The sequence below is a fragment of the Saccoglossus kowalevskii genome, chromosome 18 (assembly GCF_978046115.1).
Source record: "Saccoglossus kowalevskii chromosome 18, keSacKowa6.1, whole genome shotgun sequence".
Taxonomy (NCBI): domain Eukaryota; kingdom Metazoa; phylum Hemichordata; class Enteropneusta; family Harrimaniidae; genus Saccoglossus; species Saccoglossus kowalevskii.
The window spans coordinates 29,512,197-29,634,092 of record NC_140658.1 but is presented as its reverse complement, the minus strand read 5'-3'; the positions used below and the strand labels follow the sequence as shown (position 1 = coordinate 29,634,092).

The 121,896-nt window shown below is 40.0% G+C and overlaps 1 protein-coding gene across 5 annotated transcripts; it reads right to left on the bottom strand.

Annotated features, from left to right (window-relative positions):
• Nucleotides 1-1,106: 1,106 nt before the first annotated feature.
• Tcfap2b (transcription factor AP-2 beta) lies at nucleotides 1,107-59,924 on the bottom strand. 5 transcript variants are annotated; one of them, XM_085492640.1, is made up of 8 exons: nucleotides 59,332-59,924; nucleotides 58,309-58,797; nucleotides 51,081-51,170; nucleotides 50,434-50,494; nucleotides 35,334-35,538; nucleotides 20,187-20,305; nucleotides 3,870-4,011; nucleotides 1,107-3,551 (listed from the first exon to the last, which is right to left on the bottom strand). In XM_085492640.1, the coding sequence occupies exons 1-8, from the start codon at nucleotides 59,374-59,376 to the stop codon at nucleotides 3,227-3,229; spliced, it is 1,476 nt and encodes a 491-aa protein (XP_085348766.1). In that variant the 5' UTR covers nucleotides 59,377-59,924; the 3' UTR covers nucleotides 1,107-3,226. The 5 variants fall into 5 exon arrangements, with proteins under 5 accessions (XP_085348766.1, XP_085348767.1, XP_085348769.1 ...); XM_085492641.1 differs by having other exon boundaries at nucleotides 59,526-59,924; XM_085492643.1 differs by lacking the exon at nucleotides 59,332-59,924 and adding an exon at nucleotides 59,056-59,231.
• Nucleotides 59,925-121,896: the final 61,972 nt, after the last annotated feature.

Here is a 121,896-nt window from a genome sequence, read left to right as displayed (position 1 = left end):
GTACACAGTAATGTCAAATAAGATGATGTCAACTAACACTCCACACTAGTTAGACTCTTCAGGCGTAATTTGTTAGTATACTGAATCGACAAACGGCGAAGGCGTTTTCAAAAAATACCACAGGCATTTCAGCGAAGGCCTGCGACATTTCTTGCAAACGCCTTCTGCGAATTGAGTATTCTCGGGGGCGGAGCTACGTCACAAGACGTTCCACGTTGCTAAGACGCGCACCACTGTACATGCATTTCTATGGGCTCTTTTCGCGCTGCTGTGGAACGCCGGTAGAGCCGGTGAAAATTCGAGAAAACAACACAAACTCAACTTTGAAGTAATCCTGAACAACCAAATTTAAATATGTTACACACGTAGGGCTAATCTTGTTATACTGTCCAGGGGAGTCTCAACCACCATCCCTAAGTACCGTTTTCTGAGAGTTTTTGGCCTTTGTTTTCACCGCCAGGGTTGCCAAGCGGTGAAAATGCCCGGATGTCCGCCCCCGAGGATATCAACAAACCAGACCTGAGGATTGTCGACAGTCTAAACACTAATACACATTTGTTGTTAGTTATACCATTGACAATGTATACAAGTTGTTATACCATGCTGATATGGAAGGATTATTATTAAAAAGAGTCACGCGAATCGCGAGATCACAAAATCGCAGACTTATAAATTTTGGAAATTCTAGTGGAAATAAGTTATTGAATACTACCACTCTTCATCTAATAAATCCTTGATACAAACTCCGTGAAGAAGTTGGTGCACTAAAAACAAGGAAGTCTTTTCACCCTTAGTTGGGGAATATTTTGGGAAAGATAATCGTTTGGGCAGCACATCACTTAAAAACTTTACTGTGTTGAGTGCACTGGAATACACACGGTGTCACTCATCATGCCAATGGGCCTCAATCGACGAAATATACAACCATTACACTTGAAATCACGCGCATATAAATGGGAACATTGCCCAAAGACGAGCGGGAAACTTTGACCCCGACAACGATTGAGAATACTGAACATTTCTGACGGATACTTTGTTATACAGAGTATCATCATACAATTTTTCAGTTCAAACCGAGGGAAATGAAGACTCCAATACACAACATATTAATAATCATGATTTTATTTTTTTTATTATATACTCTGTACTTTTGTCCAAATTGTTAATACCTAACACATCATGTCTACACAAAATAAAATAGAGTTAAAAGAAAAAAAAAATGCCAGTGACATAGTTACGATTTTATCGCACGCTACACTTGATCGACCGCTAGAGGGCAGTAGTGTTTGACACGCTGCCGTCATTGCACCTCGATTTACAAACCAGGTACAACAATAAGAAATAAATACATTTGAAAGTCTACATCAATGTTGCTTTTTTCCAAGAGCACGTGACACAATACACGTGACATAAAGAGTTATACAAACTAGACATTGTTATTTTTTTCGGTCTCAGGCGAATTGAACAGTCGGTTAAAAAAATCTCCCCATGACATTTAGTTCACTTCCGGTTATAAAAAAAAACTGACGCGAGGCAATACATGGCCACGTTAAGTACTTTCATTTCAAAGCAATGTTATTTTGAAACAAATTGTTCTATTTAAGAATGATATCATCCCAGGGTATATCCTCGTTCCCAACAACATATACTGTTGAACGAATTAAAGTAAGCAATTTAGCATTTAAGTATATGTATGACCAATATTTTGAGAAAAATATATAAGTTATGTCGAAAATCAAGTTTTTTTTTTCTATAAATGCAATGGTAACAAGTTTTGGGCTGGTCGGACACCTCAATGGCTATTTGCCACGTGGTCGGACCCCTCAAGTGGGCTATTTGCCACGTGGTTGGACCCCTCAAGTGGCCCATAACTAACTTTGGCCTACAAAGAATACTTTATATGCGTCACCTCGTTTTTTTGTGTACGTACAGACTGACCATAAAATGGCAATTCACATTTTTAAGTTACCATGGTTACAAACCATCCTAAACATATATTGGCGACGTTCACAACACTGACGACTAAGACTGGACAAAGGCCACTCCAGGAAACCTACACTTATTTGTTGACAAGACACCATTATCACACACACATACACACAATATATACTTATATTCGCCTTCCTCCATTTGTTTTGTCAGTTTTGTGTCGGCTAGTGGTTTTTTAAAAGGGTTCTAAACGATTGTGATCAATACAAAACTAGTAAGCTTACGCTCTACTATGTCACATGACATTTTGAGGCGGAAACTTATAAAATTCTAAACGACAAACACAATAATATTGGTACCACGACAGAGTCATATATATATAGTGTATTAAGTTATTGTCAACATGGAATTCATGTTTGCACAAAATTAAAAAATAAACACAAAAAATAGTCTTAATTCATTTCTCTTTTCTGTTTGATTTGATAATCAATTCCACACAGGACGTTTTGGAATGCAAAAAAACAATCAAAGAGAGTGCTGGACATATTGCACATGCGCAGTGATTGTGAGGCTAATATTCATCCAGCAGACCATCAAACCGTATCTAGAGTTCAACAATACTATGTTGATTGTCTTAAATTAATTTGTCTACGTAGTTTGTTAGCTCAAAGTCAAAGTTTGTTGAGCACGTCCACACTCAAGTTGCGCATACGCTTACCCAATATAGCATAAGTTTTATCATATGCAAATTATATGCAAATTTAGATTGAAACCCAGAAAGAAACATAGTTGAAAGGTCAGAATGTGCGTTCTCTTACTGGCAACCCTTGGAGTCATGTGAATGAATAATAACTCACTGTTCGAAAGGATGAAATTAAGCTGTGCTGTTGTCATAGCGATGGTGTATCATAACAGTTACTACACAGTTTGCAGCGGAAAAGAATCGGTTATGGTTGCTAAGCAGTGCACTCATTAAAATCATCCCGATAAAAGTCACTCCATTTGCAGCGTTCAAAGCAATTACAAACAAACAAACAATCAATTCTCAATCGTATAAGCTGAGAATGTCACATGACACTAATAATGTTCATTTCTTAGCCTCGCTATGACTGCGCACGTGCACGCAATATTTAATAATTATGGTTCCTATTATATCCGAATATCGCAGACGGAATTTTCGGCAGATCTCGGGTCAGAGGTCAAATATCTCGATGGCACCCGAATACAGTGCATAGTTGCCCTCGCATGGTGAAGGCATCCCAGCATGCTCGTCACCTGCATGCTCACGTGACAACAACTAGACCACATCTTGTTTCCTATTTTCTTCTGAGCCAGTTTTATCATTACTGTTTTTGTTGGAGTTCGTGTCCATTTTAGAACCAGCTGAGTGCTGTGTGGTAACACTGGGGAACGCTTTCTCTTGGTATTTCAACATCTCAGTAAAGTAATTCTGTATCGCTGTGAGTGCGGCACACATTGCAGGCGTGCCGAATCCATGTGAAATGAGACTGAAATGTGTCAGACATCGTTGAATAGCAGGATCCAAAATCACTTGTGGTCTTGTGTTACCTAAAGGTGAGCGATCTTGACTTAAAACATCTTGAAGTTCCTTACACAGTTGCCTGGAAATAAACAGATAGATTAATGTCAGTAAACAAACAAACAAATAAATAACTAAATAAATAAATAAATACATAGTCAGCGCACCCACATAAGGTAATTTCACCCACAATCAGTAATAAACCCACTCTGCCCAGAAAGGGTCAGTAGTTAACCCACTCCACACAGTAAATTGAAATATTTACCCTCAGAAGGTATACTAGTGAACACATGTACCCATAAAAGGTCTGTCATACACCCAAAAGAGGTACCCAGCAATATTCAAGAAGTCGTCGCTTCTATCAAAGGAAAGCTACCCAAAGCTATCCAGATTTACTTACTTGGCTGCTAAGGTCATGTTTCTTCTAGTTTGCTGTTCGGTGGGATCTGAATGTTGTCTAGCTAAATATTCGGCCAACTGGCGGGATGGAAATTCAGTTTCACTCACATAACCAAAATCACGTGCTAAGTGTACGGCTTCACCTAGAAATAGACGAATTGGGTTAAGTACGTCATAACATTAGCAACAATGTCACAGTGATGGAACACCCAACTACACTGAGTTTACTAGTGAGACGGTACTTTATCACTCGATCGCCCTCATCGGACATCCATATATCAACATAGTCCCAGCAGTATTTGTACAGAAAGAAACAAAAAAAGTCCTTTCAACTGGAACTGTAAATAAATAAACCGTTGATATGCAGTACAAGGGGACGGAATGCATCGATTTTTAAAGTGTTAATACTCTTACTATTACTTAAGTCAAACGATGATGGCCTCAACGTGATCACTTTCTGTGATCCCAGTAGACATATTTTATTTGATTCTCTGGTGACGTGACTGGGATGCGGCGTAGTTTGATATCTATGTTTTTTACTTACAATATGTGTTACTGGCAAATAGACAATTATAGCAAGGAAAGCTGTGGGAGCAATCTATAACACCAACAATTAAAGAAACTCACACCAACTATAGGTGTGTGCGTGATCTGAATTCTAAACACTGTTTATGCCTTTCTCGCATTATGCGTTAATTTAATGAATACCCGACGCGTTGAGAGATACGTATATTGTCGACGAGCGCTCGCTGCTTGTCCGTTGGATGAAAGTACGGTAATATCCACCAAACATCTGTCTTATTTACAAGTGCTCGAGTTCTCTTAATGGTTTAGGAAAGGGCGGATTTTCTCTACCGCATTGGTGTCATTACTTGCGTAAGCATTTCACAGATAAGAAAACGATTGCAAACTTTTATCGATAAATCGTTATCATTATATTCACTGTATTCAATCTATACCACGGGTCCTGAAAACTGCGAGGCTGGAGAAAAAAAAAAAACGAGCAGGATGGATTTATTGACATTATTCCATACATTCAATCCAATGCCAGCGAAATGACGAGTGGGCCCTCTAATCAGTAATGTAAACCTAGTTATTATCTCTGCACAATTTACCACAAAACAACCCGTCCTTTCTCGTATTTAATTTCATACCTGCCTCGCTGTCCCAATCTAATATCTGTCAAATTCATTTATGGAAGCACGGACAGCCAGGCTGAGGTGATATGCTTCCAATAAAATAACTTATACTAACGTATTTTAGCTGGAGAGTTTTTATCTCCGTTTCATGAAGATCAATTAACATATAAATGAAGGAGCGGGGTCAAGGGTTACTGTACGCACGCACACACATTGTATTTGCGTAAAGTACAGTATTATTTTTATTTACATTTCCTTCACGCTATTCCCCGATGTACGAGGTGAATATTAAATTAATTTTACAACCACTTCGCGCACGATATATCGTGAAAAACTATATCCAATTTCCTCAATATCAGTACATACAGACACATGTTATGGATACAACTCGTTTGGACATCATGTTTATTCAGTTATACTCGAAAAAAGCCACAGAAAGCCATCAATATGGTCCGCTGTCTGTCTAGATTGCCGAGTATATAGCTGATCAAATTATGGATATAAAAATATTAGAATTTCAAAAATTCACCTCTATACATTTAGCTATATCACCACATGCCAATAACGTGGTTCGCTTCACTGATTTCTAAATTCAATTGTTTAAAGAGTAAAAACGCTAGTATAATGCGCACTAATATGCTGTCATATTATAGCTTTTTCTGAATTTCCATATATATATATTATTTTCCATCTCAATTTCCAGACCATGCCTACCAGGATGGAAAAGATCGAGACTTACTCTCAATTTTGTTCCAAACTTTTATTAATTTTCTTTAAAACACTAGAATGGAGTACGTTGATATAAAAAACAAACAAAAATAATGTGTTGTGTCGATGCCAATTACAATACAATTATTACCGCAGAATACAACGAAAATGTAATCTTTCTATTTCAACGTATATCACATGTTCTTAATTCCATACAGAGTGTAATTGCTGACGTCATAGCAGCAAAGAACACATCTGATGCAATTTAAGCATAGACAAACACGTTCACTGAGACAATAAGTCTATATACAATTAAATGTGAAACATAATATTAATATTTCTCGAATATTTGAAGAAGATAATTTATTATTCACTAGAGATTGGTATTGCATATAACATGATGCAATAAACACTACTGTAATAGTAGTCTAAACACAGACAATAAACACTACTGCAATAGTAGTCTGAACACAGACAATAAACACTACTGCAATAGTAGTCTGAACACAGACAATAAACACTACTGCAATAGTAGTCTGAACACAGACAATAAACACTACTGCAATAGTAGTCTAAACACAGACAATAAACACTACTGCAATAGTAGTCTAAACACAGACAATAAACACTACTGCAATAGTAGTCTAAACACAGACAATAAACACTACTGCAATAGTAGTCTAAACACAGACAATAAACACTACTGCAATAGTAGTCTGAACACAGACAATAAACACTATTGCAGTAGTAGTCTGAACACAAACAATAAACACTACTGCAATAGTAGTCTGAACACAGATAATAAACACTACTGCAATAGTAGTCTGCACACAGACAATGAACACTATTGCAGTAGTAGTCTGAACACAGACAATAAACACTACTGCAATAGTAGTCTGAACACAAATAAACACTACTGCAATAGTAGTCTGAACACAGACAATAAACACTACTGCAATAGTAGTCTGAACACAGACAATAAACACTACTGCAATAGTAGTCTGAACACAGACAATAAACACTACTGCAATAGTAGTCTGAATACAGACAATAAACACTACTGCAATAGTAGTCTGAACACAGACAATAAACACTACTGCAATAGTAGTCTGAATACAGACAATAAACACTACTGCAATAGTAGTCTGAACACAGACAATAAACACTACTGCAATAGTAGTCTGAACACAGACAATAAACACTACTGCAATAGTAGTCTAAACACAGACAATAAACACTACTGCAACAGTAGTCTAAACACAGACAATAAACACTACTGCAATAGTAGTCTGAACACAGACAATAAACACTACTGCAATAGTAGTCTAAACACAGACAATAAACACTACTGCAATAGTAGTCTAAACACAGACAATAAACACTACTGCAATAGTAGTCTGAACACAGACAATAAACACTACTGCAATAGTAGTCTAAACACAGACAATAAACACTACTGCAACAGTAGTCTAAACACAGACAATAAACACTACTGCAATAGTAGTCTGAACACAGACAATAAACACTACTGCAATAGTAGTCTAAACACAGACAATAAACACTACTGCAATAGTAGTCTAAACACAGACAATAAACACTACTGCAATAGTAGTCTGAACACAGACAATAAACACTACTGCAATAGTAGTCTAAACACAGACAATAAACACTACTGCAATAGTAGTCTGAACACAGACAATAAACACTACTGCAATAGTAGTCTAAACACAGACAATAAACACTACTGCAATAGTAGTCTGAACACAGACAATAAACACTACTGCAATAGTAGTCTGAACACAGACAATAAACACTACTGCAATAGTAGTCTGAACACAAACAGTAAACACTACTGCAATAGTAGTCTGAACACAGACAATAAACACTACTGCAATAGTAGTCTGAACACAAACAATAAACACTACTGCAATAGTAGTCTAAACACAGACAATAAACACTACTGCAATAGTAGTCTGAACACAAACAATAAACACTACTGCAATAGTAGTCTGAACACAGACAATAAACACTACTGCAATAGTAGTCTGAATACAGATAATAAACACTACTGCAATAGTAGTCTAAACACAGACAATAAACACTACTGCAATAGTAGTCTGAACACAGACAATAAACACTACTGCAATAGTAGTCTGAACACAGACAATAAACACTACTGCAATAGTAGTCTGAACACAAACAGTAAACACTACTGCAATAGTAGTCTGAACACAGACAATAAACACTACTGCAATAGTAGTCTGAACACAAACAATAAACACTACTGCAATAGTAGTCTAAACACAGACAATAAACACTACTGCAATAGTAGTCTGCACACAGACAATAAACACTACTGCAATAGTAGTCTGAACACAGACAATAAACACTACTGCAATAGTAGTCTAAACACAGACAATAAAAACTACTGCAATAGTATTCTGAACACAGACAATAAACACTACTGCAATAGTTGTCTGAACACAGACAATAAACACTACTGCAATAGTAGTCTGCACACAGACAATAAACACTACTGCAATAGTAGTCTAAACATAGACAATAAACACTACTGCAATAGTAGTCTAAACATAGACAATAAACACTACTGCAATAGTAGTCTAAACACAGACAATAAACACTACTGCAATAGTAGTCTAAACACAGACAATAAACACTACTGCAACAGTAGTCTAAACATAGACAATAAACACTACTGCAATAGTAGTCTAAACACAGACAATAAACACTACTGCAATAGTAGTCTGAACACAGACAATAAACACTACTGCAATAGTAGTCTGAACACAGACAATAAACACTACTGCAATAGTAGTCTGAACACAAACAGTAAACACTACTGCAATAGTAGTCTGAACACAGACAATAAACACTACTGCAATAGTAGTCTGAACACAAACAATAAACACTACTGCAATAGTAGTCTAAACACAGACAATAAACACTACTGCAATAGTAGTCTGCACACAGACAATAAACACTACTGCAATAGTAGTCTGAACACAGACAATAAACACTACTGCAATAGTAGTCTAAACACAGACAATAAAAACTACTGCAATAGTATTCTGAACACAGACAATAAACACTACTGCAATAGTTGTCTGAACACAGACAATAAACACTACTGCAATAGTAGTCTGCACACAGACAATAAACACTACTGCAATAGTAGTCTAAACATAGACAATAAACACTACTGCAATAGTAGTCTAAACATAGACAATAAACACTACTGCAATAGTAGTCTAAACACAGACAATAAACACTACTGCAACAGTAGTCTAAACATAGACAATAAACACTACTGCAATAGTAGTCTAAACACAGACAATAAACACTACTGCAACAGTAGTCTAAACATAGACAATAAACACTACTGCAATAGTAGTCTAAACACAGACAATAAACACTACTGCAATAGTAGTCTAAACATAGACAATAAACACTACTGCAATAGTAGTGAATATGTTGTATTGGATATTAAATACAAAGTTATGGCTCACTTGTAACCAAGCAATAAATAACAATGACATCATTAGAATATATGTTACCGCAATAATAACCTAAGACTGTTTAGTAAATAATACTGCGACAATATCTTTAATCGTTCACAATTATGTTGTACTTGAACAAGAAGTAACACTGCAAATGTCAGTGGGAAATTTACTGTGGACACATACAATAAACAATATGGCCGATGGGAGCTGGAGCCGGATACGATACTGTACCCGTCAAATAAACTCACAACAAACAATATCGTATAAGCTTTTTGAACACAGACAATAATTACTATTGCCTGAACTTGGTTCGTGATAACCGATATTGACGGCTGCGCGCGCACCGCCAATTGAATCCGGTAGTCAGACAAGGAGGTAATATTACTTCTCGTGTCGCCTTAACTCGACCAAGTGTGACGACATTTGAAAGTAATTTGACGAAATTTGGAAGTAAAGTGGCAAACATTCATAAGTAGTATGTAAAAGCTTTCGTGTTAACACCTACGAATCCGGCATTATTGAGTGAGGAACAAAACATTAGGGATACAGAATAAGAACATTTTGCGACTGAATCACTAATTTGCTACAGTACTAAAGAAAGATGGCATTTTAGTGTAAATTATAACAAATTTTACTTCAAAGACGGTGCACTACACAGTAAATGTAAATTTCTGAATAAATAAGCCAGATATTTGCCATTTGTTTGGAGGAGTAAAGACAATTTTAAGCGTTGTTTTTGTGTAAACAATAATTACAATGTCTGAAAAAAGGGGCACGCTTTGGTTTTTATTAGTGGATATTTTTTAAAAGTAAAAATACGACATTATTTTAAAGTAAAGAGACACATCTCGCGAAACATCAGTAAGCGGTGATTAGAGTCGTGGGAAGAGCAACCTGTCCCCGTGTCCGATCAATACGCGCATGTCAAAGTTCAAACCATATCTCTGATTGGGTCAGCATTACCGACCAGTATACGAACATATTTGCGCTTAATTTTAATGGGTAGCTTGGCTTCAAATGGCAATGTTGTGTTATATTGTGGGAAAAATGTAGAAGAAAAGCGGTGATAACGAACCGTATAGACAACCGGCTGGTTGCATAATCAAATACCCATTCAAGCCTTCGTGGTAAAAGCAACTCGTTTCCATAGCAATTATTGAAGCAATGTCTAAACTGCTTTTTTTTTGGTGGGTAGCGTTTTAGATTCTTGTAGCTTCTGCGCCATTAATCATGTTTCTAATGTAAATTGAGACAACAAATAATAACTTCGATGAAATATCGCTGACCTTTAGCAATATGTAACATCTGTATATCTTAGCCTGCTGTTTAATGTAGTCATTTTGCTTTAAGTACATCACCATATTTTATGCTATATTAAGTACACTCCTTAGTAATATACTGCGATGAATTGTGTGCCATGGTCACGTTTTGTCCCGGTCTGCAGTTGATGCAACATGGGGAATTATAACTCATTTCGGGGTAGTTTGTGGACAGGTTTGTTTTCGACGACCACAATCTAATTAGTATTTTTTTTTATCTAATTACGGGTATTTTGGTGTTGTAGTCATTCTCCGTCGCCGAGGGCGTGCTTCTACCCATCCAGTCAGCTACAATATAGCCATAGGGGGTCACTCTTGTCTTAAAATTAAAAAAAAATCTCCACTAGTGTAGTATTTTTGAATTTAATATGTATTTGTATAACTTGTGATATCGGCTGGAGTTGATTTCAGGTGATGTATGACTGTAACTAGCAGTAACGAGCCAACACAGCTAAAACGGCGCTAGTATTGCCCACTTAGCTCCTAACTTGCTCACTTACAGTAATCACCAGGAATTACTGCACTAAAAGTTCGATTGGCACGTCAGGGGTAGCGCATTGATGGCCTCACTGGGGCAATTACAACTAGTATAATAGTCGAAATGCTCGGCGCGATCATGGCACTCCGTCATAGTAGATATGCTGTGCTCCACACAGCCAAAATACGCAATGAGAGGAAATTAGCATAAAAGTAGACATTTAAAAAAAAGAACACGTCGATTTCTTTCACGATGGCTGAGTGCTTGCATGTTACATTCTGTATGGGAAGGGTTCCAGATTTAGCAAACCAAAACAGATGGTCCACAGAACAAAGAGAAACCATGACGCAGTGACTTGTTCCGATATAATAGTAAAACTGATAGCTACGAATAAACGTTCCTCCCAGTATATCCCACTCCTATTCATACACGCGAATTACTTTGCCGATGTTTTAGATATTAAATGGGCCGATAGTTACCGATGTTGATTGGAGTAACGTTCTATGAGGCGGGATTGTAGTATAGATGTCAGTGTAGTGTGGATGATGGTTTCAACGTTGTCTACTCTATTGTTGTCCGTACAATTATTTTGTGATTAAGTATGGGCAGCTGAAAAAGACAGTCTTGACCAACAATTGTATTCACTACCGGATGGGTTGATTCGAGTGCGTTCATTCTATTCATACCTCATAATGACTGGCCTCTCCAAACAGTTTACTTGTAGGCACTTCCAAAATTACCCATTGACTACGATGTTTGGAAAAGTAATGTTGCGTAAAGGAGGTCAGCTGGCGAGGCTGCTGGTGGCGAATCCGTCATCCGTATGGACGGTGCGCCGAGTCAGGGGGAGGGGGCATTGTCGATGCGGCACCGACGTGCGGATGATTGCTGGTGAATGGGAGCTGCGACTGCTTATAGAAACAAGACACCGATAAGGCGTATAGCAGGCAGCGATAGGCGAACTACTGAAAAACACAGAGCATTGGTCATTTATCACAGTTCGTGAACAACCCAATTTACAAGTCAGCAGTCCTAGAGAAAATGGGTTTCTTTTGAGACCATACAAAGTGATTTATTGGAAGCACAATCAAAGTTATGCCTAGTAATGACTATTTCATGCAGTTACACCCTTGGAAGCGTAGGTGTATTGGTTTTCGGTCTTTCAACACCCTCTGGTCACAAATATTGGCAAATAGAAAGCATTGTTTTTTGGGGGGATTGCCTATGATATGCCGTAGTGATTCACATGGCTCTTGCACAGCAGACAATGTCTGCACTGGTAAATAGTATTCCTCCACAGTGACTCCGTGAAATGCCATGATCCCCGTCGATTAAACGTCCACTAGTCATGATCGAGGCGGGGACTGGGGTTCCATAAACTAAGGTGCCACATCAGAGAATTTTATTTTACTGCCTTTCATGTGGCGTACACCGACTGGCAGTCGTGTTATGTCCCCTCTAAGGCTTAAACAATGATACCGAGGCGAGTCTCGCCGTTCCGTTTTCCATACTCCGGGCACCTGTATTCACGGACGGAACTCACCAGATAACGTACAGGACAGACAGGCAGTCGTGTTATGTCCGCCTCTAAGGCTTAAACAATGATACGGAGACGAGTCTCGCCGTTCCGTTCTCCATACTCCGGGCACCTGTATTCACGGACGGAACTCACCAGATAACGTACAGGACAGACAGACAGTCGCATTTCATTATTCGGTGTTTATGTTATACATATCATCACTGTTCAGTGATGGCTTTTATTTCGTGACCCTAATTTATTTGGAGTAATATGAAAATCATTTATTCGAATCTCACATATTTGATTGAATTTGATAGGGAAACACGAAATTACATAACGGTACGCAATAAGCACTAAAACGAACTGAACATTTGAAATTGACGATGATTTGCTTTCCGTTCGAATTTTTGGACAAAAAGTAAATAAAAAGCAGTAAATATGATTGAATTATGGACACGCGCAAGACTATGGTATCTATGACAACCAATGTTTAATTAAAATTCTGTTTCAGTGGAGGTTTGATTATTCTTTTAAAGTGTCGTCAGTATGTTTATTGCTTCTGTGGAAGTGGATGTCAATTTCGTTCCGTGAAAAACCTAGAATTGTATAGGAAATACACCGGGTGCTTTCCGAGACGGTGCGAGGTATAGTGGAAATTCATGATTTGAACTACATAAGTCGACAGGTTGATTTCCTTGACGGCTGCCCTGATCAAATAACTAACCGAATGATCGACGAAGTTTGTGACAGACATCGACTGAAAACACAGTTGAAAAATATCCACCCTGGCGACAGTTCACGGAGTTGTTTAGTCATTCTGAGACCACGTGACCTTGTCAACGCGAATCGTTCGAGGCAATACGACTGCACTTCACGTTTTCCAACCACGACATTGTCACAATGTATCGAATTCATCACAAAAGCACATAAGAAAATAATAGTATGAGACTCTTGCAGAAGTGACACAGAGCAAGTCGAATGAAGGCAGAACGATGCACGCGCACCAATATGACGGCGGGCATTATTACTGACAAATCAATTTTGGGCGCGGGCCGGGCAGTATACGAGATCGCTGGAAATACACATTTATTATTGAAGATAATACGGTCGAAACAGCTTTATATTGGTACAAACAGGTCGATGAAAAACAAATTTGAAGGTGCGAAATATTCGAATGACGAGCGGCGAACGAGTCCAGTTACTAACCCACGTGAAAACCAATGTAGTGAAAAAGGCGGCCATTAAACACCAAACATAGACGCAGCACTGCTCAATAACACGTCTTATTGTCTTGTAGAAAAAAAGATACCAATGGCTAAAATACAAAATTGTTCGCTATGTTCGCGTTGTATAAAGAGTTGTCGCGATTATTTTTTTCGTGTTCACCCCGTTTTTTGCAATGTAATTGGATTAACAATCCAGAGAAAAATTTGTTTTCATTTTGAAAAAAAACGAAAAAAAGAAAAGATTGTATTTAAGTCAAAATAAATGGTCCCAATAACGGAATTGGACTATTTGGATATCTGGGTAATATAATGACGACATACCCCGATATAATGACGACAAATCCAGGTTTAATGACGAGGGAGGGAAGAGATCAACCGGACCGAGGCGGCGAGGGATGGAACATACACACACCGAGGCAGCAGACGGACAATATAACAACGAGAGGGCGCACGACACATACCGAGGCGGAAGACGGTCAATGTAAGCACTGAGAGAGCGCACGACACATACCGAGGCGGAAGACGGTCAATGTAAGCACTGAGAGATAAACGCGGCACGGGGATTCATAACAAATGATGGATTCCATATAATTTGTTAGTTATAGCGAGTCTGGAATGAACCCATCCATCATTTTACTAACATATATTGCTTGTATATGCAAATACGTACAATAATGTGCACCAGTAACAATCAGACTACATAAATCAATTATCCAGTCAACAAATCAAAAAAAATAATCAATATCCAAAGAAATATTGCCTTCTTTATAAACCCCTTTAAACGACACAAATCGTATCAACTAAGAAGTTGTATATATTTATTGTTCCCACACTTATATATATATATATTGTTATGGCGCTAGACAATGAGTAAATTGAATCGGACGGTATGTTCATATTTTACTCATGGATGTAAACATATAATTTGTAATCTCTATCCGTTTTAACACACTTAAAATTAATTTTGCTACTAGCTTTCTGTTTATAAAGATATATTTAGTAAAAGTTAAAATAAGCCCCGGGGAATGTAACTAATATATCTAAATTCTAACAGCTTAATAATGCATTTATCAGTTAATATCTTACTTTGGAAATTATGTTTGTTGATTTAATTTTTAACCCTAAATTCATTATTTTGTATATCCATAGCAACAACACACTATACAACGACAATATCAAATTATACCTCAGAAAGTTGTACTGTTCGACAGTCCGCGGCATGTTGAATGTATCACAGACGGCGAGGAAAACAAACAGGGTATTTTTTGTGTGTGTGATAGATTCGACAATTCATCAGGTACCGTAGAAATAGTAAATCAGTGAACCGACCTTCCAGATATAGGGACTTTTATTCACTTTCTGTTTCTTAAGTCAGAAGCAATAAATCTGGCTAGATCGTGTCGTGTGTGCTTCCAATTGCTGTCATATTGATGCATTATCGCTCTAAGCAGCTTTGCAATAAAACACAGTAAAATACTGCCTTTTTAACTGTTTGTACGTTCGCAGTAACACTATGAAGTAATAACAAACGCGGTTTATTTCGACATTTGATTTTTTGAAAAAGATTCCAACAGACCATGACCAGCACGCGGGGTTATATATACTTCGAGCGATTTGGCGTTTCATTTTAGTTCAACCCAAGGGGCAAATACACCAAATACTGTCAGATTTGATCTAATGTCAAAAGTGAGATTTTTTTGCGAATCAAGCAATAAGTCGCAGTACAAACTGAACAGCCAATATCATCATTACTCGGATTCCAGGTTCAGCGAGAAAGAGAGAGAGAAAGAGAAGCAGAGAATAAATTGGTGTCTCATCAACCTGTCCACATTCATTTCCTGCGAATGCAGTTTGCTCCATAGGTTTTGACAACTAATCACATTGTATCTATCCACAATTCAGTGCGGCTTTGTTTGTTATACTGGCCCGGTCTGAATCTTTCTACAGTCATCGTATTACTTGCTAATATGAACCAACATTAGTAAATCTCTACATTCACTGAAAATGGTATTCCGGGTGGAAATACAAAGCGACGATCAAAATACGGTGAAAGGGAGGAACTTAAAGAAGCCCTCTACCGCAGAACGCCCGGGGTGAATTGTGGAAATCATCATGATGCAAATGTTTGTCTTTTCCATATGTGAAACTTTGCCACGATGTTTTTGGTGTTGATAGTGAAGTAGACATGTTTGTTTATTTGAAAATTCATTACTATTGCAGCGATCACTTGGAACCATATGACGCTATTAAAAAGAGTAAAAGGCGTGATTCTCGCGAGACCCGGACGATATCATCGTGTGGATGAAATGTGTCTAATCAAACTGCACGCTAGTGCGAAGCAATCAGTATAATGTCACTGCTGCAGGGCCAAAGATGTGCTTTTCGCATTTATAAGTTTTTTCTCTCTCTCAATCGATTAAGGAACACGTAGTGGAGTCAGAATAGCAATCTTTTTTTAAGACCAACGCCCTCAATTTGCACAACTCTCGTCTAGTTCAATGGCGGTTTATCTAATTCTCGGGTTAGTTAGGCGGTGTTGATTTAGCGGTACTTAAGTTACTTGGGGATAATAATTCATATACGAGACAACACTAAAACTTCTACCCGTATATCTACGCAACGAACACTGTTAATGAAAAAGTCCATTTTAGGTCCGAATCCCCCCCTGAAAATTGAATACCCCTCCCCGATATATATCAGTCGTGTTGCCCCTTGGAGGCTGGGGCAAGGGCACCATTTTACCGGACGGGGCAATAGCTAGCTTGGGGGCATACAAATAAGTACAACGACTTGATTCGCCAATTGAAGATGTATTTGCTTCATTGTGACACGACTTGATTAGTTTACCAAGCAACTTTGATGACATATAATGATGCTGCCAGCTTTCACATTTCGTCTACTACACAACTGGCCTTTTTGAATTTAAGTTTGTTTACACTTTCTTTCAATAGGTACGGCAACAATGGAGGTGAAACTGTTAAAGAACAGGCGAAGGTCAAAGGTTACAAGGCACTACTTGAAAATAATAAATTACCAGGATAGCAAATCGTAAATCAACAATCATGACAAAAAAGTAAAGATAAATTGGCCATCAGTTGCCTCCATAGTCTGTCAACTTTTGAAAAGTTTGCATAAATTCCAACTTAAGAAAACTACAATTTACGCCTTTAAGTTGACCAACATTTTACGACGAAAAACAATCAGGAAATTTCGACTACACTGTAGAGGTCATATGACGATGAGGAAGGGGGATGTGAAATATGTGCGTTGGCAACTCAGTATGTGGAGGAGGTTGGAGCGTGACGACGGTCGGACAAAATAAACAGCAAGCGAAACAGATGCCGAGTTGATGCCAGGACGCCAGCTGAATAGCAATGCGTCCATCTCAAGGGATATGGTATATATACCTACAATGGCGTATATCTCAATGGGTACAAACTGATCGTTTCGTATTCTTACAAGTCAAATGACACTTTGGCATCAATTGTTAGATTAACGACTTCGGGGGTCACTAAACAACTTTTAGTTTGAAAAGGCCGTACTGTAGATTATCTTGATGGCCAGAGTACTCAATTCATCCACCCTACCCCTTTCTATTGTTATATAACACTACCGAGCAAGCCCCACTCTCTCAGCTGCTCACTAGGTTCAGCCCCCCTACCCTCTTAATATCTACTTGCGGTGTACAAATCCTGGTAGTATCTGCCACCAATTGCATCTTATGTTCCAAGATTCTTAATATCAACAAATGTTTGCGTTTGGTGTTAATACCACCGCTAGCATCTGGTCTACATTATTAATATCTGACACCATTTGCATTCGATTCTCCTGCCAAAACACTGTTTACATCAACACTTCCTGGAGCAGATATTGAGTTCATCTCCTGATATATTAATACAGTACACACGGCGTGTCATCTCCTAGATATCGCGACCATTTATTATATAAAAAAGTCCCCGTCGGGTCTCGGTGTGAGGGGTACCAATTGTAAAATTATGAAATATTTTATGTAATGGAGACGTACAGCTAAAGCCGTTTTCGAAATGTGACTTTTGACTTTGTGGCAAATAATGGCACATATGTTCATTGTGATTTCAAGGACGGCCATCTTGGAAACGTACATCGTATAATAGGAGGCACACCTTCGCGTGCCTGTAAATAAGTGGAGGCGAACCTGATCAGCGTTGGTCTACTGCCAATAGTCAGAACACCGGGTGTTGTGGCCGGAGGCAAATAATAGTGCACAAATCACACAACGTACTCCAAAGTGTGAGATAACCATCAAAACGTTTAAAAGTTAACTGGAAATGTCTAAAATAAAGGAGAAATTAGTGATTGAAGTAATTGGACTGTTGTCTTAGGTATATCAATGGCCCTAGGCCGATCGAAGCCCACACAGTGCGAACACCCATATACGATCCCGGCTATCACGGCAGCGTAATTGACAAGTTTGATTTCTCTGCATCGCTCTTTTTACATAGTCAATTTAAGGTTGTTAGAATACAATGCCATTCCATCATATTGCTGCCATTTGCTGGAGGCAGCCTGTTCGGGCCTGAAGAGAATGGCCGCGACTCATAATGAAAGTAGTGACGTACGGTAATTCGAGTTGTTGTCGTCAGGTGTGCAATTTAGCCTCAAGTGTCGAGAAACGAGGTAAATCACACGTGCGTGCCTTGCTGGACATAACCAAATGACTTGTTGTGGATAAACAAACAAACAAACAAACAAACACACACACAACATCAACAATAACGACGAAAATAGTGGCCTATCATACATGATCATTACACGCGTAAATTACGTTTATAAACACCGGAAATAGAAGGGGGTATTTTAATTTTAAAGAAATGTTTCCTTTTTTTAAACAATATATCACTTCCAATATTATCATCGCCCGGCACTGTATCGAATTCAGGGTAGCATATGGAGTGCGGAAAGTAGAGTGCAATTATGATGAAATAAAAGACAGCCAACGGCGTTAGACAATGCCGTGACAGATGAACGCTGTGACAATGTTTGGTTTGAAGTCATATGAAATAGACGACGTTGTATGTTTGGTAGGATGGCTCACTAGGGGAGTTCATTTCGCTACAATGTAGCTGACCCTATGGCGAGTAATTGTAGCAAACTGTGCGGCACAATGGAGGTGTAATTTTACATTGTAATTTAGTGACTTTAAGCAATCAGACATTTACGTTTGTAGGCGATAGCATCATTTCATTTCCATTCACATACTGTCTTTTTTTCTTTTCGGAAGGACAACTGTCAGCATGTTACATTTGAGAAATCGCCAACGCACATTCAAGTCTACGGAGATTCGGCTTGGGGTTCACATGCAGGCGAAATGATGGTACAAGACGCTACTGGTCTTTCCCCAAGGACTTCTCCTGGGCTCTCTTTTATTAATCATTAATTGCATTTGAGAGTTGAGTAAGTGCCAATTCCTGCTAGGCCGAGAGATACAAGGATGGGAAGGCGGGGGAAATCTCATTTCAATTAATTTTTTAACTGTCCGCCTATTTGGGTAAGCAGACGCGAGCTGAAGGTACTTACAACACGGAATGTAATTGAAAATGTTGACAGTGATATTATCGCTTTACATCAGTGTTAAGTGAGCAAAAACCGCCTCACATGGGATACAGAGATGAGCCGTAGGACGAACCGAGGGATTTCTCCTTTGGCTTGTTGTTATTTAGTCATTAGTAATCACGCTACACGTGACTAATACGAATTAGTCGTTTAGGCCTCAGCCCTTAGGTTGGTGAAAAAAACTCTTTAAAGTCAATCTGTATGTAATCTAATAGATCTGTCGATCGCGATCAAAAGTTTTTGAAGACCGCGTTTAATATATAGATTTTTTCTTCCATTTTGCCCGTGAGCAGAGAAGCTTCAGCTGTGACTTTGGACAATCACCGTCGCCCTACTTATCACTGCGCACCTCTGATGTCTTACCCGGAAGCGGACAATAATCAAGAATTTTGATAACAAGACGTATTAACGTTTTTAGTTAGAAATTACTGTTTCTTGATAAGAGAGAATAAATAATATAAGCCCAGTAAATCAATCCTCAGGCAATTTCAAGTTTTTTTTTGCTTTATCACTAGAAATAGGCCTACGGAAATATCACGAGAAACGCTCAGCAAAATAGTCGTGGCTGTATTGTGTCGCGGTAGGGAGGAAGAAGGTATTTAAAGTAGCGTACTTTTATTCACTTTGCAAGTGCAATTGAGATGCACATTTCACATGTAGATTCCTCATATTTTGTCGATTTCACAGCGTGGTAGCCCTATTTTTACCGTCTCCATCTAATTGCCTACTGTTTTCTGTATCTACAACTATATGCAAATCACAACACGAATTTTCATTATTAAGTCGCATATCCACCCAATCTCAAACTTATCTTACCTTCTACTAGCGAGGTAAAAAGAGTAACAGTGGCCGTCTTTCGGCGTCCTGCGGGCAAACTAAGTCCAATTTTCTCTAACTTTTCTCGTAGAAGTCTCCCACCATTCTTCGATTTGGCTCTGTAATAAACAGGAATCGAAAATATATATTAAAATAATCAAAAAACAACAATAATAATATCAGGGTGGTAGTAATTTTAATAACTGGTGAAAATTATTAAATATTATTTTTTTGTTTAATTACCGGTATTGACGTGAATTGAACTATTGGGCCCAAATAACAACTGTTGTAGCTGCAACATACGCGGATTAATTCCATACTGTCGTGCCACAGTTTAGTGGGCACGTGATCTGGTTGTATCGAAAATGACAAACGACACACGCCTGGATTGCCGCCCGCCATTATGTGGGCGAGAAAGCTCCCAAACCAGTTGAGTGCTGACACGACGAGACCAGTGGAACAGTTTCGTATTGTTTAGCACTACGAAGTGTCAGGTTGCGTTAACATCTGCCGCGCTGCCCACGATTATATATATATATATATATATATAGATACAATGTAGATAGATATATTTTATATGTAACATTTTCAAGTAGGATAATTGTCGAACTCCTATTCGTCGGGTCAAAGGTCGTGATACCTGTTGCTAATACTAGGCAAAAAAAAATAGACTTCTAAGGCAACCCAACTCATCCATGTGAACTGATTGCATAAAGTCCTATTCTTTTTTTCACTTGATACATTCACGAACAAAAACAGTCACGAGACAATTACCCACGCCGCGCCGCCGTTACCCTGGTGACTCTAGCGAGGCATGACGGGAAAGGGAGGACAATTATGCCACCACATTTAGAGGATGGACGATTTCACCAGAACAAGGTAGCACGTCTATGAATGTATTACCGCGAATAATGAACGAGTAGTGACTTAGAGACCACCATACTTGGTTAGTAACCCCCCAATTACACACCGAGTAACGTACGGAGTAGCATTACGACCCCACAACGCGACGGAACATCGCGCATTCTCGGGACGGCTCACAATTCACAGTTTTGTTCGCCTCCCAGATGCTTGTTTTTAATTGGTGCTCAGTTGTGTTTCGCAAATCACCAATTTAAATGCGACTTTCGGTGAAAACATCAAATATTTGCCAGTTAAGCGAGGATAGTACCTAATATCCGTGACACAGAATTGCTGGTAAATGGAGCGAGAAAATGACGCTGGATCTGTGAGAGACACCGCAAAGGAAGACTACCCCGATTGCAAATAATTGGATTTCCAAAATAAATACAAAAAAAAAAAGAATAAAATAAAAAACAACACTCTTATAAACCAATATCATGATTAAACATTACAACAGAAGTTGTCCGTGACGTCACCATTTTATATAAATTGTCATTTTACTCATAGGTCGAGGTTGTGACGTCAGCACGTTGTCTATTTCAGAAAGTAAGATCAAGACAAATAAGAAACAATATTAGAATACGAGTGTTGAATCTTTAAAATGCTGATGCTGTCTATAGTGTGCAACGTTGTATCCCCCCAATCTGTGACGTTAAACAACAGGTTTTCTAACATCTTCTAAATCATACATAGTATCTCTTACGCTAGGTTAACTTCGGCATTTCTGTTCGGCCTCCCAGGCCGATAGAGGTCAGGCCCCTTGTAGTAGACTCCTTTGTGATGAGTATTTTGCCGCTACGGACGACCGCTTAGTAGGTTTAATACGGTGGAAAGTCGGGTCTATCAGCCAGTAATTAAAATATGTTTAAGACAGAGCGGCACGGCCAATCTTGCCTGATCAGATGACACGGGAAGCGGAGCACTGCTTGATCATGAGTGAACGATATCTGAATCATTTTAATACCCCTTTTAGTGAAACCGACACGAACAATGTGAAATTACCTCTTCCAGTTTCCCGCCCAAATTTAGTCCAGCGGCAGGCTTTGACGCTTATTTTTTTAACACAGATTTTCTTGCAAATCATTTCACACTCTACAAAAATGTGTGTTTTTATTCATAAAATTGATTATATATTCGTGTATAACTCACAAACACCAATGTCCTCGCTGTAAATAGCTGTGTTGTTTTATTTTTACCGAAAATTACACCATTGCATGTTATATGACAAATCTAATCCCATGCTTTGGCGCGATTATCGTTGACATCAGCAATCAAACGCCCAGGTTTCAATTTTAATCCGAAATGCTTGAGTTGTTGCAATTTAGACAAAAGGCTCGTAAGACACCAACACGCGCCGGGCGCTAATGAACATTTGAAGGGCCCCTGTTGTTTGATCTTTGCTATACGACCGCCAAGGTGTGAGTGAGCTCTTGGTCGGCGCGTTCTATTGTATCTCCGTAAAATCGGTGTCCGTGAGAAACGATGGTGTATCGTCTGTTGATAATTACTGCTAGGATTGCTTGATTACATCCATGATTGCCATTGATGCGTACGTATACACACATACATAGCATTGCCCATTACTTAATGAGCCCTCTTTTCTCTTTGATCGTTCCTCACGTCTACTTTCAATTAGCAGCAATCGAATAAAGTCACGTGTGGGGGCCTTTACTGGTGGCTTCTCTGTTTTCAGTCCAAAGCGATGGTGGTCAAACCGGCGCACTTCATCAATGGAGTTGGCTGCAATATTCCCCGACTTTAATTGGTTTTACTGGCGTGATAAATTAGATGTTTACCCGTACCGGCGGTACGATCACTCACATGTAGCGCATGCGCAAGTTTGCCCCAGTGAATTTCCCAACACTCACACTGTTCCATGACTAACCTGCGCGGAGCAAATCACGACGTTTCACGCAGAGACATTCCGTGAATGAAGACAATGCCTGTCAAGTTTACCCGAGTAGCGACCGCTGCAGTCGAACTATAGAACTAAGGCACGACGGAAACGTGTCACCGAATATCGTATCCCTGGCGTATTTGTAAGGGAAGTCGGCTTAAATAAATAGTGTGTTATTGCAGACGTAAAAACAATGTTTCACTTGTTTCCTTGTTTATATATTTTATCAATTCGACACCGGCTTTAGCGGATAATGTTATACATTAACGGCGTTTCGTTTACTTGCTCGGGTAACAATCCATTACCCTGTGAAGTGTCGTCTTTGTATATTTCACCGTGACTAGTCGACATCTTTCTCAGAAAATGTAAGTAATAATGCGACATTGATGGAAAAACAGTAAAGGGTGTTAAATGAGAAGTGATATTATTATATTCCTAGTTATAAAGGCAGACGATCGTAGACAGGAACGAATTGCGTCTGGAAATATTATTTGGCCTCTAGAAATGAAACCATTAAATTCGAGACGTTACTCTCCTTTGCACCTAGTTAACGCAACATCAAGGCTAAAAACAATCGTAAAATTTCCGTTCCATTTAACATAGAACAAAATACCCCAGTTATTGAAAGTAAAGAGGTAGTAAAAGCGAATGCCTTGTTGGCTCGGTGTAACGCGGTTTTTACACGGCTTCTCACGTCTTGCGCTGGTATTTACACTGCAATTGAAGGGACTGTCTGTCACCCCATGAATCTTAAGAGCCCCGCGGAGATGTAAACATTTATCCACCTCCTCGATACCGTTTCTAAAACCCGATTTGCACGGAAGACGATTTTATTTTGCAGGACGGAAGCGATCTGAGTTGCTGGCACTGGCAGATGTACCATAAACATATGGCATTGTGTACGCCACTTGTGCATTATAGCTACAAGGTCAGTTGGGACACGTATCAGGTGATATAAACTAGAAGGTGGGCAACCATCGTGATGAAAACTAGCTGTTCACTTGATATAAACTAGAGGTGGGCAACCATCGTGATGAAAACTAGCTGTTCACTTGATATAAACTAGAGTTGGGCAACCATCGTGATGAAAACTAGCTGTTCACTTGATATAAACTAGACGTGGGCAACCATCGTGATGAAAACTAGCTGTTTACTTGATATAAACTAGAGGTGGGCAACCATCGTGATAAAAACTAGCTGTTCACTTGATATAAACTAGAGATGGGCAACCATCGTAATGAAAACTAGCTGTTCACTTGTCATTTCTTAAAAACTTGATAGGAAGAACATGTGTTAGAGTGTTTGAGTCCGAAAAAAACGAAGCGAGAAGGTACAATTGATAATGTCATCTAAGAAGATGATCATTTTCTTGGCATTTGCTTTAACAGTGTGTCGTGATTTACCTTGGGTATAAATAGTAAACTGGATTATCACGTGGTTCTCAGCCTGACCCTCCTTTTCCAGTGATTCATTTTTTTTATTACACCATTATTTTATAGAGTCCATAACTCTGGAATATCAGTTTACTTTGTTACAGCACCTCTTTTCCTGCTATCAATGCCGCTTCCACTTACGATGTCATACAGGTGGACAGTAAATATTTACGAGTTAGTATTTGGTGGACGTTTTAACGATACAGACCACATTTACACAGCTACAATGACCATCGTTTTTCAGCCCTTTGTCGTAGCTACCCAAGTTTGCAGAAACAATACAAACAACAGGAAAGTGCGATACGATGAACAATTCTCGAATCACGCACTCCATATATCTATCGCTCCACGTGTTTCAACTTATATCGGCACAGTCGTCACTCCACGTCGCTTTTGACATGGGTCTCGTGTGACATATAGCTCGCGTGTAAAAACATGTTTGCACGAAATTCAAATACTTTTAATCACAGCGGAAGAGACAGGAATTCGGTTAAACTTCGTTAATCCGGACATGTGGTCGTATTTTTTTCTTCTGATTATTTAGCCAGAGATACACTAGAGTGACGACAATTAATTATCGTTTTCCTTGCTATATGGGATAGTTGTTAGCTACTTCTTATACTAATCCCTGTGGATCGCCCCATCTACTGTTGCATCACCCCACTATAGGCAAATGCACCGCCCAAGGCAAAGAAATGCAATAATGCAAAATGGATCATTTTATCCCCTTCCCAAAATTGCAACAAAAAGTAATCTTGTTGAATTTGACACGGTTTTGGTCCATAGCACACGTTTGTGTTAATATTCGTGATTATTTTCAACTTCAACAAGACAAAGGAAGTTCATAGTACGAGTCAACTACAACAGTCGCGTACAAGTATATTCAGAAATACGACTAGAGTGATATGAGTCACACTGAGTATTGATTATAAAACCCGACGAACTCCCTTTAACAAATCACTTTTTCTCTATTGCTCTATTTTATTGAAGAATTTATCATGTGCGCGTTATAGTGTATCTACGGGTCCAGGCAATCGCCGCAGGTGTCTAGCACATATCTCCCTGCCGGGGGCGACTCAAATTGGGTGCAAACTCCGTACGCATCCAATTGAGTGTTTGGGTTAGCAATAGTGCGTAAAATGAAGCCTTTATCACGAAAGAGAAAAATTTCACCAAATGAAAACATCAATCACTTGTGGTAATAAAGCCAGAGATGGCAGTAATGCAAAAAACAAGCATGTTCTTCAGCCAATATCAGAGAACTGAATCACACGCCAATACATGACTAGCTGCGACGAATAACATAAATGCACTGCAAACAGTATGTAGGAAATTACAACAGCAAAACAACTTGAATCTCAGTCAGACGTAGGGCAAGAACTGCTGCTTGTAAACACATATATTTTGTCCAGTCGTATTACAAACAGGCAGTAAAATAAACTGGAAACATAATTGAGTGGTAATTGTATTCGGCATACGAGAATTGGCTGGAAAAAGCAGCGTGTTTCAGTCGATATTAAAACTGACTACAAAACGACTATGGTCGATATTTAGAGTCTGACAACAAAAGCTGCAATACTCGTCAGTTAGTATTAAAAGCTGACTCATTTGTAGAACACTTCATTCGAGAGCGACTGACTGTCAAACTGCTAACTATGCCAATATCTTGAGTCAGCTTTGACACCACAAACCGGGTACGCGTTCCAGCAGTAATAACTTTGAAACGCGTGCACACTCGGTAGATATTCAGATACTCTCCGTTAGACAACAAAGTGTTTTTGTAAACTGGTAATCTAAAAAAAAAACTGACTCAGGTAGAATTCTAATGCAGGATAAGGCTTCGAAGCATGGGTGCGCTTTGAAAATTTTTTTATTTTTAAATAAAACGAATACTAATAGGACTCCACATGTTCTGCCAATGTAAAGAAAGTGATTATTGAACGGCCATACCAGACATCATCTTATTAAATAACTGCGCACTTCAGTCGATATTTGAAAACTGGCCATACACGACATTGTTCTTCAATCAGTAATTATTCGTTGCAAAAAAAAAAAAAATACTTAGATGATTTTCAACGCGATTGCTGCTACGTTATTTCAATTCTGCGCCAATATTTAGAAACCGTTTGTATCTTCGCTTCAACGCTTACGCATGCCAAGTTGTCGAACAAAAAAAATGAACAGCTGACTTTCAGGCAGTGTCGAACCTTATGCAAATTATGAAAAACGAACCTCTGATCCGACTAGCAATATAAAGTTTTTGTTTATTTCATGGTTGAGTGGGGGCGCCTTTGTTTGCTTAACTCCAACTTCCCCTATGGTTCTAAATCAAAGTAGTGCTACCTAAATTGCATCAATTCATCAACTATAAGAGGCAATGCGCAGTCTCGAATATCAACAGACCAGATCAGGCCACTGATTATGATAACATCCGTGAACGTTGACTGGAAGGCACAACATCCGGGGATTTATTTTTCATTCACGGGACACTGTGACCAATCGGAGCTGAGTTTTTTTTCGTAAAACATAATAGTAAGCTAGTATTGCCTGAATTCAGTGCTGTCACCAAATATTGTGGGTTGCTCGTGTGAAGTCAGGGAAAGATTGATCAATGGCCCCAAGTCATGGCAACAATTTCGATTCATGGATATATATCACTTTGATAAATGACCACAATCAAGTCTGTGAAAAAATAGGCCATATTCTACCAGGAACGTAATCGTATACACATTGGAGTAAGCATCGTAATTACCGAGTATTTTCTTAAACGATTTCGCAAATTGCTTATTCAAATACCAATTTGATGGCGACCTAATTTTAGCAGTCGACGTCAAATGAACGTAGCTAGCTGCAAATTAACGGTGGTTTGATTGATCAAGACAATTAAAAAAACAACTAAACCTGACAAATTCGGTGACAAAGCGATTTAGTTAATATGACACTCTATCACACATAACTATCACGTGATTCTTTTGGTGTCACGTGATACATAGCCATCATCGTACACTGATATGATTGAGTAGTTGTGTTAGCAGTGAACTGACGAGAAGTTTTTCATTTGTGACGGCCATACATTTAAGTTATGCGAGTATAAGTGAGGCTATTACAAGAGATTTTGCCCTGCGGTGTTTATAGTCTTTGCAAGCTCGGGTCACTACCTTGTTGCTGCCGATATTAACAATAAAAGTGTTTGAAATGCATATCAGATAATTGGGCTGCGATACGGGCGCGTATATTGGTTTCTATGTAGCGAGAGAATGATGTAGGAATCAATCCTATGTAGCGAGTGGAAGCGGTGAATGTAGTACCGCCAGACCTCATCCTCACATCAACCACAATCAATAGTCTGTACACTTCTCATATATTGTCACGGAAAAAAAGAGGATGACAAATCGTCATATGCGGACATTGCGTTGACGTCTGAAACAGCTCTCATTTATGATTGAATAACAATCCAAAAAAAAACAAAACAGAACGTTGACATTGCGAGTAAATGTTGACCACAGTAGGTGGCACTGCATATATTGATATTGTTCTCTTTTTCTAAGGACTCCCCATATTGTATGTTTGTATCCACTGTATCATGCCTAAATTAATGCTTTGACAATCACACACTATACAGACCTATGCGTATGCGTAAAAATAGACATTGTAGTAAGCGGGCGTTCATCATATAGAATTATACAGCTATATTACAACTTTAACTGTCTATAACCCGCGTAAACTAGCAGTGAAATATTTTGTGATGTATCAATATAATCCTTTATTAGACCAGCCACAACAACAGTACAATACGCACTCAGTAAATATGTCATATTTCCACAACATTATTTTTCCCCAGAACATGCGTTATTGTTTGAACAATGACTAATTGTATGACACAGTGTTGCTTAGAGATTCACTGCGTCGATATACTGTTCACATGGCGACGAGGAAAATGATACCAGGGTAACTCGACTTTTTGTTTATTATTTTGTTTGTATGGAAACCCGGTATATAAGGGATCCTTCATGACTCTTAGCTACCGTTCTCTCAGTTTTCGCTACGCAACACACCAACCTTAACCTAGACACTGAACGCCTTTGTTCTTTATTCTTTACAAATAAAAAAAAATGTTTTATTGAACAAAATAAACTATAAAGTGATATGTAGTAGTTTCATTTCATTTCATAGTTATGTCTTAATCAAATGTTCAGTTATATACACACACACACAAAAAGAAAACAAAAACAAAAACAAAAACAAACTTGTTTGATGTTGGTGATAAACCGATGAAAATCACGGTTACCTAACGCGGAATTGTTTTCCATGTGTTTTAAATATTATCTTGCCAGATTTATAAGGAGGTCTAGCCCCATCAGCTGCATCGTATAGGTACAGTAGCTGGAGCACAGTACATGTACAATTAAGACCAAAAGGAAACAAAGGACGGCCCCGGAGCAACGGAAGAGTCTGCTGTAACCCAAGTCATGGAGGAGACGAGCTACCATGCGACCTTCTCACCTGAAATTCCTAAGCAACAAAGGAAAGGTGACACGCTGACCATAGTCAGTAAAATATCATGTTCAGTGGCCTTTCAATTATGCGAACTTTGTATCATAGTTTATTTTCAATGAGGACAGGTAGTTAACTAGTTGCTGTAACCCGAATTTCAATAATCTAAGCATGCAAACATCGGGGAGTACTACAGAACGAAATGTCGAGATAGAGCGCTAAGACAACATTTGCGTGTATTCCGTGTCAGCACCGTGTTAGAAGTGTGGTAACTAAATGTGATCGCAGCCTGTTTGTTGGCATTCTTAAAACTTACAGGATTACCGACAACATGCTGACAATTTCTTCCACTGCGGTGAACACACCAAAAAGGAAAGACCGCGCAGGAAAACATGGTCAACAAACGGTGTTTTCACTGACCCCATCACTGTGCCACACTAACTCCTTTATACATTCTAAATGGCTACTTTTATCGTCAAACAATGTAAGAAAACGGGTCTTTTTGAATTCAATAGTTTTCAACCTTAGCTACAATGAGACACTGATAATAACACGCTGCCATGGAATCCGTCGTATCAATTCTATGTGTTGGCTAAAAATATATATCGAAACCAAGAAAAAATAACAACAATAAATATAGTTATATACTGTAGTTAAATGCGTTCTCGCATATATTGAAATGTTCGGCAATGATGGTCAAAAGAGTAATAAAAAGGGAGGAAAAACATTGCCAGGTTTGGCGTGAACTTATCACAGCTGGGAGATAAAATACATCACCACTCGGGGACGTCTACTGATCGTGACAACGGATAGTTATGCAGATGCCAAATGAGCAGCGAGTGCTGACAATTCTAAGCGAAGCCTTGCAATGGCAGGATCACATAGAGAAAGAAGCCGAGGGTCAAAATGTTTTCTGAAATTAGGATTGACATACTCAATAATGTTGATATAGGTGGCGAGGCTCATTTGAATACAGCCAGCGTGCTTTCGACGTTGGCACCTTATCTCTTTAAATACGCGTGATAACAGTCTGCAAGCACGGTTTAAAACACCAATTGCAAAATATAGTTGCCGCAATCACTCACTCCGGTGCTGCTTATAATCGGGTGATTTGAATGTGACAGACCGGTACGGCAAGGCGATGATGAGGGACTTCACGATGTGAACAATGAAAGGACAGAAATCAACCCGCCACGCTTCGTTGAAACCAGACACATAGATATGCTGAATGCCGTATAAGGCACGGTAGCAGAACGAGTCCCACCAATCTTTCTACCCAATACGACAGGTGCAGATAGTTTACGAATAGAGCCAATACAGAGTCAGCCATCGCTATGGTACGGGCCAATACGGGAATTAGCAATCGTTACGGCACGGGGCAATACGCAGTCATCCATCGCTACGGTGTGGGTCAACATAGAGTCAGTCATCGCCACGGTACGGGCCAATAGTGAGCGAATCATCGCTAAGGTACAGACCAACGAGGAATCAGCCATCATCGCTATGGTACGGACCAAGACCGAGTCAGTCATCGCTACGATACGGGCCAACACGGAGTCAGCAGCCATCGCTACGGTACGGACCAAGACAGAGTCAACAGCCCCCACTGAACTGTTGTGAAAGAAATATTTTCTTTTTCATTTCATACATTTCAAGTATAATTCTGTTAATTACACCACGGCTCCTTCTCAACAATAATACAATGATTTATTTATAATACATGTCATATTGATACTCTCTACCCCACTTCACTACTAATTTCATATCTTCACGTGGATCGCGCTTCCAACGTTTGATGTGGATTATATTAGATTCAAGTACTACGCACAAACTCGATGACGTCATGTGTATTACATCTATTTAGAATAAACTTAAATTATTAAATCAGATTTCTAAGATCCCTGCGACCGAATCACCACGAGACTGTAGAAATACAAATATAAATCTTAGTTCGTCCGATTACATTAGAGAATTTTCCTGATGGGGGGTTTAAGATGTAGTGTTGTCTTTTTATTCTACTCCAGTTGCTAGTGGTTCGTATACATGCAGTACCCTGGTGTTACCATACGGGTCACCTCTTACCACTTCCCGTTCAACGGGGATTCCGAAACTGCTTACAAGTTTATCTGAATTTTCTCGACAGGATTTATAATGAGGTTAACACCTTGGTGGCCCCATTAAAAAATCGAATTTCTCATCAAATGCTGCATGAAAACTCTGCATGAAAAATGGTGGTAAAGCCGGTGTTCATAGTCTTGGGCGTCGCCCTGACATGGCAGAGATTGGCGAACTTTGCCAGTTCCACGGATGCCTGACCCGACATTGTCATGATATACGAGCAGTGCCCGGCAGTGCGATACCATACAGGCATTGTTTAGACACACGAGCGAGCTCAGTCAGCTAAGTTGACAATACGAAGCTCTACGGAGCCTGATTAAATGACAACTGTCCCGATGTTGTCAAGAAACCCGATATCTGCCGGCCGTGCTGTACTTTTTACGTGGATGCACTCTCGTCATTTTAAAGTTTGAACGACCCATCCTGATAGTGTGACTACACATATGCCGTGATGGTCGTATGGTTACTCGCATTTCATTCCATACATTGCAAACATTGAATAAAATTAGACAAAATACACTTGATTTAATTTACCATGTCTCCATAACTTGAAACGCCAACAAAAAATATCGGAAGTGCGCATTTACTATTGTTTTGCCCTTCATTCAATGCTAATCGAGTTAAATCAAATCAAAGTATTTGTATAATTACTTATTTCATTTATTATATACACGATTATCATTGGTATATACGTTGTAATATGTACTTGTTTTCACTGACACCCAACTATTGCATTAACATTGCATTTTATATTCGGATTCACAATTTGTGATTAAATAATAACAAAATAAAATGAAATTGTTGGGATCCTAAATCACAATCAAATACTAGTAATTCTCTGCTCTTGGGTACAATTTTGTTGACGAAAATTAGTAAATAATACTAACGAATATAAACGGTACATTTAATTGCTAACGCCACTGAAGGCGAGTTTCCGCTGCAACAAAGACCATCGACCAAAAATCCAAATTCGCCACTGTTACCTTGAAGGGGAGGCAGCCATTGGGCCGTGAGTTTTTTCCAATTGTTAGATTTCAATGTGTCTTTTGAAAACCACACTATGCAGATGCTGGCGATTTTAAAGTCGCTTTTCAGTGGAATTCAGTGGAATTAGTGGTCCGGAAGAGATGGAGGAGAGCCGATTTGAAATGAGGAGAAGACATGCTTCTTTGGTGTCCTGCCGGTCTGAATGTATCGGAGGTGACCACGCTCGATAGCTATTATTTCCACTCAAATCTGCAACACTACTTCCATTGCTAGCAAATTGGGCATAACGTTTTGTAAAGTCCCACAGAAATTCAATAAATAAGCTTCAAGAGTTACTTACGCCATAGTTAAAAAGACCCGAACAAAGAAGAACACTTTAATCTCTACCCGCAAAGTTGAATGAAAAAAAAGTCTACGAGAATGTATCACTTATGAAAGAAGCACTCACGATGACCCACCGATCTACCCCAAACACCCTTATCGTATCTAGCTAGCCCGAATCTTCCCGTCTTCTATCAATGGTGTCTAAATGCCTCTAATCTCCCATTAAGCTGATCTTAGCAAAGTCGCCACATCCGTCCTCGATCTATCCTGACGCCGGACCTCACATATTTTTAAGATGGATAGTTCGGAAGCTAAACCTTACGACCCCTCTCGCTCTTACTCATTCTCTAACACATAACCATGTACAGTCATGTATCAAATTACATTTAATGCACATTTTCCCAGATTTGGCAATTTGGCCTGATTGGCCTTGAAATTTATTGGCCACCAGTTTAACCAGATCCATTATGAGGTTAATTTGCCTCTTTAGTTGAATTGATAACAACACTGGTCACATTGACCAGGCTCATATCAACACTAATACTGGTCACTTTATTCACCTCATCATGTCATCATCATTTTGTTTCTATTAAGACTCGTGCATGCATTCGTTTTACTGATGTCTTATCTAGTCTGACACGATGGTTCACTATGGTTCTTCACTATCTGATGTAAATCGAACTTGATGGAAGAACTCAAAACGTATGTAATTAGTAGATGGTGAGGTCAAATCAATGACTAGCTTATATCTCACCAACTCAGGTTGACGAGTCAGGCTACTCGATGACTAACTGGTTTCTCAGAGCCACACACCAACTATGCAAGTGATGAATTGAGCTGCTCACCAGAAATTGAGCCAAACAACTCAATGACTAACTGGTTTCTCAGAGACACTCACCAAATATGCAAGTGATGAGTTGAAATGCTCACCGGAAGTTGAGCCAGACAACTCAATGACTAACTGGTTTCTCAGAGACACTCACCAAATATGCAAGTGATGAGTTGAAATGCTCACCGGAAGTTGAGCCAGACAACTCAATGACTAACTGGTTTCTCAGAGACACTCACCAAATATGCAAGTGATGAGTTGAAATGCTCACCGGAAGTTGAGCCAGACAACTCAATGACTAACTGGTTTCTCAGAGACACTCACCAAATATGCAAGTGATGAGTTGAAATGCTCACCGGAAGTTGAGCCAGACAACTCAGTGACTAACTGGTTTCTCAGAGACACTCACCAAATATGCAAGTGATGAGCTGAAATGCTCACCGGAAGTTGAGTCGGGCAACTCAGTAACTAACTGGTTTCTTAGAGATACTCACCAAATATGCAAGTGATGAGTTGAAATGCTCACCGGAAGTTGAGCCAGACAACTCAGTGACTAACTGGTTTCTTAGAGACACTCACCAAATATGCAAGTGATGAGTTGAAATGCTCACCGGAAGTTGAGCCAGACAACTCAGTGACTAACTGGTGTATCAGAGCCACTCACCAGATACGCAAGTGATAAGTTGAACTGATCACCAGAGGTTGAGCCAGACAACTCAATGACTAACTGTTTTTTTAGAGACACTCCAACTATACAAGTGAGTCAATGTACTGCATATCAGACAAACGACCAAGTGACCATATCAATTTACAGTAGTATGAAAGAGTATATTGACATGCATTTGGAGTTGACCGAGTTGTAATGACACTCAAATAATGACTGAAGATAAAAATATAAGATAGATAATCAATGACACGTTGAACCAAATAATTTGATATAATAATAGGGTATAATGATTACGTGAACGACAAACTTGGTGATCATAGCGTTAAATATTGGCATGTATAATCGGGAACATTGTCATGGTTCATCGTGGTAGTTGTTGATTGATAACGGACAACTAACACAATCAAACAACAGCAACGTTAGTCGAATAATGACATAAACCAATGGTGGTCTAATGAATTTTTGAAGTAGTTAAAAGAAGCACTTGGTCAGTGGTTTGGCGAACTCCTCGGCGAACGATATGGCAGCTTAGGATTTTTACTGTATTGTGCGGCAGACACCCAAGACGGAACTTTAGTGAAATTAATTACGCAAACGATCATGACCGCCAATTACAAGAATTCAAATTAAGAGTGGACGCGACAAGCTAGTTAAATATATGGCCAATTTTAAATCACTACAAATTTGTGCTGGGCGATGTCCTATCAAAATAGGGAGAAACTCGAAAATTTTCACTTTGCGAATTCCTCTCCATTGCGGTTTCTCCTAACTCTACTTAGACGGCCATTTTTTATTCGAAAATGGGCAAAATACATACGAATGGTCGATAATTCAATAGCAAGTCCGGGTACCTCAAGTTTTCCCTTTGCAATTTCAATCAGCCAAGCCGAGAATAATTTATCCGAGTTTCAGAAAATTCCCGGGTCATAAATGTATTTAAAAAAGTAAGAAATTCACCTTGTTTGAATTACAAAACATCAACTCACTGGTAAACTTTCCACTTACAACCTATTATAATTCTTACTTTCTGATAAGTGATTGGCATTGAACGTCATTACGTCACTGATTCACATTGAGACAAGTCGTTTCATATATCAACTTACACCCAGAAAAATCATATTATCGGAACGCAAGTCAATAAAGACTCATTTCACATGCAAGAGGTTTATAATTTCAAACGCATTTGTTTAAATTTAACAATCCTCGTCCAAATTATGTATTATTTAGCTCCGAGGAGTTTCTGTCCTACGACCGCGTGACCATTCAATTGTAACAGTAAGCATACACGCGAATAACAAACATTGATTAAACAATACAACACAAACATACATAACATACTTAAAACAGGGCACATTGATATATTTTAAAACTAAGAAGCAGTAATTTGACGTATACGCAGAGGTTCAAATCGCGAAAATATTTTCAGTTTTACATTAAATATCAAATATTTAAGTAAATATCCGACACAACTGTCTAAAAACTAAATAACACATACCTTCTAAGTACACCGCCGAGAAGGGAGGCATTCAGGCATTCGGGGGGCGATAATCGACGCTGCACTTCGGCTACGGTTACTTTATATTTGGAAGTTGAACTAAGTAAAGATAACCTGCCAGGAACTGAACAGAACACATCGCTCGGTGACGCAAGGCCTGACACCAGGCCATCTTTACTGTTGTCGTTTTTCGGCCTTATTCCAGCTGTAACATGAAGTGAAGAACAAGGTTGTAAAATAAAATAAGTATCGCGATGAAACATGGAAACAGATACACGAAAATAAATTTAAAATGCGTAATGAAGTAAACCAAACTTTAAACTCTTAAAATACTATAAACGAGAAAAGTATCAAAACATATTTGTTAATACATTTCTGTCTAGATGTATGTGGTAGTGTAGATGTGAAATCGACGTGCACCAAAGTGTCATTAGATCACTTGACAGTTGTTGAAAATAAACGAAAAACCAACAAAACAAAGCTGAGAGCATTAGACCATATACAACTTCGTTTTATGGCGGCATATACAATGTAGTTGTGTGGATTAACCTCGTAAAAATATGATCTCGATATCAACTCGCTCTTTGTTTCGCTCCAATTTATGATAAACCCGTAATGGGAACCCGTCTCTAAATGTGGTTACTATACACATATAAAAGTTACGCAAAAATACGAAGAAAAAGAGTTATCGTGGTTAATTTTGTCGCGTCTCTGTAAAATTGAGTTTATTTGATTTAGGATCTCATGCCAGCTGCCGAAGCCATGCCATCTCTTGTTGTGACAGTCGGCTTCTCTCACAGAAAGTCTTAGTCCGCAAAATTTGTTTTTTTCCTCTGATTTTGGGCAAAGCGTTTAACCCTAAATCTCCGGTATCTTTCAAATGTGATTCTATACTTCGCGGCATAGCCAACACAAAGACTTAAAAATGCATGCGATCATCTGGCTGTGTGGAATAGTGAGCAACGCCAGAGGCTAGGCAATCTGTACACGGATACATTAAGGCATTTCTCTTCAGTATGAATTTACATAGGGCTGGGTGTATAATATCTCCTCGATACGGGATCGGTCGTATAATTTTCGAATTTAGGCAAGTATGCATTACAACATTTGTGAAAATGTATCTGTCATCGCTCCATTTCGACACCATGCGATAAATAACCTGCAATTGTTTTTAATATATATATATATATACCGCGTTTTGTGAACAGCGAAAGTAGTAACGGGCTTATGTCAAAACAAAGCATAATGAATTCACGGGGAAATTGAAGACGCTATCGCTGCACGAGATCTCTGAAAATTAAAAAATAAGCTGCAGTTGCAATTATTTTGTTAATTTGACTTATATGCATTGCGTTATCTCCAGTGAGTACAAATAGTTTCGTTTTTCGTTGTGAGCGAACTTTGACTGTGAACTCGCAATGAACGCTGGTGGGTTATCACTAACAAATCTATCGAAACGTCTCAATTTCATTCAAAACAAGGGTATTAAATTTTCAATTTTCCCCGTCATCACTTCCACCGACTTTTTACAAATATATCCATTTACAGACTGAAATTGAACCAATGAACTTAAGTTGCATTTCACAATTTTAACCGTGAAATTGACACTGTCTTTAAAAAAACGTTAATACACTTTTCGTGAAATCAATAAAATTACTCCTTGTGTTCATTTCATTTTTTGAAAGTTGTTCTAGCTTGTTTAACCAGATATCTGATGTTTCATAGAAAATAAAATAAAACAAAACAAGGCAACTCAGGAAACGTACATGAAGGTATTAGATAAAAACATGAACGTGCATCTAGAATACATCATTTGTTTTGGTAGAAATACAAGTGTTTCCGCAGTGATGCTTTACAATGATAATCGTCTTTATCACAAGGTAACGCTACCCTTGGCAGGAAATGAACTCAAACCGTCACCTGTCAAAAAGCTCAATGTATCTACAATTCAAAGAATATTTTTGCGATTCCTAGAAGATGGAAGATAACGGCATGTCAGAATATGTGCTACACAAAGCAGATAAATTAATTTTATTTTATTTTCAGCCTGAGAGATTACGTCTATACATAGAACACCATGAACCGGAAATGTATAAAACACAGGAAAATAAATCCCATGACAAATTATAACTTGAGTACACATTTATTGATTTCAGGGTAAAGAGAACTAACATGAACCGAGTACGAGTTTGAATCTGCTCATTCAAAGAGAATGTGGCGAGGAACTTAACACTTTCTTGGATAACGAGAGTGGGGGAAATTAACAGAAGTACAACACGATGTCCCCAGTGAACATCGGAACTTTGAGAGATGAGCAAAATGGAAAGAGGGAATCAAGTCTCGATGGGGAACGAACATGGAGTTAGATGGGAAAAACTGATATAGAAACAAGCCTTGAATAGGTGGGTGGACGGGTTGCTGTCCTGTACAACATCAAATATGAGAAAGATGGCTATATTGATAACGAGATAAATCAATGTTATTGACAAATGCATAGCCGTAGTGCACTTGAATCAAGAGTTATTGAGATTGAACATCACATCTAATACACAGGAAATGCATGAGATACACTAGGAAACCGGTTATCAATGGAGAGTTGGCAGGCTGTCTGTACAGCTAGGAGTGTTGGTAGGCAGGGTGTACAGCTAGGAGTGTTGGTAGACAGGATGTACAGGTAGGAGTGTTGGTAGGCAGGGTGTACAGCTAGGAGTGTTGGTAGGCAGGGGGTACAGCTAGGAGTGTTGGTAGACAGGGTGTACAGGTAGGAGTGTTGGTAGGCAGGGTGTACAGCTAGGAGTGTTGGTAGGCAGGGGGTACAGGTAGGAGTGTTGGTAGGCAGGGGGTACAGGTAGGAGTGTTGGTAGGCAGGGTGTACAGCTAGGAGTGTTGGTAGACAGGGTGTACAGATAGGAGTGTTGGTAGGCAGGGTGTACAGCTAGGAGTGTTGGTAGGCAGGGGGTACAGCTAGGAGTGTTGGTAGACAGGGTGTACAGGTAGGAGTGTTGGTAGGCAGGGTGTACAGCTAGGAGTGTTGGTAGGCAGGGGGTACAGGTAGGAGTGTTGGTAGGCAGGGGGTACAGCTAGGAGTGTTGGTAGGCAGTGTGTACAGGTGGAAGTGTGGGTAGACAGGGTGTACAGGTAGAAGTGTTGGTAGGCAGGGGGTACAGCTAGGAGTGTTGGTAGGCAGGGTGTACAGGTAGGAGTGTTGGTAGGCAGGGTGTACATCTAGATGTGTGGGTAGGCAGGGTATACAGCTAGGAGTGTTGGTAGACAGGGTATACAGCTAGGAGTGTTGGTAGGCAGGGTGTACAGCTAGGAGTGTTGGTAGACAGGGTGTACAGCTAGGAGTGTTGATAGGCAGGGTGTACAGGTAGGAGTGTTGGTAGACAGGGTGTACAGGTGGAAGTGAGGGTAGACAGGGTGTACAGGTAGGAGTGTTGGTAGACAAGGTGTACAGCTAGGAGTGTTGGTAGGCAGGGGTACAGGTAGAAGTGTTGGTAGACAGGGTGTACAGCTAGGAGTGTTGGGAGGCAGGGTGTACAGGTAGAAGTGTGGGTAGACAGGGTGTACAGGTAGGAGTGTTGGTAGGCAGGGGGTACAGCTAGAAGTGTTGGTAGGAAGGGTGTACAGCTAGGAGTGTTGGTAGGCAGGGGGTACAGCTAGGAGTGTTGGTAGACAGGGTGTACAGGTAGAAGTGTTGGTAGGCAGGGTGTACAGCTAGGAGTGTTGGTAGACAGGGTGTACATCTAGGAGTGTTGGTAGACAGGGTGTACAGCTAGGAGTGTTGGTAGACAGGGTGTACAACTAGGAGTGTGGGTAGGCAGGGGGTACAGGTAGAAGTGTTGGTAGGCAGGGGGTACAGCTAGGAGTGTTGGTAGGCAGGGTGTCAGCTTGGAGTGTTGGTAGGCAGGGTGTACATCTAGATGCGTGGGTAGGCAGGGCATATAGCTAGGAGTTTCTGTAGATAGGGCATATAGCTAGGAGTGTTGGTAGATATGGGTATATATCTAGGAATGTTGATAGACAGGGCAAATGGCTAGTAGTGTAAGCAGATAGGGCATATAGCTAAGGATGTTAGTAGATAGAGTTTATAGCTAGGATTGTTAGTAGATAGCTAGGAGTGTTTGTAGATAGGGCATATAGCTAGGAGTGTTAGTGGACAGGGCATGTAGCTAGGAGTGTTAGTAGATAGGGCATATAGCTAGGGGTGTTGGTAGGCAGGGTGTACATCTAGATATGTGGGTAGGCAGGACATATAGCTAGGAGTGTCTGTAGATAGGGCATATAGCTAGGAGTGTTAGTAGATATGGGTATATATCTAGGAATGTTGATAGACAGGGCAAATGGCTAGTAGTGTTAGCAGATAGGGCATATAGCTAAGGATGTTAGTAGATAGAGTTTATAGCTAGGATTGTTAGTAAATAGCTAGGAGTGTTGGTAGATAGGGCATATAGCTAGGAGTGTTAGTGGACAGGGCATGTAGCTAGGAGTATTAGTTGATAGGGCATATAGCCAGGAGTGTTAGTAGATAGGGCATATAGCTAGGAGTGTTGGTAGACATGGCATATAGCTAGGAGTGTTGATAGACAGGGCATATAGCTAGGAGTGTTGATAGACAGGGCATATAGCTTTGAATGTTAGTAGACATGACTAAAGGTAGAAGTGTTAGTAGATAGGGCATATAGCTAGGAGTATTAGTTGATAGGGCATATAGCCAGGAGTGTTGATAGACAGGGCACATAGCCAGGAGTGTTGATAGACAGGGCATATAACTTTGAATGTTAGTAGACATGACTAAAGGTAGAAGTGTTAGTAGATAGGGCATATAGCTAGGAGTATTAGTAGATATGTTATATAGCTAGGAGTGTTGGAAGACAGGGCATATAGCTTTGAATGTTAGTAGACATGACTAAAGGTAGAAGTGTTAGTAGATAGGGCATATAGCTAGGAGTATTAGTAGATATGTTATATAGCTAGGAGTGTTGGTAGACAGGGCATATAGCTAGGAGTGTTAGTAGATAGGGCATATAGCTAGGAGTGTTGATAGACAGGGCATATAGCTAGGAGTGTTAGTAGATAGGGCATATAGCTAGGAGTGTTGGTAGACATGGCATATAGCTAGGAGTGTTGATAGACAGGGCATATAGCTTTGAATGTTAGTAGACATGACTAAAGGTAGAAGTGTTAGTAGATAGGGCATATAGCTAGGAGTATTAGTAGATATGTTATATAGCTAGGAGTGTTGGTAGACAGGGCATATAGCTAGGAGTGTTGATAGACAGGGCATATAGCTAGGAGTGTTAGTAGATCGGGCATATAGCTAGGAGTATTGGTAGACAGGGCATATAGCTAGGAGTGTTAGTTGATAGGGCATATAGCCAGGAGTGTTGATAGACAGGGCATATAGCTAGGAGTGTTGATAGACAGGGCATATAGCTTTGAATGTTAGTAGACATGACTAAAGGTAGAAGTGTTAGTAGATAGGGCATATAGCTAGGAGTATTAGTAGATATGTTATATAGCTAGGAGTGTTGGTAGACAGGGCATATAGCTAGGAGTGTTGATAGACAGGGCATATAGCTAGAAGTGTTAGTAGATCGGGCATATAGCTAGGAGTGTTAGTAGATAGGGCATATAGCTAGGAGTGTTGATAGACAGGGCATATAGCTAGGAGTGTTGATAGACAGGGCATATAGCTTTGAATGTTAGTAGACATGACTAAAGGTAGAAGTGTTAGTAGATAGGGCATATAGCTAGGAGTATTAGTAGATATGTTATATAGCTAGGAGTGTTGGTAGACAGGGCATATCGCTAGGAGTGTTAGTAGATAGGGCATATAGCTAGGAGTGTTCATAGACAGGGCATATAGCTAGGAGTGTTAGTAGATCGGGCATATAGCTAGGAGTATTGGTAGACAGGGCATATAGCTAGGAGTGTTGATAGATATGTTATATGGCTAGGAGTGTTGATAGACAGGGCATATAGCTAGGAGTGTTGATAGACAGGGCATATAGCTAGGAGTGTTAGTTGATAGGGCATATAGCCAGGAGTGTTGATAGACAGGGCATATAGCTAGGAGTGTTGATAGACAGGGCATATAGCTTTGAATGTTAGTAGACATGACTAAAGGTAGAAGTGTTAGTAGATAGGGCATATAGCTAGGAGTATTAGTAGATATGTTATATAGCTAGGAGTGTTGGTAGACAGGGCATATCGCTAGGAGTGTTAGTAGATAGGGCATATAGCTAGGAGTGTTCATAGACAGGGCATATAGCTAGGAGTGTTAGTAGATCGGGCATATAGCTAGGAGTATTGGTAGACAGGGCATATAGCTAGGAGTGTTGATAGATATGTTATATGGCTAGGAGTGTTGGTAGACAGGGCATATAGCTAGGAGTGTTGATAGATATGTTATATGGCTAGGAGTGTTGATAGACAGGGCATATAGCTAGGAGTGTTAGTAGATAGGGCATATAGCTTTGAATGTTAGTAGACATGACTAAAGGTAGAAGTGTTAGTAGATAGGGCATATAGCTAGGAGTATTAGTAGATATGTTATATGGCTAGGAGTGTTGGTAGACAGGGCATATAGCTAGGAGTGTTGATAGATATGTTATATGGCTAGGAGTGTTGATAGACAGGGCATATAGCTAGGAGTGTTGATAGATATGTTATATGGCTAGGAGTGTTGATAGACAGGGCATATAGCTAGGAGTGTTAGTAGATAGGGCATATAGCCAGGAGTGTTGATAGACAGGGCATATAGCTAGGAGTGTTAGTAGATAGGGCATATAGCTTTGAATGTTAGTAGACATGACTAAAGGTAGAAGTGTTAGTAGATAGGGCATATAGCTTTGAATGTTAGTAGACATGACTAAAGGTAGAAGTGTTAGTAGATAGGGCATATAGCTTTGAATGTTAGTAGACATGACTAAAGGTAGAAGTGTTAGTAGATAGGGCATATAGCTAGGAGTATTAGTAGATCGGGTATAACGCTGGGAGTGCTAGTTGAGAGGGTATATAGGTTGGAGTGCTAGTTGATATAGTATATAGGTGTTAGTTGTTAGTAGTTCAATTCTATGTTCGTGAAGCTTTGTTAGAGGTAGCGTGTGACGAGCAGGAGATGGTAGCAGAACCTCACAGAGTTTGATACATATACCAAGCCATGGACAAAGCGTACAGGTAGGGGAGGAGCAACACTAAAACCAAAACAATTCGACTTTTTCACCATTACATATAAGACTCGGTATACAATTTGCAGTGCTCGCCGTTTCACTTATCACATTTATGTAGACCCGTGATTTGTTGCAGTGAATTAGTTAATTAATAAATAGAAAGTTTGAAACGAATTGTAAAATGCTTAGGCGGGGTCGACGCATGGAAAAATAGGCGATATCCCGAATAGGCATGCATCGATAGAAGACTGATAACAGGGACATCGAAGCTATCTTGAGCCACTCTCTCCCTTGTCCTACGGCGGTTTATAACAGTTTCCCCTACTTAAGACTAACTTTTCTCTAAGGTAGGGGATTACATCGGTGCAAAAACCCTAGATTGGTCGGATGAGTTCCGCAAATCTGTCAACTTCAAAAAGCGCCGACTGGTTTGTGTTTTGAGATAAGACTTGGTTGTGTATTAGCAGGTGACTACGCACGTTGATTGAAATACTGCTTTTAATCCATTTTACCATCTAAACTTTTCTTACCAACACATATATAGGGACACATAGACCGCAAGATTGACATCCATTTGTGACGTAACGAACATCTGGATTCGGGAAAAAAATAATTTTATTCCCTCTTTTCTTTATTTATTTCGGTTGTTTTTTTATTATCCACCACCGGTAATACACAATACGGTGCGCCGTGTAACATAAATCAATCGAAAAAAAAAGAAAAAACCGCGGGACTTCACTCCAGGGGGCTAACAGAAATAAAAAAAATCCCGATAATGTGTCATATTTTAAAACGGGGGATTTCTTTTCGAGACAATCGCCGACCAGTGAGATCAGCGGTGATTTGAAGCCAACATTTTCGAATGTAATCAAGTTGGCCAGGAAAGATGTTGATCTCTAAAATTACGAAAAGTCACTGACTTGTAAGACTTCATCCATTAGCGCCCACCCCCATCGTTATTTACCCTGTGTTTTGATTATTTATAATATTTCGTTTGACATGACCGCCGTTTCTGTCCACAGCCTATCAAACTTATAAACAAAAACGCAAAAAAAAACCAAAAAAAAACAAAAAAAAAACACGCGCATGTCAGATACAGTACGCGTCCGAATAGCCAACCATTTTAAGGAAAGAATATCGGTGAAAATCGAACAAAAAGTAGTAAGAACATTTTGCTTGTAAGTAGTGGGTTACTGAAATAAACAGTTGTTCACTAATTAAGACGTTTGCAAAAGCGTGGCCGATTCCAACCACAGCTTGTGTCCCGGCCGCGATGCCAGATTACGTTGTCGCGACCGTGGCTTCGTACCCCGTGTCTTGTGCAATGTACCCAATAATCCGAGATTTCATCGTCCCAAGTCGTTTGCCATGTGCTTTTTTCCTAGTGTGATTTTTATTATTAGTTTACATCATTTGCAGTCAATTTTTAATGCAGATGGGTCGTCGTGAAGCTATCGTTTGGGCGCTGAGGAAAAGCCACACTGTGCGCGAGGAACGATCACCCACCTATTGTTTACCGGTAGAGACTAAACAATTGGGAGAAGGGTGTTTTGAAGGGTGGCTGGTCTAAGTTGATATCTCGTAAATTACGCCGAAGTTGGGACATACAATTGGAGCTTCTCCTACACCTGTTTGGAAACGCAACGACTACCAAGACAGCAGCACACAAAAGGAAGTCGAGCTTACACTTCATAGAAAACCCATTATACCAATGCCCTGATTATTGCCAAGAACAAAATAAAACACACAGCAAATAACAATAATGCACTCTGAAATAAAACTATTAGCGTTCGGGAACTGGACAGTACCGAAACATGGAGGTGATGATGTAAACCAGCCACTGGAAAAATCACACTACACTGAATGTATACTGCTGGACTGCGCGAGGCTTGTACCCGCGGGCTGCAACAAATCGATCAATGCACTGTAGCTGCCGAGAGGAGGAACCGGGTATCTCAGCTGGATTTTCACACCAAACGTATAATTCACTTCATTCGGCGAAATCGAGCTTTTAAAAGTTGGACGAGTAAACAAACTATCCGAGGTCGGCGTACTGAGAAGTGGACGAGATGGAAATCTAGACCCATTACTCCCTGCTTTTGAAATCAAGTTGTCATACTTGTTCGTTCGATATAAAAATACTACATACATGTAATACTACAGTGTATATAACATTAAATTGAGAGTAATAATTAAACTGCATAACATAATATTTAATGTGAAAATATAATAAATATTGAACTAAGAATTGTGAAAAATGTAATGATTTTTACTGAAAAGGGCACAGAAACGCCAACAATTTGTTGTAGCCAAGAACAATATGGATTTTGAAATGAAACACATTTACAAGTAAATAAGAGTTTATTTCAATGAGTTTGCACTCCCTACTTGAGTCACTTGCGGCCTCTGATACCTGACGTAGCCTGTGGTCAACATACATATAGACATTGACTCAACTTGAATTAAACGAATGTACGTGTGACCTTTGGCCTAGGGGGAATACATGAAACTGGAACTTAGGTCAACAAAATTACACAATCAGAGTATAGACTCGTTTTTTTCTTTTATTTTCAATCAATATTTTTTTCGAAAATGACAGGTATTGCTGGAACGACGTCGGAAGAGAGTCACGGTCATTCCAAATACGTAAGGGACAATGTCTGAGGGATAACGCAGCATTTTTTAAATATACCAAAAAGTAACAAATAATGTCTAATGGATTCAAAAGGAAGGCTATACGGATATTTAGAAAACACTAATTAATACCTTTCCGACTCTAATAAACCCAAAGCCGTTTTTCTGTGTGTTTGGTGCGTAAAAGGGACCATTATGGCTGCGTATAAAGGCAACGCTTTTATCAGTCTCGTTCGTTAGTAGAGATTTGCTTGCTAATTCCACGGTAACAATGTATCCGCCTCAGCGAGCTGGCCGAGCAGCAGAATTAACATGAAAAGGCGGCATCAGTGAAAGCGACGAATGCTGGATAATCCGACCGCGGCCCCTCGTGTGAAGTGCGCCAATTGGAACCCTTCTTGGCGTCCGTGCGGCATTTCTGTGAGCTAGCAGGGCGAAGAACCCTTTGGGGTGTATTGGGCTGTGCGCGATTCGTGTTGGCAGCTCAGACAAAGCCCAGCCCAAGCACATTCCGTATCAACTCACTGCTGTGAATTATACCCCCCAAATCATATAATTACCCCGAGTCAGTTAACATGCTACCATAGATAGGGAGATGTTTTCGTCCATTGTCTCGTCCCATCTCAATTTAATTAGTACCATTCAGGGTGCCCTACACTCCTCATGGGAAAGCCCATACAACCTGTTGGCAACCTACAATTCCATCTGGAATGAACTAGCACTTGATAATGACACTTTCGTCTGCTATAAAAAAAATCACCACTTACATTTTTACTGTTGTGGGCACATACTGGATCAGTATTTGTGTTTACTTGTAAGCGCTTATTTGAGTTCATTCAATTATCTGCCATGCCGAAGTCTTCATCAAAACCAATCATAAACAAACGCCAACTTGCCAAGTTCAACGCAATTTATCGGTTTTGCCAATGTCATTTATGACGTCTAACGAGTAAATGCCAAACGCAATTCCTTTCAACTACGCGCGAAATTAAACTTTGCTAGGCGACGAAAATTGGGGTTGAATAGACGGGTACAATTATGACAGCAAAACGCGGTAGAAAGGTGGACAGTGGTCTTGTAATTAAACTAATAGGGCACAATAGGCCCGTCATGTAAGTTGGGCTATCTCCATTCATGACTGATTATTGCTGGCAAATATATGGTCGCATCCCATAATTGAACTTCAACTCGTCTGCGGTGATTTCCATAGAAACTGGGTATCACAAACTCTTCAACAAAGGGGATATTGAATTTCCAAAAAAAACACAAAGACCCTAAACCAATCAAAATGTTTCTTGTTCGTTAAATTGTTTATGATTAAAATAACTAAATATGCGCACATCTTAGAATAAAAATCGATATATTTTAATGTATGTTTTTTTTTTATATTTTAAATGGTTTGCAAGAAAGTGAGCATTTATTGCTAACCACTTGGCTAGTTTATGGATGGGAATGTCGAATCTATTCCTTCCCAACTCAACGGAAAGAGAGATACCGTTTATCAATTACCATTTTGTTAGCCCTTTTTTTCTTCGAGTATTTTTTCTATATCTTCGATCGCTAAATTTATAAGTTATAACGTCGCTTTATAATTATTTAAGACGACCATGCTTTGGCAGGAGTCACTAGATGCAGATTTAACGAACAAGACGAACTCTATTTTGAGTGCACTTGACAACAGCACGCCTTCAAAATATAAAAAAATCCCTATGGACAGTGTATGTCAGTCAGAACACGTGTCGAGTTTGTCTTTTATATGTAAGACCCGGAAATAACAACGAAGTCGAAATTAAACAGTAATATCAATAATTATATTCCTTTGTTTGTTAATTCGGGATATTTGGGTATTATATTTTGACGAAATACACACTGCAGCCATGACAAACTCCCTTCCTATTATTACACTAATATAACACGTGACTTAAAAGACTTTCCATATCTTAGCAATCGAGATTCGGTATTTATTGATAAATGTCAGTAAAAGTGCTAGCTTTGTTTTCCACTTAGATGGTTCCATTTATTTGTTTGCGATCATTTTGAGCAGTCATGTCCACGTTGTATCAGAGCATCCACTAAACGCACCTATCACATAAATTGTCACTATTAATAAAATATTCTTATTTAAAATGGATATTTCACGTCGACGTGACCAAGGTTAAAGAAAGGCGTAAAACTACGAATAAAACAACTCGATATACCGCCATGGTTAATTGTTCGAAAAAATCACAGATTGTCGAAAATTGTGAAGGTGTTGTTCGTTTCAATTCTCTATGGAATGGTTTAAATTACCACTCATGGTTGTATTCGGCACAATCGACGCCTTCTGAGAGTGACCCCTCTTTACTTGCTGTGTGCGAAATAGAAAATTAATATTTGTGTTCGTCTTCTTTGATCGTGAGTATAACAGATATAATTTGGTTTGGCAAAGGCTGGCAGAGACGATTCACAGTAGTACGTCTGCTGACTATTATAATATAATATCATAAAAATGAAATATTATACAAACACAATAAATAATGAAAACATAAAAAGCCCTTTCAATTGCTAAAAACCCACAGTTGTATAACTTCTATAATATATGTAGTTACACTGACGATCTTGAACAGAGAACAGCGGTGGATATCAGTACAAACACAAATAGATAGATAAATAAATAAATAAAATATAATTTACTTTCTTCTGTCAAGTCATATTTATTTTAACTGCTAGCCTGATTGTCACACTAAGTACCTTCACGACTATAACTAATATAAACGTTAGTCGCGGAAACTTAATCTCTTCGTAAATCATATTTGACGAATTGGACAATATGAGTAACGAAAAACTGTGCACTTTAGATAAACACGACTAACTATAACTCAGTGTCATTTTGTACAGATTAATTGATAAACCAATCGTACCGTTATCAACGTCGCTACATTCGAATCAGTTGATAAGCAAGATTAACTAAAGCTAATTCCCCGTACTTTAATTGATAAACCAATCGACCAACCAATCATTAGTTTAAACAACTAGTTAAAACTGGAATTACCACCACTCATTAGTTGGCAGATTAGCAAATATGTAGGCCACTGTGAACACTCCAATTGATAGGCGAACCCTACACATATAATGACCTTCAAAGTTTCTCGTAAATTAACATGGTTTTAAAACAAATTGTAACGTTGAGTTACACACCAATATGTTAATTTAATTCATGTCACGTGATTTCACAAAGAAACATGATTCTATACATATGCATATTTTCTATTCACAATTTTGAGAACACCTTCCAATCGGCATTGAAACCAACCAGTCCATACCCAGCTGTGAAATCAGGTAGATTAATGTTAGCTTAGCTCAATCCATATAATACAATACACCATATCTGATACTAACCTAAACTTGAACACCTAATTTGATAAACCAACCACATTAATATTAATCTCACTTCCAGTACTCTAGTAGATGATCCAACTAACATAATACTTACACTATTATGCACAATACTTAATAATAACTTAACCCTGAACATCTCAGTTGATAAACCAAGATTAATAAATTTACGATATTCTAAGATACTAGTAGATAATAACTAATCAGCGTAGACCATGTAAGTAGTCTTTGTAAGACCCTTAGTCAAACATACTTCAAGTGGCAGCCTATCAAACTTTAATGTAAATCTTCATTTGATTCAGCCCCTCAACTTAAAGATATTGGCCTTGTTAAAAAAAACCTGTATAGTTCTGCAATGGTGCTTTTCTCTTTCCAATTACTATAGCAACCTTTCTTACGGGCATAATCGTATTTTTCACCTAATTTGCACAGCCAAGTGAATGACACACCGCCCCTCTATCGTTCAATCAGTGGTTCTCTTATCACTTCTACTGTCATTATATCCTTAAAATCCTGTTGGTGTACACAGCGATTGAAAGCAACAAACAGACAAACACAATGCCAGGCATTGTACCACAAATGAATGAACCGGCTCGATGTTTTTTCTAAACGTTCTTTTTTTTCAAATGAGACTCAAACCGGGTGTCAACTCCCTTTCATGGGTCTAGCTCATTCTCGTCGTCTTCTTTGTAGTCCTCTATAATATAGCAGTAAACATTATGACCTCGCTATCTATACTATACTTGACGTTATTTTTCATATTCACCAGATCATTGCTTTGTGGAAACCCTTTTTCTTTCACATGTCAGTCATTTGATTCCCTTTGCTGCACCCACTACTAGCCCCTCCACCCTCCGCGCATTGTCCTCTATTTTACTTGTATTTCCCTCCTGTGACGCTGGGCAAACTCTGCTTTGTTTTTCATGACCGATAGCGCCCGAGAACTCGATTTTATTAAAATGGTTGAAATTAATATCCATGCTGTTTCTAAGATCCTATTCACACCCATAAATACGCATGATGCACCCGGCCCTTCAAGCTTTCGTCCAACTGTTCAGACAGTTGTAATGCTCCTCACTGTTCCAAATGCCACTATCTGACACTTACGTGTGCTACAATAATAGCATTTGGCGCTAACATCGTACGAAAATACTGTTTAAGAGAATTAACTGTATAGTGAAATTAAAGACGGTAGTGACTATTCCGATAATTACGCACAACATAGTGAAAAAATCTATATTGTGTTGCTAAATAGAAAGATTAACTGGTTACAGCCACACATACTCTGGCGTAAACGGTCAGCCTATCGTATTACGCGGTCTTTAATGAAACCTGTTTTAGTATGTATTAAAGCTCCGTAATAATAAGCCCACCATACAAGCGTCTTGTTAATTCTATCCCCTGCCTCATTTTCGTTAAAATGGACTCAAGTCCTTGAGCTATGGTTGATCGTATAAATCAAGGGTTGAAAACCAACGTATAAAAAAAAAAAAAAAAAAAAAAAAAAACAGCAGTGCTAGTTTCGTGTGATTTTGTATTTCTTGTTTTCAAATTATTTTTAACAAGCATAGCTGTATGTTGTCTAAATCACTCAAAATTGACGGACGAATAAATGGCACACCGTTATTAGGAAGACGAGAATTCGCAGATGTTTAGCACGGCAAACAGAGACCCACACTGCCGGTGAATGCGAGGAACGAATCAGGTCATTCATTAAATAGATGCGCCCTGTTATGACGCGACGTATCAAAGTCACGGCTTGCTTTTATAACAAGGTTTTTACATCCGCTAATTACACAAATTAACCAATAACAAGAACACAACAAAACCAGGAATAAAATTGGGAACCGAAACTCGCTATCTGAACACACACCGTGACGGACGCTAAAATAAAGAAGATGATAATGTTAACTCACCCTTTCTGATCACTGAGTTGTGTTCACCGGCAATAAAGGTACCTGTGTCATCGCCAGCTTGCTGTAGAAACGAAAGAAATTAAACGCTGTAAGCAAGACTGAAAAAAGCCAAGAGGACAGAGTTGGATGAATGTTGATGTGCATAAGTGTGGGCAGATATATGATATATATTATATATATGAAAACAACAAGAGTAAGCCAAGACTTGGATCAGCTACGCTGTGTCTGTGTCTCCTATCATTTTTGTTATTAACTGTTTTTAAATCACATGAGCAATTGTTTTTGCTAATTGTAACTGTGTCTGTAATTAGCATACCCAAATCGCAGATAAATAATAATACCCAGCGAATATTTCAAGTAGATTGTTTGCAATTATGAGTAATTTCAGTGTTGTATGTAAATAAAGTAATGTAAATACCAGGCCACTGGTTATTTATATGGTCATGCATCAAAGGACGCATTTCTTACATGGCCTATGGGCAAATAAGGAGACCGTCTGTCATACTTTTTTATGATGCCGCAACACTTAATAAAGGAACCGTTGGTGAAAACTTAGAAAACGGAGTAGGGGGTTTCAAAATGGCCACTCCTCGTGATATACAAGCAAATACTATATATTATCGGAGAATGATGATGGAGATACTAACATTATGGTCTCCATAACGCATCCACTGAACTGCTGCATCGTAATAGCTGTACTGGCCTTTCCATTTCAGCCATGTCTCGCCACTGTTCGTCTGTGTAAATAACGTTAGTTATAACATTTTAATAAAGTGTCAGTGTCATTTTCCAGTCCACGTTATTCTAAATGCTAAAACCCAATCGACAATCGTCTCGAATGAAATTGCACCTCTAGTTTCAGTTATTTTTGTTTTGTTTACTTATTTTGCAACAACAGTAACAACAACAACAAATGTTAATAAAAAATGGTCGCCTACTTATACTAAATATTATTTTCTACCTTGACTGTCACACAATGGAAACTATCAAAAACCAGTACGTATACAAGTTGAACGTGTCTGAGGCATCGCAGCCCGAAATGAATAGAATACTCGTGTTTGAATACAAAGATACCTTATGAACGGGGAGTGATTTTATTTTAACAATATGGGCCATTTATTGTGGACATAAACGATAAACATGATCACTAATAGTAGTGAAGAGCGAGAAGTCTCCTTCTTCAACTCAAGTACTCTTGAGTCTGATTTTACCATAGGAATGAATCACTAGCACAGAGTCTAATTGTTTACACAAGAAATCAGCCCAACCAAACGTATGAGTAAGGCTCATTCAATCAGCCGGGTCTATAGAAGAGAATACAACAACAAAGGAGGAGGTGATTGCGGAGCCATTGATGAGAAGGTAGATAGTAAGAAAGCGTGTTCAAGAATGTTTTAAGCTTAGAGACTCTACTAGAAAAAAGGATATACTGAACTACGTATGTCGCCGACTACGCCTCGTGAAGCACTCCCCATCGGGATAACAATGTGGACTTGTGCAAAAAAAACATTCGTCGATGAATGTGCTACGATGAACGGGCAAACGGAGATCGTATTGGTGAAATAAAATACCAACAAAAAGGCCAATTATTGGGTTGTTAACTTGGAGGCAATTAGAGCAAACTTTTGGTCAATAACTTGCAATTAACTGAAATTTAGAAGGAAAGGGGAAAAAGAACTCTAAAAGTGGACATAACAATGAGAACACGGTATAGGAGCATCCATACAACGCTCCCCACTTATGGATGTAAAACATGATAACTATTGACAAACAGACTTGAAATGGAATTCGAAAACTGCTCTGCGTAATCTTTGTACTAAATCGATAAATTTACGGGGAATTTCTTGCATCAATCAATCACAAAGCGACAACACAGAAGACAATACCGTTTTTTTTTTTATTTACAGTACATGTTCTAGTAACTACTTGTGTACACGGCCCGTACTGCTGACTGACACCGTGCCCTTGCTGTACATGTGAATATCATCCAAGCCTTTCAAATCTTTGCAAGAAAAAAAGGAAGACATTTTGACGGTAATTCTCGATAACGTTGTCTGTATTTTTTTTCTAGTGTGACGTTCACTAGATAAGAATTGAAATCGAACACCAACTGGTATGACCGCTGTATCGTTTACCGAGACAAGAGCGTAAATTAGCAATGGCCTCCGCTAGGCTGTGATTCAAACCTGTCTACAAGAATCAAATTGTAAAAGGAGAGTTTTACCGAATGTATATCAGAATTTTGCAAGTATTCCGAACACAGTTGAGTGAGTGATGCAGGTATATTCTAGTGGTTACGACGAACGCGATGTCGTATATTCGCAGAAACCGCGTACTATATAATAAACAAACAGCATAGGTGAAACGGTCTGAATCTCACCCGGGATCTCCCTCGTGTTAGTATGCGAAACGGATGTATAATGGATTTTTTCCCAGTTTATACTCGCATATAACATTTCAGAGCAAACATAGAAGGCATGCCTCCAACAGTTCCACAGCAGGTTGTAATAAACTGGCGCTATTTCTCTAGACTGTGTCTAAGCACTGATTCAAGATAGGAATGGAGATCGAGGGGCACAGCCAGCGAGACGATCCAATGATACCGTACGATCCCAACAGGGAACACTTGTAAGTTCACGTTAGACCGCCACGCACTGCCAGTGTTACGAACACATCGCGCAGGTAATTAAAATCCAATCGTCCGCGCGTCCCACGTGTTCAGTATGAATGACAGGCAAAGCGAAGGAAAAAATAAATAAAAATGTAAGCGATTGTTTAGAGTGAATTGTCAGTTAAGTGACTAGGCTGAAGTCTGAATTGTATTGTTAATCTATTAAATTGCCATGGTAATCCTAGGTTTTAGGATGGGACTGGATTAATGTCTCCATGCAGTGGGACAAATCAACTTTCTCGTGCCCCACGAGAATTGGGGCTGACAAAACGACCGTTAAAGAAGTGTTATTCCTTGACTGCTGTAACGCAGTATTAAAAGGAGGCGTTAATCGATTCGCACAAGGTAACATCTGAGTGTCACACACGGGCGAGTTACTTGGCGAACAGCGAGTAAAATTAGCTATGACGCTATAACCAAATTTACACTAACAAAATTACCGTTTGTAATTCCCGAAAACCCCCTAGTTGTATTGGCTAGCACACTACACACTATGCGTTATTCAGTAATTTCAATATTTAACTACAATTATACATTATGCATTGTTATGTGATATACAGGACAGGTAGCGTTACAACTTATTATTGCAGACAAATTCTACTTTGTAATCGTCACGGATGGCGTAGGCGACATTTTGAATTGCGAAGCGATTTAATTTTTATATTTAAAGTGTTCTCGACTCTATACGTCTGACTGTAACATATCTACCACTATCACCATCTCACTATTATCTGTGTAGCTAAAAAACTATAGATTTTACATTATACGCTGACACAGATGCAAACTATTACCATGACAACATAACTATGTTCGAATGTGTATTAGCATTTCACGCAGCCCATTAATAAGCTAAGGTGTAACTGAAAAAGACACCTTTGAGTAGAAGATGCGAAAGATGTTTTTACCCTCTGCACTGATCTATTTCAGAGCCCGGCAGCTGTAGAGCAATTGCTTTCATGGAAAGGCACTCCAGAATAGTAAAATTTATTCATAATCCCAGGTCTAAGGAAATTGCCTCAGCTATGTGAGAAGATGGGTTGACCTTTGAGTATGAACAATTTAGCTTGCAGATTTAGAAAATCTAATAATACAAACTGAAAAAGGGGAATGCAGCTTTTCCCAAAGCTCGCTAGGTTTGTTCAATCTATCATACAGTGTGTAAGCCCAGTCTTGACTATACGTAAATGGCCGCATACACACACAACAAAATACATTTAATAAAATGTCCGGCATCCGAAAACAAATATTTCATTTGCTTCTTAGAAGCATTTGTATTATTAAAAAGTGAATTTTCGTTTATTTTTTTCTATTTGGTTTGTGGCTATTTCAGAGAGTTGGGCGAAGTAATCAGACAGTGGCTGGTACTGTGCATTATGAGTCAAAGCCACGGGCCACGTGTCGAAAACCGAAGATAGATACAACAATTTAAAACAATATTTAATGACCAAGCTTGAAATCTCACATCTTACTTGTCACTTCTCTTGATCACTGGTCCTTGACAAAGCAGAAAATAGCTCGCACATTATACCAATTCCCCCATTTATATGCTGTAATCAAAGGGACTAAGTACTCATCGATTTGGAAGGCGTGTTACCTATGCGAATTCTCTCACATAGCACGATGCCAGTCTGGTCTACAACGCCTTGGCCAGTATGTGTAACCTATTCTAGGTTGAGATTAGCTGAAGTTGAACACACAAACGAAGAAATCCAAGACTATACAAAATAAATAATTGACAATAACTATGGATTGGATGCTGTAAGTAAATTGTATTTGGTCCCACGTGACTTCATATAAGATATAGTGCCACATAAAAGAGCAATAACGCAGTGTTATGCTAAATTCTATTGTGTTCCCTTCCAACCGAATATCATGGCGTCTTTTATGTCTACAAAGTTTGATATAAATAGATTGGTTTGGCAGTACAATGTAGGAATCAACCTACTGTCACGTCCTCGGGGCTAGCGATATTTTGAAAACAACCCGAAATTTTCTGATAAAAGATATACAAGTGTTTCTTTGTTACGTTGGTAACATTCTGGTGTGTCCCTGTGATCTGCTTATTAGAAAAATTAGAGAGCCTCTTGTGTACATGATTTCGTCAAATTCTTCACAAATATCAAATAATCATATTGACAAAAAGAATAATTTCTCGTTGGGGGATGTATGCAAATTACAGACGCTGGGATGGAGAAAAACAACAAGTTAAATATATCAAGTTGAATGAATGTATGAATGAATGAATGAACGAACGAATGAATGAATGATTGAATGAATGAATGAACGAACGAATGAATGAATGAATAAACTGTTTGTGGCGATGATCTGGTAAAACAAAAAAGCTAAATCAGTACCGATGACGACTGTGCGTGTATAAAGCAAACGAACTTAATGAGACTATGAGAAATAAAGCCAAAATCGTCTCATATGTCAAGAAAAATGATTGAACGGCAATGGCAGCTTTGCGCACAATAATTACTACATTATTGGTCTGAGGCTAGTGAGTAAGTAACGGGTAGTGATTGTATTAAAAGGATCCCACAACTCTATGCCAAGTCACTATTCGGCTGATCATAGTATCTTGCCTTGATTTTGAGCACTTTCGGTAGTGAAAAATGCACATCGGCGTCTTTAAGGGAAAAGGAGGAGTCAGGGGACAATAACTGCCGAGTGAAATTTAGGTGGTCCTCGGACTCAGGACATTGTACTGAATTTAAGGCCAATGTAATGAGCTAAGCATGCGGAAAAAAGGACTGTATCTGGAATTTGAATGAATCAATGAATCGACAAATGGAGTGCAGAACTCTCTAACGCCCGGTATGATTCACATCCTGGGTTCACTGGTGTCTGTCTATAAGCAGGCCGTGGCCTCCAATTCTTTGCTACTCTACGATCACCCCGCTGCTAATCGACCACCGAAAACCCACTGGACATGGACAAGTCGTAACACATCCACCGACTGTCGTTGAATTCGGGGATAAACTTTGCGATCAGCGGCTAGAAGGTCTCAGAGTAATTAGACTCAAGCGAAAGCTTTGGAATTCTAATATGCATATATGCTTGTTTTGAAATGAGCTAAAACCGTAAACGGCGTGAGTTAAAAGTGGCACTTGGACATGTTTTGTTCTTGTCTTCTCTGTTAATGCTTGTCCCGTATATAGTGTAGCTACATTTGCATGTATTCCTTTGTGTTAAACAAACCAAATGAGTGCATTTCTTGTGTACATTGCTCTCAGGCCCCCAAACACATGAATAGATACAAAACGATTCTCTCCGCTTCACTCCGTTGCTTTATTCACTGCCCCGTTTACTCACTTACAATGCCCCCTACAATTCCATTGGTAACATTCCTCGTTCACACTGTAAACTCCTAAAATTCATCTTCCTACGTGTTATTTTATATTTTGTACAAGGGACTTCATTTTTAACATGCTAACACCAATGCACACGGAAGTATATTTTTTGAGAAAAAAGAAAATGGTGGCCAGATTCGAAGGTAGTTGGGCGAAACAACAACCGTCTGTTTGTGTTGTTGTACACTACTGTACATAATTTTAACACAAGTTGTAGATGGGTGTTGTAGGATAAGTTGCAACTGCGCTGAGTGTGTGCCTATGTGTACACAGTGTGCGATGTAAACGGAATGAACGGTACGGTCTCTTTTAGTGGGGCCAGTTTGTGATACGCAGATCATCGCTAGTCACCATATCAAAAATACGACTGCGTTAGGACGTGTGTTGTTACGTATTTAGTTCGATTCCTCGCTCCTTGCTTTTAAAACAGCTTAAAACCAAAGGGGGGATATATACAACTGGTCGAATCCGACGTCCCAGTAGGCATCGACTAGATTGTTTTCCTAATCACACCATGAGAACATATGATAGGGAAAAACAAACAAAATTTCAACTAAGCAACTAAGCAGGATTAAAATAACTATTCGACCAAATTTATTTTACAATCAAATAAAAATAAACACTGGCGATTTTTTACTGCTGTCGGTAAATGGACTGCATCTCCAAAGAACGAATAAAATGCAAGAATTTAAGCACCTATAATGAATAAGAAACCACTCAATAGCCAACGTAGATGAAAGACGACAGAAACAAACGTCAACTTAAGAATGAGTCAATATTTGGAAGTCTAAACACAGAGAACATTTCATTTCGTTTAAAGTTGTATAAGGGGCATTGATTATAGAACTGGCTGAATGGAGGTAAGAATATTGGATTTATAGTGTGACGCATCTTGCCAGCATGGACTGATCGGAGTATACTATTAGTTTGGGACTCACACGAGATACTAGTATTAATTTTTGTCTCTGTAATTTAGTGAAATGAATAGACCGGTCTTAAATCTTAGACTAGTTAAATGACAAATAGGCTGTTATAACGAGGTGTAAACGTGTGATGGTGGGTTAGCAAAAATACGTTCTAATGTTGTAAGTTTCACCAATATCTAACAGACCCGTGAATGCTGTTGGTCACCCACTAAACAACGCCGAGCGGGCGGCTCTGATATGCTTCTTCAATACTCCTGAATGGCCACTAGTCGAAATTAAATTACAGCGCGTTAAAGAACTTCAATATATCGACGATGTTTGCTATTTTTGTGTTAGTTTACGTTCGTCTAAAATAACCTACGACGACAATGCATACCCTGAACATACACACAAATTCATGAGATATACAAAAAAACATATTCGTCTGTGTTTCAAGGTAACCCGGGCACTGGCAGTCGAGAAGACAAGTTTAGCGTGCCACTGCAATGGACTCGATAGTCACAGATTCGAAGTCACTACAGTGTGCCGTTAACGACGACCAATACATGATCATTAAAATTGGTAAGAGATAATTTAAAAAAATATTTGCAATATTATTATGCGTATTAAATGTTCAAATAAACTGATATAACCATATATTATTAGGATTTTTTTACTGAATAGCGGTGCAGTTTCAAACGAAAACGATCATCTCCAAAAGTTTGCTCATGTTTTGGGTTGTTATTAAAATGAAAACTCTAAACTATTCACAGACACAGCGAAACGTGAACACGACTAAGCATAAACCATCAAATATATAAAACGTTAGCAACAAAACAAGAAAAAAGAAAGAATATTGATGATAAAAACAAGGATAATAATAAACAAATAAATTAATAATTAAGTTCGATATAGAGAAATTATAAACGATAGTTGATGTGCGTACCTGTGAGTCTGAGTCCAACCCATGGCCTAGACTGGAGCCGTGTAGCAGCAAATCGGTGTCTGGATTCCCGAGGCCGTGGTGGCCTCCATGTACTAACACATCGGGACGGCGAACCCCACCGTAGTCTCGTCTACCGTCCAATGCAGAAAGTTGTGACATGCTGGGGTGCATGTTGGTTTGCAGATGCAGTGGGTCGGTATCGTCCCTATGTCGCAAGACATGCTGTGGGCGTTGTTGCAGTTGGTGGTAATGTTGTTGGGGTTGGTGCAGGGTATTAAGGTGAGAATACGGATCTGTGTTAACATGATGGTGAAAATCCAACTGTGACGGTTGCTGTGGGATGTTGTAGGGCGGTGGAAAATACGGGGGTTGGAAATCCGTAGTCGGAGTATGCGACAGTCTCGGTGCCGACGAGAAAGACGACGTCGAATTACCGACAGTTCCTGTGGTAAAACCTGATCTGTGGCCAGTCACAAGATCACTCCGCTCCTAGGAAATAAACAGAAAAATAACGTCAGTATGATATAAATTGAAAAAAACAAAAAAAAAAACAACAAAAGTGCACGACTTTCACAAAAGAAATTTATAAACATTTTTGCTGGGAAGGAAAGTGAGGGACTTTGACGTTGGTGAAGTGCCTGTGTTAATACGAGTACGTGCAATGCAAGGATCCAAACTATTAACAAAAAAGTCACATTGAGTGGTCGGTCAGTTCATGCACGGCCGAATCAATGCATGTATACTAACATTACTCTGGACTCAGAACATGCGTACACACAAAAACACCAACCGCAGTACTACCAACTAAACAAATGTTACGAGTTAGTTGATAGTACTGTACGTGAGTGTTAGGAAGACCGAGTGACGAAGGATGCAACCAGAGCGCTTAGTACCGGCCTTCACGCACTCTCACATGTCGGGCCGGTCCTAGTTTCACATTGACTAGGGATATAAATGACAAGCTGAGTGGTGAAGGCTGATAAATAGGAACAAGTAGGATTATTGTTGGAAAATTCGAAGCACCTCGGAGCCGTAGCTTGAGTCAATCAAAGAGTGGATTGAGGGCATGCCGCCGGGAGGACAAGGATTCGGTTGTGAGTTGCTTGGATTGCTGAGAGACTTCTGAGTGGTGCGCCGCCGACTCGTGTACGTTTATACTGACTCTTATTGAGAACACACGTTGGTGGAGGTTGCAGCGCTTAATAAAGGGCTCCTACCTGAGCCATGCCTGCGTGTAACACCTCTCACTATAGGGTTGGAGAGGTTGTACGAATGGGTCCTATCGAGTCCAGTTTGGTGCATTAAGTCCAATCATGGGTAAAAAACGTCGATTTCCGTATTTGTACGAACAGTATAGTAGTTGGTCCCCACTATGCTACACGTAAACACAACACTGAACTGACTACGGAGGTCAAATCCCCTTGTAACAGCCGATTGATTGAAACTGAAGAGCAATGCTCGGGATCGAGTCCTATTCGAAACAAAATACTGCCTTCGGGCGACGAGTTGGTATAACAAGGACAGAAAAGAGACGCCGGGCTTGAAGCTCACTCGCTTTGTGCCATAGGGTTGACTCGTACACTGCAGCCTGGTTTATGCACAGTTTATTCTCGCTACGTAGTCCTGTCAGTTTTAGCCCTCTTTCGTTTTTCGTCTGTTTGTGGTGCCGAAAGCCCAACCCCCTTTCACCAAAGCTCTTTTACTATGCTAGCATGCCTTGAATGGCTTGCTAGACATATTATTAATGAAGTAAACGGCGCGCGTACTAAATTATTCCTCAATTAAGTTTGCAATGCGATTGGTGGACACCACCGCTTAGCTAACACTGTCTGAATACATTATCCTAGCATGGACCTTGATTGACAGTTTCCACTTAACAAATCCCCTCTTCGTCTGTCACAAAACACCCAATAGTGTCCTTTAAATAAATAGCAGGGCGGAGCACACTATCATCCGTTTTCTGTACACGGTGTTGGCGTTTGTCGCATTGCTTTGTGGGCGTGGTTAGAAATCTCCCATACTTCCACTACCCTATTCGCATTGATTACCGTACTTTCTGGCGCTAGAGGGGGTACCTTTATGTGGTAGCGCGGAAGATAACTTACATTTCTGTGTGCTCAGTATACATTGTACAATGGTTTGCTAAGTTCGATAGTGTCTAGCGGTATATCGCCACGACTGAAATAGTTATTACGAATATCTTAAACTTCCGTGATTAGGTATAAAACGGGTGCATTGCACGATTTAACTTGATATCTCAGAGATTTGTTTTATGGTAACATTGGATGCATGTGTCTGTCGAATACAGCGAGGGTAACGGAAGATATAAAATTCGAACCAAAGTCGCAATTATAAACACGCTAATTGTGCTCCGGTAACTCTTCCTATTCGGTGTAATTATATAGAGTGTAATGTTACAAACGCACAGTGTGGCTAATTTCAGTGGCAACAGGGCGCAGTTGACATGCTCGATCCACAGAGATATCGAATGCCACCACGCTCTGATTAGCTATCCGATCTTTACACATGCAGCAAAAAGCACGCACACAAACAATCACACATGCGCAACTTGCACTCATGTAAACTAAAGGTTAAAACATATCAGAAATAAAATATGTGTGTTTGATGTTTATACATTCTATCAGTTTACTGTACACTGTATATTTAATTGCAAGTGTCATAACAATAATATACGCCTTTGTAAATGAATATGTGGGTATGCAATTAAAAAAAATACCGACACTGTTTTTTTGGAAGCATGAGCGATAGTCTAAATAGGCACTTGGTGGTGGAACAATTTCCGAAGACTTGGGAGAGAGCGGTCAGAATGCATATGCATGTTTGTGCGTGTGAACAGACCAGTCGTTCGGTTAATTAATTCGAGGAATAGGCAAATGTAATCTCTTTCACCTGTGTTACATGGCATTCAAACGGAATTTAAGTGCTCTGGACTATTTTGAGTCTGACGTGTTCGGCTTTTGCAGTCACCTTTAGCTGGTAACCGAAGCGAAAGCGCCAACCTCTCGGCGATCAAGTGTGTGTTCTCTCAAAGTAGTCTCCGCCAATAAGTTGCCGCATCAGCGAACATCCCCGCCCTGGCTATCCCATAATTCCCGACGAAAAATACAGAAGTTTCTTTGATGTACCCGAGGTGGGGGTTTAGTTGTGCGGTATTACTTACCTCGTTCGAAATTCAATACGCAGCCTGTTTGGATGGCAAATTATGGGGGCGGAGACTACCGATGGACTTCCACACAACTTCAAAAGCGGCACTTTAGTGTTTGGACATATTAAAGGAATTTGATACAACATAGTACACAGACACACACATTGGCCGATTGATTATTTGTGTACCGAATAACTCAATGATTTTAGAAGCTTGTTTGTTTGCCCACTTTTCAATCAAGCCAACTTTTAGTTTCTACGCTAGATGGCCATCCAATTCGTTAGAAATTAACTGTACATGTTAACCGTTATTTTAATCTGATCATTGAGCCTCAACATGCCATCTGTGTCAGTAGTATATTACTTAGAAGTTATTTTTTGTAGAATGACAGAGTTATGTATACTAACTACATTTAAACGGAATTATCGCCCTCATACGTGTAAACTCCGTGAAGTTCTCTCCCAGGGTGTAACCTGCATCCTACATACCACGGATTTTCAATATTATGCATCGCTGGTATATCCAATTTAGTGCTTTACTCCCACTGTATTTTTTAGTTTGTTCGAAAAAAAATCACGACTACAAAATATTTTATTTTTTTCTCATTAAAAAAAGCAACGCACAGTTTGGGTTCACTATCAAAGTTGCGCATTAATTGTTATCAAGTTTCAAAGAACTGTTTTAACAGTTGATAATTCGCCAACTGCGCTCCATTACTGGACTGTTTAAAGCTGTTAAGCTGTTTGTAAAACTATCTGTATTTTAATCAATTAGTCTGTGGGAATGTTTTGTAATTGTCTTTATTAGCCGACCAGAGTTTGTATTCGCCACCCACTGACTTCATTATGAACTACTCTTTAAAAGAAATAAAAGCCAAATGAACGTTATTGGGTAATCACTACTTAATCTAACGACACTGCTAATTGCATTGTATTGCGTTAATTGTTTGTCAGTACCAACAACACAATGATATCAAGTACGATACCCCAACCTGCCAAGAGGGCAAACATTTAGACCACATGGACATTAAGAACGGTATATCACGGGAACATTACACTAGAATATTTCATGGTGCGACACGCGGAATGGTATGACATGGGGCAATGGAAATGGTATCTTGATTGAGATAGCAATTACACATCATTTCCTGGTGGAGATTCCATAACAAAACACCACAATTGTATCCCGATCGTGTTATCCTGATTGGGTTGGTACATGCACACCACCACAGTGTTATCCTGATTGGGTTGGTACATACACACCACCACAGTGTTATCCTGATTGGGTTGGTACATGCACACCACCACAGTGTTATCCTGATTGGGTTGGTACATACACACCACAACAGTGTTATCCTGATTGGGTTGGTACATACACACCACCATAGTGTTACCCTGATTGGGTTGGTACATACACACCACCACAGTGTTACCCTGATTGGGTTGGTACATGCACACCACCACAGTGTTACCCTGATTGGGTTGGTACATACACACCACCACAGTGTTACCCTGATTGGGTTGGTACATACACACCACCACAGTGTTATCCTGATTGGGTTGGTACATGCACACCACCACAGTGTTACCCTGATTGGGTTGGTACATACACACCACCACAGTGTTATCCTGATTGGGTTGGTACATATACACCACCACAGTGTTATCCTGATTGGGTTGGTACATACACACCACCATAGTGTTACCCTGATTGGGTTGGTACATACACACCACCACAGTGTTACCCTGATTGGGTTGGTACATGCACACCACCACAGTGTTACCCTGATTGGGTTGGTACATGCACACCACCACAGTGTTATCCTGATTGGGTTGGTACATACACACCACCATAGTGTTACCCTGATTGGGTTGGTACATACACACCACCACAGTGTTACCCTGATTGGGTTGGTACATGCACACCACCACAGTGTTACCCTGATTGGGTTGGTGCATACACACCACCACAGTGTTATCCTGATTGGGTTGGTACATGCACACCACCACAGTGTTATCCTGATTGGGTTGGTACATACACACCACCATAGTGTTACCCTGATTGGGTTGGTACATACACACCACCACAGTGTTACCCTGATTGGGTTGGTACATGCACACCACCACAGTGTTACCCTGATTGGGTTGGTACATACACCCACCACAGTGTTATCCTGATTGGGTTGGTACATACACACCACCACAGTGTTACCCTGATTGGGTTGGTACATGCACACCACCACAGTGTTATCCTGATTGGGTTGGTACATGCACACCACCACAGTGTTACCCTGATTGGGTTGGTACATACACACCACCACAGTGTTACCCTGATCGGGTTGGTACATACACACCACCACAGTGTTATCCTGATTGGGTTGGTACATGCACACCACCACAGTGTTACCCTGATTGGGTTGGTACATACACACCACCACAGTGTTACCCTGATCGGGTTGGTACATACACACCACCACAGTGTTATCCTGATTGGGTTGGTACATACACACCACCACAGTGTTATCCTGATTGGGTTGGTACATACACACCACCACAGTGTTATCCTGATTGGGTTGGTACATGCACACCACCACAGTGTTATCCTGATTGGGTTGGTACATACACACCACCACAGTGTTATCCTGATTGGGTTGGTGCATACACACCACCACAGTGTTATCCTGATTGGGTTGGTACATACACACCACCACAGTGTTACCCTGATTGGGTTGGTGCATACACACCACCACAGTGTTATCCTGATTGGGTTGGTACATACACACCACCACAGTGTTACCCTGATTGAGTTGGTACATACACACCACCACAGTGTTATCCTGATTGGGTTGGTACATACACACCACCATAGTGTTATCCTGATTGGGTTGGTACATACACACCACCACAGTGTTACCCTGATTGGGTTGGTACATACACACCACCACAGTGTTACCCTGATTGGGTTGGTGCATACACACCACCACAGTGTTATCCTGATTGGGTTGGTACATACACACCACCACAGTGTTATCCTGATTGGGTTGGTACATACACACCACCACAGTGTTACCCTGATTGGGTTGGTGCATACACACCACCACAGTGTTATCCTGATTGGGTTGGTACATACACACCACCACAGTGTTATCCTGATTGGGTTGGTACATACACACCACAACAGTGTTATCCTGATTGGGTTGGTGCATACACACCACCACAGTGTTACCCTGATTGGTTTGGTGCATACACACCACCACAGTGTTATCCTGATTGGGTTGGTACATATACACCACCACAGTGTTACCCTGATTGGGTTGGTGCATACACACCACCACAGTGTTATCCTGATTGGGTTGGTACATACACACCACCACAGTGTTATCCTGATTGGGTTGGTACATACACACCACCACCACAGTGTTATCCTGATTGGGTTGGTGCATACACACCACCACAGTGTTATCCTGATTGGGTTGGTACATACACACCACCACAGTGTTACCCTGATTGAGTTGGTACATACACACCACCACAGTGTTATCCTGATTGGGTTGGTACATACACACCACCATAGTGTTATCCTGATTGGGTTGGTACATACACACCACCACAGTGTTACCCTGATTGGGTTGGTACATACACACCACCACAGTGTTACCCTGATTGGGTTGGTGCATACACACCACCACAGTGTTATCCTGATTGGGTTGGTACATACACACCACCACAGTGTTATCCTGATTGGGTTGGTACATACACACCACCACAGTGTTACCCTGATTGGGTTGGTGCATACACACCACCACAGTGTTATCCTGATTGGGTTGGTACATACACACCACCACAGTGTTATCCTGATTGGGTTGGTACATACACACCACAACAGTGTTATCCTGATTGGGTTGGTGCATACACACCACCACAGTGTTACCCTGATTGGGTTGGTGCATACACACCACCACAGTGTTATCCTGATTGGGTTGGTACATATACACCACCACAGTGTTACCCTGATTGGGTTGGTGCATACACACCACCACAGTGTTATCCTGATTGGGTTGGTACATACACACCACCACAGTGTTATCCTGATTGGGTTGGTACATACACACCACCACCACAGTGTTATCCTGATTGGGGTTGGTACATACACACCACCACAGTGTTATCCTGATTGGGTTGGTACATACACACCACCACAGTGTTATCCTGATTGGGTTGGTACATGCACACCACCACAGTGTTATCCTGATTGGGTTGGTACATACACACCACCATAGTGTTATCCTGATTGGGTTGGTACATACACACCACCGAAGTGTTACCCTGATTGGGTTGGTGCATACACACCACCATAGTGTTATGCTGATTGGGTTGGTACATACACAACACCACAGTGTTACCATGATTAGGTTGGTACATACACACCACCACAGTGTTATCCTGATTGGGTTGGTACATACACACCACCACAGTGTTATCCTGATTGGGTTGGTACATGCACACCACCACAGTGTTATCCTGATTGGGTTGGTACATACACACCACCGCAGTGTTATCCTGATTGGGTTGGTACATACACACCACCACAGTGTTATCCTGATTGGCTTGGTACATACACACCACCACAGTGTTACCCTGATTGGGTTGGTGCATACACACCACCACAGTGTTATCCTGATTGGGTTGGTACATACACACCACCACAGTGTTACCCTAATTGAGTTGGTACATACACACCACCACAGTGCTTTCCTGATTGGGTTGGTACATACACACAACCATAGTGTTATCCTGATTGGGTTGGTACATACACACCACCACAGTGTTACCCTGATTGGGTTGGTGCATACACACCACCACAGTGTTATCCTGATTGGGTTGGTACATACACACCACCACAGTGTTATCCTGATTGGGTTGGTACATACACACCACCACAGTGTTACCCTGATTGGGTTGGTGCATACACACCACCACAGTGTTATCCTGATTGGGTTGGTACATACACACCACCACAGTGTTACCCTGATTGAGTTGGTACATACACACCACCACAGTGTTACCCTGATTGGGTTGGTGCATACACACCACCACAGTGTTATCCTGATTGGGTTGGTACATACACACCACCACAGTGTTATCCTGATTGGGTTGGTACATACACACCACCACAGTGTTATCCTGATTGGGTTGGTACATACACACCACCACAGTGTTATCCTGATTGGGTTGGTACATACACACCACCACAGTGTTATTCTGATTGGGTTGGTACATACACACCACCACAGTGTTATCCTGATTGGGTTGGTACATCACACCACCACAGTGTTATCTTGATTTGGTTGGTACATCACACCACCACAGTGTTATCCTGATTGGGTTGGTACATACACACCACCATAGTGTTATCCTGATTGGGTTGGTACATACACACCACCACAGTGTTACCCTGATTGGGTTGGTACATACACACCACCACAGTGTTATTCTGATTGGGTTGGTACATACACACCACCACAGTGTTATCCTGATTGGGTTGGTACATACACACCACCATAGTGTTATCCTGATTGGGTTGGTACATACACACCACCACAGTGTTATCCTGATTGGGTTGGTACATACACACCACCACAGTGTTATCCTGATTGGGTTGGTACATACACACCACCACAGTGTTACCCTGATTGGGTTGGTACATACACACCACCACAGTGTTATTCTGATTGGGTTGGTACATACACACCACCACAGTGTTACCCTGATTGGGTTGGTGCATACACACCACCACAGTGTTATCCTGATTGGGTTGGTACATACACACCACCACAGTGTTACCCTGATTGGGTTGGTACATGCACACCACCACAGTGTTATCCTGATTGGGTTGGTACATCACACCACCACAGTGTTATCCTGATTGGGTTGGTGCATACACACCACCACAGTGTTATCCTGATTGGGTTGGTACATACACACCACCATAGTGTTATCCTGATTAGGTTGGTACATACACACCACCACAGTGTTATCCTGATTGAGTTGGTACATACACACCACCACAGTGTTACCCTGATTGGGTTGGTACATACACACCACCACAGTGTTACCATGATTGAGTTGGTACATACACACCACCACAGTGTTATCCTGATTGGGTTGGTACATACACACCACCATAGTGTTATCCTGATTGGGTTGGTACATACACACCACCACAGTGTTACCCTGATTGGGTTGGTGCATACACACCACCACAGTGTTATCCTGATTGGGTTGGTACATACACACCACCACAGTGTTATCCTGATTGGGTTGGTACATACACACCACCACAGTGTTATCCTGATTGGGTTGGTACATGCACACCACCACAGTGTTATCCTGATTGGGTTGGTACATACACACCACCATAGTGTTATCCTGATTGGGTTGGTGCATACACACCACCACAGTGTTATCCTGATTGGGTTGGTGCATACACACCACCACAGTGTTATCCTGATTGGGTTGGTACATACACACCACCACAGTGTTATCCTGATTGGGTTGGTACATACACACCACCACAGTGTTATCCTGATTGGGTTGGTGCATACACACCACCACAGTGTTACCCTGATTGGGTTGGTGCATACACACCACCACAGTGTTATCCTGATTGGGTTGGTACATACACACCACCACAGTGTTATCCTGATTGGGTTGGTACATACACACCACCACAGTGTTATCCTGATTGGGTTGGTACATGCACACCACCACAGTGTTATCCTGTTTGGGTTGGTACATACACACCACCATAGTGTTATCCTGATTGGGTTGGTACATGCACACCACCACAGTGTTATCCTGATTGGGTTGGTACATACACACCACCATAGTGTTATCCTGATTGGGTTGGTGCATACACACCACCACAGTGTTATCCTGATTGGGTTGGTACCTACACACCACCACAGTGTTACCCTGATTGGGTTGGTGCATACACACCACCACAGTGTTATCCTGATTGGGTTGGTACATACACACCACCACAGTGTTACCCTGATTGAGTTGGTACATACACACCACCACAGTGTTATCCTGATTGGGTTGGTACATACACACCACCACAGTGTTACCCTGATTGGGTTGGTACATACACACCACCACAGTGTTACCCTGATTGGGTTGGTGCATACACACCACCACAGTGTTATCCTGATTGGGTTGGTACATACACACCACCACAGTGTTATCCTGATTGGGTTGGTACATACACACCACCACAGTGTTACCCTGATTGGGTTGGTGCATACACACCACCACAGTGTTATCCTGATTGGGTTGGTACATACACACCACCACAGTGTTATCCTGATTGGGTTGGTACATACACACCACAACAGTGTTATGCTGATTGGGTTGGTGCATACACACCACCACAGTGTTACCCTGATTGGGTTGGTGCATACACACCACCACAGTGTTATCCTGATTGGGTTGGTACATATACACCACCACAGTGTTACCCTGATTGGGTTGGTGCATACACACCACCACAGTGTTATCCTGATTGGGTTGGTACATACACACCACCACAGTGTTATCCTGATTGGGTTGGTACATACACACCACCACCACAGTGTTATCCTGATTGGGTTGGTGCATACACACCACCACAGTGTTATCCTGATTGGGTTGGTACATACACACCACCACAGTGTTACCCTGATTGAGTTGGTACATACACACCACCACAGTGTTATCCTGATTGGGTTGGTACATACACACCACCACAGTGTTACCCTGATTGGGTTGGTACATACACACCACCACAGTGTTACCCTGATTGGGTTGGTGCATACACACCACCACAGTGTTATCCTGATTGGGTTGGTTGATACACACCACCACAGTGTTATCCTGATTGGGTTGGTACATACACACCACCACAGTGTTACCCTGATTGGGTTGGTGCATACACACCACCACAGTGTTATCCTGATTGGGTTGGTACATACACACCACCACAGTGTTATCCTGATTGGGTTGGTACATACACACCACAACAGTGTTATCCTGATTGGGTTGGTGCATACACACCACCACAGTGTTACCCTGATTGGGTTGGTGCATACACACCACCACAGTGTTATCCTGATTGGGTTGGTACATATACACCACCACAGTGTTACCCTGATTGGGTTGGTGCATACACACCACCACAGTGTTATCCTGATTGGGTTGGTACATACACACCACCACAGTGTTATCCTGATTGGGTTGGTACATACACACCACCACCACAGTGTTATCCTGATTGGGTTGGTACATACACACCACCACAGTGTTATCCTGATTGGGTTGGTACATACACACCACCACAGTGTTATCCTGATTGGGTTGGTACATGCACACCACCGCAGTGTTATCCTGATTGGGTTGGTACATACACACCACCATAGTGTTTTCCTGATTGGGTTGGTACATACACACCACCGAAGTGTTACCCTGATTGGGTTGGTGCATACACACCACCATAGTGTTATCCTGATTGGGTTGGTACATACACAACACCACAGTGTTACCATGATTAGGTTGGTACATACACACCACCACAGTGTTATCCTGATTGGGTTGGTACATACACACCACCACAGTGTTATCCTGATTGGGTTGGTACATGCACACCACCACAGTGTTATCCTGATTGGGTTGGTACATACACACCACCGCAGTGTTATCCTGATTGGCTTGGTACATACACACCACCACAGTGTTACCCTGATTGGGTTGGTGCATACACACCACCACAGTGTTATCCTGATTGGGTTGGTACATACACACCACCACAGTGTTACCCTGATTGAGTTGGTACATACACACCACCACAGTGCTTTCCTGATTGGGTTGGTACATACACACAACCATAGTGTTATCCTGATTGGGTTGGTACATACACACCACCACAGTGTTACCCTGATTGGGTTGGTGCATACACACCACCACAGTGTTATCCTGATTGGGTTGGTACATACACACCACCACAGTGTTATCCTGATTGGGTTGGTACATACACACCACCACAGTGTTACCCTGATTGGGTTGGTGCATACACACCACCACAGTGTTATCCTGATTGGGTTGGTACATACACACCACCACAGTGTTACCCTGATTGAGTTGGTACATACACACCACCACAGTGTTATCCTGATTGGGTTGGTACATACACACCACCATAGTGTTATCCTGATTGGGTTGGTACATACACACCACCACAGTGTTACCCTGATTGGGTTGGTACATACACACCACCACAGTGTTACCCTGATTGGGTTGGTGCATACACACCACCACAGTGTTATCCTGATTGGGTTGGTACATACACACCACCACAGTGTTATCCTGATTGGGTTGGTACATACACACCACCACAGTGTTACCCTGATTGGGTTGGTGCATACACACCACCACAGTGTTATCCTGATTGGGTTGGTACATACACACCACCACAGTGTTATCCTGATTGGGTTGGTACATACACACCACCACAGTGTTATCCTGATTGGGTTGGTGCATACACACCACCACAGTGTTACCCTGATTGGGTTGGTGCATACACACCACCACAGTGTTATCCTGATTGGGTTGGTACATACACACCACCACAGTGTTATCCTGATTGGGTTGGTACATACACACCACCACCACAGTGTTATCCTGATTGGGTTGGTACATACACACCACCACAGTGTTATCCTGATTGGGTTGGTACATACACACCACCACAGTGTTGTCCTGATTGGGTTGGTACATGCACACCACCACAGTGTTATCCTGATTGGGTTGGTACATACACACCACCATAGTGTTATCCTGATTGGGTTGGTACATACACACCACCACAGTGTTACCCTGATTGGGTTGGTGCATACACACCACCATAGTGTTATCCTGATTGGGTTGGTACATACACACCACCACAGTGTTACCCTGATTGGGTTGGTACATACATACCACCACAGTGTTATCCTGATTGGGTTGGTACATACACACCACCACAGTGTTATCCTGATTGGGTTGGTACATGCACACCACCACAGTGTTATCCTGATTGGGTTGGTACATACACACCACCGCAGTGTTATCCTGATTGGGTTGGTACATACACCCACCACAGTGTTATCCTGATTGGGTTGGTACATAGACACCACCACAGTGTTATCTTGATTGGGTTGGTACATCACACCACTACAGTGTTATCCTGATTGGGTTGGTACATACACCCACCACAGTGTTATCCTGATTGGGTTGGTACATAGACACCACCACAGTGTTATCTTGATTGGGTTGGTACATCACACCACTACAGTGTTATCTTGATTGGGTTGGTACATCACACCACTACAGTGTTATCCTGATTGGGTTGGTACATACACACCACCACAGTGTTATCCTGATTGGGTTGGTACATGCACACCACCACAGTGTTATCCTGATTGGGTTGGTACATGCACACCACCACAGTGTTATCCTGATTGGGTTGGTGCATACACACCACCACAGTGTTATCCTGATTGGGTTGGTACATACACATCACCACAGTGTTATCCTGATTGGGTTGGTACATGCACACCACCACAGTGTTATCCTGATTGGGTTGGTACATACACGCCACCACAGTGTTACCCTGATTGGGTATGTGCATACACACCACCACAGTGTTATCCTGATTGGGTTGGTACATACACACCACCACAGTGTTATCCTGATTGGGTTGGTACATGCACACCACCGCAGTTTTATCCTGATTGGGTTGGTGCATACACACCACCACAGTGTTATCCTGATTGGGTTGGTACATACACACCACCACAGTGTTATCCTGATTGGGTTGGTACATACACACCACCACAGTGTTATCCTGATTGGGTTGGTACATACACACCACCACAGTGTTATCCTGATTGGGTTGGTGCATACACACCACCACAGTGTTATCCTGATTGGGTTGGTACATACACACCACCACAGTGTTACCCTGATTGGGTTGGTGCATACACACCACCACAGTGTTATCCTGATTGGGTTGGTACATGCACACCACCACAGTGTTACCCTGATTGGGTTGGTGCATACACACCACCACAGTGTTATCCTGATTGGGTTGGTACATACACAACACCACAGAGTTATTCTGATTGGGTTGGTACATACACACCACCACAGTGTTATCCTGATTGGGTTGGTACATACACACCACCACAGTGTTATCCTGATTGGGTTGGTACATACACACCACCACAGTGTTATCCTGATTGGGTTGGTACATACACACCACCACAGTGTTGTCCTGATTGGGTTGGTACATGCACACCACCACAGTGTTATCCTGATTGGGTTGGTACATACACACCACCATAGTGTTATCCTGATTGGGTTGGTACATACACACCACCACAGTGTTACCCTGATTGGGTTGGTGCATACACACCACCATAGTGTTATCCTGATTGGGTTGGTACATACACACCACCACAGTGTTACCCTGATTGGGTTGGTACATACACACCACCACAGTGTTATCCTGATTGGGTTGGTACATACACACCACCACAGTGTTATCCTGATTGGGTTGGTACATGCACACCACCACAGTGTTATCCTGATTGGGTTGGTACATACACACCACCGCAGTGTTATCCTGATTGGGTTGGTACATACACCCACCACAGTGTTATCCTGATTGGGTTGGTACATAGACACCACCACAGTGTTATCTTGATTGGGTAGGTACATCACACCACTACAGTGTTATCCTGATTGGGTTGGTACATACACCCACCACAGTGTTATCCTGATTGGGTTGGTACATAGACACCACCACAGTGTTATCTTGATTGGGTTGGTACATCACACCACTACAGTGTTATCTTGATTGGGTTGGTACATCACACCACTACAGTGTTATCCTGATTGGGTTGGTACATACACACCACCACAGTGTTATCCTGATTGGGTTGGTACATGCACACCACCACAGTGTTATCCTGATTGGGTTGGTACATGCACACCACCACAGTGTTATCCTGATTGGGTTGGTGCATACACACCACCACAGTGTTATCCTGATTGGGTTGGTACATACACATCACCACAGTGTTATCCTGATTGGGTTGGTACATGCACACCACCACAGTGTTATCCTGATTGGGTTGGTACATACACGCCACCACAGTGTTACCCTGATTGGGTATGTGCATACACACCACCACAGTGTTATCCTGATTGGGTTGGTACATACACACCACCACAGTGTTATCCTGATTGGGTTGGTACATGCACACCACCGCAGTGTTATCCTGATTGGGTTGGTACATACACCCACCACAGTGTTATCCTGATTGGGTTGGTACATGCACAACACCATAGAGTTATCCTGATTGGGTTGGTACATACACACCACCACAGTGTATCCTGATTGGGTTGGTACATACACACCACCACAGTGTTATCCTGATTGGGTTGGTACATACACACCACCACAGTGTTATCCTGATTGGGTTGGTACATCTCACCACCACAGTGTTATCCTGATTGGGTTGGTACATACACACCACCACAGTGTTATCCTGATTGGGTTGGTACATGCACACCACCACAGTGTTACCCTGATTGGGTTGGTGCATACACACCACCACAGTGTTATCCTGATTGGGTTGGTACATACACAACACCACAGAGTTATTCTGATTGGGTTGGTACATACACACCACCACAGTGTTATCCTGATTGGGTTGGTACATACACACCACCACAGTGTTATCCTGATTGGGTTGGTACATAAACACCACCACAGTGTTATCCTGATTGGGTTGGTACATGCACACCACCACAGTGTTATCCTGAGTGGGCTGATACATACACACCACCACAGTGTTATTCTGATTGGGTTGGTACATACACACCACCACAGTGTTATCCTGATTGGGTTGGTACATACACACCACCACAGTGTTATTCTGATTGGGTTGGTACATACACCCACCACAGTGTTATCCTGATTGGGTTGGTACATATACACCACCACAGTGTTATTCTGATTGGGTTGGTACATACACATCACCACCACAGTGTTATCCTGATTAGGTTGGTACATACACCCACCACAGTGTTATCCTGATTGGGTTGGTACATAGACACCACCACAGTGTTATTCTGATTGGGTTGGTACATACACATTACCACCACAGTGTTATCCTGATTGGGTTGGTACATACACCCACCACAGTGTTACCCTGATTGGGTTGGTACATTCACACCACCACAGTGTTATTCTGATTGGGTTGGTACATACACACCACCACAGTGTTATTCTGATTGGGTTGGTACATACACCCACCACAGTGTTATCCTGATTGGGTTGGTACATACACACCACCACAGTGTTATTCTGATTGGGTTGGTACATACACACCACCACAGTGTTATCCTGATTGGGTTGGTACATACACACCACCACAGTGTTATTCTGATTGGGTAGGTGCATACACACCACCACAGTGTTATCCTGATTGGGTTGGTACATACACACCAGCACAGTGTTATTCTGATTGGGTTGGTACATACACCCACCACAGTGTTATCCTGATTGGGTTGGTACATAGACACCACCACAGTGTTATTCTGATTGGGTTGGTGCATACACACCACCACAGTGTTATCCTGATTGGGTTGGTACATACACACCACCACAGTGTTATTCTGATTGGGTTGGTACATACACCCACCACAGTGTTATCCTGATTGGGTTGGTACGTGCACACCACCGCAGTGTTATCCTGATTGGGTTGGTACATACACACCACCGCAGTGTTATTCTGATTGGGTTGGTACATACACCCACCACAGTGTTATCCTGATTGGGTTGGTACATACACACCACCACAGTGTTATCCTGATTGGGTTGGTACATACACACCACCGCAGTGTTATTCTGATTGGGTTGGTACATACACCCACCACAGTGTTATCCTGATTGGGTTGGTACATGCACACCACCGCAGTGTTATCCTGATTGGGTTGGTACATACACACCACCACAGTGTTATTCTGATTGGGTTGGTACATACACCCACCACAGTGTTATCCTGATTGGGTTGGTACATAGACACCACCACAGTGTTATTCTGATTGGGTTGGTACATACACATCACCACCACAGTGTTATCCTGATTAGGTTGGTACATACACCCACCACAGTGTTATCCTGATTGGGTTGGTACATAGACACCACCACAGTGTTATTCTGATTGGGTTGGTACATACACATCACCACCACAGTGTTATCCTGATTGGGTTGGTACATACACCCACCACAGTGTTACCCTGATTGGGTTGGTACATACACACCACCACAGTGTTATTCTGATTGGGTTGGTACATACACCCACCACAGTGTTACCCTGATTGGGTTGGTGCATACACACCACCACAGTGTTATTCTGATTGGGTTGGTACATACACACCACCACAGTGTTATTCTGATTGGGTTGGTACATACACCCACCACAGTGTTATCCTGATTGGGTTGGTACATAGACACCACCACAGTGTTATTCTGATTGGGTTGGTACATACACACCACCACAGTGTTATTCTGATTGGGTTGGTACATACACACCACCACAGTGTTACCCTGATTGGGTTGGTGCATACACACCACCACAGTGTTATTCTGATTGGGTTGGTACATACACACCACCACAGTGTTATTCTGATTGGGTTGGTACATACACCCACCACAGTGTTATCCTGATTGGGTTGATACATAGACACCACCACAGTGTTATTCTGATTGGGTTGGTACATACACATCACCACCACAGTGTTATCCTGATTAGGTTGGTACATACACACCACCACAGTGTTACCCTGATTGGGTTGGTGCATACACACCACCACAGTGTTATCCTGATTGGGTTGGTACATACACACCACCACAGTGTTATCCTGATTGGGTTGGTACATACACCCACCACAGTGTTATCCTGATTGGGTTGGTACATACACACCACCACAGTGTTATTCTGATTGGGTTGGTACATACACCCACCACAGTGTTATCCTGATTGGGTTGGTACATACACACCACCACAGTGTTATCCTGATTGGGTTGGTACATACACACCACCACAGTGTTATCCTGATTGGGTTGGTACATGCACACCACCACAGTGTTATCCTGATTGGGTTGGTACATACACACCACCACAGTGTTATCCTGATTGGGTTGGTACATACACACCACCACAGTGTTATCCTGATTGGGTTGGTACATGCACACCACCACAGTGTTATCCTGATTGGGTTGGTACATACACACCACCGCAGTGTTATCCTGATTGGGTTGGTACATACACACCACCACAGTGTTATTCTGATTGGGTTGGTGCATACACACCACCCCACAGTGTTATCCTGATTGGGTTGGTACATACACACCAGCACAGTGTTATTCTGATTGGGTTGGTACATACACCCACCACAGTGTTATCCTGATTGGGTTCGTACATAGACACCACCACAGTGTTATTCTGATTGGGTTGGTACATACACATCACCACCACAGTGTTATCCTGATTAGGTTGGTACATACACACCACCACAGTGTTATCCTGATTGGGTTGGTACATACACACCACCACAGTGTTATTCTGATTGGGTTGGTGCATACACACCACCACAGTGTTATCCTGATTGGGTTGGTACATACACACCACCACAGTGTTATTCTGATTGGGTTGGTACATACACCCACCACAGTGTTATCGTGATTGGGTTGGTACATACACACCACCACAGTGTTATCCTGATTGGGTTGGTACATACACACCACCGCAGTGTTATTCTGATTGGGTTGGTACATACACCCACCACGGTGTTATCCTGATTGGGTTGGTACATGCACACCACCGCAGTGTTATCCTGATTGGGTTGGTACATGCACACCACCACAGTGTTATCCTGATTGGGTTGGTACATAGACACCACCACAGTGTTATCTTGATTGGGTTGGTACATACACCCACCACAGTGTTATCCTGATTGGGTTGGTACATAGACACCACCACAGTGTTATCTTGATTGGGTTGGTACATCACACCACTACAGTGTTATCCTGATTGGGTTGGTACATACACACCACCACAGTGTTATCCTGATTGGGTTGGTACATACACACCACCACAGTGTTATCCTGATTGGGTTGGTACATGCACAACACCACAGTGTTATCCTGATTGGGTTGGTACATACACACCACTACAGTGTTATCCTGATTGGGTTGGTACATACACACCACCACAGTGTTATCCTGATTAGGTTGGTACATACACACCACCACACTGTTATCCTGATTGGGTTGGTGCATACACACCACCACAGTGTTATCCTGATTAGGTTGGTACATACACACCACCACAGTGTTATCCTGATTGGGTTGGTACATGCACACCACCACAGTGTTATCCTGATTGGGTTGGTACATACACACCACCACAGTGTTATCCTGATTGGGTTGGTACATACACACCACCACAGTGTTATCCTGATTGGGTTGGTACATACACACCACCACAGTGTTATCCTGATTGGGTTGGTACATACACCCACCACAGTGTTATCCTGATTGGGTTGGTACATACACACCACCACAGTGTTATTCTGATTGGGTTGGTACATACACCCACCACAGTGTTATCCTGATTGGGTTGGTACATACACACCACCACAGTGTTATCCTGATTGGGTTGGTACATACACACCACCACAGTGTTATCCTGATTGGGTTGGTACATGCACACCACCACAGTGTTATCCTGATTGGGTTGGTACATACACACCACCACAGTGTTATCCTGATTGGGTTGGTACATACACACCACCACAGTGTTATCCTGATTGGGTTGGTACATGCACACCACCACAGTGTTATCCTGATTGGGTTGGTACATACACACCACCGCAGTGTTATCCTGATTGGGTTGGTACATACACACCACCACAGTGTTATTCTGATTGGGTTGGTGCATACACACCACCCCACAGTGTTATCCTGATTGGGTTGGTACATACACACCAGCACAGTGTTATTCTGATTGGGTTGGTACATACACCCACCACAGTGTTATCCTGATTGGGTTCGTACATAGACACCACCACAGTGTTATTCTGATTGGGTTGGTACATACACATCACCACCACAGTGTTATCCTGATTAGGTTGGTACATACACACCACCACAGTGTTATCCTGATTGGGTTGGTACATACACACCACCACAGTGTTATTCTGATTGGGTTGGTGCATACACACCACCACAGTGTTATCCTGATTGGGTTGGTACATACACACCACCACAGTGTTATTCTGATTGGGTTGGTACATACACACCACCACAGTGTTATCCTGATTGGGTTGGTACATACACACCACCACAGTGTTATCCTGATTGGGTTGGTACATGCACACCACCACAGTGTTATCCTGATTGGGTTGGTACATACACACCACCACAGTGTTATCCTGATTGGGTTGGTACATACACACCACCACAGTGTTATCCTGATTGGGTTGGTACATGCACACCACCACAGTGTTATCCTGATTGGGTTGGTACATACACACCACCGCAGTGTTATCCTGATTGGGTTGGTACATACACACCACCACAGTGTTATTCTGATTGGGTTGGTGCATACACACCACCCCACAGTGTTATCCTGATTGGGTTGGTACATACACACCAGCACAGTGTTATTCTGATTGGGTTGGTACATACACCCACCACAGTGTTATCCTGATTGGGTTCGTACATAGACACCACCACAGTGTTATTCTGATTGGGTTGGTACATACACATCACCACCACAGTGTTATCCTGATTAGGTTGGTACATACACACCACCACAGTGTTATCCTGATTGGGTTGGTACATACACACCACCACAGTGTTATTCTGATTGGGTTGGTGCATACACACCACCACAGTGTTATCCTGATTGGGTTGGTACATACACACCACCACAGTGTTATTCTGATTGGGTTGGTACATACACCCACCACAGTGTTATCCTGATTGGGTTGGTACATACACACCACCACAGTGTTATCCTGATTGGGTTGGTACATACACACCACCGCAGTGTTATTCTGATTGGGTTGGTACATACACCCACCACGGTGTTATCCTGATTGGGTTGGTACATGCACACCACCGCAGTGTTATCCTGATTGGGTTGGTACATGCACACCACCACAGTGTTATCCTGATTGGGTTGGTACATAGACACCACCACAGTGTTATCTTGATTGGGTTGGTACATACACCCACCACAGTGTTATCCTGATTGGGTTGGTACATAGACACCACCACAGTGTTATCTTGATTGGGTTGGTACATCACACCACTACAGTGTTATCCTGATTGGGTTGGTACATACACACCACCACAGTGTTATCCTGATTGGGTTGGTACATACACACCACCACAGTGTTATCCTGATTGGGTTGGTACATGCACAACACCACAGTGTTATCCTGATTGGGTTGGTACATACACACCACTACAGTGTTATCCTGATTGGGTTGGTACATACACACCACCACAGTGTTATCCTGATTAGGTTGGTACATACACACCACCACACTGTTATCCTGATTGGGTTGGTGCATACACACCACCACAGTGTTATCCTGATTAGGTTGGTACATACACACCACCACAGTGTTATCCTGATTGGGTTGGTACATACACACTACCACAGTGTTATCCTGATTGGGTCGATACATACACACCACCACAGTGTTATCCTGATTGGGTTGGTACATACACACCACCACAGTGTTACCCTGATTGGGTTGCTGCATACACACCACCACAGTGTTATCCTGATTGGGTTGGTGCATACACACCACCACAGTGTTACCCTGATTGGGTTGGTACATACACACCACCACAGTGTTACCCTGATTGGGTTGGTGCATACACACCACCACAGTGTTATCCTGATTGGGTTGGTACATACACACCACCACAGTGTTACCCTGATTGGGTTGGTGCATACACACCACCACAGTGTTATCCTGATTGGGTTGGTATATACACACCACCACAGTGTTATCCTGAATGGGTTGGTGCATACACACCACCACATTGTTACCCTGATTGGGTTGAAACATACACACCACCACAGTGTTACCCTGATTGGGTTGGTGCATACACACCACCACAGTGTTATCCTGATTTGGTTGGTATATACACACCACCACAGTGTTATCCTGATTGGGTTGGTGCATACACACCACCACAGTGTTACCCTGATTGGGTTGGTGCATACACACCATCACAGTGTTATCCTGATTGGGTTGGTACATACACACCACCACAGTGTTACCCTGATTGCGTTGGTACATACACGCCACCACAGTGTTACCCTGATTGCGTTGGTACATACACGCCACCACAGTGTTATCCTGATTGGGTTGGTACATCAGACCACCACAGTATTACCCTGATAGGGCTGGTACATACACACCACCACAGTGTTATCCTGATTGGGTTGGTACATACACACCACCACAGTGTTATCCTGATTGGGTTGGTACATACACACCACCATAGTGTTATCCTGAATGGGTTGGTACATACACACCACCACAGTGTTATCCTGATTGGGTTGGTACATACACACCACCACAGTGTTATCCTGATTGGGTCGGTACATGCACACCACCACAGTGTTATCCTGATTGGGTTGGTACATACACACCACCGCAGTGTTATCCTGATTGGGTTGGTACATACACCCACCACAGTGTTATCCTGATTGGGTTGGTACATAGACACCACCACAGTGTTATCTTGATTTGGTTGGTACATCACACCACTACAGTGTTACCCTGATTGGGTTGGTACATACACACCACCACAGTGTTATCCTGATTGGGTTGGTACATACACACCACCACAGTGTTATCCTGATTGGGTTGGTACATACACACCACCACAGTGTTATTCTGATTGGGTTGGTGCATACACACCACCACAGTGTTATCCTGATTGGGTTGGTACATACACACCACCACAGTGTTATCCTGATTGGGTTGGTACATGCACACCACCACAGTGTTATCCTGATTGGGTTGGTACATACACACCACCACAGTATTATCCTGATTGGGTTGGTACATACACACCACCACAGTGTTATCCTGATTGGGTTGGTACATGCACACCACCACAGTGTTATCCTGATTGGGTTGGTACATACACACCACCACAGTGTTATCCTGATTGGGTTGGTACATACACACCACCACAGTGTTATCCTGATTGGGTTGGTACATGCACACCACCACAGTGTTATCCTGATTGGGTCGGTACATACACACCACCACAGTGTTATCCTGATTGGGTTGGTACATACACACCACCACAGTGTTATCCTGATTGGGTTGGTACATACACACCACCACAGTGTTATCCTGATTGGGTTGGTACATACACACCACCACCACAGTGTTATCCTGATTTGGTTGGTACATACACACCACCACAGTGTTATCCTGATTGGGTTGGTATATACACACCACCACAGTGTTACCCTGATTGGGTTGATACATACACACCACCACAGTGTTACCCTGATTGGGTTGGTATATACACACCACCACAGTGTTACCCTGATTGGGTTGGTACATACACACCACCACAGTGTTATTCTGATTGGGTTGGTACATACACACCACCACAGTGTTATCCTGATTGGGTTGGTACATCTCACCACCACAGTGTTATCCTGATTGGGTTGGTACATACACAACACCACAGTGTTATCCTAATTGGGTTGGTACATCACACCACCACAGTGTTATCCTGATTGGGTTGGTACATACACACCACCACAGTGTTACCCTGATTGGGTTGGTGCATACACACCACCACAGTGTTATCCTGATTGGGTTGGTACATACACACCGCCACAGTGTTATCCTGATTGAGTTGGTACATACAAAAGGGTTATCGCGATTGCCATTACACATGCATACTGTTTCGGTTTCACCACACCACCGTGATATAACCAATATATAGTAATAATATCCTCGTTGGGATGGAACTCACAAGACACTGTCACTGGCATATAAAGCGTGTTATGTCACAAAACCACAATACAGTTATATTCTGTTTTACATGGCCCATAAACCACACTAGTGGTTATCTGTGTGTGGTGTGTGTTGGTTGGAATAGTACACACAACTCCACAGTAATGTATTGGTTGGCATGGCTGACACAACACAGCAGTAATGTATTGGTTGGCATGGCTGACACAACACAGCAGTAATGTATTGGTTGGCATGGCTCACACAACTCCACAGTGATGTATTGGTTGGCATGGCACACACAACACCACAGTAATGCATTGGTTGGCATGGCACACACAACACCACAGTAATGCATTGGTTGGTATGGCAGACACAACACCGCAGTAATGTATTGGTTGGCATGGCACTCACAAATCCACAGTAATGTATTGGTTGGCATGGCTCACACAACACCACAGTAATGCATTGGTTGGCATGGCTAACACAACACAGCAGTAATGTATTGGTTGGCATGGCTCACACAACTCCACAGTAATGCATTGGTTGGCATGGCTCACACAACTCCACAGTAATGTATTGGTTGGCATGGCTCACACAACTCCACAGTAATGCATTGGTTGGCATGGCTCACACAACTCCACAGTAATGTATTGGTTGGCATGGCTCACACAACTCCACAGTAATGCATTGGTTGGCATGGCTCACACAGCACAACAATGATGTATTTGTTGGCATGGTACACACAACACAACAGTAATGCATTGGTTGGCATGGATGACACAACACAACAGTAATGTATTGGTTGGCATGGCACACACAACACCGCAGTAATGTATTGATTGGCATGGTACACACAACACCACAGTAATGTATTGGTTGGCATGGCTGACACAACACCACAGTAATGCATTGGTTGGCATGGTACACACAACACAACAGTAATGCATTGGTTGGCATGGCTGACACAACACAGCAGTAATGTATTGGTTGGCATGGCACACACAACACCACAGTAATGTATTGGTTGGCATGGCTGACACAACACCACAGTAATGCATTGGTTGGCATGGCACACACAACACCGCAGTAATGTATTGATTGGCATGGCACACACAACTGCACAGTAATGTATTGGTTGGCATGGCACTCACAAATCCACAGTAATGTATTGGTTGGCATGGCACACACAACTCCACCGTGATGTACTGGTTGGCATGGCTCACACAACACCACAGTAATGTATTGGTTGGCATGGCTGACACAACACCACACTAATGCATTGGTTGGCATGGCTCACACAACACCACAGTAATGCATTGGTTGGCATGGCACACACAACACCGCAGTAATGTATTGATTGGCATGGCACACACAACTGCACAGTAATGTATTGGTTGGCATGGCACTCACAAATCCACAGTAATGTATTGGTTGGCATGGCACACACAACACAACAATAATGTATTTGTTGGCATGGCACACACAACACAACAGTAATGTATTGGTTGGCATGGCACACACGACTCCACAGTAATGTATTGGTTGGCATGGCACACACAACTGCACAGTAATGTATTGGTTGGCATGGCACTCACAAATCCACAGTAATGTATTGGTTGGCATGGCACACACAACTGCACAGTAATGTATTGGTTGGCATGGCCCACACAACACAACAATGATGTATTTGTTGGCATGGCGCACACAACACAACAGTAATGTACTGGTTGGCATGGCACACGCGACTCCACAGTGATATATTGGTTGGCATGGCTCACACAACACCACATTGATGTATTGATTAGCATGGCACCCACAACTCCACAGTTATGTATTGGTTGGTATTGCACCCACAAGACCAAAGTGGTATACAGTATTGGTTGGCCTGGCACACACAGCAGAACAGTGATGTATCAGCTGGCCCTAGACAGTGATATGCTAGTTTCTATGGTATATACACTATACTACGTTGATATACTGGTTGGTATAATACATATACCATATCACAGTGGTGTACTGGTTGGTATAATACATACACCATATCACAGTGGTGTATTGGTTGGTATAATACATATACCATATCACAGTGATGTAGTGGTTGGTATAATACATATACCATATCACAGTGGTGTATTGGTTGGTATATTACATATACCATATCACAGTGATATACTGGTTGGTATAATACATATACCTTATCACAGTGGTGTATTGGTTGCTATAATACATACACCATATAACAGAGGTGTACTGGTTGGTATAATACATTTACCATATCACAGTGATGTAGTGGTTGGTATAATACATATACCATATCACAATGATGTACTAGCTGGTATAATACATATACCATATCACAGTGATGTAGTGGTGGGTGTAATACATATACCATATCACAGTGATGTATTGGTTAGTATAATATATATACCATGTCACAATGATGTACTGGTTGGTATAATACATATACCATATCACAATGATGTACTGGTTGGTATAATACATATACCATATCACAGTGATGTAGTGGTTGGTTTAATACATATACCATATCACAGTGATGTAGTGGTTGGTATAATACATATACCATATCACAGCGATGTACTGGTTGGTATAATACATATACCATATCACAGTGATGTATTGGTTAGTATAATAGATATACCATATCACAATGATGTACTGGTTGGTATAATACATATACCATATCACAGTGATGTACTGGTTGGTACAATACATATACCATATCACAGTGATGTACTGGTTGGTTTAATACATATACCATATCACAGTGATGTACTGGTTGTTATAATACATATACCATATCACAGTGATGTACTGGTTGGTATAATACATATACCATATCACAGTGATATACTGGTTGGTATAATACATATACCATATCACAATGATGTAGTGGTTGGTTTAATACATATACCATATCACAATGATGTACTGGTTGATGTAATACATATACTATATCACAGTGATATACTGGTTGGTATAATACATATACCATATCACAATGATGTACTGGTTGGTATAATACATACAACATATCACAATGATGTTGTGGTGGGTATAATATATATACCATATCACAATGATGTACTGGTTGGTATAATACATATACCATATCACAGTGATGTAGTGGTTGGTTTAATATATATACCATATCACAATGAAGTACTGGTTGGTATAATACATATACCATATCACAATGATGTTGTGGTTGGTATAATACAAATACCATATCACAATGATGTACTGGTTGGTATAATACATATACCATATCACAGTGATGTACTGGTTGGTATAATACATATACCATATCACAGTGATGTAGTGGTTGGTATAATACATATACCATATCACAGTGATGTACTGGTTGGTGTAATACATATACCATATCACAGTGGTGTATTGGTTAATACAATACATGTACCATATCACAGTGGTGTACTGGTTGGTGTAATACGTATACCATATCACAGTGATGTACTGGTTGGTATAATACATATACCATATCACAGTGGTTTACTTGTTGGTATAATACATATACCATATAACAGTGATATACTGGTTGGTATAATACGTATACCATATCACAATGATGTACTGGTTGATGTATTACATATACTATATCACAGTGATATACTGGTTGGTATAACACATATACCATATAATAGTGGTGTACTGGTTGGTATAATACATATACCATATCACAGTGATGTACTGGTTGGTATAATACATATACCATATCACAGTGGTTTACTTGTTGGTATAATACATATACCATATAACAGTGATATACTGGTTGGTATAATACATATACCATATCACAATGATGTACTGGTTGATGTATTACATATACTATATCACAGTGATATACTGGTTGGTATAATACATATACCATATCACAGTGATGTACTGGTTGGTATAATACATATACCATATCACAATGATGTTGTGGTTGGTATAATACAAATACCATATCACAATGATGTACTGGTTGGTATAATACATATACCATATCACAGTGATGTACTGGTTGGTATAATACATATACCATATCACAGTGATGTAGTGGTTGGTATAATACATATACCATATCACAGTGATGTACTGGTTGGTGTAATACATATACCATATCACAGTGGTGTATTGGTTAATACAATACATGTACCATATCACAGTGGTGTACTGGTTGGTGTAATACGTATACCATATCACAGTGATGTACTGGTTGGTATAATACATATACCATATCACAGTGGTTTACTTGTTGGTATAATACATATACCATATAACAGTGATATACTGGTTGGTATAATACATATACCATATCACAATGATGTACTGGTTGATGTATTACATATACTATATCACAGTGATATACTGGTTGGTATAATACATATACCATATAACAGTGGTGTACTGGTTGGTATAATACATATACCATATCACAGTGATGTACTGGTTGGTATAATACATATACCATATCACAGTGATATACTGGTTGGTATAATACATATACCATATCACAGTGGTTTACTTGTTGGTATAATACATATACCATATAACAGTGATATACTGGTTGGTATAATACATATACCATATCACAATGATGTACTGGTTGATGTATTACATATACTATATCACAGTGATATACTGGTTGGTATAATACATATACCATATCACAGTGATGTACTGGTTGGTATAATACATATACCATATCACAGTGATGTAGTGGTTGGTATAATACGTGTACCATATCACAGTGATGTACTGGTTGGTATAATACATATACCATATCACAATGATGTTGTGGTTGTTATAATACATATACCATATCACAATGATGCACTGGTTGGTATAATACATATACCATATCACAGTGGTGTATTGGTTGGTATAATACATATACCATATCACAGTGATGTACTGGTTCGTGTATAACATATACCATATCACAGTGGTGTACTGGTTGTTATAATACATATACCATATCACAGTGATGTACTGGTTGGTATAATACATATATCATATCACAGTGGTGTACTGGTTGGTGTAATACATATACCATATCACAGTGATGTACTGGTTGGTATAATACATATACCATATCACAGTGATCTACTGTTTGGTATAATATATATATACCATATCACGGTGATGTACTGGTTGGTATAATACATATACCATATCACAGTGATGTAGTGGTTGGTTTAATACATATACCATATCACAATGATGTACTGGTTGGTATAATACATATACCATATCACAGTGATGTACTGGTTGGTATAATACATATACCATATCACAGTGGTGTATTGGTTAGTATAATACATATACCATATCAAAGTGATGTACTGGTTCGTGCATAACATATACCATATCAAAGTGGTGTACTGGTTGTTATAATACATATACCATATCACAGTGATGTACTGGTTCGTTTATAACATATACCATATCAAAGTGGTGTACTGGTTGGTATAATACATATACCATATCACAGTGGTGTATTGGTTAGTATAATACATATATCATGTCACAGTGATGTACTGGTTCGTGTATAACATATACCATATCACAGTGGTGTACTGGTTGTTATAATACATATACCATATCACAGTGATGTACTGGTTGGTATAATACATATACCATATCACAGTGGTGTACTGGTTGGTGTAATACATATACCATATCACAGTGATGTACTGGTTGGTATAATACATATACCATATCACAGTGATGTACTTGTTGGTATAATACATATACCATATCACAGTGATGTAGTGGTTGGTATAATACATATACCACATCAGAGTGATGTAGTGGTTGGTATAATACATATATCATATCAGAGTGATGTAGTGGTTGGTATAATACATATACCATATCACAGTGATATACTGATTGGTATAATACATATACCATATCACAGTGATGTAGTGGTTGGTATAATACATATACCATATCACAGTGATATACTGATTGGTATAATACATATACCATATCACAGTGATGTTGTGGTTGGTTTAATACATATACCATATCACAATGATGTACTGGTTGGTATAATACATATACCATATCGCAGTGATGTAGTGGTTGGTATAATACATATACCATATCACAGTGATGTAGTGGTTGGTATAATACATATACCATATCACAGTGATGTAGTGGTTGGTATAATACATATACCATATCACAGTGATGTAGTGGTTGGTATAGTACATATACCATATCACAGTGATGTAGTGGTTGGTATAATACATATACCACATCAGAGTGATGTAGTGGTTGGTATAATACATATATCATATCACAGTGATGTAGTGGTTGATATAATACATATACCATATCACAGTGATATACTGATTGGTATAATACATATACCATATCACAGTGATGTAGTGGTTGGTATAATACATATACCATATCACAGTGATATACTGATTGGTATAATACATATACCATATCACAGTGATGTAGTGGTTGGTTTAATACATATACCATATCACAATGATGTACTGGTTGGTATAATACATATACCATATCACAGTGATGTACTGGTTGGTATAATACATATACCATATCACAGTGATGTAGTGGTTGGTATAATACATATACCATATCACAGTGATGTAGTGGTTGGTATAATACATATACCATATCACAGTGATGTACTGGTTGGTATAATACATATACCATATCACAGTAATGTACTGGTTGGTATAATACATATACCATATCACAGTGATGTAGTGTTTGGTTTAATACATATACCATATCACAATGATGTACTGGTTGGTATAATATATATACCATATCACAGTGATGTAGTGGTTGGTATAATACATATACCATATCACAGTGATGTAGTGGTTGGTATAATACATATACCATATCACAGTGATGTAGTGGTTGGTATAATATATATACCATATCACAGTGATGTTTTGGTTGGTATAATACATATACCATATCACAGTGATGTAGTGGTTGGTATAATACATATACCATATCACAGTGATGTATTGGTTGGTATAATACATATACCATATCACAGTGATGTACTGGTTGGTATAATACATATACCATATCACAGTGATGTAGTGGTTGGTATAATACATATAGCATATCACAGTGATGTAGTGGATGGTATAATACATATACCATATCACAGTGATGTACTGGTTGGTATAATACATATACCATATCACAGTGATGTAGTGGTTGGTATAATACATATACCATATCACAGTGATGTAGTGGTTGGTATAATACATATACCATATCACAGTGATGTAGTGGTTGGTATAATACATATACCATATCACAGTGATGTACTGGTTGGTATAATACATATACCATATCACAGTAATGTACTGGTTGGTATAATACATATACCATATCACAGTGATGTAGTGTTTGGTTTAATACATATACCATATCACAATGATGTACTGGTTGGTATAATATATATACCATATCACAGTGATGTAGTGGTTGGTATAATACATATACCATATCACAGTGATGTAGTGGTTGGTATAATACATATACCATATCACAGTGATATACTGATTGGTATAATACATATACCATATCACAGTGATGTAGTGGTTGGTATAATACATATACCATATCACAGTGATATACTGATTGGTATAATACATATACCATATCACAGTGATGTAGTGGTTGGTTTAATACATATACCATATCACAATGATGTACTGGTTGGTATAATACATATACCATATCACAGTGATGTAGTGGTTGGTATAATACATATACCATATCACAGTGATGTAGTGGTTGGTATAATACATATACCATATCACAGTGATGTAGTGGTTGGTATAATACATATACCATATCACAGTGATGTACTGGTTGGTATAATACATATACCATATCACAGTAATGTACTGGTTGGTATAATACATATACCATATCACAGTGATGTAGTGTTTGGTTTAATACATATACCATATCACAATGATGTACTGGTTGGTATAATATATATACCATATCACAGTGATGTAGTGGTTGGTATAATACATATACCATATCACAGTGATGTAGTGGTTGGTATAATACATATACCATATCACAGTGATGTAGTGGTTGGTATAATATATATACCATATCACAGTGATGTTTTGGTTGGTATAATACATATACCATATCACAGTGATGTAGTGGTTGGTATAATACATATACCATATCACAGTGATGTAGTGGTTGGTATAATACATATACCATATCACAGTGATGTACTGGTTGGTATAATACATATACCATATCACAGTGATGTAGTGGTTGGTATAATACATATAGCATATCACAGTGATGTAGTGGATGGTATAATACATATACCATATCACAGTGATGTACTGGTTGGTATAATACATATACCATATCACAGTGATGTAGTGGTTGGTATAATATATATACCATATCACAGTGATGTTTTGGTTGGTATAATACATATACCATATCACAGTGATGTAGTGGTTGGTATAATACATATATCATATCACAGTGATGTAGTGGTTGGTATAATACATATACCATATCACAGTGATGTACTGGTTGGTATAATACATATACCATATCACAGTGATGTACTGGTTGGTATAATACATATACCATATCACAGTGATGTAGTGGATGGTATAATACATATACCATATCACAGTGATGTACTGGTTGGTATAATACATATACCATATCACAGTGATGTAGTGGTTGGTATAATACATATACCATATCACAGTGATGTAGTGGTTGGTATAATACATATACCATATCACAGTGATGTAGTCGTTGGTATAATACATATACCATATCACTTTGAGTTGTTGAGTGATGTATATAGCATACCATAGTATACAACAGTTAAGGAAATTTTCGTTTATATGATTACAAAGTTGGCCATGCATGTGACAATCACCACCGGTAGCAGCGCACCACCAACGGCGGAATATCTCAACAAACGCGAATATCTTCTGAAGCACGATGAAAGTTTCCATACTTTGACTTGAGTTTGTTACTACGACAATGTTGATTTTTATGGATTGCTGAACCCCCTCTTTTCATTTCGTTATCATGAATGAAAGCAAACTCGTGAAATACATTTTGTTAGACATTACGTTGATTGTTATTTACCTTAATGTCGATCATTGCTGTATTACTGTAGCGTGCACTGTGAGAGTGTCTGCAAAATCTAACGCCGACAGTATCTCGTTACGTAACGTCGTGAAACGTCGACAGTATCTCGTTACGTAACGTCGTGAAACGTCGCGTACTTGATTGCTGTTGTCGCGTTGGACTCCCACCACTGCAATGAACGCTTTCTCTTATTGCCGTTGATACAGTGTCATTAGCCTCGTTGTGGCGTATTCCCAATTAGCCAAGTAGTATACATTCACGGAGTTAAAGGGTCACGTGGCATAATTAATCGCCAAAAATATCAATCACTGCGGTTGACTATCAATTAGTTTCTTAACAATTCACCATTAATTGTCGCAATATGTAGTTTTTTGTTATTAGTATTAAAAAAAGGTCTTATTTTTCATTTGATACAAGGGATCCCCGTTATTAATTAAAAGGTTGTGTACTTTTGTGTCGCTTCTTCAAAGCAATATTTCCCCTTCAATGACGTTTTTTGACTTTCTATTTCAATTGCTCGAGTTAAGTAACCTGTCCATGTCGGGCAATAAAATAAAGTGACGCCGTTGATTTCTATTCATTTTTCTCTGTCTCTATCTTTGTGATCGATCGCTGTCAGATAGCAACAGGCAATGTCCTGCCAGACTCCCCACTGTTAATAACATCAGCTAAACATATACACTTTTTCCCTTCTAACTACTTGTTTTTAATTCACGATATACTGCGTGTCAGTAAAAGGGACCCCTTTGTGTCGGTCTTAATACGGTCATCAAACATTTGTAGCTTAATGTATACCTCCGTCTCATCTCGTCTTTATAGAATGCGTCAAAGCGGTTGAATCGTCGAACACGGAGCCGGTTGTCACGGGCGCGTAGCGAACGTCGTGCAACTCACCATGACACAACAAGTATAACTTGTGTCCAAATTCCTGTTTGTTTCTGAAGTATGGTGAAAAAAAAAACACTTCACTGTCGGTCTCCCGGCTGGTTTAGCGTATTTTGTGAAACGAATAAGCACGATGTGTTATGTTGTTTCTGAAGGACAACAGGTCGATAATGCTGTGACATGGTGTGGGCACGTGGGCTTTGTTGAAATAACAGAATATGTATGAATACGTTGAAACAGTTACACTATTTGAAATGTTGACGTTCATAATTTAAGTAACCCAGTGTGATAACGCCATGCGACACGTGTTGACTTCATGCACCATCTTCTGGTCCCCGGACTACCCACGCCAAATACAGTTGTAAATTACTCAAAAGCTTTATGGCAGAAAGCGTCGCTCGTAGTTCCCTTGAACATCTTTGACCCATTCTGCATTCTCTACTCGAAAGCACTTAGTTTCTTTTTTGTTAAAACATTTCTATAAGTTTAATGACTTTTTCAGCAATGTTTTTTCTGCCTCAGAGAGAGGCAACAAAAGCATCGCGCCCACTGAATAAGCTAGCTCTGTTTTTTCAGCGCTTCAATACGGCGCTAAATGAAAACACAATGAAAGGAAATCTCCGAAAAAAGATGCCATTGATTTAGTACAGAAGATACCAAACAACATTATATTTTTATACTAGTATTTTTAATTTCAACATTTCCCGCCCACTGCAGAGATATTAAGGGCGTAAAGCAATACTGAGTAACAAGCTGATAAGCGCGACTGTTGCACAGGTACCGACGGTAACAAATTAAAACGAACTCGCATAGCAGAGAAGCGAGGGGACGCGTGGTGCATGTGCTGTCTCTGTATTACAGTAGTCAATTTACAAAACATGTTGAAGGGAGTTCGTTGAAGTCGGACACAATGCAGGCGGTTCTTTGCCAATATATCAAGCAAATAACATTCAGTAAATATTTCATGGGGATGGCGTGCAAAGTAAACGCTGGATCCCCTACCCCTATTTTATAATGTTGTACCGCACAGAAGCAGTTTATATCCACGAGTGTTCCGATCTAAAAACAAATTTGATTTTAATGCACAAAAAAATTTATTATAAGGAAATCAGGATATACGTAGTTTGGAAGTGTGGGGTGAAAACTCAATATTCACATGTTTTACGTGGTCCCAACAGAGTTGCAACGGTTCGTAGTGTGTACATAGAGTCCTCGTTCCACGCAATATAGCAGCAATAAATAAACGAAACAAGTCTCAAAGGGCAGCGGGAATTGCTAGCCACAGGTCAAAGTTCAAGCAAAAGTATATATCATCATTCCGTTTCGTTTAATTTCAACAGTTTTCAAATTCACTCCTTTTTTTTAACATACTGGCTCACAATAAATGAAGTTCCCGGCGTGTTAAAATAGAATTCATCCGTAACGTCGCGCTGAGTAGATGTAAGCCGTGAATACTATAGTCACCAGACTCGGTAAGGCCTTAGGAGCCACGTCTTTGGCGGGGAAGGAACTATCGTCTGCCTAAATTATTTATTATTTAATTTCCCGCAGCATTGAATGTATGTTTTAATTGAGGACAGGTACATCTAATTAATACAACGGTAATAAAACGATGCGCCAACTTGAAATCACGCCAGTCGCTTACAATTGGTATTCTGTGTTAACAAAATACACTTCCACGCCGGCGGTTTAGTCAGAATCTACAACAAGTGCAAATTACTTCATTAAGACTAGTTCCCTAATGTATAATTGTTAAGCCCTCAAGCCTTTACTGACACCTTTACTTAGACTAATTACCATCAATAAGCCGCCCTCTGGGAAAGTTACCTTCTAAATAATTATACCAAGCAGAGCAGAGTAAAACAATAACCATTTTCTATCGGCATCACCCAGTATGGTAATTTGAATAACTTTCACTCATAACTCAAAGGTGCTTAAACGCTTTTCGCCGCCAAAGGTAAAATCGACTCCTTGTACAGTCGCCTTAATTATAGGGCAGATTCCAGAAAGATTTACAGTTATCAGCTAGCCTAAGAGGATTCTATAAATTTAGTCACATTTCTGACATTAAATAATTGGTCGTATATGATTTACACGGGCGTTGTTACACATTAAACATAGACTACAAACTATGTTCGGTTTACGAGGCGGCGATTATGCACAACGTAACATTAATAACATCGACCCAGATCACAAAAAAGGGTTTGCCCTACATTAGTCATATTTAGGCGTGTTGTGCCTAGTAGTGGTCGCCAATCTGCATGTGAGAGGAACCGTTAGCGGCAAACTTGACGACGACTTTTATGTCATTCTCGCAGGCAACGTCTACAGCTTGGTATGACAGACATACACAGTACAAAATGTGTCCGCCTATACACGGAGGAACAGTCGGCGACGGCAAACCATACAACATCACAAATTAGAAATAAACATTGTGTTACTATAGCTTCGTTGTATTTTGACTGACTGACTGACTGACTGACTGACTGACTGACTGACTGACTGACTGACTGACTGACTGACTGACTGACTGACTGACTGACTGACTGGCTGACTGACTGACTGACTGGCTGACTGACTGACTGACTGACTGACTGACTGTCTGTCTGTCTGACTGACTGACTGACTGACTGACTGACGTGGAACAGCCGATTCATTTCCGTTGTAGTTGTCATTTAGTTCAATATATGTATTCAAACGAGGTTCAATTTTGCTTAAACGTTTATCTTTTTTATGAAACGTATTTATATCAATGATAGTTTGGAATCTTCTGTGTCATCGTAGTAAACTGTACACACACTGTGGACCAAACCACAGGGAATAGAAAAAAACAGACAGGGGAGGATACAGTATCCATGGAGATTACGCAGTGAGGAAGAGACGAACTAAAATCTTGTAAGGATAATACGGAGCAGAAAATGAAGGAAAGCGCACAAGGTGATGACGGGCATGGTGTTTGAAGGGAAAGATGGGAAATAATGGGAATTGAAAGTCAAATAAACATAGATATAGGGAAGTGGGAAAAAGAGAGACCGTTATATACTAAGAAAGTAAGATAGAACGAAATAATTTATGGCACAGGACTGAATGATAAAATGAGAACACACGTTTAGTAAAAAAAAAAAAATGACACGACAGGACGTGACATATTACTCTAGTGATGTAATAATTTCACAGTTCTGAAATAGAAGAATATCGTCATATGTGCACGAAACTATCTACTCGAGTGAAGGTCAAAATGTGCACGGATAACAGAGTAATAGACGGGCAGCGGTTATTGCCTGGGTAAACAATATTGACTTGAGTTTTAAACGTGCTATAAATCGGAGATAGAAAAGCTCTAGACAACGTTGGTCTTTCACAGATCTCTAATAAATCACTGTCTAAAAAGCTGTCTATTTAAAGAGCGTATTGATTTATGGCTAATGACTCTCACGCCAGCTACATTTTCTGCTGTCAGCGGCAAGGCCAGTGGTTATTAAAAGTGCGTCTTGATTGGTTGAATGACGTCATCCACAATTTACATACAGTTGAATATGTACAAAGCACGTCGTCTCTCGTCGACATAATACAAAGATAGAAGTACTGCAAAGTATGCCGTTTGTTTCTTGAATTTTCACGGAAAACAATCAATAAATGACCAGCAAAAGGTCAATAATTTCCGTTGGCTTTTGTGATGAAATGACTGGGGGTGATGACGTGTGCGTGACACTAATTAGTATTCACATTACGATAACCAATGAAGACAATTGTCTTTTAGACCCGCCACACGCAGTGGTTCGGGACCGCCTCGGGGAGTGTTGTAGTGATTTGCATATGAGGATGTCTTCGGAAGAGATGAAGAGTGATAAATGCTCGTTATCTCCGCTCATCTCCATGGGAGAATCATGTCTAAAACACCATCTAAATGATACGTTACTAACTCATTGAATTGGACGCTATGCACCTAACTCAATTCCCTTCAAGGTATTTGTGTACAGACGCTCGGGAATGTTGAGGTGTTTAAAAGACACCGTGGTGTATATGAGACACCTAGGGATTCTTGAGGTGTATAGGACACACTTAGGGATACATGAAGTGTATATGGGACACCTAGGGGGTAATCGGATGTATAGTGCACACCTAGGGATGCTTGAGAGTATACCAGTGCACACCTAGGGATGTTTATAGAAGACACCTAATGATGACCGAGGTATACACCTAGGGAAATTGAGGTGTATAGGGACAACTAGGTGCTTTGGACACCAAAAACGCTTATAGTGAGTACCTAGGATCATCGAGGTGTTTATAAGATACCCAGGGATGCTCGAGGTGTATAGGGGACACCTAGGACGCTTATAGTGGGCACCTGGGACCACTGAGGTGTTTATGAGATATCAAGGGATGCTCGAGGTGTATAGGGGACACCTAGGACGCTTATAGTGGACACCTAGGACCATGGAAGTGTTTACATGATACCTAGGGATGTTTGAAATATGTAGGGGACACCTAAATGCTGAAGATTCATAGAGACTAAGCCATGGATGCCTGTTGCGCATACAGTCACGCACCTGGGGCCATTTGTTATTGGACATTGCAAACAACAATATATTGTAAAATGTTTCAAGTTCAAAATTGAAAATTTCACTCATACTTGTGAAAAGGATACTCGACATAAGTAGAACTTGTAAAGTTACTGGTGCTTAAATGACTTGCTATCCATGGCTGCACAATTGCACGTTTGTAAAGAAAAACAATAGCACAATTAGTCGTCCTATAGTATAAACAAAGAACCTTGAAAGAAATACACACGGCGCTTAATTGAAGAAAAGTGTAGGGAAAACATCTCAGTTGGGAGCGATAACAAACCCTGGTACCACCCCACAAACACATAATGAACTGTTACCATAGTGACCATTTCCGATTGAGTCTTTTCCGGTTAAATTGTGACGAGACGTATCGTTGTCAATTTAATTATTGGACAGGAAAAGTCAAAATACCGATTCAATAATACACACCATGTGACATGAAAACGAACCAGGGATGTTTCGAATTAATAATAAAAAATCACGAACTAAACCTTGAATATTGTGTGTGTCTACGTGACACTGACAATGTGCTATTGCTACGGAATGCGCTTAATTATACGTATATTCTGAAGACCGCATGGACAGCCGTCTGACGGAGAGACCCTGCTGTACACGGCAACGACTGCTATATGCCGATAGTGTGATTGAAACGCGAGATTGAATCATTGTTATTGTCCTTTCCACTTTGGACGCTTTCGCACAGGAACTGTCTGCCATGACCCCTGGCGAGAAGATACATCATTAACGTCTCGAATTGAGTCGATTTTTGGTTTCAAAGTGGGTATTTTAGTCGATTTGGATTGTGATTTAAACGCACGGCGATTGACTGTCATTCGTCACTCTTCTTGCCTGTCCGACTCTCTGTCTGCCGTCTCAGTAGGTCATCTGACGAACGCTAACTCATCAGTAGAAAATTGTATCGCTAATTGCGCCATTCAAAGAACCGTTTAATATATAAACTAGCAAAAAATTCAGTTTGTCAGAGCTGATGAAAAATCTTAGCTGCAATTCTTATCATGAAAATATGAAATTTATTGAATACAAATATGGACTATTTTAAGTGCCGCCATTTAATGTCAATCTGAAACATAGTTAATTGTACATCAAATATTGCTGAAGTCCTTCATGTTTTCACATCATATATTCATTTCCATGGCGGAGGTATTGTTTACAAACATCCCGTACTACTTCAACGGAACATCGCGGTTTGAATGGCGCCCTCTAACAACAGCAACGAAATGATCCGCCTGATCTGTCATCATATCAAGGTCGGTCGGTGATTTTCGTTTTTCAAATCGTCGGCAATTTTCGTTTCTTCCTCCACAGACAGCACGAATCCGCTTGTTAAAGTGTACTGCCTACTCGGCTTAATAACAATATCGCCTTAAGTCACACACATCATTAAAGAAGACCGAAACGTTCCCACCGTAAGCAGCCCGATTGAAGAGGTGCACGAGTGCGGCTTTCAGTTTCCCCGGCATGTGATTGGGGTCAGTCCGTCCAGCCAATCACAACACAGCGGGTCAGCCCTTGTAGCTAATCAGATTTCGCGTTTTGATATCGAAACATTACTTCATATTTCTTAATGCACCAGGCCATGAAATGAATAAAATTGGTTTTAATAAATAAAAATGACCGCCACAATAAGTTCCCCATGGATTTTTCACAAGTGCACATGTAGGAGCTAGATGCAGTTACAAATCGTATCATTCCAAATACCACACACACTAATTTAATGACGTCATCGGAAGAAATAAGACATGAGCAGTTATTCCAAGTGTTGCCATTAGTACCCGGTGTTTGAACCCCGTAATATACATGAAAGGCCAAGTAGGGAACAGGGAATTCCGACGAGGTGTAGTAATAAATCCACGACGTTCCGTTTGAAATGCTTTTGGAAGTGGGCTGACCCCGATAATAAAGCACAGTCAGTAAGCTCTGTGTTCAGTTTTGCGATTTTGACGTTAATGGCTTAGTAAAAATCGACAGTATAAATTTCAAAATGCTGTAAATGTCACGCTTAGTGTCCCCGATCTATTGTTATGGACGGTACTATAGTAAAAAATGATGTTAATGCAATACTCGCGACGTCAGATAAAGAGACATTTTAACGGATGCAGAGTTTTGACATCCTCACAATCAAAATCATTGACAAAATGAAAAATGGGTTTTGCGCACTTTACGATTAAAATCACGGAAAATTGATTGTTTAAATGATTATACAAAACAGAATAAAAAAAACATCTTGGTAGCTTGAAGAGTATTTATTAAATTAGTGAATCATATCGGCGAATAAATGACTTCAACAGGGCACAGGTATAACTTACCCAAACAAGCAGTCATATGTAAATTGGAAGTGACTTATCATTCAATATCTTAGAGTCTTGAAACAGCATATTTTTGCAAATTAATGAAAATTTATTTGAGGCGACACTAACAAAATAAGTAAAAAATAAATAAACCGGCAGTTTGATTACAAATTATTGCATTCACATTACCGACATTCACATCCATCACGTGTGTGCCGTTGTCCGTGGCGTTTACAAGAAAAGAATCAACACTTATTAATTTTCTTATGTAAATTTTGGATTTTCTTCAAATATATTCAATTCCAAATTCGTACCGTAACACCTAAGTCTGATGACGGTAGGGGTCCAGGAGGCTTTGATAAATGTCTCAGCCGGCCCGGGGCAATTTTGTCGGCTCGGGCAGTAGTGGATGTAAAAACAAAGAGTATGCATGGGTAAATGTCACAAACAAACAAACAAACAAACAAAGAGCGAATAGTAAAGCATAATTACTTCAATTTGAATCGTCGTTATTTTTAACCCTTGAAAACAAAATTGTCACGACCCACCACACCCGCCTACCTTCACCACAAAACAACAACAAAGTTCGGTTTCATGACATTAAGTAATCATACCTGCGGTTAACAGAATGTATACATGACTTTAGGTTCTACATAACCACTGAAATACATGACATCAGTTAATTTCATAACGCAATTACACACATGGGAATTCATTACAGAGCCATGATTACATGAAAAGTGAACACAACAACACCGCCGTCACCACCTACAACATTACACCTTAGTCAATGAACCTCAGGAGTCTAGAACGCATGGAGACAAGTAATCAAAATAGAAATAAAAACGTTTTAACTCAATAAAAGTGGTTTTATGAAAAACGTACCAATAAAGTGAAAGCGAGGCTCTATACAACGAACACATCACACTTGTTACAAGTTGAGTTCATGGATTATCAATAAATTAAATTGTTAAGTCAACATAAACTTGAACAAACCTGACAGACTTTCATGTCGGAAGCCAATCGTATAGTGAGTGAGTTATCGGCTGAACACTTGGCTTGTATTTAGGTGGTTTTCACGTAAACACGCCAGCCAACGATGATACGGAAGCTGGCTGTAGTTTCGCTTATAAAATGATTAGCGGAACTATGACTTGAGGCAATGACAACCTGCGGCACCTAACGAACCGAATCATTGCTGTCCCATCATCACCTTAGTCCCAGGAGGACCCCTAGCTCAATCGTGGACAGATTTGCATAGAAATCGACATCGTGGTTGCCTGGTACCGGAAATGTCAGACTTTATTGTCTATTTCACAACGTTGCGGCAGGTTTACTATCAAATTGACATACCTTGTACATATTGATTAGACAACAACAGCCCAATAAGTCAGAGGTCATGTAATACCACATGAATATGCCGGTACAGGGTGGGCGATTCGTCAGACCAGAATTTTGTCATCATCTCGAACTGAACACTTGCTTTGTTGGAAAAAAAATGGGTAATTATTCCGCTGTCAACGGATTTTATGATATACATTGAAACGATGGCGTACAACAATCGGTGATTGTAAGTCTCCGCCATGAAAACTCCGTCTGTAAACTGCTCTTATAGCATTTCCATATCAAGGACCGGTACTCTATATTATGCTCCGCCTTAATACACTCCCGTGATATTAACAAGTAATTCAATTTCAATATACTAGTACACGTATATGTGCATGCTTCTTTATTTAGTTCCAGTATTTCTAAAATATGGCTATATTTGTGAACGAAATTGGAAACACATATACATTATTTTCACAGTTTCTCACTCGCTTTAAGGTGTTTAAAGCGTGATCGAAATGCGTCACCCGTAGCAACTAGCATTTTGGGCCATCTCATATATATATATTGGCTAGTCTTTGTTGATTTTATAGATTTTTTGTGTGTAATACTATTAAACAACAAACATTCGAAATCTGTTCTGCGAGCTAGGTTGCTTATCGATACATGTGAATACGCGCCATGTCCACGGTCCCAAGTCTATACGTAAAGACATAATTAATTTTTGAGCGATGATTGCAAGCTACTAAAGGCGGTCTCGTTTGATTAATTTCAACGCTCCAGCCCAGTTCATACATACACTGTGACAAAAAACCCGAGGCTATTCGTTTTTATTTTTTCGTCTGGTTAAAATTCGGCCGACAAAAGCCGGCTGATTATGAAGGTAATACAGCAATCTTCATTTACGTCGGAATCAATGGGTGTGGATTGCAAAAAAGCGTGAAAAATTAAAAAAATACAAAAAATGTAACAGAGTTTCTTACGTTTATTTTTTCGAAGGATAATTGCTAAAACTTTAGAATCGCTCTGAAATATAATTGACATTGCATGAACCTGCTCGTGCTTCGAACAAGATGCCAATTTCCTCTGCTCATCGCGTAGCAACTTGAAAAAAAAAAACGTACACGTACTTAGGTTTCCGACAATATTTCCGCAATATTCGAAAGACCCTCTTGAGACTCAGCATAAAGAAATGAACTTGAGGTTAAAGATAAGACCCAAGACAATGTGACGTCATTCTGACCCCGATATTATACGGGTAGATTTCCAGGCTAAGATATCAAAATGACGAGGACGCACAGATGATATATCAAAACAAATACGATAAAGCATACAAAGCCAATGACTCGATAGCATGGACTATGGATGCTGATGGTAGTAAGGGAATAGTAGTCTTTTTCAAAGACAGCTTTCAGTAGCCCACGTAGACTCGATGGCTTTACAATTTCTCAAAAGATTTGGATCTATTTAAAAATCGTTGATAAAAAAATTGCTATCAAGGATATGCGGTTCCGCTGAATCTTTGTGCCGTTTTCAGATAGCGGTGGAAGATTGAACGGAGGGTGGTTATATTATCAATTTGTCCATGCTATTCACTTCATAACCGTCACGAAATATGTAATTCTTTTTGCTACTCTTAATAAAATGATTGCAATTGTTGTTAGAAATCACGCAGCGATTCAGCAATATATGACAGAAGGCTGCATAATCTGAAAACATCGGATAGGATCGGCGTGAACACAATTTCTCTGGTAGGTCGAGTGCGTCACAAAGGTTACTGTTAACCATGGTTAGTGCGAGCATACAGCGGCTGGTGGATACATAGCTGGGTGGGTGTGAAGGCATGTTTCACCGACAGAGGAGGCGGTAGTGGGCGATCTTGATTTTTTCTCATATATGGATATCGAAAATGCGAATGTTTTTGTTTTTATTTTTATACAGAGATGAACGCCAGATAAACCTGACTGCCGATTCGTGTGCTCATCCTTCATTTCATGGAAATCACAAATTAATATATTTATTGTTGAGCTTCCGAGATGAGAGGTGTTTACAACAAAGAAGACATCAGTACCCACACGTTGCGTTGACACTCATTGATGCACTACTGTCGTGGGAAACTGCCGTTCTATCCAAACTTGGGACAGATTTTCAGAGATGATATACATGTCATCTTTGAAGCACAGTCTGTCAATGACCCGCCAATTAGCGGATACACATATCTAGCTTTAATGAATCTAAAGTTGTCAGTGTGGTTGCATCTATCGAATACAAAGGACTGTTATTGCTCCACAAAGGATCCCCATAGAAAGCACTAATTTAACAAACTCTCTGACAAAGCTGAGACAAATTGCCGCATGCAAATGAGGTCGCCTCGGTGTATGCTTCTAATGAACTTTGTCAGTGGAGTTGACAGAAATCATTGTGAGCCTATCTTTGTGCTAATTTATTGTCCCTCGCCAAAATGTCTAGTTTCGAAAAAAAGATACAACAACAAACTGGCTCCGCTAAAGGTTGATATTTACATGCAATTGAACACAGAACAAAGCGTGTGGACATATAGTGTGTTTGGAAACAAACTTTATAGTATACACCCAGTGCCAATTCTTTTTTTTCAGGATTCTTTTCAGAGGTGCAAGTCCATCTAAATTTAACCCTCCACAGTTATCGCACGCTAGGTGGCCATAACTGTCATAACAGTGGGCGGAGCAACAGGGAATCACATATTTAGTAAAATATGAAAGGAACAAATTTTGCAATATATAGTAGTCATGAATGTACAATATAGAGCCGGGCTTGTCTTTACTGGAGCAGTGCGATATAACAATGTGTACAGTATCCAGCCGCTATTGAAAAACAGAATACCCACCAAGATTTAATCCGACGTTTGAACGCGATGCCCAATCTGCCACGCTGTTTGCTGGAAGCTGTTCTCAAAATACCCCGGTCAAAATAAAGGGGCTTCTAATGCCGCCTGCAGGGAGAACGCAAGACACAGAAAAAACTCATAGAAATGCACTAAAGCGCTAGATGTTTTTTGCTACACTATACCCTTGGCGGTACGATCCAGGCTTCCGGTTAAAATGGAAAAAAAACAACTTATCGACTGACCGAAGAGCCTGTTCTTTTAAAGTACGAGTGCGAAATATGGGTGTGTTTACTGGCACAGATTGAACGTTGTATGTACTGCCATGGGAAAGAATATGTGGCCGGGAAGACACGATGCAAACCATACACATTATGCGAAAGAGCCGTGTAAGCGATAGGGCATGGATGCGTGGGGTCTAGAGAAGATGACTGCGAGAAACCAACCAACTACTGTAACAATAAAACGTATAGCGATATCGATGTTACTACGGAGGTGAAGTGGTAGTAAGACCCAGGAAGACAATGGGAGAAACTTGGTAGTGTCCGGGCGAAGTAGATAGGTCGGATAACCGGAGAAAGATAGTCGGCACGAGTTCAACTAAGAACAAGGAGTGGAGTCGTCGGAATATCTTTTACAATGTTCCTCCTCTAATGTTACTATGCCTGGACATACTCGTTTGGTCACAGTGGTTGAAACAGATCAGAGGAAATAGTAAATTAGGATATTCCTTTTATATACTGTCGAAAATATTGATGTTTAGAATGTGTGGTTGTTCTGAGATTATAATATGTTGGCATGTAAGGAAAACTGTGTTGATAAGATGGCTCGATAGCGGTACGATTCACAGTGTAAGCATCCAAGACGGGTCTGAATCGAATTGTACTATGCCGTTGGTCTAAACGTAACGGCTAATTCCTTAATTGTGAGACTAAATTAAGTAGGTATTTGGCGAATAATAAGTGAGCTGTTAGCTACAGTCGGATGGGCGACACAAAAAGCGAATAGAAAAGCACAGAGACAAAGGAGAGTCGAAGCATGAATAGACTGGGGTAAAATCCACCAGAAAAGAGAAATAGTACTGCCAAATAGAATTCTAGTAGTATTTAGTACACGCAGCTTACAGCAAACCGAAGTGACATAATGCCGAATGCGACTCAGGCGCGGTTTACACTACGATGGTGTCAAAGACATACTTTTATACGGATAATTACAACACCCAGTGAGAAGACTTTGATTACGAACCGCTGTTTTAACATCAACTTGAAATTGTTTCATGAAAATCTTATTTTATCGACAATAGAAAAAATAAAATAAAATAAACAAGCAATTGTAATTATTTTAGTCTTGTCGGTCAACACATAGTAGCGAATCACAGTAAAATAAAACAATCATGATAGCTAAGGTGGAAACATATTATTTACAAAATCGATGGTTTTATAAACGCTCTAAATAATCTAGAAGAAAAATGTTTATGTCTGCGGATTATCCAGTATGCCAATTTTAAAATATCGAAAAACAGACTCAGGCATTTTATATGGTGAACCATTTACGGTGTTCTACACTATATAGGGTTCCCCGCGAGGCTCGGGCAGATTCATGGCTTCTGATACAGCATACACAACTTTACAGAAACACGCGCCAGCTAAAATGATTTTCATTTGATTAAAACTTTTTCACTGGGGACAAATTGGCGTGAAATCGTAATGTATTTTGTAGCTCTCGTCAATATGGCGGCGAAGGTGGAAATTCTTCCCGGTGAGTGGTCGTACATGCCGGTATTGACCCAATCGATGACTGGTGCAAAGAACTATATCGACGCATCGGTGATTGTCCGCTACCAAGTGCCGACATTCTCCCCGCTTCTTGTATTTTTTATAAATTTGTTTAGTTTGCCGTGCACTTCAAATATTTGTTAGAAAACATGTTATTTCTACGCCTGCAGTAGTGGTTTTCTCACGGACAATTGCATAGTGTACACCTGGGATTGTCACTGTACACTAACTGTATCAAGAATCTCGACATTGCTGGCCGTTCTACAATTTCACTCAATATATTTTACGATGACGTTACTTTTGAGTCTAATTGAACTTGGTATGTAAAACATGTAACGCATAGATCATGGTCTGACGCGCACAACGTCAGCACCCATACACTTCGTATGTGCTTGAATTTAGGACAAACTGTGTGTGTTTGTGCTTAAAGGAAACATACACACATTGTAGTTTTAGAATTTTCTGTAGCAGAAAAATAAGACCAGTTTAAATCAAACAAAACATAGCATATTTATACTGATTTGTACGTAAAAAAAGAGAGACCGAGGGAGAGTGAGAGAGAGAGAGAGAGAGAGAGAGAGAGAGAGAGAGAGAGAGAGAGAGAGAGAGAGAGAGAGAGAGAGAGAGAGAGAGAGAGAGAGAGAGAGAGAGAGAGAGAGAGAGAGAGAGAGAGAGAGAGAGAGAGAGAGAGAGAGAGAAAGAGACAGAAAGAGAGGAGGGATAGAGAGTTAGCGAGGAAGAGAGAGAGAGAGAAAGCATCGTCTTTGATTTTTTTTTATTAAAGTGTTTTATTTATATATCCCACTTTTTACATAATGCGAATTAAATACGTTCCACTACAATAACGCTTACACATATCGATGCGTAGATAGAAGAGATAAAAAAAAAACATTTTAGATTTCAACGGCATCATCTGACCACAAACGACAGCATCCACGACTGGCCGAGTTAGGGAGATTCAACTACGATTTCATAACCCGAGGCAAGTTGAGTAATTTTAAGACCAATCGGGGTTGTTTTGGGGAGAATGGCTCAATCACGTCCATGCTGTGGGGGTCGACGCTACGGCGAACAAACCCACACAAAAGAAAGGAAACCATATTGGTAATGGGTGTATCATAGTAGGTGTGTTATAACTATCCTCTATCATAACTGACACCCACCACAAACTAATTAGCAATGACCATCACCACAAAAACAAAAGAGGCGCATCGATAATTGTAGCAGTCTTATACAAAAATTAAACAGAGTTTTTAGGAGTAACAGCCGCCAAAGTAACATGTTATATAAATTCCCATTTCAGGGTCACGATGGAAACATCATCAAAGAAATCAACATCCTAAAATTGACAAACATAGTTCATTACAAGGTACGTATATTACCAGGCTAAATTGAACAACCCAAAATAACACTGCACAGTAAAAAAAACTAATATTTCGAAACAAAAAACAAACACAACAACAATTTGTACATTTCAAGCAACTACCATGCCACGCAGGTAGTACTAAAATACTAAATAAGTCAGTAACAAAACTAACATTGAAAAGGGATTTATTCCAATCATTGCAGTAGAAGACCCTGCTAACAATCACAAATCGCACCCCACCTTTTATGCAATAAATACAATATAATGATACTACTACTACACTCAATAATTCACAATATATATTTTTAAATTCGTCATAGCTTCATAAAATCAAACGTAGGGTCTTCCACACGCACCTAGAGCATCATTGAACATTCCACCCGGCGATATCAAACAGACTAATCTATCTTGCGCCAATCTTTTTTACAACGACAGTCAGAAGTTATCTACGACTAATTTGCCATTTAAATACAAGCAGCCTCCAATTAAGGGTGTATAAAAGGACATCGGAAGGGGAGGGGATGGGGAGGAGAGTGCGAAATGGACAATACAATAAAATGGAAATACACACACACATAAAGACATTGAAATCATCTCCCTATTAATGACCCATGAAATGGTCTCTCTGTCCACACACATTCTACCATGTTCTTCTTTGTATTTTTGTTGAAATGGAGCTTGTGTTCCCTTGTATTTCTGCAGAACACAATAGCGGCTGCCGAAATGTATCCAACCCAGGCATAGAGTCTTTCTTCGTAGAATCAATGGACCACAGCGTGCACAATCAAGTCCCGCCAAGTAAAAACAAGAAATAAACACATTTCAAAGAGACAATACCACGAGAAAAAATAGAAGAAGTTCGTACCTCGTGTAAACTTGTGGATATCATAATTCCGTGGAATTGCAGCCAGCGGCGGATGGTCTAAGTTCGATAATCAGCGCGGTGAATTGTGGGACGGAACTCGCGACACCGTGAGGGCTATACAAAAATTGAAAAAAAAAATCGCCTGGTACAAAAAAACAAAAACAAAACAGCTGAGAGTGTGACTGCCAGAGAGAAAGTGGCTAGGCTGAAGTAGTAGTAGAGAGGAGAACGTTTCCACAGCTTGCCCCTGGTTTTCGCCTCGTCATATAGGGAGGTATTATTTATGTTTTCACTCTAATATATGTATATAAAGACGTCTACAGCTAGGGACCAATGCCTGCAAAGCAGCCGAGCTTTTGAAGTATACCGCCTATTGACTTGTGTCGCATAAGCACTGCTTATCATATCGGGAAGACCCCGTACTGTCACACCTCCCCTACCACCTTACACTCTTGTCTGTAACGCTCTCGTTGATTACATACGCTAACAGTTACCAGTGCTTTGTTCTGACGACTATCCTTAGCAAAACGTTGTTCCCGACTTTCTTTCTCTTTTCTTTGAGAATATTACTAAGGGAGGGAAGAAAAGAGGCGTAGCGCTGAAGTCACGTGGGGATTCTCTGTCAATCATTTCCACGAATACAAAAAAAAAAAAATATTCTCAATTTCGAACGTTAAAGATTTTTCGCGAAAAATAGTTTCCATTTTCTTGAAAAAAACACACAATCTAGTCTCTAACTGTTGTTTTTTGTTTAGTCTTTTCGTGGTGAGTTAGAGCGCAGATATAAACTAATGTTAACTGAATATCTCAGTTTTATTAGGTAAGTCTTTTTAAGACAATAAAAACAAATCTCAACCAAGTGAAATCACACACGCGATGTAAACCATAGAGAAATAGACAATATTATACCTAAGCAAAGCAACGAATTTCATTTCATTTCTTTCATTAAATCGACAACTAATGCAGTTAGCTACGTTAAATCGGCCCGAAAAATGAAATCTTATTCCGATTATATTTTGACCAAAATTGGATTTTTCAGAGACAATTTACGAAAGGCAATACATTGACCTCCAATGACCTAGTTGGAACGAGGAGAGTCGGGGGTCGGCGACATAAAACAAAGATAACAATTACGAGAAAGTGAAAAAGGCACCGTCTAATTGAAAGAATCCTTTATTTTAAGGGTATATTGGTATCGTATTTTCCGTGTTCATTTGTGGTCTGCTTAACACGCTTTTCTGATTGTATTATTTCTATATGAGTTGAGTGAAAATATCGGACTGAATGATGTTTGGTTTATATTGTTACTAATTACGAAGTGTTAATTACCCAGCTAGATTTTTAATTATTTGCTTTAGAAAGCGTGACGATGTAGCAGTTAACAACAATACGCATATCTGGATAAGGGAAACATACGAACAGTGTAGACTAAGTACTCTGTACGTAGTTTTATTATGTGGTAACGCCACCGTATGGATACAAAATGTACATCCATTTATTTTTTTAGATCCATAACACACTCACGTTTGTACACTGGTGATCCGTATGTTGCCATTTTCTTCCTCTGTCGCGGATTATATAATTACGTACAAAATAATAGATGTTAATAAAAAGTTAAATTTCAACAAATAATGTGTGATCTGCGCTCCCTGGTGGAATATCCACTTTCTGTTTTGTGAATACTCGATCTCACGCTTTTATCGTGGAAACAGAATAGACCGACGAATGTTGTAGGTTTTGTTTTCAAGACATATTTTTTTTACAGTTTTCACTACAGTTATTTTAACATGAAGTGTGCATTTGTGACTTTTGCGTCCATTGTAACACATAGATAGATACATTTACACATACACACTTAAAAAAACACACACACAAAAAACAACAACAAAAAACAACGAAGTACAAGGTTTCCCCCGAATGGCTGTCTCCACTATATCGTGTCGGCTGTGTTATAACGATTAAGGACACAATATTGCGTCGATTAAACTGCAAGTTAACGAGTCCGTCACGGAAACTTAACATTTAGCCAAATGTGTTTCATGATAAATACATCGATGCGTACTAGTGCTCCTTGGATGCCGGGCCGAATCTATATTCTGATTAAAAGCTGTGAGGAAAGAGTCTCATATTGCAGCCGTCGTGGGAGCTTCGGTCCTTCAAGCAAATGTCACCATACTCTTCAACATATAAATACGCAAAAATGATAGTATGCACTGAAAATCGTAAATACTTATTTACATCGCTTTATGCTATTAGGAAATTAGTTTGGACCGATTTTGTTTGAAACAAGATACTTCAAGACCGGCAGTATGTGGTTACATATCATGACTATAATATATCCCCGTTCCATGTAATGAGGATGGCCATTACAAACCAGTTCATCGGGATATATTATTTAATCTTTATCTCATGGATAATTTCATTAGATTGTCCACGTCATACCTCATTTGCTGGAACGAATTTCGTCGCCTTTATGTCCGATGATTTCTTGAAAACATTACGAAGACGAAATCGTACTAGCTTACAAACATACACTAACATGTTTCTTAGCAGTAACAACTTTGACAGCGGTTTTAAAAACAGAGCCCAGTTAAGTATTTCTATAAAATGAGTATCGTCTATGTAGTGTTTACTACGATCGGATCTATTGCCAATTATACCGTATAGCCAAGTACTTGGAACCTTTTCCAGACACACGGCGTCTTCTTTCGACACCAGGTGCACAAGAAGCGCAGAATTTACAGGAAACTCTGGAACAAGATGCGTAGGTGAGGGGTACTGTACGAGAAAAAACAACAACAACAAAACGACTAACTTTGTTTTCGCATTGGTAATACGACCTGTCATCAGCTAATACGAGTCACACCACCGATAAACTATAAGCGATCAAAATACCCTGTATAGTCGTCCGACGTATCGAGTACGAGACTTGAATTGAGAGATAGTGCATTAAAAAACAGTAATTGAAAAACATTAATAACTGGTCTAATACACTTTGTAATTTGGTACATTGGCTCCTTAGAGTTTGTATTAACGTCTACGTAGTTTCTGATCTGACGAAAAAAAAAACAATTCTGAGAAAAGCAGGGCTGAATGGCAAGTGTAAACTAAAATACATGTGATTATGAGAATATGTGTTGTAAGTCATGATTCATATATGAAATTAACAATAATGTGCTCGCGTGACTGGATGCCCAACGTAGCATATCTTTGTTTTATAATAATTAATATTAACCTGTATAATAGTTTAGTTTATATGTAATAGAATTATCAGGAGAATGGCAGAAAAAAGCTGCACAGATTTTCTCATAACAAGCGTAACACGGACAGATTTCAGCACAGGTGGGCGCATGATTGTTGTTGAGAATATTGTATTACTCCTTCGAATATTTCGCCACGATTAATGCAAGGCATTCTGCAGTTTGTGGTGTTTTTAAATCGCTGTTTCCGTTAGATATTTAAATCGTTGTAACAAGGTACACATTTGTATGACATTTGCAGCATTTATTCAAGTCGGGGGTTTTCCCTGTATGGAGAATATTTCCCAAAATTATCTATTATGATCGTCACAGTTCGCAGTGCATGTCAGGACGTGAATTTACTTAATTTAAGTAGTAGTTGTATTATTGCAAACTGAGGTGAAATAAAAGGTTAACATGTTACTTATCCAGCTATCACGGACTAAATTATTCTACTGACTGACCGCCTTACAAACCCCTACCGGCACCCCCACAACACACCGTCCGATCCCGTTACAGAGCATACTGGGATGGGTTATGATGATACGATAAACTACCAACATCTGGCCAACTAAATTACTAGCCTGACCACAGCGTCTGACACATTATTGAATTGCTATATGGTACATTTCAGAACTACCACGTATCATACAGTTACCTGGATCCCACATAGATGTACATATCAGCTAACTCGCCATCGAACCCGATAAACCAGACATTATACATTTCACACTTACTGGACCCGCAAAACCCAGACGGACGTAACTAAAAACTAACAATGTCCATCTTCGTTTTAGGTGTTTAGCATTTGTGTCAAACTGGGTATGTAGAACTACTTGCCCGAAACTACTCACTAACTACACAACCTTGTTTTCCGAAAACAATTTTCAAAGCTGCTTGCTCGCTCGCAAAACTGGTATCTATTAGTCTGTTCTCATTGCCACGTATCCAATCTTTCAGAGACATGGAAATAAAACGTGATTAAAGATATACTTCACCATGACCGTATGATTTATGCTTGCCAACTAATTGATTAAACGGAATTTTTTTATAAAAGACATCGGGTTCTCGGAATTTGACACGAACACATACATGCGACACGAATAATAATTCAATTGTGTTAAAACGAGCAAAATCAACATTTTCATAAAAAGTTGTATAAAATAATATTCTAATAACGCTACAATGGGGGTTATCACATAAACAAGCAAATAAATAAGCAAGCGTTTGAGATATTAATAAAAAACAATTTCCAATTAACAAGAGAAAGGAACGCTATTAGTTTGAACAATAAAAAGATTAAACAGCTGTATACACCTGTTTCGTATGTTACATTTCATCTATAGTATAAACATAGATGTGTTTATTTTGTAAGTTATCACTTTTATGCAGATAGATATAGCATGCGAAGTCAACACAATGCAATTCAGTTTTTTTTTTCACATGACTGACTTAAAACATAATCATGACACTTCGTATGATTTGTAGGCACACTGTCATCATCCGCACATCAATACTAAAACATCGTTTTGTACTTAATAATTAAAAAAATAGTGTTCAATGAATTAGTGAATACGGTTGGTATTCCTATAGCGTACTTTGATAACTACATGGTGGAATTGTTTTGTGATGTTTGACGCATATTTTTCTAGCATATATATTTATAAAAGTAACTGCCATATTGTAAAAATCACGCAATGCTTGCTGGACACAACGAAATAAACCATGGTAGTTACCAGTTCAGAAATCTGTAAACGCACAATTCGAAAAGTCAAGCGTTAAATGACATTAGTTGACAACTAGATCGGAGAACCTATATCCAGAGCCCAATGCCTTGAATTCAGTTGTACAACGAACTAGTTTATTTCGAATTTTATTTTTAATGCCTTTGAAATAGAGATGTGTCGACGGTTACCTGTAAATCGTTGAAACCTTTCGACGAGCGAATGTGAAAATAAGCACCGCTACACGTCTGAGTTCAACGGACGCCGCGGACCCTGAGTGACATCGACGCCGTCGAACGAACAGTCAAAGTGGAACGAAGCTGACATGTGTTGCTTTCGCTACTTTCTATTTTTATTGGCAAATGTGAATTTACTCCACGCATTGGCTGACTTGTATTGTATATAAGAGCGCGCACACTACTATCAGTGGCCACAACAAAACGCATTGTCCGTGTTATTGTATACGGACTGAAAAGCAGCAACGTCGTGTATCCTACGAGTAGGTACAGAGACGAGCACTAAGCACCAGCCCCCATTTCCGACAACCATTTAAACCCGATTTTATACGAAAACACGACCACAATATCTGAACGTATAACGGAAGTAAATACTAATAGTTTATTGTTGGGAACGGACATGTTTCATGTACATGATCAATACCCTCTCCACTCCCTAAATATGATTCCCGTTGTTTCTTACCTAGTTGCAATAAAACGCTTTGCCGTGACACTAAGCACAAGACTGAAACGAAAGGAAGAGAGAAAGAAAGAAACGAAAGATAACGGAAAGATTTGTTTTTATGTTGAGGAAAATAATACAATATTTGAGTAACAAAATGTTAACAGTGAAAATTCCGTGTATGAGAAAATACTATTGCGAATGAAGTCTGACGCAGTCTACAGGCTGCCACTTACTCAGATGACAATGAAAATTGACAGTGTCGAGATTCTTTAGTTGTCGACTGTGACGGCAGTCAGCATGAGAGAGCACGAGTCTGAGCACACGACTTGTCACCGTGCCCCCTTACTACGCAATGTACGAGTGATCGCAAAAGTTAGACCGTGTGTGGAGTATAATATATAAAAGTCCCACACTGCCTCTTTTTAGCCGTACGTCGAATGTCACAAGCAATCGCTGATTGTACTAACAGCAGCTTTCAAAACGTACCAATTAGATAAGGATGGGAAAATGTTGGCAGTCTTTTCAAAGGTAATCATCAATATAGGAAGGTAGTCAAATATATGTAGCAAGAAACAAAGAAAGAAAAAAAAGACCAATTCGTTACTGGGTCATGTAGCAGACAGCATCCATATCGAAATGAAATGTCGGAAAGGGGAAGGTGGTTTGTTCATTGCGTGTCTTATTTATTTGAAACGTCGCGACTTGCGGACCGCTGTTTCCCCTAAAGCTGACGGGAAAACTTACAACAACTAGTGACATTTGAATGACAAAGTAGCAATCAGTAGAAATGGTTCTAACTTTAACTTTACAGACATATTGATCATTTTCAAGGAATTTATTGTGTAGAATAAAACACAAACTTGCCCTTCAGTGGAAGCCATTACATTTCGTCATTCTACAGTGTGGAAAATAATAAATTTTATTCTTATTATTTTCGAGGACCATTTTGCCATGTACGAACAAAAAGAAATAGATAATTCTTATGTTATTTGTGTTGTGCAAATTCCATGAAACGTTTTAGCATGAAATACATACAGGCATGAGATGAGGATTTAAATTCTAATTGAAGCGTATGTGACAAAGTGACAGAGATGACACAGGTTATCATGCTAAGAAAATGAATATCGGTATTTGACCAAACGTGTACCAGGAGGAGACACTTGCAATACCGAGAACAATAGAGAAAATTGCAATCCAATATTCAGAAACACAACCAATGATCTAAAACGATGCAGTGGCAGATCTACAAATATGTTTGGTATCAGACAACACTGCTGTCTGTACCAAAAGGTCCGGGTTGTAGAGCTGCGTAAAACTACTAGAATACGTAAACAGGGTCCAATAACTCTGACTAGGCTGGGAAGTGAGGCCACAATGCAGTGGTATCGCACCATATGAATTGGACCATGAACAATTTTGTAATACTCTGTTGTCACACAAGACGAATTGGTTCAAGAACCACAGTCTAGGTTGGCCGATATGCACTGGTGTCACACTAGTCGAATCAGTGCAATTACCAATGTTTAGATTGCAAAATATATACTGGTGTCTCACTATCATAGTACTGCAGGTATTGCATCGTAATAATATCATACTAAGCGAATGAATCTAAAAACTGAAGAGTATATATTATAATACAATCTTGTCACATTATGTGATCAAGACTCAGAACCACAGCGATAGGTATTCTAATACACATTCACGTATTACTAGGCGCCAAAAGTGACATTGTAGTTTGTCCAGTCTACTTTGTGTCACATAAGGTAAGTGATACCAAGTTCGATAACATAGGTTGTCTAATTTACACGGATGTCACACGGGTCGAACGAGACCAATCGTAACAGTGTTGTTTGCCTAATAATATACACGGGTGTAGCACGAGTGACTACGTTATAGTACAGGTTGTAAGACATATACTGATGTATAACTGAGTGAATGGGACTATAACATTACTGTAAGAATTTCAACATTACTACCAGAGACCACTGTCCAATACGCTGATGCAGCACTAGGCGGGTGTGACAAAGAACCATTGTTTAGGTTATATAACATACACCAAATTTACGTTAGGAGAGTTAGCCCAAAAAAGATAGTCCAAGTTGTCCAATATAGACTGGTTTCTTGTTAGGTAAATGAGACCAATAACCATACTCCAGATATTCAGACATGGTACAACCGTGGAAAAGTACAGGAGTATAAATGCGGGACTTGTATGGTACTAGAGAAGTGCGACAACGAAACAGGGAAGAGGTATTCTAAACGCCAGTAACATAAGACGTGTAGTTTGTTTAATATAACATATACTGGTGTCACATTAGGTAAGTTAGACAAAGGACCATAGTGTTGATTCTACAATACACATTGATATCACACTACGTGAGTGAGTTCATTATTCATGGGAAGGGTTGTATCACACCAGGCAATTGAGTCCAATATCTATTGAACAGGTTATTCAATACAAATTTATACCACACTTGGTGAGAAAGTGCAATATTAATGGAAAAGGATGTTCATTACACACTGATATCACACAAGGCCAGTGAGTCTATAATATAGGGAGCAGATTGTTCAATGCGTTTTGATATCATACGAAGCGAGTGAGTCCAAGACTCAACAGATAGGTATTTCGACAGGTATACATTGGTATCACACCAGGCTAGTATTTCAAATGTGAATTAGTAAATTGTTTTTCAATTTACACTATACGAGGTGGCCAACAACATTTTCTTCAATTTTGCAATGATGTCATACTTGGCGAATGGACCAATAATCATGATGCATGCTCTCAAATTCAAAATTAGCAACGCCCTTGACAAGTGGGCAAACGACCAAGATTTTTGTCCAATTTACAATGACGTAACACTAGTCGAATGACAAAAATAAGCCTGGTGTATTTTCCCAATTTACATTCATGTCAAACAAAGCGGAGTGATAAATAAATATGAATTTGTCTAAATGACTTTGATTCAGAATAGACGGGGTGATCAATAATACGGTGGATTTGACCAATTTACATTGAAGTTACACTAGACCATAGTGACCAATAACCATTGTAAATTTTTCCAATTTACATTAAGGTCACACTCGACATAGGTGGCCAATAACCATGGTGCATTTGTCCAATTTACATTGATGTCACACTCGACAGCGGTGGCCAATAACCATGGTGCATTTGTCCAATTTACATTGATGTCAAACTCGACATGGGTGGCCAATAACCATGGTGCATTTGTCCAATTTACATTAATTGCAAACTCGACATGGGTGGTCAATAACCATGATGCATTTTCCCAATTTACATTGATGTCACACTCGACAGGGGTGGTCAATAACCACGGTGCATTTGTCCAATTTACATTAATTGCAAACTCGACAGGGGGTGGTCAATAGCCATGATGCATTTGTCCAATTTACATTGATATCAAACTCGACATGGGTGACCAAGAACCATGGTGCATTTGTCCAATTTACATTGATGTCACACTCGACAGGGGTGGTCAATAACCATGGTGCAATTGTCCAATTTACATTAATTGCAAATTCGACAAGGCTGGCCAATAACCATGGTGCATTTTCCCAATTTACATTGATGTCACACTCGACAGGGGTGGCCAATAACCATGGTGCATTTTCCCAATTTACATTAATTGCAAACTCGACAAGGCTGGCCAATAACCATGGTGCATTTTCCCAATTTACATTAATTGCAAACTCGACAAGGCTGGCCAATAACCATGGTGCATTTTCCCAATTTACATTGATGTCAAACTCGACATGGGTGACCAAGAACCATGGTGCATTTGTCCAATTTACATTAATTGCAAACTCGACAAGGTTGGCCAATAACCATGGTGCATTTTCCCAATTTACATTGATGTCATACTCGACAGGGGTGGCCAATAACCATGGTGCAATTGTCCAATTTACATTAATTGCAAACTCGACAAGGCTGGCCAATAACCATGGTGCATTTTCCCAATTTACAATGATGTCACACTCGACAGGGGTGGCCTATAACCATGGTGCATTTGTTCAATTTACATTGATGTCACACTCGACAGGGGTGGCCAATAACCATGGTGCATATGTCCAATTTACATTAATGGCAAACTCGACAATGCTGGCCAATAACCATGGTGCATTTGTCTAATTTACATTGATGTCACACTCGACAGCGGTGGCCAATAACCATGGTGCATTGTCCAATTTACATTAATTGCAAACTAGACAAGGCTGGCCAATAACCATGGTGCAATTGTCCAATTTACATTGATGTCACACTCGACAGGAGTGGCCTATAACCATGGTGCATTTGTCCAATTTACATTAATGGCAAACTTGACAAGGCTGGCCAATAACCATGGTGCATTTGTCCAATTTACATTTATGTCACACTTGACAGCGGTGGCCAATAACCATGGTGTATTTGTCCAATTTACATTAATTGCAAACTCGACAAGGCTGGCCAATAACCATGGTGCAATTGTCCAACTTACATTGATGTCAAACTCGACAGCGGTGGCCATTAACCATGGTGTATTTGTCCAATTTACATTAATTGCAAACTCGACAAGGCTGGCCAATAACCAGGTTGCAATTGTCCAATTTACATTGATGTCACACTCGACAGCGGTGGCCAAGAACCATGATGCATTTGTCCAATTTACATTAATGGCAAACTTGACAAGGCTGGCCAATAACCATGGCGCATTTTCCCAATTTACATTGATGTCACACTCGACAGAGGTGGCCAATAACCATGATGCATTTGTCCAATTTACATTAATTGCAAACTCGACAAGGCTGGCCAATAACCATGGTGTATTTGTCCAATTTACATTGATGTCACACTCGACAGAGGTGGCCAATAACCATGATGCATTTGTCCAATTTACATTAATTGCAAACTCGACAAGGCTGGCCAATAACCATGGTGCATTTGTCCAATTTACATTGATGTCACACTCGACAAGGCTGGCCAAGAACCATGATGCATTTGTCCAATTTACATTGATGTCAAACTTGACAAGGCTGGCCAATAACCATGGCGCATTTTCCCAATTTACATTGATGTCACACTCGACAGGGGTGACCAATAACCATGATGCATTGGTCCAATTTAAATTGATGTCACACTAGACGAAGGTGACCACTAACCATGGTGGATTTGTCCAATTTAAATTGATTTCACACTAGACGAAGGTGACCACTAACCATGATGCATTTGTCCAATTTACATTGATGTCACACTAGACGAAGGTGACCACTAACCATGACGCATTTGTCCAATTTAAATTAATGTCACACTAGACGAAGGTGACCACTAACCATGATGCATTTGTCCAATTTCTATTGATGTCACACTAGACGAAGGTGACCACTAACCATGATGCATTTGTCCAATTTAAATTGATGTCACACTAGACGAAGGTGACCACTAACCATGATGCATTTGTCCAATTTAAATTGATGTCACACTAGACGAAGGTGACCACTAACCATGATGCATTTGTCCAATTTAAATTGATGTCACACTAGACGAAGGTGACCACTAACCATGATGCATTTGTCCAAGTTAAATTGATGTCACACTAGACGAAGGTGACTAATAACCATGATGCATTTGTCCAATTTAAATTGGTGTCACACTAGACGAAGGTGACCACTAACCATGATGCATTTGTCCAATTTAAATTGATGTCACACTAGACGAAGGTGACCACTAACCATGATGCATTTGTCCAATTTAAATTGATGTCACACTAGACGAAGGTAACCACTAACCATGATGCATTTGTCTAAGTCAAATTGATGTCAAACTAGACGAAGGTGACCACTAACCATGATGCATTTGTCCAATTTAAATTGATGTCACACTAGACGAAGGTGACCACTAACCATGATGCATTTGTCCAATTTAAATTGATGTCACACTAGACGAAGGTGACCACTAACCATGATGCATTTGTCCAATTTAAATTGATGTCACACTAGACGAAGGTGACCACTAACCATGATGCATTTGTCCAATTTAAATTGATGTCACACTAGACGAAGGTGACCACTAACCATGATGCATTTGTCCAATTTAAATTGATGTCACACTAGACGAAGGTGACCACTAACCATGATGCATTTGTCCAAGTTAAATTGATGTCACACTAGACGAAGGTGACTAATAACCATGGCACATGGTGTATAATTTACATCACACTCATGTGGCTAATAATACCATGTGCGTGTTGTCAAATTCAAAATGCCGCCTTTCTAGTCGAAATGACTGTCATAGTTTGATTGCTAATGCTGCAGAGGTCAGAAACAATCTGGATTAATAGCGATTTTCATGTTTTTCGGGAAGCTGTGATATGTAATATGGCTAAATTTAATGAAATGTGTATGTGATTTATTGAACTACAACATGCAAACCAAACTGTTTTAGTAACGTGTCTTGGCATACTTTGTGCAATTCGGAATTGAAAGATTATCTGACAAAAGCTGCATTCAAAATTCAATAACCCCTCTGTAAATGGTGAAGCTATGAATTGTTTTTTTCTTCAAATTATTAGTAAATCTTACGTGTTTACTTATAAAGTAACAATATACGTGTGCAAAAGTGTCTAGAATCTGACATATAAAACAACAGGTGAGAAACAATTTGCATATTTACCAGTTTAAGATTTTGACATCAAATTGTTACCTTTTCGTCAAAATATGCTTCGAGATGGCAGTTGATGTAAACAATGTAAGTAAAACAAAATAATTAATCAACTCTTTGGGAAATTATGTGAACCTTTTGATAAGCCAACCAGGAATTTGGAATTTGATTCTGGTAAAAAAAAAATATATTCCGAATTGCTATCGATTTTCCGTATATATGGTGTCATATTTACATTTAAATCACAGTAGGTGAGAGTAACCAATAATCATAGGGTCAATGCAAAGCTACTTAAAATGTTGTGGCTGATTGGCTACTCAACCCCAATACCTAACAGTCAGGCCAATCACAGAGTAGCTTGTTTGTTGACGTTGTTTTTTTTGACGTATCAAATTCCCCCTTATATATATGCCTTGACTCGACTGTAATCATGGTGCATATGTTCGCTTATAATTATGTCACACTTCGGGAATGGCCAATAACCATGGTGCATGTGTCCAATTCACAGTCACCTGGCACTAGACAGAGGTAGCCAATAACCATTGTCTATGTTGCCCAATTTACATTGGTATCACACCAGGCGAGAGAGCTTAAGAAACAAGGTATATCCTGTCTAATTTTGTTTGATGTCACGCTAGCCAAGTGAAGACAATAACCATGATGTATAGACGGCAGTGACGCATAACTATATGAATTTATTTTAGTGTTACACTAGGCGCGTTAACACAATAATATTGTTGTCAGTGGTTGTTAATGACCATGGATTTGCTTATCCAATTTATATTATATCAACATATATATGTAAGCACCAATAAATGTAGTACAGGTAGGACATTCAATTGACACTAGATCACTCACTGTTTAATTTACATTGATGTTAATCTGGGAATGTGAGACTAAGAATCATGCCGCAGGTAAAAGGCAAAAACCATGGTGTAACTTGTCTAGTGTACAAATAAAAATATTAAAAACACAGATAAATAAATGTTTAAAAACACTATCATCAGAACACTCGTCTGAACAGGCTTCAATATGTTATCACATTAACAGTGACAGATTTTAGTAATTATACCATAAATAGTCTTGAATTATATATATAAAGATAAATAAAATAAAATAAAATAAAATTAAATTAAATTAAATCACGCTTGACTGTGTCTCTATGAATTATTATTTCCTCTTTTCGCTACAATAATAACTGAATTTGGCCATTTCCTTTCGCAGTAAATGTAAAACCTCTATTTACTGGTACTGTCATGATAATATTAAAAAAATATTAATTTTACTCCAATAAATATTTTTATTAAATTTCATTGACATTTGGTTCATCGTAATCCTATCAGGTAAACGTGATCTACACACACAAAGTAACTGAAATAAGAGCGTCTTCTGCATTGTCATTCATATTTGTGTATATATAATTTCAAGGTGAATATCAACTTAACATATTCAAGGATCTTAATTTATTCAAATGCCCCTGGCCTGTATAATATTTATAATAATGAATAGAATCTAGCACAGACTCTTGTGTGTCATGCCCTTTCGTAATCTACCTTGAAATCTGAAAAAAAGTATCTTCGATTTGTTTGGTTGCTACGCACATTGGCAGGGTGCGTATAGTTTAAGATTTGTTTGTTTTTTCTTAGAATAATTGCTTTACGTTTCCAGGTAAATATATAAATTACAGACATTTTGATAGGTTCGTCCAAAGAAAATCTCGGGTACGTACCGTGACGTAATGGCCAAGTTTATTTCAAGTTTTATATTGTGTTTGCATTTTAAAATAAGTTATATTTGTTTCTTAGGTACGTACAAG

What these genes read in the sequence shown, in the direction of transcription:
- Tcfap2b (XM_085492640.1), bottom strand. Translation starts at nt 59,376, where the DNA reads ATGCCCTCAATCCACTCTTTGATTGACTCAAGCTACGGCTCCGAG. An exon ending in CAACTCAGTGATCAGAAAGG is followed by an intron (nt 35,539 to 50,433) that starts GTGAGTTAACAT and finishes TTCATGTTACAG; the next exon opens with CTGGAATAAGGCCGAAAAAC. An exon ending in CTCGGCGGTGTACTTAGAAG is followed by an intron (nt 20,306 to 35,333) that starts GTATGTGTTATT and finishes TGTTTATTACAG; the next exon opens with AGCCAAATCGAAGAATGGTG.